Source organism: Vanessa cardui, chromosome 7 (assembly GCF_905220365.1).
Source record: "Vanessa cardui chromosome 7, ilVanCard2.1, whole genome shotgun sequence".
In the NCBI taxonomy this organism is placed as follows: domain Eukaryota; kingdom Metazoa; phylum Arthropoda; class Insecta; order Lepidoptera; family Nymphalidae; genus Vanessa; species Vanessa cardui.
Genome location: NC_061129.1, coordinates 5,842,131 through 5,964,026, shown reverse-complemented (window position 1 = coordinate 5,964,026; position 121,896 = coordinate 5,842,131). Strand labels below are relative to the sequence as shown.

Here is a 121,896-nt window from a genome sequence, read left to right as displayed (position 1 = left end):
TTCCTCGGCGTAGTGCTGGAGTACGAAGCGGTCTGCGAGCATGAAGGTCAGCTTTATGCAGCCTTCTCCTTACAGTTTGGTCACTCACAAGCGACTGGTCCTCTGGCTGGAGCCTCTGAACCAATTGAAGTGCCGTAACATTTAGTTCTTTTTTGGCGGCAACTTGCAAATATCGGTCTTGTCGTTGATTGGTTATGCGCTTCCCACCTGGATATCTTTCAGTCACTTCATCAGTAGCACGGTAGCGTGACCATAACCTAGATATAACGTTTAGTCTTGTTCCAATCTCCTCAGCATTACTCCGTTGAGTAGTCCCAGCTTGGAGCATGCCTCCTGCCCTTAGCATTTCTTCTCTAGTTAAATGGCACCGCTGCATGATGCACACAATAGGTTTAACTCGAAATTAATCGATAACTTGTTATAAAACTTAAATTGGACCCAAAAAATATCTTAATATGACGGTAGGTAAACGAAACCTTCGGCCATTGCTACCGTTATGTCGCGTAAAAATTTTATTTTTATTTATTTTTTTCAAATTCAAATTTAGAATTGTCCAAGAAGATTTACAAAATAGTCTTTCATCAAAAGATTTTAAAACTGGAAATGATTTTTTGAGTTTAAGAATTTTATACAAAATATCCCTAGACGGTGTTGATGTGTATATTTAAAGTGCATGTGATGTTAATGTACCCCTAAATTTGCGCGATTTCAAGTATAGAATAGAATTGTATCAGAAAACTTTACTTACACTTTGAGTCACTTTGACAACTTTTCTTATCACGGAAAATTGTACAATTTCGTAAAATTATAGATTTTTAAAGATTGAATTTTTTATGATGGTTTATTTCAGTAAAATTAAATGGTCTTGATTTAATATTACATGGTAGCTAAAAAAGACATTTGAATTAATGAATGTGAAAATTAAATGTTATTCAAATAAAATAATATTTAAATTGGTTTCATCAATTTTCAAACATTTCCCAATCATCATTGTACTGGTTTTCATTAGAAAATTCATAAGCTACCACAGGCTCTCAATATACATTCTACCTTACATCTTAATATGTCTTGTAATATCTACCTCTTAAGCTCTTAAATGCTTAATTTTTTGTATCATATAGGTAGAACTTCACAGAGAATAAATCGAACTTCATCTTAAAGTTTCCGATTTCCGAACGGCACGATAAAATATCGTTTGACAACAAAACAATCAATGTTAATGTCATTAAACAAAATGTCAACGATTTGACATTTCGACCTCGCTAAATCACCCACATGATCTCAGAATTCAGATTGCCGGTAATCGGTAAACTGTAAAAGTAGCTTTTTGACGACATTTTTGTTTTGTTGTTATTGCATAGTTTAACTATATTAAAGTAATTATGTCTCACTTCAAATTAATATCTTCTATAAAAGCTTCTGATGTAATACCTGTTAATAAATATGTATCAGAAAAGACTGGATTAACGGTAATAATAGCAAACGTTGAGGGTCCCCTGGTCAAAGGATTTTTTTGCCTTGGTATGTGAACTTTAATTATACTTAATTTTTATGCAATAAAACTGCGTCGTCGTATCGGCTTGTTTGTGTAAACTGTTTTGTAAACAAAATGTTCCTTTTTAGCAACGGAAGCTCATGATGACGACGGTTTGCCGCATACATTAGAACATCTCATTTTCTTGGGCTCAGAGCGCTATCCATACAAGGGCATCCTAGATTTATTGGCCAACCGTTGTATGGCACATGGCACCAATGCCTGGACAGACATTGATCACACCTGTTACACCATCCACACTGCCGGAGATGCGGGGATGTTAACTTTACTGCCTATCTACCTCGATCATATCCTGAGACCCACGCTCACCGACCAAGGTTTTACGACTGAGGTTCATCATATTGATGGTGATGGAGAAGATGCGGGTGTTGTGTATTGTGAAATGCAGGGACGAGAAAATACAGCAGATTGCAGGTGCATTAGTTCAATAACTTTGAATAATTTCTCTATATTATTCTGAAGTATTAACAAAATGTACCATTGTGTTTTGTACAATTTAAATGTTTTCTTTAATACATTGTAGATGCGAGTTAAGCTTACAACGGGCCATGTATCCCAATAGCGGATACTCATCAGAGACAGGTGGAATAATGAAAAATTTGAGAACTTCCACCAACAATACTAAAGTAAATATAAATATTTGCTACTTTCATAAAAGCTCCATAGTGGCAGTTTTTGTTTGTATCGATTAATGAATTAAAAAAATTTGTTTTATATTTCGGCAAATTGTTACCTTTGGATTATAGAGACAGAATAGGCTGTCATAGTGGAATGCTTATTTAGGCAATTTGCCATATGGTGACTATTCAGACAAATAAACAACAAATGCCCCTAACTTTCTAATAATTTTGTTATAAAAATAACAGTTTTATTTATACACAAAACTAATAACTTTACAAATCAAATTTCAGGTGCGAGATTTCCATAAGAAGTTCTATAGAGCAGAAAATTTAACGATTATCTTAACAGGCCAAATTGAAGCTGAGAATGTATTCAAGGCACTTGCTATTGTGGAGGATGACATCATCGCAAAGGTGAACCAAATGTACCTATTATATAGCAATCATTCAGGTAGTTAAACAGGTTGCATTTGCAATCTTGTCGTTCTCGTCTCAAAATATGTAATACCTACCAAAGTCTTAAATATAATTTTGTTATTAATACAATACTAAATGGAGATATACTTTGTAATCTTTAATATTAAATTGTATAATAACTTATTACTATAATGTAAATAACTCCCATGTATTCAGATGATATTTTTTTTCATATCATTTCATTTATGATTTTCATTCATTTATCATTTTCTTTTTATATGATTTTATAGTAAAAATATAACATATGGTTTTTTTAATTTTTATATAAAAGATTTACAGCATATTTTAATGCGAGCTCTTCCAATATTTAGAGGGAGAAGGTTCCTCAAGAAGAATGGGTCAAACCATGGCAAACTATTCCTCCTTCACCAAACTATGGAGAACGCAGGGAGCAATGGCCTGCCGACACTGAAGATTGTGGACAGGTCTTTATTATTTTTTTCTAATAACATTATTCAAAATCAAATTTGGTATTACATGTTTAATTTAATTGTATAATGTTGCTGCTTTTAAAACAGACCATTGTGAATGCAATGGCGCATACGCATCTAACAACAGCCTTACAGATACTGATTTTTACAATGACATGCTAAAAATTATATTTTTATAGATATTTCAACTTGAATATTTTTAGTTATAGCATTATGCTTCTTGATTAGTGTAACTAAAAGCTCTAAGGACATAACATCTCAGTTACCAACATCGATAATCTGACAGTTTTTTTTTTTTTATGTTATAGGTTGGCGGACGAGCATATAGGCCACCTGATGGAAAGTGGTCACCATCACCCATAGACAATGACACTGTAAAATATATTACCTTACATCGTCAATGGGCCACCAACCTTGGGAACTAAGATGTTATGTCCCTTTTGCTGTAGTTACACTGGCTCACTCACCCTTCAAACCGGAACACAACAATACTGACTACTGTTATTTGGCGGTAGAATAACTGATGAGTGGGTGGTACCTACCCAGACGGGATTGCACAAAGCCCTACCACCAAGTAAAGATGATGTTTACTATCTCTTACAATGCTTATGTTTATGGGCAGTGAAGACTTTTAAAACTACCCATTTACAAAAATGTAATATGTATACTTTTTAAACTTTTTTATATTAGGAATAGGTCAACTTTTTGTATAATTATTTTGAATACTTACTTTAATATGTAGTAGGATTAAGTCAAGGAAATAAATAAAGGCTTATTATTATTATTAATATGTGTATATTGTACAGGTGCTATTCGGCTGGCGCGGGCCGCTGCTGACGGAGGCGTCGGCGCTGACGGAGCTGACTGGCTGTGCGGTGCTGCTGCGCTACCTGTGCGACACGGCCGCCGCGCCGCTGCAGCGCCGCCTCGTAGAGCGCGAGGACGCCCTGGCCGGAGATGTGAGCCACACTTTACCTAACCATTTTAATTAAGTAAAAAAAAAAGTAAGTAACAGCCTGTAAATTCCCACTGCTGGGCTAAAGGCCTCCTCTCCCTTTAAGGAGAAGGTTTGGAACATATTCCACCACGCTGTTCCAATGCGGGTTGGTGGAATACACATGTGGCAGAATTTCTATGAAATTTGTCACATGCAGGTTTCCTCACGATGTTTTCCTTCACCGCTGAGCACGAGATGAATTATAAAGACAAATTAAGCACATGAATCAGCGGTGCTTGCCTGGGTTTGAACCCGCAATCATCGGTTAAGATGCACGCGTTCTAACCACTGGGCCATCTCTGCTCACCATTTTAATTAAATCAAATCAAAATCAAAATACTCTTTATTGTACACCATATACACGGTTAGGAAAGATGTACAAGAGGCGGCCTTATCGCTAACACAGCGATCTCTTCCAGGCAATCTTAAGGTAGAGGAAAACAGATATAGCAAAAAGGTGGGGGTGTACAGAGCTGATATAAACATAATAAATAAATACAGTGTAATATTAATATATTAAAAAAATAAATAAATAAAATAATGTACAGTACCTGATATCTAAAATGCATACAAATATGTATAGTCCATTCCAATGACAAAAGGAAACATTCAAAACATACCGTATTTTTCAATATCACAAGTGTTTTGATGATAATTCCACTATAAGATTAACTACAAACAGTTCTTGATTAATATATCTTCATTTGTAATACAACAATATTTCACTAAACTACATAGATCCACTTTAATTTCACTTCCAAAGTAACGAAAACAGTTTTGTCGACATTCAAGACGCCATTTCTCGATGACGAACATTAAAAATAGAGGCCTCAACTAGGCATGTTCGCTAAACGAATGTAGACGAATGAATTTATACAGATAAAAAATATATTGTTTTAGTTTTAAAATTCATTATAGATATTTTTTTAAAATATATTTATTTAATTGGTTGTAATATATAATATGAATTATTTATTAGAAACGTAAAAAGTTACCTAACGATAGATAAAAAAGTTATTTTTATACAGTAAGGTTTTCACATAAAAATAATATTTTTACCAAAAATGTTAAAAGAATTATTTTACTTAAAAATAATCTCTTATCTCGAAATGTAGATCAGTTTTGTGCATAGCAATTTTATAGTTTTGAAAATAATACAATGTTAAGAAAGACATTCGTCTCTCATCTTTTGTATCATGTGCACGGATGCATATTCGGAATTCTCTGAAGTTTTTTATTACAACCTGACTTTGTTTAAACGGAAAATTACTTTTAAACTCAAAAAAAATATATCGTTCTTTAGCATTAATTACCCATTCATTCAATTATTTTCACCTCACTAGTCGAACGCAAATGACATATCAATTCAAGGTTAAAGTTGTTTATTTACCTTTTCTCCTCTTCCCATTGGAATAGACTATATATATCTAATTAAATTCAAATTATAATATACAAAATCTAAGAAATCATATTGTCCTTCCATATAGCTCTAGAGTGGCTTGTGGTGTGGTCGATACATGATGCAAAATTTCATCCAGAGTTCCTAACTAAATTTTTGTTCACTGCCAAGCTAGATAAATTAACACAATTTGATCACTACAAACTTTGCGACCAATTTCCTGAGTACATATAAAAGTTTGTTTGGAAATTTCTTAAAACCAGATCAGGAATATCTGGGTGTATTTGTATAAACAGTTCAAACAGAAATAAAAACTAAATATGTATAACAAGAATTATATATAACATTTTGTTTTGTTTAGCATGATTTAGTTTAACAAAAGAAATATTTTGTGATATCCATTTATCAACTAAGCTTTCATTCTTGACTAACTTGTTACTATTGCGATATGATTTGAATAGACCAACTACAGTAATGATGATTTTGCTTCCAGGTTTCCTACAATCTAACCGAGAACATCGCGCCATTGATTAAAATCGAACTAGACAATGTTCCAATCAATAAGCTGGAAACCGCTCGAGACGAAGCTCGTGAGTGCTTAAAGAGTGTTATCTCCGGTGAGGAGGCTATTGACATGGATCGCATGAAACGACTCTTAAGGAAGCAGCTGAGAGAGACCATGGCCAGCTTAGAGTCTGATCCCCATCACGCAATCGCTTTCAGATGTATTGGTGATGCTTTATATTCGCAGAATGAACAAGATGTGAGTACCATGAGATGTGCGCTACTAAGAGTTTCTGATTAATTCATATTTATTTATAATGCAACTCTGTTGCATATACTTACTTCTTTACTTATTTCTTTAATGTTACTTAATTTTACCGTTGGTAAATATCATAGATTGTTTAATCTATAGCTCTCAAGATTCAACCAATGATATTGTTTTAATTTTCAGTTAAATGTTATATTTTTGACTTTTGTCTCTTATGGTTAGGTATAGTTTACAAGAGTTCACTTAACTGTCAGACCAAAACAGCAATACTAAATATAGAAGAGCTGGCACCAAGCCATCACCAAATTATTGGGTTAAAAAAAAATGTTCTTTTACAATAATACTAAGGACCTTTCCACTTTTTCACTTATTTAGTTAAAGTAGCAATCTGTAAATATCATAGTCCTGGCTTAAATGCGTTGGTTAATATATAAAAACTCGAATTGCATCCCAAAAATATTAGGTTGAGTGTTACGTCAAACCACTTGACCATCTCAATTCTTAATACTTAATAGTAATGTCATACTTTACTAAATTGATTTTATTTTTCAGTTTGTGTCTCGTATGAATCCGCAACAAACTCTCCAGGAGTTACTAACAGAGAATGTAGATTATTGGTTGGGACTTTTGAAGAAGTACTTTTCTGATGATTTAGTCACCATCATTGGATCACCTAGTATCGAATTGCAAGCTAAGTAAGTAAAAAATATACAAAAATACTTCTACATCATTACATAAAATATACAAAATACATATTTTGCAATAATATGATATGAAAGCTTTATATTTCTAATAAATGAGTGAATTACTGTTTCTTTAAGAATGGCAGAAGAAGAAAAGAAGAGAATAGAAGAACAAAGAGCTAAATTAGGTGAAAGTGGATTAGCGGAAAAGGCTAAACAACTGGAGGATGCTATGGAATTTAATGAGGTAATATCAATTAAATTTTTATTACAAAAACTGTATTGCTTTCCAATTGGAATAAAAATTCCAGGTGGAAAGCAATATATGATTTTTTTTTATGTGTGTTGTATTGTTGTTGGCTCTACTGGCCTTCACAGCGTCACCGGTCTTTCGGGCGAGAACTAATGTCCCCTGCCCTGAAGTTGAGCGCGGGCCTCTAAATTAAAACTAAAATTCGTCCTGAGGGTGTCTCCTATGAGATCGCACCTCGGCTCAGAACGAAATCGGTGGGGAACGAAATCGGTGGGGACAATATATGAGTAATACTTCAATAGAAATAGCGGTATTGCTAAGACATTAGTAAACTTACGTTCCCACCCCGCAGCGCCCGCCCCCCGCCGGCACGCTGGCGGCCGTGCCCGTGCCGCCGTGCGAAGGCCTGCGCTGCCACAAGATCCGCACCTGGAGTACCGGCTCCGAGCCCTGCCCATACTTCGACCTGACGCAGGTGCCGCTCTACACGAGAGTCCACAGCCTCAACACTAACTTCGTATATGTAAGTCATTTGAAGTAGTACTTCGATTTATTCTTATTTTTCTATGGAGCGACCATTTATTACCTTAACTTTGTTAAATAGGCTATTTGACAATGCGAAAAATAAATTGTGAATTATTGTAATCAGTGTATATTATGACTATAAAAATGGTTATTTACTAACGAAAGTTGAAAATAATACCTAATTTATTCAAAAATCCATAAATAAAAACGCATTTTTTCAAACGTTTGTCACGTGACACAAAACGCTCCTGATTGGCCGGGCTTATGATGAAGTCACTTTCTTGTAAACTTTGCTTTTCTACTATATGTACCACAGATTAAAATACAGCAAAGTGACGTCACCGACCCCATTGCAGCGCCATATTGTCCAAGTAGCGTTTTCGCGCGTTATTTAAATATGGAATTTTTAATATGATATTTTTCGGCAAATATGTACTAGAAAAAAAGAAATCAACTTTTACTGGGTTCCTTAACCTCTACTAAATACTATAAAATGGATTTTAAAAACCAGTCAAATAGCCTATTATGCATGCTCTTTTTAAAGAACTATGTCTGGTGTAACGTCTTCATTATATAAAAAAACTGAAAGAAATAATAAGATTAAACTTTTCAGATAAACATCATCCTCGATACCATGAAAGTGGATCAAACAACACGCAAGTGGCTCCCTCTACTGCTCAACGCGTTGGCCGAGTGCCCGGTGAGGCGCGGTAACGAACTGATCTCCCACGAGGAAGTTATCTCGACCACGGAACAGCTAACCGTGACCTTCAGCAACGATATTGGGTTCGGTCGTCCCGGTAACTTTGCAGTGGGCCAGTTTGGCAACTTTGTTCACATCGAAACAAGGGTGAGAAGCATTAATATTTATGTTATTTTATTTTGCATAACGTGTAGTTGTGGGATAGTAGAATACAATTACCCCATTTTAATAATTGATTAAATCCCTGTTCTAATAGCCAAATAGGGTGTGAACCAGGTCATTAAAAATGCCTTTATAGTATTATAAAGCTCACAGCGCCCCTCGCAATAGTTATAAACGACAATCATGATGATTTTACTTCTATTAATAGGTTTTGCACAAATGCCTTATTTTTTTTATTCAATTTGATTGATTTTCGATTCCAGTGCGAACCGGCAGATTATGAAGAAGTTGTGAACCATCTTTATGAAGTCTTATATGCAGCTGAAATTACTAAGGAAAGACTGTTAGTATTCACTCAAAGATTGCTCAATGATGTATCTCAGGTACGAAATGGAATCAGCACATATTTAATGTATGCTTAAACCCTCTGATATTGTATTTAAACCATTAAATATCCCCAGGTGAGAAGAAACGGTCACAAAATGGTGTATGACATCCTACGAGACTCGCTTTACTCAAAGGACAGTAATGTCCACTGGAGTTCGGTGCTCCGGCAACAGAAGTTCCTCAAGGAGCTAATCGAGCATTTGAACGCGGGCGGTGACTCAGCGGAAGCAGCGCTGAAGGAAGCGAAACAAACGTTCAAGAACGTCACGGAGAGGGCGTGGCTACATCTCGCTACCGACTTCGAGCGCTACAAGATCAGCGTCGAGCCTTGGAAGAGATTTGCCAGGGAGAACGAAATTATTCCAGTCGAGTAAGTTTACAAGATTCTATCACACTATGACAGCTATAACCTAACTTACATCTCCACTGAAGTTGCGACGATATTAAATCACAAGTTTCGGACTGGTGTTGTTGAGATTAGTTTTTTGTATTTTTTTATAGTTAATTGTTCGGTTAACATCTTTATTCCTCATGAATCAAAGATAGTATATAAATAAAAAAACCATTTATACCCATAATACAATGAGGTGAAGCCAATGATGTTTTAGTAAACAGATATGTTATTAACGCCCAAAAAGTGAAGACTAGAAAACGTCCTAATTGGGACGTTTGCCTTTAGTCGTTTTACGTAGAAATACGTTATAATACATCATAATTACGTAGTAATACGTTTTGCGTAATTAAAACATCTAGTTATCCCTTTTACTTATTGTTTTTATCAAGCTATCCTTTTTACTTTTAACAAAATGTAAAAATAAACTAAAATAAACGGTCCCCGGCGCGGCACACTTTTTTTTTGTTGTTTAGTATGGATATAACATCTGTTTATTAGAATATTATTGGGTGAAGCAGACATCCAAAACTAACATAAATATTGTTTACTGTATACTTTTGTTAAACATTTTACAGGCCTAAACTGTACATGGACGCTGAGCTGATGAGCGGCTGGGGCGGCGGCATGGTAGTCGGAGTGGGTGGCTTAGAGTCGTCATTCGTAGTGCAGCTGAGTCCTGGCCCGTTGGGCTATGCCCTGCCCGACGCCGCTCCGCTGGCCGTCGCGCTCAACTACTTCACTCAGCTGGAGGTGCACAATTGCAGTTGCGCATGCGCACACTAATCATTATTGAAGTGAATATTCTTTAGGCACAGTGCGATTAAGAATTACTGTCTGAATGTTTAATCTAGACTCAAGTATTGACTCGCTCATATCTCATTAACTTAAGTTGCACAATCTTTTGTCTTTAACGAATACTTCGAATTTAAGTTCTTCTAAATACCTGGCTAAAACAAAAACATGAAATATTGAATGAATGAATGAATTATTCTTTATTGCACACCACAAACAAAACACAAAAAAAAGAAAGTAACACAAAATTAATAAAATACAAGAATTAAAAAAAAAAAGCAAAAGAAGTACATTAAAAGTGTTGTACAACAGGCGGACTTATAGCTTATTAGCCATATCTTCCAGACAACCCAATCAAAGGGAGATTTCAAAACCAATATTATAGATAGTCACTTATCTATCTTCTTTTATTTAAAAATAAACTTGGTTCTCTTAACGACAGGGCCCAATGTGGCGATTGATACGCGGATGTGGACTCTCATACGGCTACGGCATCCGTCCCTCACAGAACGAAGGCCGCCTCGCCTTTTCGCTGTATCGTGCAACCAATGCTGTGGCGGCATACACAAAGGCTAAGTCCATAGTGGTAAATATATTTAAAACATTTCGTAACTCAAATTTGGAATTTGATTATTTCTAAATTATGGAATTAATGTTATATATAATTTTCAGGAGGAATATTTAGCCGAAGGCAAGTTCGACGAAGATCTGTTCGCATCAGCTAAGAGCACAGCGCTATTCGAGGTAGTGGAGAACGAGAAGTGTCCCGCCGACGTCGTCTGCCAATCTCTCTTCAATTATATCAAACAAGCGGGCGAAACATATAACAGGTAGGTTTTATTTGACCGATTAATAACCCATATACCCATTATACCCATTTTGTTATATGGGTGCCAGAATCAGAAAGGATATGAAAGACTATACGCCAAATTTAAGAAGCCAAATTATTACGTTATGTACGTGTCAGAATCAGAGATGATATAAATGACTATATGCCAAATATGAGAAGCTAAATAGTATCTAGCTAAATTTTAAATTTGCTGTCGATACATACAACTTCAACTACCAACCAAACACGTAAATTATGTAAAAAAAAACATTGTAATTCTTCAAAATATCTAAATATATCCACCTATACACCTACACCTACATCAACAACAGCTATAAACAGTATTTCTGTGTAGTGGGAGGTTTGTTCTCTAGATCTACCGCGTCGTTACTAAAAGCAACATTACCGTTCTGCTATTTTGTTTTACGTATAACGTATTTATTTTATACACATGAACTCAGTAACACAGTGAGTGCGTGTTATCGAAATATACATTGTATTTTATGCATTTATTGTAAGTTTAATGCAGTATTTTTAATTCATTATCAATATAAAGATTTATGTAATGTTTTTACTATACTTATGTTGTAACAAAAATGCTTGGCTGTGCCTAAAAATATTTAGCAAGTTAAGAAGTGGATATATGTGAGGTGGCTTTTTTTTTATTTTTTTTTTATGGTATAGGTTGGCGGACGAGCATATGGGCCACCTGATGGTAAGTGGTCACCATCACCCATAGACAATGACGCTGTGAGAAATATTAACTATTCCTTACATCGTCACTGCGCCACTAACCTTGGGAACTAAGATGTTATGTCCCTTGTGCCTGTAGTTACACTGGCTCACTCACCCTTCAAACCGGAACACAACAATACTGACTACTGTTATTTGGCGGTAGAATAACTGATGAGTGGGTGGTACCTACCCAGACGGGCTCGCACAAAACCCTACCACCAAGTAAAATGCTGTCGGCAGGGAGCTGGTGTGCGCGATCGCGGCGGTGTCGGCGGAGGCTGCGCACGCGGCGGCGCGGCGCTGGCTGGGCGCGCTGTTCGCGGGCGACAGCAAGCTGGCCGTCGTCTGCCACCCCAGCAAGGTGGCCGACGTGCAGGCTGCCTTCCGCAAGTACGTGCGCTGCTCGCCGCGAGTGTTCATTTTTTTTTTTTTTATTAAACCTAAATAATCTATTTTCAAATTTTGTTGTATGAAAAAATACAATTTAAATACCTATAGTACGACACAACTTACATGTAGCATCTCTTAATAATCTTTATATTATTTCCAAATTTTGTTATATGAAAAAATACCATTTTAACCACCTATAGTACGACACAACTTAGATGTAGCATCGGCAAAATTCGTAAAACCGATCACATCCGAATTGAGTACGCTATCCCAAATTATCAATATTTATTTCTTATGCGAATAAGGTGGCCGACGTGCAGGCCGCCTTCCGGAAGTACGTGCGCTGCTCGACGCTCGAGTTCATTTATGTCTATTGCACCTTAATAATCTTTATATTATTTCCAAATTTTGTTGTATGAAAAAATACAATTTAAACACCTATAATACGACACAACCTAGATGTAGCATCGGCAAAATTCGTAAAACCGATCACATCCGAATTGAGTACGCTATCCCAAATTATCAATATTTATTTCTCATGCGAATATGATCTTCTTATAAACGTAATGACTTGTAATATAATATGACCTAATATATTCGTCAATTTGACACGTCGATTTACATGGACTTGTTTTCTCTGACGCGTGCATCTATAGCGAAGAATAGCGTCGAATGGCGCGATAGGGAGCTATTTCTATGGGTTGTGTAAATCGGCACTAATCGGTTTTATTTTCATTCCATTGCATTTTCCGATGCTACATCTAATTTGTATCGTACTCTTCCCCCAATTGACTATTTTTTTTAGTATTTCACTGAAATAGAGCGCTTCATGACAATGACAAAAGTGACATTCATAAAAAAAAAATAATTAAGTTGTGCTAAAAAATCATATATTTGATTTTACAGGATAAACGTGGAATTGGACGCGTTCGACTCCATGGAAGCATCTCATTTCAACAAATGATCTTATAGACCCGTCTGGAAACATACATTGTATTTTATGCATTTATTGTAAGTTTAATGCAGTATTTTTAATTCATTATCAATATAAAGATTTATGTAATGTTTTTACTATACTTATATTGTAACAAAAAATGCTTGGCTGTGCCTAAACATATTTAGCGAGTTAAGACGTGGATATATGTGAGGTGACTTTATTTTATTTTAAAAACATTTTATACTATAGAAATATTAATGCAATACTATCAATGTTCGTAGTTTTTAATATATATGACAACATTTTTTATTACATCGTAATTAATGAATCCTGTAGAATAAACAGCGTCCTGTAATCCTGTAGAAACAACAGCGCAGGGTATGCGAGGTCTGCGCTTGCGATTAATTCAATCGAGTAAGGTCAACGACTTATATCCACATCTTAAATATTGTCTAAGCGAGAATATTATGCCATGGAATTTAACTATGTTATAATAACCGTATTTTTTATTTTCGTGAGAATAAAAATAAATAAAACAAATGTTAATTTGATGATTTTATTTTAATCACCATTAATCTTAAAGCTATGTCTATACAAAAAATATAACTTAAATATAGTCAGATATTTAGTGAACATTATTATAAATCATCTCACAACCGCTGCAACATCTCCGATATAAAATTCGAACCTTCCCATGGAAACATTTGACCCTTTAATATTACACTCACAAATGATCAACAGCAATATCCGTCAACAAAAATATTGAGAATGTAGAGAAGGCTTTGTTTAAAGACTCCTTATATTTAATATTGTTTTAACCTATTTTTAACGAGCAAGTTAGCTTCCTACTTGAGCTCTCCGCTACATTCTGCACCATCTATAATAAAATATTTATAGAATTAACAATGATGTATTTTTGTGATAAATTTTGATTCAAACTTTTTGAATTTTCCCACATTACTTTTGTAGCAGATCTTTCCGTTCAAATAATACTGGCTAATTATATTTAACTGCCATTTGAAATGCTTCTCGTTATTGAGGTAAAAAATACTGGCCTAAAAATAATTAACTCTTCAATATTAATAAAATAGGCCATTGACACCATCTCTCATGTTTGTTTCAACATAAACATCCATCACAATACCACGAGTATAGGATAAAATACAGTTTAATTATATAATTTAATTGTAATTAGGTATTACCATTATTAATAAATTGTACATGCAAGGATTTATTTACATTAATTATCAGTAATATTTTTAAATTTAATGATAACACTACACTCGTCCGGTGTGCATTTTAAAATGCGTAATACAGCACCAACATAATTAAAAACCGGATTAGTATTTATGATAACACATCTGTACACAATTTGACGACAACCAATCAACAATGTTTTGACATTGAAAACTATGGTATATAACTTAGGTCTTAGGGCGTGATAACTACACTAATAACTTTAGTAAATAATAAAAAAAGATTTGGTAGAACATTAAAATTACCTAAACTTAAATTATAATGTTACTACAAACATTTAACAGACGATTACAGTTTCCTATAAATGACGATTAATTGCAATATATAATTGTTAAAATTATTTTACAATAGACGAGGCGGCCCCATTTACATTAAATAACATCTTTGACGACAACGAGTTCAGTGTTTACACGTGTACGCTTTTAATTCGTAACATAACGGTTGAAGCTACAACATAAAAAAAGCTAGCAAATTTGACTATTATATTTTTTCAAAAGTGCAAAGCGTACACATGAAACATACAAATTTTGTCATATTTACGCCCATAACGATCTTAATTAAATTATAAACTCGACCTTGGTTGTAATGATATTCCTTGACCGAGAAACAAACAAATTTAACTATAGTAGCGGCACGCTATGATGGCCGTTTTGACGTTTGCCCGCTCATGAAGTTTCGTATTCAATAAATAATTACATCAAAGGAGAAAATTGTTGTTCTTTATTGTCAATAGTGACGTGCAGTTAGTCATAAAATTTATCGAATGTGATTTCTAAACTACAAAAATTTTACGGTACCGCGAAGATAACTTTTATTTTTTTTTTGCGTAAACGTGTACGTTTTTTGTGTAATGTGTTTATGAAACTATTCATTATAATTCCCATTTTTGATTTAAATTGATTTCGTTCGAATATATTACTTAAACTTATTTTATATATTTTTTATTAAACCTTTTTAATCAGATACTACTTGCAACAAAAACTTGAATAAAAGTACTTGCAAAAAAACAAAGATTTGAATATATTATATCGATAATAAATTTACATTTCACATCACTTTGTTAATGTGTCAAAACGGCCATCGTATCTTGCCGCTAGATTAGTACACATGTTACCGTCTCAGACGCGTAGAGCTCGGATGACGAATGACGTTGAAAGATATCCAGGTGACAATTTAATTGCTGAATCCTCATTGTTACTCACTTATAGCGATCACATAAAATTATATTGACATACATCACCATCCAAGAACGGAGTTACAGAGAATGAGATAGCAATACACTGTGTTTTACCGTTTCATTCGTTCAACGAGCGAAAGATGATAACATCGGCATACCGATTGTAGTTCTGAAAGAAACATAATTGAATTTGATTGCCCATCGATAATGGAAGATTTTGATGATTGAACGAATGTTGTATTTATATTTAACAAGGAAATTGAGTCGACTGTTTTCGTACAAAATATTTACAATAAGTAGTTTTTATTACTTTAGATTCCAGTAATACAATAATATCGCTATTAATTTAATAAAGTGGGACTTGTGACGTAATAAATAACGACACTTAATAAACACGATAACATTTTGAAAAAAGAATCTTAGTGTAAAATCAAACCTACCGTTAAAAGAACACTTAATTAAATCTTAAAAAATGTTACATAGATTAACATTTGAACAGAGAAAGCAAGTTAATATTTATACTAACATTATATTACAAGTAATAATCCCTAACAATAATTTGTAATTAGTAAGAAACCGAATGAGATGTTATCTATATAAGATGGAATGATAAATAGTATTTACCAAAACAATATCTAAAAACAATCCAACTATTGCATAACAAATTATTGACACTACCAAACTAAATTAACTGGACTCCTTACACATTATTATAAATATTTTCGATAGAAAATACTGATTTTTGAAATTTCCTTTAGATCCGATAAAACCTAACTTTGGTTACTAACATTGCCTGGCAATATATAATACAGGTATTGCCCAAAGTCATCAACCACGTGAATTTAATTAAATTTAATAATTATTTAATAAGAAAAATGAAACATTCAAAATTGGTAATATTATTAAATAGAGAAATAATGTCGGTTACATACTTGCGAAATGGGACGATATACGGTAGATTTACATAATGTAGGCACAATATCTTAGTATTTATTAGTTCAGGTCACGATTTTCTGTACACTTTGAACATTCCTTGATATTTTTTTTGTACAAATTTTAAAATATCAATAGTAAGTATTCTTCGATAACTAATGGAGATTAAATATTTTTTGTCAACATTAATTTAATCGATACGACCCTGCCGTACTCTATATTCCTATGTGATAAGCCTTACTTTACTTTGACAAAAGCCTATAATTATAACGCATGTGATGTTAAGAGCTTCGATACTTTCTGTCGTAACGATTTAATTAGTTCTACGCAAGTCAGGACCATCACAGATCGTATCTATATTGTCTACGAAATACGAGCGCTAGAGGACAAAAGCCAGTGTCGCCAACTATCTGTAGTGAAACAAATTATAAGGGAACTTTTGACTGCGCTGAAGAATTTTCAGTTCAAAGGAAAAATTCAAGCGTTGGCGGCACTGGACGGAACTGAGCCAAACGCAGCCGCAGACAAATCCCGAAACACTCGGCTCGCTCTGTTGCGGCCGCGAAATTACAAGGTCGTGGTCTTACATGATGGAGTTGGTGTCAATGGGCGGCGCGTGGTTGCGGAGCGCTTCCCGTATGAAGTTGCCGACGTTGTTCTCGGCGATGAGGTGGAAGAAGAACAGGTGCTCGAAGCTCTTGAGGGAGATGGACCGCAGGGCGGGCAGGCGCAGCAGCAGCGACGCGAAGCGCCCCTCCTCCGAGCTGTGCGCCCGCCGGCAGTACTCGTCCAGGCACGAGAACATCTAACAACAACAACAACAACAGCCTGTAAATTCCCACCGCTGGGCTAAAGGCCTCCTCTCCCTTAGAGAAGGTTTGGAACATATACCACCACGCTGTTCCAATGCGGGTTGCTGGAATACACATGTGGCAGAACTTCTCTGAAATTTGTCACATGCAGGTTTCCTCACGATGTTTTCCTTCGCCGCCGAGTACGAGATGAATTATAAAGACAAATTAAGCACATGAATCAGCGGTGCTTGCCTGGGTTTGAACCCGCAATCATCGGTTAAGATGCACGCGTTCTAACCACTGGGCCATCTCGACTCATCTCGAGAACATCTGCCGACATTCGTTCCTATCATTTTTGTTTTCTTATTTTAAATTTTAATGTCTCAAAATTGAAATTCAAACATACCTTCTCTCTGAGGACGTCGACGTCTTGCCGGTTCTTTAGTCCCTTTACATCTGTAAAATTAAGACAAATTTAGTATAAAAAATGTTAAAAAAACTTACTGCTAATACAGAAATTAAAATTATATTAGTAGAATCAACCTGTGGTGTACTTTCATAATTGACGACCTCCGTGGTCGAGTGGTGTGTACACCGGTTTTCATGGGTACGCCACTCTGAGGTCCCGGGTTCGATTCCCGGCCGAGTCGATGTAGATTACCATTAGTTTTCTATGTTGTCTTGGGTCTGAGTGTTTGTGGTACCGTCGTTACTTATGATTTCCATAACACAAGTGCTTCAGCTACTTACATTGGGATCAGAGTAATGTATGTGATGTTGTCTCATATAATATTAATACACTACTGTTGGAGTATACAATATCATATTTTATTTCTTATTATAATAATTAATTTGCTTTTAGCCTTGGATAGACTTTAACTCCCGGCGCTAGTGTTGGCAGCGCGCGTGTGTGTGTGTGCGTGTGTGTGTGTGTGTGTGTGTGCGTGTGTGTGTGTGTGTGTGCGTGTGTGTGCGTGTGTGCGTGCGTACCGGGGTTGAGCAGCACGATGGCCTTGAGCGCGACGTACTCGGCCTGGTCCATGCGCAGCGCGCGCATCTTCAGCGACAGCTCGGACAGCACGCGGTCGAAGATCTGCCCCACGCCCGCCTGCAGCGCCGAGTTGCGGTGCAGCGTCATGCCTGCCAGGGGGAGCCGTCGAATTGTTATTTACGGTTATGTTTAATTATTAGTACATATTTACATTCCTTATATATGTATCATGTATATATCTTGACGCACGTAACCACCAAAACACAAGGAAAATTTCAAAACGATCTTTGTAACAATTATTATTCAATAACACTTTTGTTACGATTCTTCGTACGGCTATCGCGTGGAAGGGGTGGGGGGGATTCAGTCCTTTTCTTTATACTTTACGACGTAAATGTGCATATTTGTACAAATATTATTTTATAATGACTATTATATTATTATATGATGGTCAGTCGAGTAATTGAGATGCGTGAAATCGTAGCAAACAAGCCCACCTTCGCCAATAATATAAGTATAGAATAAGTTACCCGGCATGAGACACATGAGCTGCGGCGGCGCGGCGGTCCTCGTGCCGTCCATGTTCTCCCGCTCGTCCTCCAAGTACTGAAAAAATATCATACATACATAATATACTGTCTTACTTAGCAATGAAACTGCATTTACTTGAGATGGTAAGTGGTCATGTCAATGTCAAGAAAAAAAAAAAAAAAATGTCCTAAAAAATATTTTTATCAAAAATTATAATATACTATGTATGTATATATATATATATATATATATATATATATATATATATATATGTGTGTGTATAAATATGTGTATATATATATATATATGTATATGTGTGTATGTGTATGTATGTGTATATGGTATGTATATAAATAAAAAAATATATATAATTAAATGAGACATTTGGGAACAGCCTGTATTGTATAACGTCTGAACCGGTTTTCAGCGGTGGGGACAGGCAACGGGGAATAGTGCAACTCTTGACGCAAATAAACTACATATAGCCGTTTCGCTCTTCACCGCTGCTGAACGGTAGCGGGCGTACGGACTGTTTGGCGTTTATGTTGCCGTTTTAGTTTTAATAAATAGTATATGCGAATACTTTTCTTAGCCAATACAAACCAGAAAATGGTTTAATGGCTTGTAAAATATATTAATGTGTATGTTTTATTATAAAAAGAAATAAATAAATAAAATAAAATAAATAAATATGCCCATAAACTTTGGTGCTGTAAGAAATATTACCCATTCCTTACGACACACCAATGCACCACCAACCTTGGTTGCTCATATGTTGTGTCTCTAGTGCCAATAGTTACACTGGCTCACTCAACCTTCAAAATCGGGATTGAATTCCATGTTTTTTTTCATCTATACAATATTGGAATGAGTGAGCTATACCTTAAAATAGACTTTTTTCATGAGATGTCTAAAAATTTGTATAATTTTAAGATTTAAACAATGGTCCTGACCTAGGTAGGATTTTTGACTGTATGAAATGTATCGATAATTATATATTTGGCTTCAAACTTTAAACACTCCGGCAGCATAATATCCCAGAACACAAAAATACCTCCATGGAGCGCCAGGCGATAGCGAACAACAGCAGCTCGTTCCAGGAGCCCTTTATTAGCAGCACCTGGTCGTCCAGCTCCAGCTGGCTGAAGTGCGGGATGTCGCGCGCCCACACTACTAGTGCAGCAATCTGTTTGTTACCTGGAATTTCCAATAAAAATAATGGCAACACATAAATGTATTATTATTATTGTACAGTCAGTACAGTATATTTATTGTACAGTCAGTACAGTATATTTATTGTACAGTCGGGGTAAGAAAAGATTCGTCACCTTAACATCTATTTTCGTGTGCTCAGTATGAGCGATAATCTGCTATACGAATCGAGAATGACATATTGCGTCGCAATGTTTGATGATTTTATGTTTAGATTCGAAAGGTTAGAGTATAAGATAGGTAAGAGTTAGAGACTAGGTAAGAGTTTAAGACTTGATAAAGGAATTTGAAAACTGACGAAGGTTTTATTACTCTGACATATTTTTTGTACAGATTATACATAATATAAGGTAATACATTATCGATGGTTTAAACTAATTTCTTATGTACAGACTTATAATGTATATTGTTTGGTTTTATCACCAATACTCGAAACATATATTATAATGTTTTCTACCCGGGCTTCCCACGGGTGCAATGCTGATATTAAATATAATACAGATTTTTGATTCATATCTTTACTATATTGTCCATTTTTATACAAAAAAAACCTCTCGAATCACTATCTATTAAAAAACCGCATCAAAATGCGTTACGTAATTTTAAAGATCTAAGTATACATAGCGACAAACAGCGGTAAGCTGCTTTGTTTTATACAATGTAATGATTATGAGTTAAGTACCTTACATTATTGCATTTTAACGATGTCGAGAATATGAAGTTTCTAGAATGGCAATTATATCTTTAGATAATGTTTTTCTATCCAAATCTAATCAATACATTCTTATCGTTTTTATAGACAAAAAAAAACGTTTCTCAATATAGTAATAATTGCACTAAAATGTTTCCATAAGATATTATCAACTATGTTTTATTCTTAGATAAAACGTTCCAACAAATTATTTAAAACTATTTAGATTGAATAAATTATATAATTTGAATTCAATATATATTTCTGATAAGTAATTAGAATGTATAATCTATTATCTATTAAATACTTTTAACTCCGTGTATGATATAAAAACGATATAAATAATACAATATTTTTTGTGACAGCCTGTAAATATCCCACTGCTGGACTAAGGCCTCCTCTTCCATTAAGGAGAGAGTTTGGAACATATTCCACCACGCTGTTCCAATGCGGGTTGGTGGAATACACATGTGGCAGAATTTCGATGAAATGTTGACACATGCAGGTTTCCTCACGATGTTTTCCTTCACCGCCGAGCACGAGATGAATTATAAACACAAATTAAGCACATATATATAGTGGTGCTTGTCTGGGCTTGAACCCGAAATCATCAGTTAAGATGCACGCGTTCTAACCACTGGGCCATCTCAGCAATAATTTTTATTAAGAAGCAATAGTGACATTTATTAGAGAAAGTATAGCTACTAGTATTGCGTCGTTGGCTACCTATGATGCTACCTAGGATTTCAAACCGACAGAAAATTAATACACTCAGGTCGTGTGATATGTTGGTACGCAAGAATGTAGACCATACTGTTTATGCCTAAATACATATATGGAGTATTAAAATATATGTATGAGAGATCTTGGGCGGATCCTCACCAGATTGACTGGCACAGAGCTCTATCACGTCAAACGGCACGGAAGTAACGTGATGGTCCAAAGGTCCAAGCCTGATCCATTAGAAGGATTTGCCCACCAATAGCATATACACGGCTATTAAGTTTTTAATAAACATTAATTAATGTATGTATATAAACATATCTATACAGTTGTTGAGCGCGTGCATAATAAATAGTCGTTTAAAACCTGTTATTTATAAGTATTATTTTACTTATGTAAATGAATATCAAATGTTCATATTGGTATTTTGTTATTGAATTTTAATCAAAACTTTCTTGTTTTATTTTTATCGAAAGACGAATGAAAAAAGTCGAATATCAACATTGTTTGAATGTTTTGAACAATCAGATATATCTGTCCGCAACGCTGCAAATAAATTAGGCCCTTTTTGAGCTACGTAAGGTTATTTTAAGTCCATTATAATTAATTGGTATCTTTTTCAGAATTAATTGATTTTTTTTTTTAACATTTTGTTTCTTTGTCTCTAAATTATTATTTGTTTAGTTTTTACAGAGAGTTAGAGGCATACATAGCCCCTTCCCTAAAGGATAGAAATAAAGATATCCATTTTCCTTAAGTTGATTACTTAAAGAGGTATCGAGGTATTATTTTAAAACCAATGTACGGGCACATTTTAGATGCAAAACGATTTATTTTTACATGATTGTTTTCTATGATTTTTATGGAATGGACACACATTATACATTTAAAGCTTTACTATATAGTCAGTCAGTTACAAGTAACAGTCACTTGTATCAGTGTCTAAAATAGTCATTGTAACAACGAGAAAACAAAATAACAAATACAATATAAATATTGATATCATTACATAGTAAGCGACCTTGCGCTTACTGCCGCTCTATGTATGCTTAGATCTTTAAAATTATGCAACGGAATTTAATGAGTTTTTTTTCTAGATAGAGTCATTCGAGAATTCGAGATATATAGTACATGGACAATATAGTAAATAAACGCTGATAAAATTGGAAGTTTCTAAAGTGATGTTTTGTAATAATAAACAAATACTGTAGTATTTTTAGTAATAGCATTTGACCCGTGCTTGGCTGGGCGGGTTTCCAGTATATATTAAGACTTTAAGGGAACCAACAGGTATACTTCAGAGAGAGAGAAAAAGAAATTGAACGGTACCAATTGTGGGAATAATGTCTTACCTATTTGACAAAGACTGGAAACCGGCGCACGGTAGCGCGGCGGCACGTTGCTGTCGGGTCCGACGCGAAGGAACTGGAACTCCTCACTCGGGTCGGCCACGAGGGACTCCATCTCCAGAAGTCGTTCGATCGATAGCTCCTGTAACATTTCATAATAATAATTGAGATTTTATTTGTACGTCACAATAATACATACGTACATACGTTTCTAGTTACTGTGATTGCATTATCGAATAACACATTTACACTGGTAAGTTAATTGAACTCAACAAAATTATACTATATTTTAGTCAAACTAAAAATATAGTACAATAAAAAGGAATCTAAATAAATGTATATTGTTCAAGTAGTTTCTGAGAACATTTTGGAGTCGTTATTATATTAACCTTACAGCTGCCGTTTGGAATATATATTATTTCGAGAAGAATCGTCAAGAATCTCATTTCTTCTGTTTTCCACCAATTAATACATATAAAGTATGTGTTAATAATTTCTTACATCCACAATGCAACACCAACTTTGGAAACTAATTCAAATATAAATTCAAGAATTTCATTCCATATTGTATCCTAAATTTGAACCAATTCGTTTTGTAACAGTTTAATCGATCAATGTAATAACGGTAGCTTTGAGTCGTATAAGTATACGTTAAATGCCACATAAATATTTTCTGTCGGTATTCGTTCAATTAGCTGAATATGGACATCATAATGGGAATTCCAAACATTTCTGCGGTAATAATACAACGTACGAAAGTATTGTCAAGACAAATTTTAGTAGACTTGAAGTTTCTACAATGACGCAACACAAAAGCAAGAAATTGATTATATGCAGCTTTAAAATATAATATAATAAGTATAATTACTCCGGATTAAAAGTTACAAATACTATTAATTTCCTTTAGAGGACTGTTTTTATATAAAGTCTTTTGGATCTCTTGTTCATTGCTTTGGAATACTTTATCATCAGCCAAAGAATGATAGGTCTTAGTAATTTCAAAACTTGAGCAAATAATAACTGTCGGGACTTTGTCACATTGAAATATTTTATAAAGTTGGGGTCCAAGGTTAGCCCCTTGCGGTACACACTAAACGACACTGTAGGATTCAGATAAAAATCCCTTGACTTTAACAATTGACCTCCTGTCACTTAAGTATGATTCACACAATTATGAAAGAAAAGAAGATTCCTGCATTATGAAAGTTTATTTGATGTCCGTGATAATTCAATATCAACCAATTAGCATATATGTTCAAATTAAAACATATGTTACCTAGTTCATCGAGATTTGAATAAAACATATTTATTGGCGGAAATATAACTGCAACGTTTACAACGATACAAAAACATTTTACAAGGGATTCAGATTTCTAATCCATGCGTTTGGGTATTCTACTAAGTTTGAAAAGGTACTTCACAATATTGATTTTACTAATATGAAGACACAAAAAATATATTTTGGCACATAAATATTTTCTTGCCATTAAAATTAATTTTCATTTTAAACCTATTTTATTCCTGCAAAAACGCTGTCGGACGTTTTGGTGACGTATAATTAGTAAAAAAAAGACAGTTGTGTATGTACTAATATTAACAGCTATTGCTATAGTTTGGTATGTCATTCTTTGGGTAAATTATGAATTACGATCGCTATCGTTGATGTGTAGTTACTAGTTAGAACAAATACTAGCATTCAAACTCCAAAAAAGTTAATTATTAAAGTATCAGATGATATTAAATGATAGTTTTTGCCTACATGACGTCATACCATAGCGCTTTTCATAGCGGCTCTTGTTTTAGGCCACGTGATATACACTAAAAATTACGCCTTTTAATTTTAATATAATAAAACAATAAACAGAATATTTAAGTATATTTTCAACACATTTTAAAATTTAATCAAATTTCATGATTCATTTTTCGTTACCAAAATTACCCTATTACAGTCCCTGAAAAGCAATACCTACACTATACCTATTGAACTATGAAGATTCGAACGAATCCCTACAATAGTGTCAAGTAACATTAATATAAAATATTACACAATAATGTGTCGTATTCAACATACATTTATTTACATAAAATTCTTAGTTCTGAATAAATTATCATTCTTTAATCGTACTGCGGTACTGACATACAAGTGGGTAATTAAATGTTTCCTGAAAACAAGTATAGTAGGCGGTTAATTACTTGGCAACGATAGAATTTTTAAGTGCGGAAACGACACAACAACATGCATGAACTTATATGCCACGAATATTCGTCTAAATATAAACAAATGACGGCTATATTTATCTAATACTAATTTAATGCTATCGCGAAAATTTAGCGAAAATAATTAACATATAAGAACGTGAAATCAACCATGACATTTATATTTGTTACGAGTATCATAATATCATTACATATTTATATTTGCATAGTCTGTCTGTCCCTATGTTTGCTTAGTCGTATTATCTTTAAAATACGTAAAGGATTTTGATGCAATTTTTTACAATAGATAGAGTGATTCGATAGATTTTTGTATATAATACATGCAAAATATAGTAAATAAACATTGATAATTTTTGATGTTTCGAATGTGGTGTCGTAAACAAACAAATTCTGTAGAATATTAAGCATAAGTATTGCAGTGAAGCTGGGGCGGTTCGCTAGTTTATTTATAAGTAACTATACATTATATTCTATAAAAGTTACGTAAACGAATATTTATATAGAATACATATTTACTAGTACAAAGTAATCTATCCTTTATACTTTGAAGGACGTAGACCTCGGTCGAGGCCAACGAATAAATTATACCTACAACCTTGTGACTAACGAACTAACAATGTCACAGCTAAGTATGATAGTGTTTAATGTTTATGTCTCCCACACCTACTTGAGAAAATATCATTTGTTTTATTTATAGCCAAGTAAATTGTGTTTAAAAATATATCAAACAGAACTTCATTATAATAATCTAGCTGTGCCCGCGACCTTGCACGCGTTTGAGTTTACAGACATTAAACCGACAGACAGATCGACAAAAATTGTAAAAAATGTTATTTTGGTATATGCACCGTGTATACATACATATGCATTGAGTAAAAAAGGGCTATTTTAATATTACAAACCGACACTCTAATTTTATTATATGTATAGGATATAGATTATTGTAATACCTACTTCTAGTATAATATGTTGTAATATATAACACTTATTAAATACCACGGGTGGACAGAGAACTTCTTTCTAGCTAAGTAAAAAGACTTATTGGACTGAATGGCCATCAGTTATTTTTCGACACATGCAGGTATCCCTAGATAATTTATCGCCTAGCGCCATCCATAAAATATTAAATCAAAACCCAAATCAAAGAATTATTAAGCATGAGATAAATTACAAACCCAAATACCACAAATAAAACCGATCTTTGTTTAATATTAATGAGTTCTATCCATCAGCGACTAGAGTCTACACTGAAAACTGTGGATCGTGATCTTGATCCACTTGAGGGTTGTAAAGTTTTACTAAGAGGTTGAAAGAAAAAGTATTTACTGCGAAAAAAAAAACAAAGCGAAGCCTATGCCATATGTTAATGTTTTAATTATTTTCCTTGAAGCTTCGGCTTTGGACAGTTCGAAAAGCATTACTTGTAATAGTGATCAGAATTACACCTTTTAAACAAGTTATTTAAATCAGAGGGTAAAACCATATATTCTATATTTTCTCAACCATCAAAACAGGTCTCAACAGAAACAAAATAAATACATAGTAGGTACTTATTATAAACCACTGGCGTCATTTTATGGTCGTCATTAAAATTAATCATAAATATGCAATTTTTTTTCGTTTCAAAAAATAAATATGTATTTCAAATTGCATGTTATAGCGTTTCTAATAATTAAAATAATTTAACTGCTCAGATTACACAAGACTGATAGCATTTACAGCTTTGAATGATCTTTATAGCATTTGCTGTAATCCCAAGGACCTTATCACGAAACTGAACAAGCTTCCCATAAGATACAGGACACAAAAATGTACAAATAACTACTAAGATATTATGTCATTTGCCGATTTACGGTATTATGCAAATAAACTTAGACTTTAATAACACGAGATGATACAACATCTTAATATCAAAACATATAAATTGATGAATGGAACGGCGAAGAATCTATTCTATTCTATAATTAGATACTACTATGCCTTCTTTAGACGTTGCTAATATCATTCTGGTGATAAATTTATATTAATACATAATTAATGCACATTGGAATAAAATATTACGTAGGTTATATTTAGGTTTTCCCTGACATTCGAGATCGTACGCAGGAAATATTATCGATTAATATTACGTAGCGTAGTAATAACATTATAAAGTATTTTTGTAAAAGTAACATTTGTTTTAGACGGTTAATATCCACACACACACACGAAGATCACAATAGCCCGTCATAGAATTATTAACACACATGTACAATGTACATATGTATGTATATATCGATACGCTTTATAATTGTGTCCGTTATTGATCCATTCAGAATCAGCGACAGTGTGTTCGTTTTAAATAAATAAACTTGTAACTGTGTATATACAATTAGTTTAGCACTTCAATACGTCATAGCGTATATACTAAAGTTGAATTGAATACTTTCCAACATATAAAAAAGATGATAGAAATATATGAAGGCACAATTTTTACATTGTTTTAATACTTATCCCTTTGAAAGAAACGGCTGAACGGATCTGAATTGAATTTTTTTTAGAAATAGATTTTTTTATGGAATAGCACATATTTAACTTTTATCCCGAAACATTATATCTAACATTTAACACGCAGCCGAAACAACGCGAAGCGATTTATCTATACGACATATTTATACATTACACAAAACTGTGTATTTATACATAGATACAGAGACATGTAGGTACTTTATCCGCGTCTCTCTGTCTATGTATTAGTATTAAGTAATTAATTAATAAAAATAAATAATATTCAGTGTTGTCACAAGCTCTTTGACAGCCATATCACTGAATCGAATTTGATAAAATTTAGTATGAGGCAAATTCGAAGAACACATGCTACCTTTTTATGCCTAACAGTTGACGAACTAACAATAACTAAAGGTATAAAAATAATTTTATTGAACGAAAGAAGATAGTGTGAAGAACTTAATATTCTCCAAAGCCTACATTTAATTTCATTATTCATATTATAGAAACGTCTACTACTAGCTACATCATTGACAATATTATTCTAAATTCCATAGTTAATGAGGACATAACTTCACTTAAAATATTTTGATTTAATCTGTACCGTAATTATTAAGATAAAGATCTTTTCGCCCTGACATTTTTTCTTTAATATAATATCGTTTGATAAAAACTTTATTGCGTAATGAACAGCACCTCGTTTGGACCGCATTCACGAGAACAGCAAATTAAAAAATAAAAAACCAATTCGTTTGTCTTTTAATAATTATTTTTATGTCACATATCTTGTCTATGAGTTACTTTCAATGGTTATCCAGGAAGGAGTTACTTTCTATGAATTTTACTTACTTACTTACTTACCGGCAAATACTTCTGTATATTAGAAATAAATACTTTTTTAATAAAATTAAAATTATTAACAGGCCTAGCTTTAAAATCGAAATTGAATCAGAAATGTGTTATACTCGTGAGAAATACTATGATAAAACAATATGCTAATTGTCCATGGTTTCTGTAACAGTAACAAAAAAAAGTTACCATGAACACACGGCGATAGATTGAACATCTGATGATACAACATTACGCAGTAAATTTATTTAAAAAAAATCTGATAAATTCAGCAACAACACGGTTTTGTAACCGTTCCGGAAGCGGCAGCTGATCTAACAAATGGCGAATATCGTAGATTTCCACGAAGGTAAATTGATATAAAATATTCATAACACCGACGATTTCATTAATAGAACAAACTATTTAAATTAGTAACAATAAAGTTTATCAATACACGAACTCGCTATTCGAATTGATCTTTTGATATGGAAATAACGATTAATTTTAGAGAAACATCTATAACAAAATATGTAACGCATTTCTATAGCAGAATTTGAACTCGCATTCCTAACGTGTCGAGTTATATTGGAAGCGAATCTTACGCGCCTGTCGAAAGAAGCATTAACGAGCATAATAAGTAAAGATTAACGAATCATATTAGCGAACGGATAATTAAAAACCTATTACCGCGTGATTTCTATATTATCAATAGACTAATTTGTTCGTCATTAGTAGAAATCTCATTATTATAAACTTTTATATTTGATACAAGAATACAACATTACGTTTAAGAATAACTTGAAATTTCCTCAATGTAATATATTTAAGTATCTATATAAAATAAAGACATCTCATCGTCATCGTCAATTAAGGTTCTCGTTACGAGGGAATTACTTTGATAGCCAAGCAATAAACAAGGAAATCTGAGCGCGTCACTGCCCACGTTATTTTTAGTGCAGTCATTGTAGTTAATTACCTGAGACATTTTTATTGACTATTTAGCATTTATTTGCCTGAGAGTATAACCTCTAACTTTTATAGAGTAATGCAAAAAAAAGTAACATCACCCCCCTTCCCCCCCTATCAAGACGAAAATTTGGAGTATACCCCACCATGGAGTTTCAATACGACTCGATGGCTGAATTCCACACATTCAGATTTCCTAAGAATATCAACTTTCAAGACTAAGTACGCAACGCATTATAAATATAAATTAAGTTTATTAAAACTCGGTTGGATTTCAACTTGTAATTTTCTGTTGAAATATACATACATATTTTATTCACTGGACTAAATTTGCTTCGATTATTAAAATCCTAAGCCCTTTAAAAAGTATTCAAGTGTAATAACTTTGCAAGAACAAGGACAAGGCCTGTTTTAGATAGAATTTATATTATCACGGTTCAATAGGGATTGATTGATTAAATAAAACTTTGATTTGAAATTGTCGACAAACTTACTACTTCAGTATTTCATTATCAGTATAGAAGCATCATTGATCAACCATTTATCTGAACTTAATATCAAAAGGAGCCGAGATGGCCCAGTGGTTGGAACGCGTGCATCTTAAACGATGATTGCGGGTTAAAAAACCCAGGCAAGTACCACTAATTCCTGTGCTTAATTAGTGTTTATGATTCATCTCGGCGGTGAAGAAAAACATCGTGAGGAAACCTGTATGTGTCTAATTTCATAGAAATTCTGCCACATGTGTATTCCGCATTGGGACAGCGTGGCGGAATATGTTCCAAGCCTTCTCCTCAAAGGGAGAGTAGACCTTAGCCCCGCAGTGGGAATTTACACAGCTGTTGTTGCTGTTGTTATATCAAAATATTTCATATATCTAGCAAAATTATAAATAGATTTTTAATTATTCGAAATCGAATTTTTAATAAAAACTTATTACTAAAATAAAATATAATAATAATAAAAAAGAAACAATAAATACATGAATTACTTGTACTGAGCTGCTCGGATGTGCGTCCTCGGCTCCCCTGGCCGCTCGCTGCCTCTCTTCTTGAACGGCCTCTCTCTTCATACCACACGCGAGGCATTTCTGATAACGACAGTACTGACAACGATTCCTCTGACGCTTGTCGATGATACAATTCCTCTCTTCGCGACAGGCATACGTGAGATCCTTCCTCACGGTACGTTTGAAGAAACCTTTGCATCCTTCGCAACTGTAAACGAGACATTGGCTAATTCAGAAGTTGGACTTTGGCCTTAATATTAAACATTATTTTATTTATATTGATTATCGTTTGCAAAATTTTAAGCCAATCGATTGAGAATAAATTACATTTGTATAAAATTTCATAACATAATAATATATAGGCTAAACAATAAATAATTTTGATCTTAAGTAGGTTTTTTTTATTGTATAGGTTGCCGGACGAGCATATGGGCCACCTGATGGTAAGAGGTCACCATCACCCATTGACAATGACGCTGTAAGAAATATTAACTATTCTTTACATCGTCAATGTGCCACCAACATATAAATAAAATTATGGAATTTTAAATATCAATAAAGTTATCATCGGAAGACGTATAGAGGGTAATATTTATAAGACATGCGTGAAGCATCTCACAAATAAATTTCAGTTGTAGCATGTACATCTAGCATAGATTTATAATTATCAATGAAGTTATAACAATAGTACTTTCGATTAAGCCATACGAATTCTGACTTTTGAATTTATTAAATTCTATGTTCTACGATTCAATCCTACCTTTTGATGTAATTAATGAATTATTTATTGTGAACAATATCGAAAATAGTTTAGTAGATTTTAAGATTTTCCCCAATTAGTATTCTATATTCTAATGTATCACTAAAAATCAGGAAAAAATAATCAATGATGTTTTTTAAAAATATAAAACAACGTATTAACTGAACTACAGAATACGTATGGATGTGAACGTACACGCCTGATGACTTTCAAACAGTAAGAAGCCATAGATATTATTATTAATTTGAACTGTTCTGTAAATAAATATCTATGTAAATCTTATACAATCCGTACCTAATATCAGATCTCTTGAAGACTCACAAGACGAGCAAAGTATTCGATTACCTATAAAATTAAACGATATCAAATCTATTAATTTTTATGATATCGATTTGTTTAAAATTTATTGCCACTAAAATCAGAGTCTGTCGACCATCATAATAGAAATATTAAAAAAGAAAATGGCCGCGCGTGAAAATTTTCGCACATTCGAATACCAATAATGTAGCTATTCTCACGGCAATTTTTCACGTTTGGTTAGTTAACGATTATTATATACGGTTATTTGAAAAAAGCTATGTCTTTTTACCTACTATATGTATAATAGTTGTCGCTCGCGACTTCGCTGATATTTTAGGGGTTAGCTATCATATATTATGCAATAAAGTAGCATATGTCTCTTCTTGGAGTTCAAGTTTGCTTCACAGAAAATTTTATTAAATTCAATTCATTGGTTTGGTCGTGAAAGAGCGACAGACAGACAGGCAGACAAAGTTGCTCTCACATTTATAATACTAGTATAGGTATAGATATAGATATATGTGACAGAGCCATCACTGAGCCAAATATCATGATATTGATGAGAGATAAATCAACTTATAAACGTCTAGCAATTAATGATGTTCAACAAAAAACATTTCATGTCCTCATTTCGAGAAACCGGTGAATATAAACATTAATTAGTACATCAGAATTTAGATATCTTGATTAGAAATAGCTCGAATTTAAAAAAGTATGAATCTGTGTTTATACACAACACTAATGACAAAAATTATATCTATTAAAATAAAACGCTTTTTAATTGAGGAAATTAGCATACTATTCCATAACGAGTATATTCTAAAATCAATCTAGATAATATTTATGTATGTATGTACATATAGTTTTTTTTTACGTATATTTAAGACGCCAGACGGTTAAACGGGCCACCTTTTGAGAATCTGTTCGAACTTTCTTCTTATGATAGCAAAACGAAATTGATAATCGAGTTAAGCAATACGGGATTGATATCTGTCCTCCATCCTGAGTAATCATAAGCGAGCGAGTCGCAACAAGCAAGAAAGTGCGCACTTAGGCAATTCCCTCTACTCGAGTCATTAATAACGTCATTATTCTGAGAGGATGACACGAATCACCTTAAAGGCATGCGTCCACTGTCAACGTTAATCCATATCCGGCTTTGTTTTGACCAATATTTATATACGCTATGCATGTGTACATGTATATAATAGGTGTGATATTGAAAAATATATTCGAAGTCACAGGTGAAAGTCAAAGTAATCAAATACTTTTATCAAAAGTGATAAACATATCAAAGGCTATCGCCATACACGTTCTGCGAATATTACTTTCAAACGTTGTTTTTTTTTTTTAATTTAATACATTATTACGTGAATATGTATGTATAGTTTATAGAAATATGATAAACCGTCGTTTTTTTTTTTTATGTCTAACTTCTGTATTACTATATTATTGTAATAAAACGAAACCAAATTGTAACCATATATAAGCGATTATATTTTTTAAGTATACCTATGTGTACATAATATTAAGAGTCCATTGTTTCTGTACTTGAGTATTTTTATCTGACGACATGTATAATTATTTCGTTGCGTGTACATTTCGAAAGCACGTCAGAGCCGCATTTAAAGAAAAATACCACTTTCACTTATGAGAAACAGTACAGCTGTGCCCTAAAATCAACGACTTTTTGCAATCATTTCGATTTTTGGTGTTACACGTTAAGAAGAAATTATGGTATATTAACTGAGTCCGATAATACGCTCAAATAAAGAAAAAACTTTTTAAAGTGAAAACTCTTTGATCGAGGATCCAAAACGAAGAGACAAAACCATTCCGAAACCAGTTTCGGTCCAGATATTTAAGGAACACTTAAAAAAATGTTACATATAAGGCCGGCTCTACCTATGTCCAGATCTCGGCGCTGTGAGCGGGACGCACGAAGCACTAAATTACATTCGCAGATCGATAGACTATAACATGGTCTCTTTATAATGAATGCAACTCGCGAAACAATTCTTATATTAAATGCATGTATGTAAATGTACTTTTTTTGTCGTCTGAGTCAATTTCCTGTACATTTAGTTTTTTCTTCATAAAATTATAATTAAATATAAATTTCGCCGTTGAATATTTACGTAACACGTGATCGAGTACGTGCTCAACAAAAGAATACGAATTCAAAATTATGGTAATACGGGTATTGCAAAATCAATTTATGTCGGCTACCCATAATCCATTTACCTGCCTTCGACTGAATGATTTCCAACCTAAAGTATTTTCAAGGTGAAAATAAAATGTCTCTTGCATGACATTACAGACGGCCGACGATCGATAGAATTGTAAATTGTTTCAATAATACATAAGTTGAGATTGTACAAAGGTGGAATAATACCGTGTACACAAGCCGCCTCCCACGCGTTCGCAGCTGTACTAAATTGTTTGAAGAATTGTAACACGCGAGAATTATTCAATTTTGTACGATAAAATTATTCATCTACAAGCCACCGACAGCGCTGTACCTACTAGCAACCTGTCTACAGCAATGTATATACCTTCATTATATTTTCGTACATAACTGCTGTCTAGAAGTCTAGACAGGACTGTGTATATTTATACTTATAAAAGTAATACTATTACAGCCACGGTGCATGTAGAGCTTTAATAAAATTGAGTTTCCGAGACGCGCCGTTGACTCCTCTTATCAATTCTCTAAAATATTTAATATCGATACATTTCCATGAAATATATATTAAATCAAAAACAATTCAGCAATACTATGTTTTAATTAATTTTGTTATAAATTATTTTTTATTGCCTTCGGGCAAGATCCACAAGTAAAATAAACTAAAGAAAAGTAATAATTATAATAATTTTCTTTTAGTTAAATATGTCAGCGTGTTGTGTGATTTCATAATAATGTAAATATAAATGCAATTTATAAAATAAATAGTTTACTGGTTTCAGTCGTTTTAATTCAATACACATCCAAAACAAACATAGCATAGACATAGCAAATATAATCGTCTGGATATGAACCTAAAATGGGTAGGATTCTGCTAAAGTCTAACACTTATCGTATACCTGTACACTCCGTAATGTTTTCCCGATGCTCTGTCACCGCAAATCGAACAAAGATGCTTGGAACCGCTGAGAGGATGGTTCGGGGGGTAATTCCTCATCGCGGGCGGGGAGGTGGCATCGTCCCGCATCCCGTCCAGCATCGCCGTGTCTGGCTTCATCTCCGGCGGGGACATCGGAGACATAAACCCCGCCTCTATGTTCAGCCCTGTAAAACAATTTCAACATTACTACTTTATACCATCTACAATTTTAAACACTATAATAATTCTAGTTTATTTTATATCATATTGGATAACACAGGGATAACACGTATATTTAAATTAACGGACAAAATATTGTAATGATATTCTATACAGATCAAATAGTTACTGTATAATTCATTTTTGATTGATATTGAGAGATGTTTTAATATTGAAAGGGTAATATATTCTAGTTTGACAATCGTAATCATGAACAACATTAGTTATGTAATCTGGCAATACCAGCGGATCATAGATATTTATAAAAATTACGTAAATACCTAAAGATTAACGACTAAATATTCGTAGTTGAAGATGGATAACGTTGCGATGCGTTCTCGACAATTGCACAATATTATGGTTTTATTCGAAATACAAAATGTATCATGGCGAATAACGATATAGAAAATAAACAAAAATGCTGTCGGTGATTCAGAAAAACCCGATCAAACCGGTCCATTACACTGGGACTTTGTGGCCAGTTAAAAATAAGTAAACAGACACCCTCTCGATAAAAATTCAATAAAGTATACTTTTGTTTGACGGATCTTATTGTACTAAAATATTACTATTTTGTTTTGTAACGTTTACGTCAATATTCATAATACGTATTTATTTGACTTAATTATAGGTACATGTGTAAAAACCAGCGCTAAACGTAGATTCAAATAAGTTAATTAAAATGCAACTTTTTTGGAACAAATCTTTTGTTAAAGCGAAGCATATAAACGAATAATAAACAAACGTTGAAAAAATTCAGCTTAACCCGTTGGATGTGAAACTAGTGTTAAATTGAGTGGCAAAATTTGACCCACAAATCCTAACAGGTTAAATTAAACAAAAGCTTGAAATATATACAAGTTTATATTGAATGTAGTTTCAATTAAAGTTGTATCAATGGATGGAGAAGTCCAATACTTCAAATTATTTCTAAAATAACTTAAGTCTTAGTGTGTAATTATTGTTTATCGAATGCGTAATTTCACTACTATATTTTATATTTAATGAATGGAGTGGTGGTACAACTTCTGAATCATTTTCTTAAATTAGAAAATGAATACAATGCAGGAACATTCTGCAGTGATGCCTCTGCTGGGTAAAGACCTCCTCTCCTCTGGAGATGGTCTAATGTGACAGAATTTTGTCAAAGACAATATAGCCGATATATTAGGTTGGGGAAAAAGTCTTTTCGCATATAGTATGAATGAACTTGTAATAAAATCTCTTTGGCTATACCATTTGTATCTGGCTGGTTTTGGTATCATTAAAAAGTTTTAATTTTAAAGAAGGCACTTCCAAATTCAAATTAGGAATTGGTCTGATTTTCATTCGTTTTTGTAATTGTTAAAATGAGTGAATCTAAAGAAGAAATTCGATACATTTTAAAATTTCACTATAAAAAAGGTAAAAATGCAACTCAAGCCGCGAAAAAAATTTGTGATGTTTATGGACCTAATGCAGTATCTGTGAGAGTAGCGCAAGTTTGGTTTAAGCGTTTTCAAGGCGGAAATTTTGATATCAAAGATGCATCTCGCTCTGGTCGCCCTGTTACGGACAAAATTGATGCCATTTTTGAAAAAGTGGAGCAAGATCGGCATATTAGTAGTTACGATGTAGCTGAAGAACTGGCAATTGACCACAAAACGGTTTTGACTCATTTGAATAAAGCTGGGTACACAAAAAAGCTCGATATATGGGTGCCTCATGAACTCACTGAAAGAAACCTAATGAACCGTGTACTCATTTGTGATTCTTTATTACGACGTAATGAAACCGAACCATTTTTGAAGAAGCTGATAACTGGTGATGAAAAGTGGATCACATACGACAAGAACCTGCGAAAAAGATCGTGGTCAAAGGCCGGTCAAGCTTCACAGACTGTGGCAAAACCCGGATTAACTCGCAACAAGGTAATGCTGTGTGTATGGTGGGATTGGAAGGGCATCATTCATTATGAGCTGTTACCGCCCGGCAGGATCATCGATTCAGAACTGTATTGCGAACAATTGATGAGATTGAAGCAAAAAATTGAGAGAAAGCGGCCAGAATTGATCAACAGAAGGGGTGTGGTTTTTCACCATGACAACGCTAGACCTCACACATCTTTAGCCACTCAACCAAAATTACGAGAGTTTGGCTGGGAGGTATTAATGCATCCACCGTATAGTCCAGACCTTGCACCTTCAGATTTTCATCTGTTTCGGTCTCTGCAGAATTCCTTAGGCAGTGTCAGGTTAACATCACGAGAGGACTGCTAAAACCACTTGTCGCAGTTTTTCGATCAGAAGCCCCAAAATTTTTACAGCAATGGGATCATGTCACTACCAACAAGATGGTAAAAAGTTATGGAACAAAATGGCACCTACATACTTTAGTCAAATGTAAATAAACTATAAAAAAAACTTTTTGAATTTTCATATAAAATACGAAGAAACTTTTTCCCCAACCTATTATGCAGGTTTTTCGCGACGATTCTCTTCAAAAGATGTACATGTGTTGGTTGTATTACGAATACCTACAATTTTAAAACTTAAGCTATCACCTGGGTTTCTTTCTAGTCATAGACCCAACTCCACTATAATACAATAAAAAAATATATCAACTAAATATTCATTTTTATTTATTTAATGACTCATAGCACAACAGACCAAGTCTCTGAGTCCGTATAAAAAAAACAGAGAAACGAAAAAAAAAAACTGAATATCATAAATAATTGTCATGAGTACCATTTAGGACTGCGAAGCTTCCAGATTATACAGAATTCACGAGGAAGCCGTTTATGTTAATAGTCCCTTAGTATTCAGTATTATAAATTACAATCGCCAAACGAAAAACACGATTCAGAGGCGCAACGACAAAAGGAAACTTTAACATTGCCTTAAGGGGAGGCCGAAAATACAACTACAGTCTCGCCGAGGCGTATTGTAACAAGGTTCCATGTATTCTTCGATTATAAAACTACCTTAACAGATATATTTATATATTATCCTTGGTCCAGACTGACTATCAACGCCCAAACAAAACCACCGAGTCTATAAAACTGGAATTTGGTACCTACGTTTTTAAATGTAAGCTTCCGTCAAGTTGGGAATTTTGGAAATTCCAACTTATGAGGCGACGTGGAGTGAATATGTATGTATGTTCTTTGAAGTTAGCATCATGAAAAGATTTTATCCTTAATCCGAGACAGTAATATAAAACTAATATTACAAATTGAAAATTTTGTTTGCTAATATTTTCCGGAATGTCGACACAGCAATTAATCTAATAATAGATATAAAACATCATATTATTTTCGTTTATAATGTGAAGAATGACAAAACGTATAAAATACAGAATTAATATTTTGCACATTTTTTATGCACTTCTGTAATATTTTTAGATTAAGAAATATCTACCATCGTAATGTTGTATACAATATGTTAAATAGAAAAGTCATAGTAATCTATTTAATGCTTAAAAAATTATAAGTTTTTTTTATTTGTCACGCAATCGTTATTGACAAAACGTTTCTGTAAAAAAAAAATCCGTTTCAATTTTGCAATCGGAAAATAGAGATATTATAGATAACACAAAGCAAACAAAATATTCACTTCATGTTTATAATAATAAAAAAAACCGGGACGAACGATAAGATATATTAGATCAGTAAGGGAGGATAAAACGATTTATTTTTAGAATACTTATTATGTTACAAGACTTGGAATATACATGTACTAGCCGAACCCGCAGCTTCATTCGCCCGAAATTTATCTCCATAACACACAAACATTTACCCCTTTGTATTCCCATGTACAAACATTGACTGATTCCTCATACAAATTTCCAATACAAAGTTGATTTGGTTGGTACTAACCAATAACAGTTCTTTCCGGGGACTCAAATTATCTACATAGCAAATTTCATCTAAATCGGTTCAGGGGTTTAAACTTTCGCATTTATAATAGCAGTAGGGATGAATAATCGAAATTGAATCCGGATAAGAACACACTGAATGTTTATCTAGTTTACTTGTGTTTGCATTTCATGTGGTGCTGGGCGACATATTGAGACAACATGTACAGTCAGAGTAAGAAAACCTTCGTCAGTCTTCAAATTCATTCCTTTATCAAGTGTTAAACTCTAAGTACATTTTGAAGCTAAACATCAAATAATTGCCACGCGATATGTCATTTTCGATTGGTAAAGCAGATTATCGCTCATACTGTGCACACGAAAATAGATCTTAAGGTGACGAACCTTTTCTTGCCCCAACTGTACATATGTATGTGTATTGCCGGATGTATAACTATCATACGAATTTTAGCTAGCTGGTGGTCTAAGCTCCAGAACGCTTATATACTAGACGCCTTTGACCAGTAGCTGGATATAAAATGTTTATGATATATATTTTATGTTAGAATTATGTTCGTATTTATTAAAAAACGTGCATTTATTTATGTAAGCAGATAAGGACAATTTATTACATCACATTCCAAATTTTATTACTCACACAAAAACAGTCGTGCAACACGATTCCAATCATCTACTGCACACAGGTAATAAAACATTACTAAAAGTATTTCTAGGTTTTTTAAATATCCTCAATTAACGATCACAGCACATACTGAGACTTAAAATAAAAACATCGATCGTGCATCAAAATCAGACAAAGATTACGAGTGAAATAGGATTCCAGATATATAAAGTAAACGAATGATCTCAGTCTCACTCCTAAGTAAAATATGTTTAGTAGGTATAAACGAATACAATAAAAAGAAATGAGCCGAGTAAATAACTCGTTTAAATGCGACGCAACTCTTTAAGGAAACATAAAATATGATAGAGTTACGTTGAATAAAATAATACGGAAAATATATATTTAGAAACACATGAAACAGTACCTCAACAAAAGGATGAAAGTACATGCGTGTGTGTGTGTGTGTTTGTGTGTCTAAATGTTTGATTGCCTCATTGATATAGACACTAGAGTCTAGTGGCTCATAAGGCTTCAGATCCGAGGCCTGGGGTCCCAGGTCGGGTCAATATATTTGTATTGCATTTTTCTATCGTGATATTCCCAGTAGCATCCTAGGGTGAAAATGATTTCCGCTGCCGTATCTCGGCGAGAACGTAAAGCAATTTGTCTTGCGCCTGATCTCATTTCATCAGACTATGGGAGTGCAGGAATAAAGAATGCACGTGTATTCCGGCACTCACTTAAGCGCTATAATCTGTACTGCGCAGTTGGGTCTCACTTGAGAATGACCGTTCAGTGAGTAAGTACATCATATTTGAAGAAACGGTAATCTTTAAACAGGAAAAGCAACACCAAAACACGCAAACTGTATGTGAATACATATACTTTACAAACGATTCTGTGTTCATAATGGCTCATAAATATTACTGTAAAACTTATTTGGGCACGATAAGAGCATCGTCATATGCAACTTTTAAATAAAACGCTGCAAATATATCAACGGTGTATTATGTGCTTTACATATGTGACTTACTGAGGACTTTTAAATAAAGAACAAAGACAACGAAAAACTGAAAGCGCTACCGTGTGTTTGCATAATGCAGACAATAATTAAATACGGGAACATCGAATTGACGTTTTATTCCTTTAATATTCATTATAAAAGGACGGAATTATAGTATATCATTCGAAATTTCCCGTAAATAGATATGCTTAAATAAAATTAAAAGCAACAAATCCAGGTCATGTTTCAAGTGCTCATATTATTAAAACTGTGCATAAGTGCGTAAAAGAAGCATTTTTTAAAAGACTGACCGTCACGACGCTCCTTCGTGTAAGAAACATAGAAAGAGACGGTAATATACGAATTTATAGAGATAGAATATGGATCAATTCTTCTAATTACCTACATATAATATTTTTCAGTATACGCGCCATGCGCATACAATGAAAAAATGCTACGCAGCAGAGAAGAGACGTGTCAGCATAATATAACGTTCGGTGTCTACCGTCACAGGATACAAGACTCGAACTCGCCCAAATTTATATGTTTAACAAAATGTATACAATATCAGGTCAATTGCGTTTAAAAATAGACACTGTCGCAAGGTTGAAACTAAACAATCTAATAGGTGTACTAAAAGCTTGTAAAATGAAGGAAATAAGGCCGCCAGATGCTCCTTTTTCATCTCATTTAGGTCGACGATTTGGCAAATAGGACACCTGACGGCAAATCGTCATGACTACATCGGTACTATAAGAAATATGAATCATTCCACTTATCATTAATGCGCCACCAAGCTTGGTAAATTTGATGTAACAATTTATGTGTACGCCATAATAAAGGCATTTGCTCAATGGCTGTACAGACTAAAGAGATGGAGCCAAATCTCTCTCACCAAACTTGAATACAACAAAGTATTGTGGATAATAATCAAGTATCTTGCAAAATTTGTACATTCGTTAGTTAAAAGCGTAATAAAGTATAAACAAACTGTTTACAGCTACGCATCTATAATGATTGTGTTCAGTATCTGAAAGACTAATCAATCACTCGCGTTTCGATTGAAGGTAATACGTAAATTACTCTTTGTTTATTTAATAATAATGAGTACAATATTCATTTAAGCTTCAAATTTCCACTCAAAGACTGTCTTATCCCTTGTTATACTAACGAAGAAAGTTTGCTTATTAATACTGTTTACATGCGAAAGAATAAAGGAGAAAATTCGCAGAAGTATTGAATTATTATATAAGTAATATCGAACAAGAATTACATAGTTAACACTCTCAGATGAAAGGACTGTCAATCAAAACGTTAACAATGGACGATATTAATTATTATATAATGTTTGAATCAACACTTCTACACAGTAGGCTGTACTAAGAAGCTCGTAACTAGTCAATAAACCTTATAGGGCCTCGTTTTTATAACAAATTTATTTTATGATAGAAAAGCGATTGTATATTAATAAACCAATCGTATTTCTTTTTATACCGCCTCACTTTGCTTTCAAAAACACTTATTAAATAAATTTATTTTAAGAATAAAATGAAAATTGAGGACAATCGTACAACAAATAATTCAAGTACGTATTTCGAGATTTCGAAAACAAGTTCTGTGAGGGCATTCGAAATTACTTTAACGTTGTCGACTAAAATGAATTTCTCATTATATTATAATAACCGATCTTTCATCTTTTGGATCATTCTTATAATGAAGGAGACGATCGTTTATCAAAAGTTATTATTGTCAAGCTCCGTGAAACAGATACAGGCCGCAAATAATTTCATCAAATAAGATTATGACATAATTATACACATCATTTAATCAACCAGGATTTCAAAAAAAAAAAAATCGAAAACAACAGATTTCAAAAAAGGAAGGTCCTCTGGACCACATTTATTTAGTGAGCACACGACTCAACTACAACTGTTAGCCAATATTTTTAAAACTGTTTGCCCGGCGTAATCCTATAGGTATCAAAATATAGTATCGTGACAAATATTAAGATATCATTCGTATTTACACACTTGTACACAGTATGTAAGTATAATAACGCTTAATAATATAACTTATCATTAAAAAAAAGGTTTTAGTTAAAAGCTTTTAGACAACTATAGCAAAGATTCAACTCAATTATCATAAAAAAATCAGTTAAAATAACAGTTGGGAAGAAAAAAACATTTATTTGTGTACATATCGTGTAACTGCCTTATAAAAAAAAAAACACTACAAGCGGAGAAATGGCGCTTTATTAGTTATGTTTTTATTATTACTTTTAACCGAAATATATACGCAATTTTGAATTAAAATGGTCTTGTCATTTTTTTTATAATTTATAATTAGAGAAGATAATTACCAACTGATTTACAGTGATATTTACTTCATATTTCTTTATATTCGCTTAGAAATTTGACTCAAAATAATGATATTACGATATACATCCGAGTTATAATTTCGTAATATTTACACAAATTACATTCTTGATATAAAGTCACTTCAAAGCAAATCAAATTCATGTTCACCGGTCCTGCTACGAATTCTAATTAGACCTTAAATTGGAATTCTTCTCCTTTGATAGATGTTAAAGAATCCACTTTTTTTTCGAATAAGAAATTTTATATTAGGAGTAATGACCTTATTTTTTTTTAATTTTGCAACAAATATCGAAACTAATTATCTTTGAACGTTACACACGTTGAAATAATAAATACAATCAAATGAGAAGTATACTGTTAAATAAAATTATAATTTGTTTGTTTGTTTTGTAACTAAACATTCATTTGTTTATTCGATCAAAGATTGGGTTTATTGTCAATAAATTCAAGCAATTTAATTTAGCACATATTTATAAACATGTCTATAACTATTTATGAAACTCGTTCTATATGTTTTATTGTCATCACTGATTTTCGCCCTAAAAATATGTTGATGCGTGGTGAATTTGTCTTGCTGTTCAGATAATAAGAAATAATATTTACATTGCATGTCAATAGAGCAGTCAACAGTGGGCATGTTAGAAGTCGTCCCGAAAGCCTGCAGCATGTTGGGAGCAGGCGCAGGTGCTGCAGGAGGCGGCTGCTGGGGGCCCGGCGGCGCCGGTCGCGCCCAATTGATCAATGCAGTCACTGACATCGTCGGCTTGTCTTTCTTCGCCACGCTCGACATGGCCACGCACTAGCATCCTCACATCACTGCACTACGATCGGCCTAATCGACACGTCTACCAAAGATCACACTTTGAAATCAACTAAGCGTCAGACCCTTATGCTGCGTATCGGAGAATCAAATGGCAGTTTGATCTATCTTATCCTTGAAATAAAAACATTCGAAACGTTACAATTAATTGCGCATACCGATGCGCTTATGAATACGTAAGTAAGGAGCGCGACGGAATCGTCACAGCCACCGGGGACAAAGCAGACATCGTAGTGACATTGTGATAGCGGCTGTTATTGCACCCGATGCGCCGGCGCAGCGACGGCGATATCGCAGTGCTCTGCGTCAACAAAGCGTCGCGAGCTTCGACAGTGAAGGTTAGTTTGTGACTAATGCGCGCTTAAATTCAACGAGCTCGAAATTGACAAAAAATGTACCCGACAACTTCCGCGCGGTTACTGGCATGAAGGTCTCAACTCAACAGGCTCGCTCAAGGTCCGCATACAATCAAACGTGAATAAATCTCATATTATGTCGAAAAACTAGTTGTTATAATCGATTTTTTGCCATCGCCTAGTAAATGACATGTAGAGAATTGAACCAGATATTATTTATGTTATTTATTAGTCGCGTTAGGAGAGGAATCATATAAATAATTGGACTTGTTAGCAGTCGGCCTTCGCGAACGTTGCTGCCGCTGCTGTAATTAAGTTTTACGTCACTCGTGGACCGAACACCCCGCGCTAGCCTCTACCATTACATTTTTTCGCTATGTCACTCTGCTGAATTAAACGCTATCTATATACTAATCGACCCACTTGCTAGGCATCAGAAAATTAAACTGCAACTCGGCATTAAAATCCATTTTTTTATCAAATTTTTTTTATCGATTCTAATCAAAATCCATCAATAATTCGCTAAGTCTGCTTTCTCGCTGATATTGCATGACCTTCCTTACATTTGCAACGCTTATACATGATTATCAAGATATAAATATTGTACATACTCATACTATTTATGTACGAAGCAACAATGAGTTGTTTTCTTTGCCTTTGTTTCACGTTTAAGTAAATCGTTACTCAGTGACAGACAAAACGAAGATGTTGATTAGACTTTATCTACATTTAAGATTAAATATATAGTACGTATTCGAAAAATGAAGCCTAAAGTAAAATGTATTTATTATTATTGCTACTTAGTTTACATATTAGTTACGTGCAAATCTATTGCAAAAATATGTTCCATATACCAATATATATTGAAATAATACTTTTCAATTATAATAAAGAGTAAACAAATTAAAGAGACAATGTATCCGTTAATCTCATTTGTACATTTGTAGCTGATACAGCGAAGGGGATACCTATTTATATAATACAATATGCCTTCCTAATTACTATAGCTTAGTATCTTTATTACAGCTCATTAGGTCTTTTGTTTTGTTACTCATATAAATTTCACTGCAAGGAATTTATATTTGTCCGTGTAATAGATGATAAATATATCTATTTTATTATTGTTTATCAAAACAATAATAAGAACTTCGTAACAACGAAGTTCACGTGTTTGTCGGTTAAGATACATCGGATACACGAGTCCCTACATATGTGTGGCCTTGGATTAAGTGCGTACACGCCTCCACGTGTATTATTGTATTTATCATAAACATATATACCGTGTCCTCAATATATTCAAGGCGTATTTAAAATTTTCCAAAATGAAACATGGACATTTGAGTTGCAAAAGAGAAAAACATACTATAGCGAATTAAATATTTATACGAAAATAGTATCTATTAAATGTAGAGAAACCTTGGTCTTAAGAGATGGTAGATAAGGTCGATGTAACTTTGGTCATGACATAAGCATTTATCAAACTCTCTGCCATATTTATTAACTCCCTATTGCTATATCATGATAATGATCATATAAATATTAAAATGATAAAAGTATCGGTGCAAAGTATAAAGTCGACATGCGGTCAGAACATATGTGAATCTGATCTTACTTTTACGCTAAGGAAGAACCTAATTTAGGTATAGATTCAAATCATGGTATTTGTTTCTTTTCTAAGAAAGAATCTTTATTACGATATTTATTGATTTTAATATTCTGTCATAATAATTATTTGTTTTAATGCATACTTTTGGTTAGTTTATAATAGAAATAGTTTTAAGAAGCGTTTTATTCAATAAAACAAGAAAATTATTTTCGATAAAGACATTACAATCTTATAATATCGTCAGAAAAATAGTAAACAATTTATAAATTAAAATACTAGAATCTCATTAATTCATTATGAATTCCAATTAATTAATAATCAGAATGTGTGGTAATAAAAATAAAATACAGGTATGAAAAGATCAGAAACATTTTAAAATAAAAATGTTGCCAGTAATAAAATCTATTAAAAACGCAAAATATTTTAATATAAGTTACCAAAATTTGTTTCCAATTCACAATAAATAACTCTCGTTTATTGCTCCACTTAATCTGCTACTTTATACTTTACTAAGTTATATCTTCGATACTTTTTTTTCAAGTATAAATGACGTGTTGTAAGCAAAACAACATAATATATTGTAATATAATATCATAGGTATAATTTATGATACCGCAGTAGTCACATTATATTGTAAACTAAAATGGCGTCGAACGTTTCTTCGACGAAGCAGTTTAAAAAAACCGACTGATTTAAAAATGAGTTTAAATTATAGGTAAGAATTTTGTATGTTTTTAATTTAAAAAAAACATTGTTTAAAATAAAGACCAAGGCGATATGCTTAAGAATTGTTAATATTTCATATATCATATATAATATTATATTCCTTTATTTACTCCATAACATTATATCGCTATGTCATTGTCAAGTGTTTCTTAATTACGTACCTACTGTTTTTCTTTTTCAATCCAATACACTCAATGCAATTAAAAATGATGTAAAGATTTAACATACCTATGTATCATTAATTAAAACACTTCTGTTGCGTTTATGAATATTTGAATACTATTTAATAATACGTCTTTAGACATTCACATAATATTATATTAATTTTAATGAACAAACGTAGCCGTTGTTAATTAACAAGTACATATGTACTTGTATTCAAATTCACGAGCAAATCCATTAAGCCCTAGCCATAGAACTCGTGAAAACGAATGGACGTCTAAATAAGTTAGCGTTAAAAATCAATACTACACGAGTTTAGGCAAGTGAAAGCTATTATGCAAAGAATTTAAATATTATTTTATTATGCGTGGTTAATGTAGGTATTTCGTATTTATTTTTTATCAATTTCTTTTAAGGTTTTCCTTTTTTAAATTTCAAAATCAACTATGACAACATTTACACTGCCTGTAATAAAGAATTTTATATTATATACAGTTTAGATTTATATCAAAAATACTCATTCCTAGTATATCTATTGCGTAAGTTGCAAAATACGGGTTGTATATTTGAGACGAGACAGTAAAAGCAGAACACAAACAATAATTATGCTGCAATAAATAAAATATAAAAAACGAAGCCTTAAATACTTTAGACTTTATTCAGGCAACATACAAATATTTTGGTATCTCGAAACGTAATTTATTATAACCCATACACATTTATAATAATATATATCATTAAAATAAGCGTACACGATACACCAAACCATTGAGAGTTACAAAACGCAGTCTTTCAAAATCCAACATTTTTAGAGCATTAATCAAACTCCTTTGTGACATTATGTAACGTAACATAAATGTTCATTTGACACAATATTTAAAAAAAAAAACATACACCCACACTGGTATTCAATACCTACGGCCCTTTCGGTAAATTTATGACGAGCAAATATAATGTCATCGATGTAAATTAAGAGGACTAAAATACATTTTCCCCTCGAAACTGTCAATCAATCAAACGTACACACTGGTAAGTATCTTTGACAACCTTCGCCTATGAAACCGATAGCCTCGTGAGAAAATTCATTCCTGTATACGCAGGCGGGAAATATTGTGTAGGTGTGAAGATTTACACAAACGAAAACGTGGGATCATAATGTAATACGATCTGAATTATCAATTAGAATTTTTTTGTTAAAAAATTATATCATCAATATTATTTTACCTACATACCTATATTTAAACAAATAAACGATATGACTTGAATGTCGTTTAAAAACGAGTTTAACACAAAACCTATACTTTTATAATTTATTAAACTTATATGTTTAATAACATATGAAATCAATCAATCAATCTATACTGCATACAAAAATTTAATATATTAAATAAATTCTACATATTATAATACCATACCTTTTCTCATTATAAAATATATGTATAAGATAGAAATATATCGTATTACAGAAGTTTAATAAAAAATTCCCAGTTACAACTTTCGCGTAACAGTGCATTATTCAGAAATGGTTTTAAACGCGTAGAGATTACTCTAAGCAAGAATGTTTCCACTTTCTTTACTTTCCTCATTACATACGATAAACATGAATGCATACGTGCATGCAGAACTGCAAGAGAAAAAGAGCTAGCTTGACAGCCGGCGAATGCTATCGATCCACGGCGACCTTGACTTGCCGTGCCCGCGAGCCACAATTATCATTGACAAAAGCATCGCGCGCGCACCTTATCACATGTACACATGTGTGTACTTTCGTTTTCCAGTACAATATCTTACTCTGTGTCATTGAAACCGTTTATTAGCACTTAAATATTTACTGTTATGAAACTAATAAAAAAAAGAAAGTAAGATATTCTATGAAGAAATCGATTATTGTAGGCGCAAAGAAACTAGTCGAGGTAAACTAAAAGACGTCCGTCCTAGACTTGACCCGGGTGAGCGGGTGGCGGGTGCGGTGAGTCAGGGCGCGGGGGCGGTGCGACGCGTGCACTTGCCGCGAGATATAGGTAAACGGAACGCAGAGAAGCGAGCCACGGGGGCCTGCGACCTTGGCGATTCTCCGACGACTACAGGTGGTTTTTGTTTGCACTCATTTGATGCGAAGATCGCCGAATCTTACTCGGTGCCGAGGGGGGACGCGCGGGGGGAATGCAACCGGAACTTGCCCGAAACAATGCTCCTCGATTTTCAATGCAAGACACGTATATAGTATCACATCCCTATTAGTTTAAATTTATCCCATAAAACAATAATCGTTTTAAACTACTCTTTGTATTCCGGAGAATATTAATAGATAAAGGTAATATAAAAGCGTAAGACGATCAGAATAGTTTTTAAAGGTAAATATAGAGATCTATATCATAAAATCTATATTATCGATATTTCACTGGTAAAAATTATGGTTATTATAATTTTGAAAATCATGGAGTTTGAATAAACTTAATTTGTGTACATAAACTATCTTAATTTGCACAAACTTAAACTATACCTATACGTACTTTTTAAATTGCATCGACACAGAAACATAATTTAGCACAAACTACAAGATACGTGAAATAATGTGGTCACTTTTCATATTCGTAATAATTATTTTATACAAAAGTGTACCTTGTTTATACACAGCACAATTATTCTAGTCTCGTTACTTCACTTTGACAGACATATAGTGTGTAGATATAATCACAAGACGTAGGTACTAAATAAAAATGATGTAATAGAAGCAGATACTAGGAGGTACTAGGCACCTACTTAAAACCAATGAACGTGGCCATAAATATTCAAAAATAAGGAAGATTTTTGTTTAAAATTATTTGTTAATATGATTAGTTTCACGTATGAAAAAGCAATATCTTTATTTATAACACATAATTAATGATAGAAACGAGTATACAAACAACGTACAGCAAAGTGTTACATAATTCCGACAGCTAAGACCTTGGCCGTGACCAAGCAACGCTTCCCGAGGCGTGACGCGGCTCACTCACGCCCGCGATTAGCCGTCTACGATAACGATTATATTTTAATAACATTCTATGTAAAAACGCAATTTAAGGCACTAACATTTGACCTTTTATTCGTTTCTCTTCAATAAAAAAATTTAGAGTTAACAAAATGATTAATTATTCTCTTTTACTAGTAATACCTCCTTACTACATTAAGGGAGGAAGACGGGTTATTAAAATTAATCTCAAGTCTTATAATGTTTATAGTACCAGTAATATTTGATTTCTTTTAAATGTGAATAGCATGTTCAATACAAAAGTTACTAGATATAATCGATAGTTAGAGCAAAGATCATACTCTACTACACTAAAGCCTAAGCGTAAGGTAAACTTCACTTGGTCAGATAACAACGAATAGAAAAGTAAACTAATTTTGATCTATATAATCAAAATTTATACTAATTGGTAGTGGTATTGATCCGTTACCGATGCCAACCAATCCAAGTTTAAACACTCCTCAGACAATGTACCCCCAGTTTAATCGCAACTTAGTATAAATTTTAATTATTTATATCCCCTAAAATATGATCCCGATTATACTGATCCAACTTTGGCCGAACGGCAACTCGATCCTCCGATACCCTATTCCAAACATAACAGGAAAAAAAGCAAAATAAACAATCTTTGTCACAATTTGACGCGATATCATTGATCGGGAGCTTGATTGATTTATCTATGATATTCACAATGATTTTGCGCATAAAGTATCTTCTTGATCATTGACGAAAGTCTTAGAGTGTAATAGTGATGTATTATTAATAAAGATATATTAGTCATTTACGTAGTACACAATAGTAGCTGAGTTATTAGTAAAGCGCATAAAATACGCCAATCTAAGGTTTGTTTATCTTTTTTCTTACTTGCTACGGAGTGGGCTATAGAAAAAGGTACATGGATAAACGGCAATGGTAACATTTCGATTCGATTGCGATGAACTGACAATTTATTAGTAGAATTGGAACCCAGTACGGTTCTCTCAGTCCCAAAGTTGGATCCAACAGATCACCTGTTGGCTGGCACTGTCAGATCGTGTAGATTATGCAAAAGAACGAAAAGTACGAAAAAGTAAAATGCTAGAATTATAGTGTATAATACCTTAACGGCCACGACGAATTTATTACCCTTTATATGCTATAGATAACTTAGGAAAACGTCTACGATAATTTATTCAATCGCTTGAAATTGTAATCTTTCCATTTTAAAAAACATTTACAAATAAATGAAGATATAAATATACAATAAGCAACTGTTTTGGTCACTATCTGCATTGTTAATTCAAACATTTTATTTTCTCGTTGATTGTGAGAATTATCACACCGGTTCGGAAAGAAAGACTAAAAAGAACTCTCGGAACTCTCGGACTCGGAACTAAAAAGAACTGACGAATAAAACTCAGCAAAACCAGCGAAAGAAACAATGGTAAATAATTTATTTTTGAAACAGCCCGGAGACGATCGTTTTATTCCTAAAATTTACGTCTTAATGAAGCTTTAGGGTCCAGGTTATAAAATGCTCGAATAGCCCTCTTCTGAGGACAAAAATCTTTTTGATATCGGTTACATTACCCCAAAAGTAAATTAAACAAGAATCCTAATTGGAAATAGTATTAAGAGAATTATGATACTTTTTGGAATAGCTATATTTTATTTTTTTAATATTTATGGATATTGCTGTGAGCCGATTTCTTGTTTGGGTCATTGTACACTGATCAAAATTTATTAAAAAGCCTAAGTTACCATACAGTTCCCAATTTTTCCGATGTAAAATTGACTTAAAATTATGCAACGATTATCTGATCTACCCAAAATATCTGTTACTTTACAGCTCTATTTATCGTTCAGTCAAAAACGAAACGCACAGATTAATTAGTTTGGTAACACAGGTTGTACTTAATTAACATTAAAAATATATGTACCTCTCCGAATACAAATATACATAAAATAAAAATATCTACACAAACAAGCCTGAAATAACGTAGCTACATAGCTAGCTTTTTATTAAGATTAAATCTAAAGAATAGACAATTTTAAAAACATACATTTAAAAATTTAAATAAAACTATTTATAACGGATGAATCGCGTATATTAATTATTTTTAAACATCCCGACGTTTCGAGCACTTTGCAGTGTTCGTGGTCACGGGCAGACTAAGATGACATTTGTCTATTTGAAGAACAAAGGAAATATTATTAACAACTACCGCCAACGATTTCTCAATTGATATCTTGAGTAACGTTCCGGTTGCACGCAGAAGGCACTAACTGTATCTTTAGGTCTTGCAGTCTGTTGGATTTGGGATTTTAAATTTTTAATAAGTGGATCCCAGGTGTTAGAAAGTCTCCAACCATCTTCTCTATTGAAGTTCGGATGTTTTTGAATTTCAATAGCCTCGCGTATCATTCTAGGAATGAATCTGTGTTCTCTAGCGAGGATCTGTGGTTTATCAAATCGGATAAAATGGTTAGGTTTATCCAGAGCATGTTCACAGACTGCAGACTTAGAAGAACGCCTATTTTTGACATCTCCTATATGTTCCTTGACCCTGGTACCGATACTTCTCTTTGTTTGGCCTATGTAAGATAAACCACACTCACATTCGAGTTTATATACTCCTGCAGTTTGTAAAGGAATATTACTCTTGATAGGTCTCAAGAACTGGCTCACTTTCTTATGAGGCTTGTAAACGGTTTTAATCGAAGCTCGCTTCAAGATGTTGCCAATCCTGTCTGTAACTCCCTTCACATATGGTAGAAATGCAGGTTGTCGCTCAACTGTGGGTGGCTTGATACGGCTTCTGCGATGCTGGCGAGGCAAGGGCAGCTTGTTCTGGTGGAGTGCAAGCTTGACCTGACGTAGCTCGTCCTCTAGAAAAATGCAGATGTCAGATCACTAGGTAATATAATATTACCTAGTGATCTGACATCTGCATTTTTAGTACATCTTAATTCTATAAATAAAAACATTCAATTTACTATGGAATTAGAGGCAAATAATTCTTTAGCTTTCCTTGACATCCTTATTATCAAGAATCCTGACAATACATTAAGTCACACAGTTTATAGGAAACCCACACACACCAACAAATACCTCAATGGTGACTCGCACCACCACCCTAGCCAGTTAGCTACCGTTGGCAAATCTTTGTTTCAGAGAGCCCACCATCTCTGCGATGCTGAACACCTAGAGGACGAGCTACGTCAGGTCAAGCTTGCACTCCACCAGAACAAGCTGCCCTTGCCTCGCCAGCATCGCAGAAGCCGTATCAAGCCACCCACAGTTGAGCGACAACCTGCATTTCTACCATATGTGAAGGGAGTTACAGACAGGATTGGCAACATCTTGAAGCGAGCTTCGATTAAAACCGTTTACAAGCCTCATAAGAAAGTGAGCCAGTTCTTGAGACCTATCAAGAGTAATATTCCTTTACAAACTGCAGGAGTATATAAACTCGAATGTGAGTGTGGTTTATCTTACATAGGCCAAACAAAGAGAAGTATCGGTACCAGGGTCAAGGAACATATAGGAGATGTCAAAAATAGGCGTTCTTCTAAGTCTGCAGTCTGTGAACATGCTCTGGATAAACCTAACCATTTTATCCGATTTGATAAACCACAGATCCTCGCTAGAGAACACAGATTCATTCCTAGAATGATACGCGAGGCTATTGAAATTCAAAAACATCCGAACTTCAATAGAGAAGATGGTTGGAGACTTTCTAACACCTGGGATCCACTTATTAAAAATTTAAAATCCCAAATCCAACAGACTGCAAGACCTAAAGATACAGTTAGTGCCTTCTGCGTGCAACCGGAACGTTACTCAAGATATCAATTGAGAAATCGTTGGCGGTAGTTGTTAATAATATTTCCTTTGTTCTTCAAATAGACAAATGTCATCTTAGTCTGCCCGTGACCACGAACACTGCAAAGTGCTCGAAACGTCGGGATGTTTAAAAATAATTAATATACGCGATTCATCCGTTATAAATAGTTTTATTTAAATGTGTAATCATCGCGAAAATTTAAGACAACATTATACATTTAAAAAAAATAGTGTTTTTAAATTTTGGTCAACTATCATTCTACGTTAATTAACATCCGAGTGATTATGCTTAGCTTTGTGATCATAATTTTTTGAGGTTTAATCATTGCTAAAAGCAGTTTGTGTAAAGCAACTTCATGGTAGATAAATCACATCGCAAAAAATAGCTAGTTTTATGGTCTAATACATAATGATATTTTTATTAATTAACTTTCTTGGCTGTGTGTCACTTCAGTACGCTATACGCGGTCTTGGACGTGAATATAAATGTATACATATGAACCACATCATTATTACATGAATAACTATTATATAGAATTAAAGAGCAAGTTATGTGTAATACCTAAAAACATTTAATTATTTGAGCTTATCATTGTTTTTTTAAGATAACTTTCTTAATAAATAATCCCGTTTTTAATTAAATAATATTGCCAACAACAAAAACAACAACAATATTTGCAACAATGACAATATATACGATAACAAAAATAAAATATCGTCTAAGTATGCCAAAAAATAGTTAGCACGAGGGCAGCAATGAATTCTAATAAACTAGAAGACCTTGACAATGATACAATACTGTTGAATAAGAGCGTAATAAAATAATATAACGTCGCCTCAATATTTTGCGATGCACACTTTATTGTCAACTATTTTAAAATACTAATATTTTTTTTTTCGAAATAAGCATATTATTGATCTTAAAAGTTATGTACTTCTGGTACAATATTCTATAGTAATACTTATGATTACAGATCAAAACTCAATAGCAACAAAGAAAATTAGCTACGCTGTGAAGCTTTACCGATTATATCAACTCGCTGTTAATTTAAACGACAAACGTGGGCATAAAAGTGCAGTAAAATTGTATACTAAAGCAAAGTGACTTTAGATGTAACTAACTTATTTCGAGTTTATGATTTATAATTACAGTACATTAAATGGAATTGTGTTTTTTTTTCTACCTATCAACATCTTATAACCACGGCTCACGATTATTGACCATAATTATTTTATGTCCGCTGATTTAAAATCGCTTCTTATTTAAGTATGGAATAAGGTTCAGTTTATTTGAATGAAGATTGAAAACCCATCCATGAAATATAATTAAATTCGCTACTAATGATAACGCTTTTGGGATTTATTTTTGGTATTACATTTATTACTTAGATTTCTTAAATTAAGTAATCATTCTTAAAATACTTTTAATAACTTATGACGTATACATAAATAAGTATATTTCCGTCATAAAAAGTTAATTATACTATGAATTTACTTCTTTTAAGATTTGCCTCAACGACTGCACAAATTGAGCGTTTCATTATGAAACACGTAGATTGCTCGTAAATTATTTTTTACTAAAATAGATTTAAAAAATCTTTTTCGGGAGTACCACGCTATAAAATACATACATTTATAGCCCTTACTTAATTGTATTAAAATGAAACATTAAAACGTAGAACTTTCAAGTTTACTGAATATAGAGTTGAAAAGCCTGATGAGGAACCAGTGCTCTTTGGCACGTTTTCGACAGTCAGTTACATCACCCTGACGTCAACCTATCAAACGGGGAAATTTAATGTCTTATCTTGTTAGAAAAGTGAAGATTACACATCAATGGAAATGCAACGACTAGAGCGATAGAACAGATAAACGTGTTCACCTCCATTGGAGTCAATACACCGGCAACCTTGCAATGCTCTTTACGACTCATGTCAGATAAAGACATAGGGCGTAAAAACATTATAACTTTATATGCGCGCAATATTAAGAAAATAAGTTTAACAATTTCTTGACTAGGTTTATTTAATACTGTCCAAATTTAAACCCAAGTGACACAAGTGTGATAAACTCGATTGCAACAAAAAGAATTTAACTATACATATTAATATAGGCATTTATACTACACAAAAAATACAATCACTTCCAAGGCAATTCATATTGTACATCATTATTTTTATAATGATGGCTTATATAATATTTTAGTAAAAAGTTTAATATTATTATCTATATTGTCAGTAAAACTTTAGAAAAATAATAAAATAATAATTCACATTTTAAGTTTTCTGAGATATAAGAACCGTCTTCTGCTGAGAATGAGATAAACACGATGCATTCGCAATTAAAAGTGGCGAGGGCGCATGGGTGCAGCCACTACGTTAGGTCATCAAGATTCGATCAAAATTACGATGTATGACTAGTATTGAATGCCGGTCACAGATCGTACATCGATTTTCGACTGCGTCGCGAACGTCGCCGGACACGCGGCGGATGCGAGCGGCGTCGCTGTTCTGACTGCCGCGCCGCGTCCCCGCTCCTACCCCGCTCCACCGTTTGTTTTGCTGTATTTTCGTTGTTAATCATTCTCCTTGACCTTGTGCGACGTCGAGTGGTCCACTGCACACGACTGCGCACCCCTCACCCTGCCATCCGCCCGCGTTGCCTGTCGCGACGCATCACACGTGCTACTGCTCCCTTAAACCGCATCATGCAATTTGACCACAGTACCATTATCTTGTTACCATGATTTCAATCGTCATACTAGATTCAATTTAATATAGGTACCTGATAGAGTTATACTGAAGAATGTAGGAATATTCATCATAAAATGTAAATTTTATTAAAACGATTATTTATAATAAAATATTTTTTTTAATATTTTATTATAATTTATTTCTCCTTGCCTTTTTAATCTATTTTGAATATTTCACCTACTTACCTAAATTGCACAACTTACCTATAATTCTATAATTAGTTTATAAAATTCGATATTTATTTATATTTACTTAGAGTATAATGAATATAATATAATAGATATTGCAGGGATAAAATATGGGTGATTCTTATAATATTATTCCTCTTTATAATGCTTTACGTTCCAGAACTTGAAAATTAAGTTTTCGTTTACATAGTTTAGGTATTGATTATAGTAATTATTGTGCACAGCATAATTTATTTGTAAATAAAAGAATATAATTAAATATTTTCGAATAATAATATAAGCGAATTTGAAAATAATAGACAATGATTGTCAGTTATGGCGCCATCTGTTTGTTGCTCTTGTAAATAAAATTAACGCCATCTCTGAGTGATTACGAAAACTACTATAACTAAAGAGAACCGCTTAAAAAAATTGTATGCACTATTTTCTTTGATAAAACCTAATTTAAAATATTTCATATAGCTACCAAGAGTTAATTTTTTTTTTTCAGTTAATGATAAAAGAAAATCCCTTTAGGTCTTCTTATAGGCCATATAAAAATTAGATGACAAACCCTCTAGAAGTCTGTTAACTTGTAAACAAATACAAATGCCTTTATTTATATTGTCAAACAATATTTTTTATTTGAAAACCAATAAAATACAATCATTTAAATAATATGAAATATATCATTCAATTATAATCCCTGTTTAGTGATTTTTATTTAAATGTAAAAGATGTATATTAACATTTTTTAATCTTGAAAAAGTGTTATTGTTTATCTATTGTTATTGTATTACTAATCAAATAAATCTTACTGGTGTTCAAATACAAACTTACTTCAAATACTTAGCTGTATTTTATAGTACTGGTAAAATAGTTTGATTCAAAATATTTATCTTAATACTTCAATTTACTACACTATAAATATTTAAATTTATAAAGAATTGAAATAATATATTTAAATAATTGATAGAACCTTCATTTCCAATTATACTCCGTTGTGTAAGCTATGTGAAATGGTGTGACATGATATCTTTAATATATATGGGTATACACAATATTAATTAAATTATTAAGTGGCTATGCATGATATAATTTTCTAACACTGAGTTTACCATTCTTGTTTCATATATTTAACTACACATTTTTTAAATGATTATTCGCTATTGTACTATTTATTTAATATATTAAAATGTGTTGTTTATATAAGTCACATATTATTTAGAAATACAAGTATATTGTGTGTAATGTTTCGTTTTCATTATGTTATTAAAATGTTGCATTAATAGTTACTTAATTATTAATAAGGATAGGGATATATACCATAATTATTATTCTATGTTATTGTCTTATCAGCTAAACTCTTAGTTGAATAACTTTATTTCTACTAAGAATGTGGCAACCATCATTTTCATACATAAAACTAAATTGAGTCTTTAAATGAATATTACTTTGCATTAATAAATGAAGAAGGGTTAGTTCGTTTATATATAATCATATGAACATAACACAGTTTATTTTTCATTAATAACCAATGAATTTCTTGAAACAATTTTAGTCCAATGTACAAAAACATTCAGTCTTTTGTTCGTAGAATTAGGGATGAGTATTTTTTACTTGCCTGGTTCTCTCGAGGGCTCCATCATCTGCAGTAATTTACTTATCTTCTACAACACCACTTTCATATATTAGTTCACTCACAACGATGAACCTGTCAGTAACAAGGTCGTTGAACTAAATATACCTATAAATTCAAATATTACACTAGTGTAGTAAATGCTTTACGTTTTGAAAACAATCACTCTTACTAAAACTATGTTACCGGAAATCTCAATTAAAATTATAATATACTCAATTTATTATAAATAAATTTTCCTTCAAAGTATCTAATCCCGCAAAGTGACAAAACCAAAAACATATAGCGTCACGTCATCCAAACGTCATTTACTTATTTGAAGCAGGTAATATTTCAATTAATTTATTTTTTAAATCATTTCACGTAAAGGCTCGACAAGTTTCTCAATTTTTTCATTAATTAAATTTAAACCTTCAATTACACTAGTGTAGTAAATAAATTTTATTAAGTTTTTTCAGTACAAAATGATACATAAATTGTTAACTAAGATATGTTTAACAATGAAATATGAAATTTCTTAAACGTTAAAAGAATTAAATTTTGTACGTATAAAAATAATTACATTTTTTTTTATTAATTTTATGTTATATTAAAACACAACTTCTTTATTGATTTGCACCATTACAAATAGCAATTGAACAAGAATTGCTTAAAGTGTTTGAAACGTATTCCATTTACTAATATTTTACTTTTAAAATTACAAATTTTCAAACTTTATATAATATGAATATTTTAGTTTATTATTATATCAAAATTATAGCTTTAAGAATGATTAACATATAGGTATACCCAAAACTGTAAAAGGAAGGTTCATACTTAAATCCATAAACAACATATCACAGACAATTTTTGTTTTTATTTTAAAACTTTTAGATATGCCGAAGAAGTAAGAACATAACAGCGATATTTTCCGGCCGCTCCGCTTAACTTAAACGTAAACCATCAGTTTATTGAAAGTTACAGTTTGTGTAGGTCGTCTACTTAGACAATCTATAAAAACGTTTCAGTATCAATCAGTGAATCAGCCGCATAATGGAAAATAAAGCTGACTTTCAATATCCTCATACATTTGTTTTACTCGGAGCTTCAGGTGATCTTGCTAAGAAAAAAATTTATCCCACTATTTGGTATTTGTATCGTGATAATTTATTACCGAAGAATACGAAATTCATTGGTTATGCTCGAACGAAACAAACCTTGGAAGATGTAAAAGAAAAATCTAAGAAGTACATCAAAGTGCGGCCTGGCGATGAAAATAAACTAAAAGAATTTTGGGAAGCTAATGATTACGTTGCTGGTTCTTATGATAAAAGAGTTGACTACGAATTTTTAAATCAACATATTAGCAAATCTGAAAAGGGACCCGTTGCTAATAGAATATTTTATTTAGCAGTCCCTCCAACAGTATTTGAAGATGTTACGGTGAACATACGGAATGCATGTGTTTCTATCAAGGGGTATACCCGGGTAATAATTGAAAAACCATTTGGTAGAGATGATGAAAGCTCAGAAAAATTAAGCAGTCATTTGGCTGGTCTATTTAAAGAGGAGCAAATTTATAGAATTGATCATTACCTTGGAAAAGAAATGGTACAAAACTTAATGACAATTAGATTTGCTAACCAAATTTTTAGCCCCTCATGGAACAGAGAAAATATTGCATCCGTTTTGATATCTTTTAAGGAACCTTTTGGTACAGAAGGACGAGGTGGTTACTTTGATAGTTTTGGCATTGTACGTGATGTGATGCAAAATCACCTTTTGCAAATACTGTCTCTTGTTGCCATGGAAAAGCCGGTCACATTAAATCCTAATGACATTAGAGATGAAAAAGTTAAAGTGCTTAGACACATCAAGCCTATAGAACTCAAAAATTTACTGGTTGGACAGTATGTGGGCAACCCAAATGGACAAGGAGAAGAAAAATTGGGTTATCTTGATGATCCCACGGTTCCTAAAGATTCTGTAACTCCAACATATGCAGTAGCTGTTATATATATTGATAACTTTCGATGGCAAGGAGTCCCCTTTATTCTTCGTTGTGGAAAAGCACTCAATGAAAGAAAAGCAGAAGTAAGAGTGCAGTACAAAGACGTACCTGGAGATATCTTTGAAGGGCATACAAAAAGAAATGAATTAGTAATACGTGTCCAGCCTGGTGAAGCATTATATTTAAAATTAATGAGCAAATCTCCTGGAATGAAATTTGATCTAATGGAAACAGAACTAGATTTAACTTACAGCATGCGCTATAGAGAAGCTGATGTACCTGATGCTTATGAAAGATTAATACTTGATGTTTTTACTGGAACTCAAATGCATTTTGTAAGAAATGATGAATTGAAGGAAGCATGGCGCATTTTCACTCCAGTGTTGAAGAAATTGGAGACGGAGCATATCAAACCTCTTCCCTATATGTATGGATCACGTGGACCACCTGAAGCTGATGCTAAGTTGGCTGAATGTGACTTTAAATATTCAGGATCCTACAAATGGCAAAAACCTTCACTTGGATAAAATGATTAGCAATAAAAAAATAATTTAAAGGTGGAGGTATTGTTTATCAAGGTTTATACTTGCTTTTTTTTCATTTGAATATCTTTTTTATATTTAAGAAAAAGTTATGAAGGTGATTTTCTTATTGTCATTCCAATGTTTGTCACTGTTAATTTCACTTTATACCTAAGGTCATTTTAAGGTCAAATTTCTTAACATGCTTTGTATTGAAGTTTCATATAAGTTTAATGTCAATGCTGGATGTATAAATTATTAAATTTAAATGTTAAATTGTGATAATTTTATATAAATAAGAAAATATTTATAATCACACAGAATGTTAGTTATGAAAGTCTATGTAATACTTGTCAGTTTATGATTATGCAGAGGTCAAAGATTTAACCTTGAAATGCAGATTAACTGTATGCATTGATTCCATTATTTTAACAATTGCATATAAAATCAACTAAAATATGAACAAAAACATTCCTAAAAGCATTTAAATTATTTATATATACCAGTTAAGTAGATTGTGAACATTATTTATACTCTATATATTGATATTATGTACATGGTACTTTGCCTCAAAACAATGATTAAGCAATTCTGTTACAATATTCAATAATACTCTATATTCACTAAGTGTTTGTTGTGTTGGATATCTCTCAAAGATTAGTTTCCTGTAAAGTTTTAAGGACATTGCTCAAGAGCTGTTTTCAATTATATTTATGTACAATCTAATAATAATATAATGTTTGTTAGTGTTTGTATTTAATACAAGTCCTTTTAATGTTATTTATAAATTGTGATTCTTATTTTTGATAAATCAAAATTAAGTATTGTTTTTATTGTAAAGGAAAAGACATAAAAGTTTTTTTTATTAAAAAAGTATTCAATGATAACAGTGGTTATAAAATAATCAGATGTGTGATATATACAATTTTTATATTTAAGTATATAATCCTTTAAAAAAAATAATTAGATTTGTCATAGGTTTGTAAAGCCTTAAATGTGTGTAAAACTTTGTATTTTATTTGTTTTATATTATATATATATATATACAAATATTTTTATACACTTTTATACAATGTTGAAAGATCAAAATGTTTAATACAAATTTCATTAGAGGATGTTGATTCTTAATGGTTCAAAGGGATTTTCGAATATTTTACACTAACATTACATTGAAAATATTTTTTAATATATTTTTTGATTATATAGAAATGTGTATTAATCAAAGTTCAAATAAGGATTTCTCAAGCGATTGTTATAACAATATAACTTAATGTTATGTTTAAACGAAATACTAGCACAACAGCAGGTTCAATCCTGATCTCTAAGCTATTGGTTTTCCCAATTCCTAACAAAGTTTAATGATTAATCGGTTAATACAGAAAAATAAGCTCTAAAATAATCTTATATATTGTTTTAATCTATCTATTGGTTTCGTTAAAATAAACAGAAATGTTGTGGTAAGCTGACAATAATTGGCTCGCAGTTAAAAGTTGGTGCAGATATTCGGTAATTTTATTATGATTAAAATAATATCGTAACTTCTGAGAAAATTATTCATCATTTTTTTCACGTTATAAAATATGTAAAGCGGACATGAAATATACACTGTAGTTACTAAACAAGAACTCGTACAGTAGTGTCATAGTATAAAGTAACAGACAAGTTTATTAATGATAACCAAAATTTAAAAATAATCGACCAAATTTCCTTTAAATCGTCACTAAAATGGCAATGAGGAAAGCGCCACTGGACAATTAAATATTTACAAAGTCAGATAATAAATCAAAGGGCATGTGGAGCGCTCGGAATATTATAATGAAGGTACAAAAGTAAATACAACCGTGAATGCAAATTCCCGCTAGTGCGAAATGACGCATCTATTTTTTATACATCGAATGTGCTTCTATGCTTAACTTTAAATTATTATTGACGTAGGTATTACCAAATTGTTTACACAGTATCAAATTTGTAATCGCTTTTTGATTTCGTATTCGCTTTTGCTATTTCACTATGTTTCACGCGCTCCACCTGTCTTTTGGTTTATAATATATTAATTAATGAAACTTTGCCGTAAATATAAAATAATAAGACGAAATAAAAAAAACTGTGCGTCTATGAAATTTCGCGTTAAAACTAAAAACGTTAACACGTTCAAACATTTAAATTTTTAGTCATCTTATCTGCAGGTATCTTGAAATAGAATTCAGAAATGTTGCAAATGGCCAGTGCAGGATATAGAGTAAGCAAAGTTGATGTATGTCGCTATGTAATTAAATTTTAATTTTCGTCAATCAACGCGCATAAAGTCATAGTCATTCCGATTTACCTAAATTTAGTGAGATAGTGACCTACCTGGTGATTGCGAAAACTTCTATTAAATTCCGTTTCGGTCCTTTGTAATAAGCGATTTGTCCGCTTATCCTACGACATCATCATTGTCATTTATGTAAGCATGTTTAATTGCTGACTAAACACTTTGGCTAAATGTGTTACAAGTTCAAGACTAGAAAATATTTTAAAACACCTATTAAGTTTGAGTCATATTGAGACATTGCATGTCGTGATCGCTTAAATGTGATCGTATCATAGAAAGTATCTTGATTTTTATACATGACGTATTCAAATAAAAGCGCCTTTACCGAGAAATAGCCACACAATCTATAAGGTGTGTCAGGGGCGTTAATCGGAATGGCATTGGCATTATCACGATAGCTGGTTTGCGCACTGTCATGAAACCTTGCCTATATTCGAGAAGTAGAAAGATGTGCTACATAAGCGTTAAAGCAAATGCTTACTAAGGTCTTGTTATGACGGATGAATAGCTAAAATTATAAAGATACGACAAAAGTTTTTAAAATATTTAAGCTTATTAGGACTTTTACATACGAAATGTTAGGCAGCTACGCCGCGAGACTGGTGCGTGTAGTTTAGGATACACTAAGTATTAACGTTATATTTCGCCTTTAAAGATATGTGTATATACTTAACAGCATTACATCTGTACTTTGAAAAAAAGCTGCCCAGGCAAATTTATTTGACTACGATACAATTAAAAAACTTAAGATTTATATACGGTTTTCACCAATGGCAAAGTCTAAAATCACTCTTTGAATTTTGAAGTTTTAGGAAAATTGGCTGAAAACGTGCCGATGTGACTTTGGCTATCAGATACAAACAAATAAACTGTGATGTATTAATATTATAAATATAATACATTCATTGACACATTTTTTAACATTTAGAAAGTTCAAAATGTTTTACATGTATTTTAATGTTGGATAAAATTAATCAATTGATTAAATTCATTTCAAACTACAAAACTTGTTCTTATCCTGTTTAATTAATCATTTTCTTTAATTATTCCGATTTTCTTTTTATCTTTTAATATGAGTGTTTTTTTTTAATTAAATTATTATTATCTATGTATTATTTTTTTAAATAGGTATTTGAATGTCACTGCGTCTTTTAACTATGGAATAAATTATTTTCAAAAAATATATAAATTAAACATAATTCTTAATTTTTTAATTAAAATAACAATAAACATGTGTCTAAATCTCCTAATTTGGTATTCGGTTTGAAAATTAGAATTGAAAAAACGTAACAGATAATAAAACATCAATGACAGCTAAAATGTTGGTGATATTTTGTTCTACACTGTCGCTGTCAGCTGAGTTTAGTTTACGTCGTGCAAGCAATGGTGGTGTTATGATAAAAAAACATTATTATTAAAAATCATTATTGTGTTGTGCGTTATGTCGTTGCCAATACTATTGAAATGCGTGGTATAATAAAATGAATCCTTTCGTTTATCTGATTACGCTAAATCCTTTTTAGACATGTAATGATTATCGGGTAATTTCATGGTTGTTTGTGTAAGTATTGTATCTTTGTTGTTTGAACGCAAAAAAATAACACGTTCCATTTTGATGGTCAATCTCAATATTATTTAATTTTAATTTAACATGTGTCTTGTGTTGTTAGTCTTTAGTGAAATATGGGATACTTTAAAAAAAAAGAGTGCAATCGATTTTATTTGTTCAATACTTATGACGTCTGTGTTTATTTTTGGGCAGTTATTAGATTTTGCTTCTTGTTATAAATCTAAATGTATAAAAAATAAAACTAGTATAACTGCAACAAAACTAAGATTCTATAAATTTGGGAAATACATTATATAATATATAATACACTGTTTAGATAAGTTACTAATAGTAAATTGCTCCATTAAATAGTTATTTGAGGTCACAAAGATAATGAAGATTATTTAAGGTAAATTTGCACACAATTAGCTCATAATTTTGTTGTTGTTCTATATAATTAGTAAATTGGGAGTTACAAAGTACAATAAAAATAAATTAATTATATTACAAAAAAGAACCAAATAGTATGTCTTTTTAGCATAAATCAAGTTTTGAAATTTATATCTATTAATAATATATTTTTTACAGCTTTAATAATTTGTAGATATGAATAAACATGGAAATATAAATTTACATGAGTAATTAATAAAAAGGTTTTAATAAAAAAAAACAACATGCTTTACGTTTTCCATGTAGATGCTGGTCAAATGACCACTTATGATATGAATCTAACTTTACAAAGGTAAGAAAATTTTAACATAATTACTATAAATGTAATGAGTATAATTTATAATATAAATGTTGCATATTATTTAAGAAATGTGTTCATATTATCATATGTTATATACACTTGCAGTGTGGCCAGTTTAAAATCAGCTATAGAGAGAAAAACAAAGATACCTGCATCTTCTCTTGTTCTACTTGTAAGTGGAGGAGAAGTATTGCAGTCCGATCATATGGTGTCTTCCTATAGCGCTGGTACAGACACTAATCCGATATACATGTTTAGTAAGCCATCGGTAAAGGAAAGCCATTTACAGCAATCTAGTAAGTAAGAATTGAGTTGACTTAATTACATAGTATAAAACAGAGTTGCTTATGTATGTATCTTTAATATTACTCAAGAGATTTTGATGCAGTTTTTTATAATAAATATAGTGATTTTCTCAAATCACTCTATTTATTTTAAAGGAAGGTTTTTGTATATAATTTATGAGCAATATAATAGAGAAACACTAATTTGTTAAAAATATCTACGTAATACGTGATAATATAAATAGACAAATTCTGTAGTTTATTTGACTGTTGACCGCTACCCACCCTGGGTTGCTAGTAATCATTCTATTAAAAATAGCATATAGTGTTTCTAATTAAATATGTTTCTCATGTACTATCAAAGTGGTTTATATATTTGTATGTGGAATAAGATCAGTATTTCTTAAAGAATGCATTGTGTGTTGAGACCCGTAGTTTGGCTGTTAGTGTATATTGGTTGTCCTAAGCCCATCCTTGTTTTACCATCCATATTTAATAAAACTATGAAAGTCCTTTTTCTTTGTGATAAACAAGTGGTGTCCTGGTAAGGTCTTGTAATGGATAACTTCTGGAGCAACTGAATTAGATTAATATTTTATATTAAATAGACAGATCATTACTAACTACTAAGTTGTAAACTTAGTAGTTAGTAATGATCTGTCTATTTATACTTTACCTATTGTTAAGAATTAAGTTTGTGAATTATTTTACTATACTTTTTTCTATGTTGAAGAAAGAAAATTCCTTGTTTTTCTAATTGCTTTTTTAAACTAATCATTAAAATTTTACACAAATAATACATTTTTCATTGTTTACATGTTAAAACTTGTAATTCGTATTTTAGTGTGCGATCTCAGTCCTATAGTAGAATTGAGCACTGGTGAATTTCGAAGTGATAGTCGAAGTGCTTTCGATGGGAAATCTGTAGCAGAGCTGAGGAGTGCCGTTGAGAAATGTTGCTCACTTCCACGCAACTTAGAAACAGTAATATCATGTGCGAATTTAGCGAAACAGTTTAGCAATCTCGCTCATGATGTGTCCAGGAGTTGTGATCAGTTGGTACTTGAACAGCATTTGCAACATCAGGTAAAATTAAATAAAGACGTAAAGTAACATGTTATTAAATTACTAGGCTTAAGAATCATCTCCTTTTAAATTGGTGCTTAGGACTTATTCCATCACAGCATTCCTAGGTGGATTGAACAATACAGAGATTGTAAAATTTAATCTGACCTACATATATAGATTTCCTCATATTTTTGTTTACCTACTAAGATTACATATTTAAGTCTATAAGAATTAAATAATATCAATGTTTTCTATCCACAATTCATGCAAAATTACAATAATTAAATCTGTTAAAAATAACAATGACCAACTTATGCATTGACAATAAGGTTATTATAGATAAAGATGAACTCATAGGACCTAATTTACAAAATTAAATAAAATTGACAATAATTGACCCTACATGTCATATTCTTCAGATTACAGGTTTGTTTTGAAGTTATAATTTATGTATTGTATTTTTATTTATTATTGTTGTAATTTTAGGGATGGGCAGCTGTTGTTGCTAATTTGGAGGATATATTTAATGAATTTTGTGAAAGGTCAAAAAGTTTCAAAGAGTCTTTTAGAAAGCATAGATTAAAAAAGGAAGAATATCATGAAAAGTTAAATACGTAAGTTTTTAGAATAGATTCCTTCAGCAAATTTAATATTGTACTTACATATTTTACAAACCTTATCTATATGTTTTGTTTTTTTTTTTTTTTTACACAGTTTAAATGAAGTGCTTGAGTCATTAGGGAAAATTCCAATATTATCGGCACTTCAGCTAAACGCAGAAGCTCATCGATTTTCTGCCTTTGATGTTTTCGAAGATACAGATTTCGAAGGTCACCATTATGGCGTCAATCCTGCATTGGGGAGCAGCTCTGAAAACAGAACTGCTGATTTTGGTACTGGTGTCTTCAAGTTATCAGAGGAGGATGGTAAGAAAAATCATATTCCATCAATCTAAGGCCTATTTCAAAAACCGAAGGAGTAGGGTTGTTCAAATCTTTTACATATTCTATTAAATTTTCTAATAGCTATCCTATCGTATCCTATTCTTGACTTTTGTTGAATTTTTTTTTATAATATTTCAACAACAACAGCCTGTAAATTCCCACTGTTGGGCTAAAGGGTTGGTGGAATACACATGTGGCAAAATTTTTATGAAATTTGTCTCATGCAGGTTTCCTCGCGATGTTTTCCTTCACCGCTGAGCACGAGATGAATTATAAACACAAATTAAGCACATGAATCAGCGGTGCTTGCCTGGGTTTGAACCCGCAATCATCGGTTACGATGCACGCGTTCTAACCACTGGGCCATCTCGACTGTTTCACTTAACTACAAATAAACATTCCAATTTTACTTTTTAAATAATAAAAAGATCTGAATACAATTCATTGAAAATGCTATTTTTTTTACGAATCCATAATGAATAGCATAGATTATTTTAGATTTTAACCCATAATATCTTACCAATGCAAGGTCGAATTTGTTTAATTATATTTTTACACTTATTACCATTGTAAATGGGTATAAAATGTAGTACAATGAGTTAAGTAAGAAAGTATGAATACGAAAATTAATGTATTAATTCTGCTCAAGGAATGTTTAAAATAATATTTGTGATTGCTTACCCTATATAATTATTAGTAGACATTAAGCAAATTTCGTTAACAGTGATTAACTAAACGGAAGTCAACATTGACAATGGTCCTTTGTTTTAACTTCTAAAATATTGTAATTTATTTAGCTTGAGGCCGACAATTGGCGGATATATACCGTCTAAAAATAAACGATTTTAATGAAAACCGTTTTGTAAATTTTATACTTTAATTAAAATATATCAATTTATGCCTAGATATATAACTAGATAAATATAGAATAAAGAGGCGACATGGCCCAGTGGTTAGAACGAGTGCATTTTAATTCAAGGGTTTCAAACCCAGACAGGCCAACCCGTACTGGAACAGCGTGGTGGAATATGTTCCAAACCTTGTCCTCAAAGAGAGAAGAGGCCGTAGCTCAGTCGTGGGAAATTTATAGGCCGTTGTTGTTATTGTATATAACAAGAATGTTCAAGTGAATAATTTGTTCTAATACTGGCTAAAGTTACAATTAAAGTTAGCTGCAGCGATAAATCTTCTTTATGATATATTATCAAATTGTTAAAAAATACAGCGCTCAATCTTTTTAGAGAGTAATTTTTTTGCGAACAAAACGTCATTAGGGCCGAAAATTTAATGGTTCTTATCCTTTCGTTGAACGCAGTGTAGCAAAATTTTATCTCTATATATTTGACAGATTGTAAGAGTCCTTTAATATTTTTTCTATGAAAACTGTGATTTTTCTTTTTTTTAATATGTTATGTTTGTTTAGTGTTTGACCAGAGGAATACATCGACGAGCAATGATGGCGCGACGTCGTCAGAAGGTGGTCAAGTAATCGAAGACTCAGATGAGGGGGTGACATTTAAAGCGCCTTCCTGTGAGAGCAAGGATGAGCCGACATTGTTGCATTGGATACTTGCTCAAGGGAACAAGGCGTCGCTTCAAGATATTCTCGACTACTGTCAGAAGGGTTTGGCTTTGGTAAGAAATAAGTATTATTGAATATTGTATTTTTTATATGGCAATACAAATGAATGCAAGTCTATGACAGACCATAATTTTACACTACAAGAATTTAAATAAAGAACAAAAAAATATTCTAAGAATGACTTAACAAGAATATTTTATTTCCAGATTGATGCCGAACCGTTGAAGGAACGTGAAGCTGAATTGTACCATATACTGGAGTATGCGAACATGCATGGTTTGAAGCAAATCAAAGGTATCGAGGACCGCTTGTATGGATTAGACCAGTTGCTAAGTGACGTGAAAAAAATCGAACGAGATCAACGTGATCAAGCAGCGTCACTTATTCAGGTGAACTAGATAGATTGCCGTGAGAAATTAGACAAATAAATGATATCCAATATATCATGATGTACCTTTGTTGGCTTTGCAGTATCGAGAGCGTCTTAATACAGTCTGTGATCCATCTGTACTACCCACGCTGGTGGAGTCGCACTGGCGTCAGTTAGAGAAGCTGCTAAAGGGACATCAAGAATTGGTCGAAATCAGACGGCGCATCACTAAGTCTAAGGAAGAACTGTCGCATAACTTAAAGGCTAGGCTAGAGTAAGTAATTAACACATTTCAGAATGTAATAGATTACTTAAGATTGATACACTCCACGACTTCCACGGTGGAGTAGTGTGTCCACCGGTTTTCATGGAACGCCACTTCGAGGTCTTGGGTTCGATTCCCGGGCGAGTTGATGTAGAATTTTTTTTTGTATGTTGTCTTGGGTCTGTGCGTTTGTGGTACCGCAGTTAATTCTGATTTTCCTTAACACAAGTTCTTTAGTTACTTACGTTGGGATCAGACTAATGTATGTGATTTTGTCCAATATAACCTTTTGTCAAAAACTGATGTATGATATTGAAAAAAATTCTAAATTCTATTTTAAGAATGTTACCTTAATATTTAATACAGTAGAACCAATTCTCAAATATAACATAGTTTACTTCAGTGAAAGGATTATCTAAATTCTTTTTCATATCAGAAACATAATGGGAGTAGGAGATTTATTGTTTTATTTATTTTATTTATTTAAAGGCTTTATTGAACACCATGTATATATAAATATATATATGGGACAAAAGGCGGACTTAATGCCTGAAGGCATTCTCTGCCAGTCAGCCTTTAGGCTAATCAGAAAAGTAAAAGAAGGCGGTGATTAATAAATAAATAACAATATAAAACAGAAAAAAAGTAAAGTAACAGCCTGTACATTTCCCACTGCTGAGATAAGGCCTCCTCTTCCATTAAGGAGAGTGTTTGGAACATATTCCACCACGCTGTTCCAATGCGGGTTGGTGGAATGCACATGTGGCAGAATTTCGATGAAATTAGACACATGCAGGTTTCCTCACGATGTTTTCCTTCACCGCCGAGCATGAGATGAATTATAAACACAAATTAAGCACATATATACAGTGGTGCTTGCCTGGGTTTGAACCCGCAATCATCGGTTAAGATGCACGCGTTCTAACCACTGGGCCATCTCAGCTCCAATATAAAACAATATCACAATATGTTTACGTGGTCGGCAGAGCGGTGCTGAAGATCGAGAACTCGATGTCGGTGCAGGACGCGCACGCCATGCTGTCGTTCCAGTGCTTCAACCGGCTGGCGCGCTACTTCGGCATCGTGTCGCAGCTGCACCGCGCGCCCGCAGTGTTCGTGCGCGCCGTGCACGAGGTCGCGCGACGCCGCACCTTCTCGCACGCGCACCTCAAGGTCAACCGACGCCCCATATGCCCATGGGCAGTGGCGTAGCTAGGTGAAAAAGGGCCCCGGTGCATAGTAAAAGAATCGGGCCCTCTTTGCCATCCCTCTTTAACTAATAATTACCCTTTAAAATTATAGATACCAAATAAGAAATCTTGTGCGCAGGGTCGTGATTTTCTAGCTACAGAAGCTTAAGGTTTAGTTTAGAGGGCCCCCTGAACTCCGGGGCCCTGGTGCACTGCACCTCCTGGCCCTACGATAGCTACGCCACTGCCCATGGGCCCATTGACGCTTGCTCGAATTTGTCGCCGTCTATTTGCTAACATATACAACAACAACAACAGCCTGTAAATTCCCATTGCTGGGCTAAAGGCCACCTCTCCCTTTGAGGAGAAGGTTTTGAAACATATTCCACCGCGCTGTTCCAATGCGGGTTGGTGGATTACACATGTGGCAGAATTTCTATGAAATTTGTCACATGCAGGTTTCCTTATGATGTTTTCCTTCACCGCTGAGCACGAGATGAATTATAAAGACAAATTAAGCACATGAATCAGCGGTGCTAGCCTGGGTTCGAACCCGCAATCAACGGTTAAGATGCACGCGTTCTAACCACTGGGCCATCTCGACTCTCAAACTAAGCTAACATATACAGACTATAAAAATATATATAAATTTTCATTTCAGTGGGCGACGGATTTAGCTGAAAAATTAATGAAAATTCACGAGGAGGAAGTTAATCGACGTCAAGAGTTTAACAGCCACTTCGACGACCATTTCCTCAAGAGTCTCTTCCCCGGTATGACGGACCTGCCGCCGCCGTTTGCGACACAGGCGCCCCCAGCGTTCGACGCAAAGTTACCGAAGCTCACAAACGAGGATGTGGAATTCATATCCGAATCTTTCCCGGATTTAGGAGTTGATGTTCCAAAGTATAATATGGACCTTATTGTCAAATTCTTTCAGCAAAGGTGAGCCATTTTTATGCTTAGTTTTTTTTTTTTAAATAACACTAACAGCAGTGTAATCGAATAGATCTATTAGATTATAAGAGATTAATAAAAAGGACAACACTCTCTTAAAATCATAATATATTGCCTTTTATATATTATATAATATACAGACTTAATTTTCAGGCTAAATGCATCTGAACATGAAGAAAAAGATGTGGATGTTCAAGTTGATTTTGAGAAGTAAGTAGTTTAGTTAGTAAATTAATTAACCAATACGCTTTATGATTGCCTTTATTATTAAATTTGCAAATAAAAATGTGTCCAAAAGCTTTTTTAGTAAAAATGGATTGTCAAATAATTTTTGGGAACAGATAAAATATACTTTTGTAACGTGTGTGTGTATCCCGGGCCAAAGTGTATTACGTCCCCGTGCCGCGTATTGCCCCTCTTTCCCCTTCGTACGATACCCCGCACCCCGGCGTCCGCCCGTAGGTGCCGCCATCTTATATACCGGGAAGCTAATTAGTCTAATAGGCACCGACGCAGGGGTTGCGTTACACTCGCGAAGTTATTTTTTTCCTTTCATCTTTTTGTATAGTATAAATATTGTATAAGTGATAGTTTCACTAAACTTTGTATTTGTTGTAAGGCAATAAAATTGTGTTATATAATTTTGTTGACTTTTGCAGAGATTTTGAATCGGAGACAGATACTGATTTCGAGAAACTCAGTCGGCAGAGTGGTTCGAAGCAAAAGGTCGACATCTCGACGACTTGCGTTCCGGACACGATGGCCGTTTCGACCGTCACTGAGGTGCGAACCCTACCCGTTATACCGGAAACCAGCCCTAGGGACGAGTTTGTCAACTCCGAGTTTTATATCGAAGAGTCCCTACCCTCCAGCTTGGAGTGGGGCCGCGATGGACAGGTGCACTTATATATCAAAACATTACCACTCAGATAAGTTTTTATACGACATTTAAAGTTTTAATTTACATATTAAAAAAAAAAAAAAACTATATTAAAACCTTTTTGTTATATCTTATCTGGGTGGTCGCGTAACTAGTTGTTTTTCGTTGCTCCTGTCTTCGCCGGCCCCAGATAGCGTTAGTGTAGATGTTTTCGTTCAAATTAATTTCCTTTTAGACCTTTTTTAGTTAAATTGAACGCTTCGTTTTGTTTATCCTTTTTATAGATGAAATATTTAAAATATTTATTTTTTATTTTCATGTAGTATTTGTATTTCTTTAGGACAATATGGATACTCAAAAAATTAATATCGAAAAGTTACAAGATTTTCTGGTACAAGTATTTAGTATATGCAAAGTAAACATAGTTCTCATAAAGGAAGAACTAGTCAAGCTTAAAAATGAAGTTGATGAGCAAAAGAAGTTTACAAATAACATATTTCAATCAATAAGTGAAGCGTGGGAGAGAAATAACGAAGAAACGGAACTAAGGCTACGTGAGCACACCCAAAGGCTAACAGTAGACCATGAATTGGAACTTAGCGATATGAAGGCAGCTCTCAGTGACAAAGATAACGCTATCAGTAATTTAAAAAAGGAAGCGGAAGATTTGAAATTAGAACATCAGAATGAAATAGAGAAATTACAGAATGATCATCAAAGTACGAAAGATTTACTCGAAAAAACGCGCGAGGAGTTAAAATTGTTTGAGAAGAAATTGGAGGAAGTTGAAGTTCAAAAGCAAAAAGATCTAAAAGAAATTCAAGAGAAAATGCACTTGGAATACAAGGCCGAGATAGAGTCGTTGAGATCTAGGTAAGTTGTACATTATGCTTTGTATTCATTTAATTTTTAAATAAAGTGATATTATATCAGTGAACTCTTCTTACGCCACTATAGAATCTAAGACTTGATGTAGTTTATTCTTATTTGACATTGTGACGTCATCATTTGTGTTTATAATTCATTTCGTGCTCGGCGATGAAGGAAAAGGAAATCATCGTGAGGAAATCTGCATGTTTCTAATTTCATCGAAATTCTGCTACATGTGTATTCCACCAACCACCATTGGAACAGCTTGCTGGAATTTTCCAAAGCTTCTCCTCAAAGGGAAAGAGGCCTTAGCCCAGAAGTGGGAAATTTACAGAATGTTATTATTAATGTTAAAAAATTAAAATCGTTATTACTATTTAAAAAATGTGCCATTAAAATTTTCAGGTTCCGTCTCGTGGCTTTGACAAATAATATGGATCGATCTCCATCGGAGTCGAGTCTCGAGAAGATTGAACGCACGGACGTCATCGAGATAAGCAACCACAACGCGATCGTCATGCAGACGAAGGAGAACGCCGAGGTCGAAAAAGAGAAAGCCGTCAAAGAGGCCGTCGAGAAATGTAAGGCGGAGTGCGAGCAGAAGCTGAGCGCGGAAACGACGCTTCTGAAAGCGAAATATGAAGCTGATAAACAGGTACGCGTTACATTTACTTTCCTTACCCAATTTATTAGGTAAAGTGTGTAATTTCCAAAAAAAAATTGGCATATTTTTGATGGAACGATAATTTTCTTTATCTCTCTCTCTCTCTCTTACGACAAATGCCTCCTGCCTATTTAATCTCATATTAAATTGTTTATTATAATATATGAGACAAACAACAAAAAAGAAACCCGTTGAGTTTCTTTCGCCGGTTCTTCTCAGGTCAGGGTATTTTCTTTTCCGAACCGGTGGTAGTGATTCAATTGACCATAAATAAGAAAGTGTAATGCTTCTATACTGAATAAAGCTATTTGAGTTTGAGTTTGAAATGGACTTGCTTCTACCATCTTCTATTGTAGGGCATGTAAATTGGTCATATCAACATCAAACATTTTTACATATTTTATTTGGTAGTGGTGGTGATTGTTTTCAAGAGAAGTCAAAACCACATTTGGACACATTATTTGTTAACGATTCTGTAACTATGCCAGCGGTTCTGTAAATTAAGTATAGATATTATTATTACTAATACTTAAAGTAAAGTAAAGTAACAGCCTGTAAATTTCCCACTGCTGAGATAAGGCCTCCTCTTCCATTAAGGAGAGAGATTGGAACATATTCCACCACGCTGTTCCAATGCGGGTTGGTGGAATGCACATGTGACAGAATTTCGATGAAATTAGACACATGCAGGTTTCCTCACGATGTTTTCCTTCACCGCCGAGCACGAGATGAATTATAAACACAATTAAGCACATATATATAGTGGTGCTTGCCTGGGTTTGAACCCGCAATCATCGGTTAAGATGCACGCGTTCTAACCACTGGGCCATCTCAGCTCTCATACTTAACCTTAACTCAATACTTAACCTCACAGGTAACGATAAACGATGTGACCCGACGCCTTCTGTCCGAGAAGGACCGGCAGCTGGAACTGCTGCGCGAACGCGAACAGATGCTGACGCGCGAGTGCAGCAAGTACCGCGACACCATACAGCAGCTCACCGACCCCGAGACCAATGATTACGATAGTTTGTTGAAAACTCAGGTAACAATATTATTGTTGTCTTAAATTTTCGCGATTATTACACATTGAAATAAAACTAGCTAGTTTTACTATGTCGAAATCATTTTATAATGTTTAATATAATGTGGCCTGTATCAGCTAATAAAAGCATTTTGTATGCATCTGATAGTGCAAAAAATCGCTAATAATATTGTTGAAATAAAACTAGTTAAAACGGATTTGAATCGCGTATATTAATTATTTTTAACATCCCGGGTAGACTAACCGTGAACACGAACGCTGTAAAGTGCTCGAAACATCGGGTGAAACATATGGTATGCGAAAATATACAGAACCGCTTGCATAATTACAGAATCGTTAACAAATAATGTGTCCAAATGTGGTTTTGACTTCTCTTGGAAGTCCACCACTACCAAATAAAATATGTAAAAATATTGTTTCGTATATTAATTATCTTTAACATCCCGATGTTTCGAGTTTTCGCTGAAATTATGATTTCGACATAGTGTACCAGACACTATGTCGAAATCATAATTTCAGCGATATCCAACCATAGATCGGAACAATATTTTATGTTTTAATTATAAATGAATTTGTGAATATTCTGTCCTTTTTTTAAATGTACATATGTATGATTTTATTGTAAAATTAAATGTTTCAGTTCGCAACTCTTGAAAATGAAAAAGCTCTACTACAGCAACAGGTAGCTGACCTAAAAAAGGAGCTAGAAAAGAAGAGTGATGATGGAGAAAAGAGCAGAGAAGATGAGAGCAGCGATGGCAGGTAGATAATTAATTTTAAAATGGTATTTATAAGAGTCAGTGACAAAGTGACCACAATGGTTTCATTCATTCATTCATTTAAAGAGGAATTCTGAATTATTATTTATTAGGAAACTTCATCCACAAAGTTTGACTTATTTCTACCTGTATATATACACGTGGTACATACAGCAAAGAAAGAGGTAGATTTACATCGATGACCCTACACGATTAGGTGTTACCGATTAATGTGTCGTGAAGAAACCTCAGAGCCTCAGAGCTCTATTTTTACGAGGTCCCACGGGTCAGTTTAATATAGTCACCTTTCGTACTAATCTCTCGGGGATTAACGGGCCGCTTAGGAATAATAAGATAATAGTAAAAATGGATGGGTAACCCGTTAAAGACTTTGGAAAGAGGAAACGAAAGCATAAATATATGAGACAATATATGAGACAACATCACATACATTACTCTGATTCCAATGTAAGTAGCTGAAGCACTTGTGTTATGGAAATCAGAAGTAACGACGGTACCACATACACCCAGACCCGAGACTACATAGAAAACAAATGGTAATCTACATCGACTCGGCCGGGAATCGAACCCGGGACCTCAGAGTGGCGTACCCATGAAAACCGGTGTACACACCACTCGACCATGGAGGTCGTCATAGATATTCGGAATGACGTTTGTGTGACGTGCGCGGCGCAGGTCGTCGCCGCGGCGCGAGGCGGGCGCGCGGCGGCGGGCGCGCTGCCACACGCCGCTGGGGCTGGCCAGCGGCACGCTCAGCCTGTCGTCGTGCCTGCCCGGACACACCGTGCTCGTGCTGTGGGACCCGCAACACCTCAACTACACCGTGCTGCAGGTGCGCCGCACTCGCATGTTGCTTACGTCATACGTGATCGTTCTTCCTTTATCTCCCTCTCGCTCACACCTACACAATTCTCAGTCATGCTGTCTCGGCCGTCATTACGCTGTTATACTCTCGCTCTCGCATTGTAGCTCTCAATAACACGCCTAACATTCCCACATTTATGTAATGACATTTCAATACGACTGAATGATATACCTCTAGCAGGTGCGCCGCACACACATGTTGCTTATGTGCGATGTAGCCTTGAACGAAACCATGAAAATCCACAATTTGTATTATTGTTTCGGATTTACAAGAGATTTATACTTAAATACATCGTATAGTACGACACAACTTAGATGTAGCATCGGAAAATGCAATGGAATGAAAATAAAACCGATTACTGCCGATTTACACAACCAATAGAAACAGCTCCCTATCGCGCCATTCGACGCTATTCGTCGCTATAGATTCCCGTGTCAGAGAAAGCAAGTGCATGTAAATCGACGCGTCAAATTGACGAATATATTAGGTCATATGATATTACAAGTTATTACGTTTGTGTAAAGATCATATTCGCATGAGAAATAAATGTTGATAATTTGGGAGAGCGTACTCAATTCGGATGTGATCGGTTTTACGAATTTTGCCGATGCGACATCTACGTTGTGTCGTGCTATACCGTCATCGTTCCTCCTTTTTCTCCCTCTCGCTCACACCTACATAATTCTCTATCATTCTGTCTCAGCCGTCATTACACTGTTATACTCTCGCTCTCGCATTGTACCTCTCAATAAGACGCCTAACATTCCCACATTTATGTAATGACATTTCAATACGACTGAATGATATACCTCTAGCAGGTGCGCCGCACTCACATGTTGCTTATGTGCGATTCCTTGAACGAAACCATGAAAATCCACAATTTGTATTATTGTTTCGGATTTACAAGAGATTTATACTTAAATACGTCGTACCGTCATCGTTCCTCCTTTTTCTCCCTCTCGCTCACACCTACACAATTCTCAGTCATGCTGTCTCGGCCTTCATTACGCTGTTATACTCTCTACGTTACGCTCTCGCATTGTACCTCTCAATAACACGCCTAACATCCCCACATTTATGTAATGACATTTTAATACGACTGTATACTCTAGTTTTTTTTCCAATTACAAGAGTCTCGTCTTGCAGACAAGAATCCACGAGGATCAATATTGAATCTGTTTTTATTTCTAATATACGTTAATGACGTTCGTTTCTATGATGGTAGTTGTGATAATGTGTTTTTTGCTGACGTTACAAAAAGGTTTACAGGAAAAAATCTAATTATGATAACGTAACCAGTATATTATTGATCACAACAAATAATTTAGTTTTGAACGCTAAAAAAATTAAATATGCAGTTTTTGCTGTACCTATTAAAAAGTCAAATTATAATATAATCATTAAAGAGTTGATCTTCATTACTCCCAGTGTCACTGTGTTAAAACTTTAAACACTCTCCAGTCAACCTCAGTAGTGTTATTTTTCCTCATAGGTAGATTCAGGTTCGTAGCCTACATGCTTAAAAAAATTAGACAGCTAACTGACATTGGTACCGCACGTCTAATATCCCTCATTGGTATTTTTACTTATAGTTGCATTATAATATATGTATTTAGAAAAATATGTATATTCACGATAACGTCATGATCGCTTTGATATAACTTTAAAATTTTATTTAACGAGAGATTTGGTACTCGAATATATATGTTTTCATTTTAATAATAATTAAGACATTTTAAGAAACATAAATTCGCTTTATTTATCATTATAATTGATATTAAACGATTGTTTTTAAATTCAGGAAGCATCGATAATGTACTTCGTGCACGGCGATTGTTTAGCGGCTCTCGACCTGAGTATACAAGTGAAGAACGAGAGTGAACGGCGACTGTACGCCATTGGTACAGTAGAATCTAAAGAGTACTGTTACGCTAAGAAGGTAAAATATATAATTTACATTTTCGATATTTTTGTACCGCATAATACACCATATGATAGAATGAATGACTTATAACTTAAGAAGAATTTAATCAAATTGCCGTGTATTAAGCCAAAAATAAAACCTTAAAAGCTGTATAGTGTAAAGGCAAGGAGATGGAAAAATCTCTTGAGACATTTTTTGTTGTGATACGTTAGTTTATGGGCCGAGATACTCCATCGACAAGAAAACTTAAACCGAAAATTGCGGTTTATTTAATTTTTGTTTATAATAAATCATCTTTTATTCCGCGGTAAGGGAAAAATCGAAAAGAAACGTATGTATGTGTCAGATGAAAATCAGCCACATCACTAATACAATCTTCAAATTTCTCCACAAATGGTGACCTAATTACATACCACTATTAAATAAAAAACATTACATTTAATTTAAATTTCAGAGTGGCAATCGCTACCAAATGCTTCGCGGCTCTCGCTTCTACCGCGTGCGTGTAAAGCCGTTGAAGCCGCACCTTCCGCACCCGTCGTGCTGTGACCAGAAACACAAGCAGGGTAATGCATACACATCCTTGTCCAACAACGAGCTATATGACCCGGCACACGAACTGCAAAGACAACAACTAAGGCACATTTACTTTTGACACGAGTACTTATCAAATTTTAGCACATACGCTAAATTTAGGCCATTAACTACCAATATGTCTGTAAATATAAAATACATAATCTTCTTTAGCAATCCGAGCGTATTTTATATAACATATATTTATGCATAATAGTAGTATAGTAAAATTTGTGTATAGTTACAAATTTTGTAGCGCATCGTATTGTAATAGTTTAAATGATTAGTAACGATTTACTATATTTAATCCTCTATATAAGTATCATATATGCCATTGATGCTTGTATAACGAGTGACAATGAAGAAAAGATTTATAAATGACCAGTTCATCCACTTATGTTCAACTCATACAATTTCAGTTGCACACAAATCGCTTCTCTGTACCGTTAGAAGAAAATCTATTTATTGTTTTCCTTTTCGATTATTTGTTTTAACATATTGTCGTAAATAAAGAAAGAAAAATCTTTATTTTATTAAAATTAAGCTTAATTGTTAAAAAAATATATCAAGATGTTGCTGCTGTCCATACCGTCAAAACAATAATTCACGTTTATGAATGATTTATAAATGTTTTCTTTCATTGCATGCGTAATACTTCACAAGAGTTTCAGAACAAACTAAGCATATATTATGTCTATTAGTAGTAGATGTCAAAGCACTCGATCAGTTTGTCCCCGCTTACAGCTAGAGCCTCATAGAATAGCTTAAGTCGCATGTAATCGTATCAGTAACACTGGCGCACGCGCAGATGCAGATTGCATTGCAGAGTCAGTGAGGAGCAGCGTGCTGCCCGTTTTCAGCGGCAACCGACCGCTCAAGAAGTGGTTGACCTACGTGCATGCCCCAGGTCTTTGCTTTTACTCTTCATCCTTCCATTTGTGTTCATTTACATTTATTTTTTTATCGATTATTTTTTTGCTACCAAATTTTTTCTCTTTTACATTATTATTTCTTATGTAACAAATCTTCGTAATTAAAGCGTTTAACGTCAGAGCTACGAAATCAAAGTAAGCCAATTTCCTATCGAGGAGAGAACTGTGTTTTCTGATTTGTGTCTGGATGGTTGAATTTATATTTAAATAACGTTGTCCTCAGACATGCAAAAGTCAGTGGACACCAGCCAGTCGACGAGTTCCAACACGGACGATGCGAATCGCGTCGAAGTCGCGACGGCTACCCTCATCAACCTGGAGTCTCCGGTGTCCACCAGCGAGGCCGGTCCTATGCCGATCATCGCGCCGGAGGACCAGCTCGACTCCATCGAATCCAGCGAGCGTTGGCAATCGGCTAAGATGCAAATGTCCACAGCGAGTGTCGTGTAAGTGTAGACACAGAAACACAGTCAGTCAGTGAAGTTATAAAAAGTATACCGGCGCATACGCACATTTAGCAAGTCTATATGTTGCGTTGATCGAATTTAGTCATTTATTTATTTATTTATTTATTTAATAAGTACACTAACAATATACATATTAATTGATGGCTTACACAACATCCAAAAAAAGAAAAACAACTTCTGATATGTACATCGATTACAAGTGTACATAACATTCATAATGTATCGTGTCAACATATTTGTTTAAAGTTGAAAATAAAACATATTATACAATTAAAAAAAAAAAATGACCTATTCTATCGTCGTTTATAAACATAATAACTATAACTAAATAATATAACAGAAAAAAAGAAAAAAAAACAGGAATGTAACGCACTATTTAGCTAACAAAAAGTAATCCATGAGCTTTTTTTTAAAAGTAATGAAGCTATCATGAAAGATGTCAATGCCATGTATAACTTTTGTCAATTCATTATGTCGAGCACATATGCGCACTATCGGAGCCAGTTTTCCAAGACGAGTTTTCGTGATAGGAGTATGAGTAGTCATAACTTGATTTAATTTTTTCTACAATTTACAGCACTGATATGGAGTGCAGCGTGGGACGCTGCCCCGGGCTGGAGCCACGCGAGTCGTCAGCGGCGCCCGAGCTGGCTGAGGAGGCGGCGCCCTGACCCCCGACCCCTGCGCGAGGCTGACCCGGCAGCTCGCCCCAGGAGCACGAGAAGCAGAGCCGAGGGTATTTGTGATATTGTTTCGGTAGTGTAACAAGTGGTCGCTGCGATGTGTGCGATGCAAACCGTGAATCTGTTGTAAACGTTTCATTTGTCGTTTTTAAATTAAGATCGCAAGGCGACCGAGAGTCGGTTTTTATCTTTTAGGATAATAGACTTGATTCGATTCGCTGATTTTTATTATAACGACGCATAAATATATCGAAAACGTAAGAATTGAAATGTGCGTATCATTTTGAACATTTTATTGATGTATCCACCTAAGTGACGTCTTCCATGATTTTAAAACTGAACATGGAATACAAAATTGCAAAAATTATCTTTTTTGACATTCGTATATTTTTTATAAATGTAATGAAAGTTTTAACGAATTTTCGTATATTTTGGTAATGATTGGATTTAAAATTTAATTTTTTTTAGAAATTGTGGATATGAATAAGCCCTTGCGTCGTGAACGGGATTTATTTTTCTCGTATTTTAGTTATCTGCAGGTATATCTGCTTGAATTGTTTTCACTCGTGTGATTTTCTTCTTAATAGTACAAATTCTGATTTAGTCTTTCTTATGTTTTACGTTATTTGTTTTGCGTCAAAAAATTTATACTTTAATTTTTTAATTTGTGTTGTGGTGAATCTTATATATGTTCCTTGTGTTGTTGTCCGAAAAATAATAAAAATATAGCTATATTATAAATCTTACATTATTATTGGTGATATCATATTGTATTGTAGCACAAAAATACTATATAAATTAACACTCTTGTTTAGTTCGCTCATAGTTACGTTTATATAATTAGAGTACGTGAAATATATTGTTCTTATAAAATTCGTGTCTAAATACAGCTGTAGTTAGTTGCATTGATCCTTAAGATTTGTCCTTATAAGTCTACTATCTTGATACCTAAGTCATAGCGGTTATATAGAGGACCTCGGTTCTATCGATAAGAATTCTCTTTACAAGTGTGTAGGCTTCAGAATGAAAACGCTTAACAATCGATCTCGCTTCAATTTTAACTCTTCGACTACTAAATAGCTTGGACACACCACCATTTGTAGTTTTAACAGATACAAGTACGAATTTAGCTGTCTGATAGTATGATTAATTGTTACTATTAATTGAAGCACAGTCTCTTGCGTCCGATATAAATTGTTTTAGCAATTATATTCTATAATAAAATTGAAATCTAAAGCGCAAATAGCAGTGTTTGTTGTATTGGAAATTAACTGGAGCATGCTTCGTGTTAAAATTTGTTTGTGGCCTTAAACTGTGGCGCCCGACGTGGGGCTATAAGTGTCTCTAAACTAATTTAGGATAAAACAAGATGTAGCTTGTTTATTTTAAATATAGTTAGAGGCATCGCTCGGCTTTGCCGACTGCTGTGATAGTGCGTGCTGTGCTCTCCTCAGTCCCTTTGTTAATGATTTTTAATATGGCAACATTAATTTTAGTAATTATATTAGGGCCTATTGTTAAGGACGTAATTTTAATCACAAAATTTTGGTCTAGTTAAGTATGCTTTGTATTGGTAAAATTGTTCACCTCTTTAAAGGCCCAGGTAAGCAATATGAAGTTCGAAAAGTGATCGTAACACTGTGTGCGGAGCGGTAGTAGGGCAGGATGACACGGTATTCTGATTGGCTTAGCTCTATGGTAACAACGACGCTGCAATAAGACGTATCTTTGTATTCTTTGTTATTAAAATATCGGCGAAAGTTATAAAAGTTGTTATTGTAAATAAAGGATTGTTGATATCTAAATTATTGTCAACATTGTGAGTCCGAATCGAATTTGCGCGGGACGCAAATTGCAATTACAGCCGATATTGGAATTGTTAATAATTATGTGTTTGACCGTTTAAGGGATGGCTTGCAAAGTTGCATATGCATAATAATTCTACAGTGTGATCGCTTTATGGACTATTTTGTAGTGACCAATTTTATCGTTAGAAAATAAAAATGTAAAATTGACAATTTTAATGTAATTTTTATATACAATAAATAGACGATTTTATAAAAAACATTTTTTATTTATTTATTCAGTGTACTCCTCTAAAGTATTTAAGTTTTGCACTGATTAACAATAATTATTATCGTTTCCTTAACTTAAAGGAACAAATTTCTTCTATCGAAACACAAACATTTCTTAAATAATAATTACAGATAAAATAACAAATCTATTTACAATATACAACAAGTATGTACAAATTAAATAAAAAATACTATTATAATAATGAACTAAATGTGTTTACTGTTTGGGAGGGATGCACGTCATAATATTGCTTGCATTCGGGCACTTCGTGCGTGTTGAAGGCACAATCGGAATAGTTCCACCCTTGCATATCTAAGTTATTCTGCACGCAGTCTTGTCCGTATCTGTAATACCGCTGGTCTTGCATCTCCATGACCGGCGAAGGATCTCTAACGTGTTCCATTGGGTAGTACTGAGCCTCTTCGGGGTAATATGTTTGGTGGACATAAGATTGTTGATCACAATACGATTCGGCTTGTTGGTAGTGATTACCAAATAATTCGGGTGAAGGTGTTTCGCTAGATTCCGAACCACCTGCGGCCCGTTGCCATTCCAACCAGTACGCATCTTCGGGTCTGGAATTTTCACTGTTTAGGTCCGCGAACGTGGGTGGAGATTCAAGCGTATTTTCCTCGATTGGAAAGTCGAGACGGATCGGTTGGTCGAGTTGGAATATCTCTTCTGGATGGAAAATGTCATCAGCGGGTAACGCGTTTGGATCGTAAGTTTGATGTTGGGGAAGTGATTGCGCTGGTTGCGTAGGAGGCACGTAAGCTGTGTAGGGCTGGTGTTCCGTCGGGGTCCATGCGGCAGCTGCGTAGGGCTCCGCTGCTGTTTCGGATCGCCATCGGCAATTGCACTCGAACGGTCCACACGTACAAGTAAGAGCTATTAACAATTAAATTGAGAGTTAATAAAAAAATATTTTCTGTAAGTATAACATGTCTGAAAACTACATTTATTAACAACTTGAAAATTTTAACTTAGAACGACTTTGAATACTACTAGTACCTTTTTAAATGAAAATTGAGAAATCACAAAATAATTCGAAAATATTTACAACAACACTATTTAAAACAATACAGTAAGAGATTCCAATTTGACGACAGTTTATTCAATAATTAATCTTAAAAGATCATGTCGTTCTAACAAATTTCGGTTATCTATCGGCAAATCTAAAGAGAGATTATTGGGTGGAACGGCAAATCTGACACGACCAGAAAGAAAGTTTAGGCGTAAAACCGACGGCTTTACGTGCTCTCTGAGTCACAGGAGTACACCCTTCCAGCTTCATGATTCAAGACAATTACTAAGAATTCTTCGGCTTTGAACCTAGGTCATTTTGTATAACACGTAAAACTAACACTTAACAAGAAATAAATACGTATATTACTTACTTCTTTGGTTATCAGGAATAAGCGGCGGTGGTTGTGGGTGGATGTTGATTTTTTGTTGCATGTGTTTATCTGGTTTGACAGTTAGTATTTTGTCGGCTATTGCTGCGTCTCTAGCGAGTAGTAAGGCGAGGCCGCGGACTCTTCTGCCTGCACCGAGAGATCTTCGTACTTCACTGGCTCCTTTGGCTTCCGGTCGCGGGTGGTCATGAGAACCTTTCGCTTGAAAAAAGATGGCGTGTTCGGTGTGACGCCAAAAATGTGTTACAGGGTAGCCACAGTGACCTCGGCATGGTTGAACTTCTAACCGTCCGCCGTTGCAAAGTCTGTTAGGACAGGGTTTACCTGAAATAAAAATAATGATCAGTTTTGGAACAACAATAAAACTAGTATTTATGTTCCTATAAAAGCATATCTGATATAGACATATACTTTTAATTTTTTTAATTGTTGTTATAGATATTAAGTTTGTATCATAGTTTTTTTTAATGTAGACGTAACGGCTTTAAACTCTTTTATTACCTTATAGCTTTTTTGTATAAAAACAATATAGCGATAGCTTAGTATTAGCATGTTATTAGCTATAATAAATTAGGCCTATTGATATTTAGTACTTATTAGTAATGTCAATATTTATGATTTACGAATGGTATTACAATATTATTTACTTTTGAATCATAAAAACCTGTTATATTAAATAAAGAATAAAAACGTTCCAGTAAAACAGTATGAGTATAAATCTGGTTATTAAAAATTAGTATTATCGATCAAGAGCAATAGCTTGCCATTATTTGAAAATACTTTTTTTTAATAATTCGGAATGACAATTATTATTATATAATTAACTGCTACGTTAATTTAGTAGGTAAGGACTGCAAACATTCAGCTAAAAATAATGTGACGTGTAATTATACTGAAAATTTCTATTTTTAATAATATTTTTGAGTTGTTTTTCGTTTATAATTATCAACTATAACTGTTAAGGATTAAATACACTTATGGCGGCAAAAAAACAGTGTATAAATTATTACCTTGTTGCTTTTTCCTCGCTTTATCACATATAGCCGGTCTCAGATGAACTCTCGATCCGTCCGGTAGTCGGCAACGAGTGGAGCAGACGAGCACACCGAGGCAGCTTTTCTTCAATATGTGTACGTTGTGATTATTTGTATTCCTCATGGCCCAGCCTGAGGCGTGTCGCCTCGCCTCCTCGCAGCCGGGCGGGTACACGCGACGTACGTGCCCGTCGCACCACTCGCCGAAAGTATCGAAACTTGTGACCCTGGGGACCACGGCGTCGTTGATGTCCCATTCCGCTGTTGCTGGTCCTTCAGACATATCCGCTCGGCTTGTGCTGTAATATACATCTTAATTGAATAATACTGGCTTATTTTCATTATAACCGCATAAATCTACTTTCCGAACCGGTGGTAGTTTCACTTAATTGTTAATTGACGATTCAAAAGTGCTTGTAAAAGCCCACTCGAATAAAGTTTATTTTGATTTTGATTTTGACTTTTAAATAGTATTTTGATTAATTAGATAATAATTCAAATGTTAAATGAAACATTATAAATCTTACTATAATTGGCATAAAATAAAAAAAATATAGTAAGTAGTAAATATACAACAATTTACTACATAACATTCATGTATTGAAACATTAAATATACATAGCGAATGTTAAATAGTATGTAACACCAGAGAAAGCTCCCCTTCCCAAGCTCGTTAAGGCCAATTGCTACAGAATTGCCCACTGAAGGGGCTGACGCTAATTGGATAAATCGCTTTTTAAAAGAAATTCTTGTAAAGAAGGAGGAGGGCCGCTGTTTGTTGTAGCATGTTGCCAGTAAACAAACTAAAGAATTAAGATATACGCCGATCTAATAAATATAGTAACAGAAGTACGAATGCAAATTTTAATTGTTTTTTATTCAGACTGACATTGTTACTATTTTTGTTTCTTGATATAAAGGTTTAGTTGATAGCTTTCATTACAATGGTAGTTTTCTTTTAGATTCATTAGATGTTCATTTTAAAATTTGTTTTGATAAAATTCGTTTAGCTGAAGTTATTTCTCTTATTCTTAACATTGTATTAAAGTTATAAGTGATTAGTTATATATAGTTATAAAAAAATATTTTAGAAATAATTCTCTTTATATTAAAAAAGAAGGACATTAGAATACGATGTACGAGTTTATTTAAGTGAAAGTTCTTAATGCTCCACGCTATTATTCAGAAGCAATAGACGCGTCACGGTTTCAATAGGCTTCAATTAAATTCAATTGGTGTCCCTCCAACACCTACCACAATTCACCCCAGCTTGGATGTTGTTAGCATTCCATTTGCCGTAAACAGATTATAAATTTATTTGTCTATAGACAATTATTTTTTTACAATAAGTTTTTTTTTTTTTATATTACATTTTGATATTCGACGTTTTGTTTTTTAATACCTATTGTTGTGATGGGTATTTACGTCATCGAATCGTTTATTATTCTAGTAATAATAATCGCTAATAATCAGAATTAATAATAAATACACTTTTATGAAATTTAAGCCGTTTGAATGTCTTGAGTAATTAACTAAAAATATGTATTTATTTTATTTTTTGAATAATTTTATTGAAAAATAATTAATATTTTTTTTGTTATAAAATCAAACTATGTTTTTTACAACAAGTATTAAAAGGTAAATTTAAATAGTATGCAGAATATTACATAAGTTTTATCATCATAATTATAGATGATAATTTAATTTTTCAATTAAAAGCTGTATTTTAATTATTTTAGAAAGTATCGGTTTAAATAACCGAATGTTCACTAAAGAGAAGATATTAGTGAATGCAAAATTTATTTCATCTATTCATATTACAATGGGATTTTTATAAAAGATAATTCTTCCAGAAACTTTTAAATAACTAGTCACTATTTGCAAAATATCTGAATTAAATAATATGAAAACGATATAATCAAGTATACAATTAAGAGGTAGATAAGCAATTTTGTTGGATATAGATAGTATATAAAACTTTTTATTTTAAACTCCAAACTCCACCAATATCTCTATATAATTTTATATATGAATTTGTTTAATTTACGTAATATATTATATAAGGATTTACTCAATATTTTTTTAGGTTCAGTGATCTCATTGTATATTGAAAATAGTTATAATAAAATATGATTGTTATATAAAATATCTTTTATATAAAAAGCTTATTTGTATCAAAAATTAAAACAAAAATTACTATAATTGCGTACATTAAACCTTCATACGAACAGGCTGAACAGCCTTGTTCAAATTATATTGATTTTAAAAAAAAGTACATTTACAATTACATATTACCAATTCTTCAATACAATAAAGTAAAAAGTTTAAAGTTTAAAGGTATATACATTTTAGTATAACAATGTAGGTATACTTACAGGATAACCATCTCCGAAAAAAGCAATGTTGTATTAGCACAATAGTCGTTCTCGTTCTACGATATAAACATCAAGCACAGTCCACAAAGCACTATAAACACAATCTTTGATCATAAAAATGATTCTATATGTATTTTGTTGTTTCGTTTAACATACGCACAGTTTGTGTGTCATGTAGCACACGCATTGAAAGCTCATAGCTCACTGACTTTAACAACAAAAATAAACATGGGGTTGATTTCTCCCACCATTTGAGTGAGGTGGGGTATTCATATACGCCAATGGGATCGTTCCATTCGCACGACTCCTCCTCCTGGCCAATTCGGACCAATCTGATCGCGTTTCTAATCAACCAATAGCAGTTTTTGGATTAAATAAGTTTACATTTTCAGGAAAAATCGTGATGGGTAATTTCAGTGACACTTTACCTACTTGCATATTGTTTGCGAAAGTATTGATTTTTGTTTAGCATTAAATTTGTACATTTGTAACGGGAAAATAACAAACAGAATATTTTTCTACATAGATAAATTTATTATAATTTTATTCTTTTAATTAAAGAATAGTTATAAAATGTGTACAATATTTTTATATTTCAATACTTGAACGTATATCATGTGAAATTTTTTAAGCAGTTAAATCCATTAGGTTGGTAAGCTGATAGAATTTTATCTTAATTTTATCTGGATCAGGTTACGTTTGAGTTCTAGTCTGGTATAAGTAGAATAGTTGACATAATGACATTAATACTTAAAATTGCAATGCTAGGCCTAATATGTGGAATGTGCCAAAGGGGAATTGTTAGTTTTGTTTTCATAAACTTGAGTATTGGATATACCTATAAGAAAGAATGTAAAGTTTCTAAATACCTATTATTAAATAAATACAAATATACTAAACATCATATACCTATAGTTTTAAGGGAGATTGCCATTTGTACCGAAATCGAGTCCAAAATTTTAAGTGTTAATCATTTAAAATTTAGGACACCTCTCTTATTCTTTCGATTGATTTAGATTTGGTGTGAAATAAATAATTGCTCAATGGAGGAAAATAATTGCATATAACACTTTTTATTAAAAAATAACAGGAAATTCCCCTCCACTACTGCTGGGTACATTTGTGGAATATTTTTATGTTATTATATTCTTCGATACCTTTATTACCTATTGATAGACTATTATGTACTTGTAGAAGGCATAATATAAGTAGGTACTACTGCCGCTAATTTAAAAAAAAAACACTTCGCTAGGAGTTAATTAAATTATATTAAAATTTTCTTTATTAAATTAATATATAAAAAACAATTATACTTTTTTCTAATCACGACGTAATTGACTTTTACACGTAATCGGTCCAGTAGTTCAGGGTTTGTTTGAGTGATATTCTTTAAAGAACATCGGATTCGGTTACAACGGCATTCCATAGAGCAACCAAATAATCTAGAGTTGTACATAAGTATGTATGAAAATTCTTGTGCACTCTTATAATCCGATGAGAGGGTAATCTGATGTGATCGGTGAGTATAATGAGAGCAGTCGTAACATAATAAAAAACAAACAATATTGGATTTAACCCAGGAACTCAGGATTTCCAGCATTTGTCAGCGTCCTGGCGTCCTTATTTGGTGGTTTAACACCAATAAGGACGTCAGGGTAATTGAATAACTAATACTATAGATAAGTACATAAACTACACATAGGTAAAATAATTTCATTTTAAATTCGATGGTACTTCTAATTTATTTTTGGGTCTGTTTAATTTCATTTAACAATGTTTAAATAGGGATATAACTTATGAAACAATTTCAAGTGTTACTTTTAATTACTGTAAATGGTAATTAAAAGTTATTTGCGATAACAATTGAGTTGCAAATAACATTAATTGTACGCACGTTAGTACTTCAGCTAGTAGATATGCATAGGTTGATTAAAAAAGGGTGCGAGATGCGGGTACGCGAACGGCGCTTACGCAGACTTGTGAGTTTGTTTTTGGAAAGCTATATAAATTCTGTATTTCAATTGTTTAGGTACCTACCTAATAAAATATCCTGAGAATTTTGTATGAACAATCGAGTGTTTTGTATGAAATACTTAGTTTTTTAAAATTATTTTAACATAATTTCGATTTTCGTAATGCGCTTTTTTGTTGGCAAATATTTGCTCTCCCTTTCTTTTATTAAGAATTTGAAAGAAATAGGTAAGTATGTAGGTACGATTACTTTAGAAATATATTAATGGTAAAAGTTGAAAATCGTCTGTGCCGTATTTAAAAAGTTTTCCTGATATTTTAACAACTTAAAAGGATTACCTATATTTATAAACATCGGTGTTATAAACAATATCGGAAAGTAACTTTTATGCAGCTTATAGTTTTTTAAGCTGGATCAAGTACTTACGGATATTAGTTGTTGTTTTCGGGATTATTGATTTTATGATTCATTTGGTGCAACATGTTGCTATGTATATCAAATATGAAATTATCAAAGTATGTTTAGTTTGTTTCATTAATTAATATAAGACCCCGCTCAATTAGGCTACAATAAGGGCCTTGATAAAACTTTATATTGACAAACATAAAAATCTTATTTTTTTTTCGGCTAGGCGTGTTTGATATTTCCTCTTTACTTTAGTATAATGTGCATGTTATATGCTTATAAACCTTTCTCTAGAATTACCTCATTTATTGATAGGAATAGTATTTCAATCCGTTGCGTAATTTAAAAGATCTTAGGGTATCGAAATATTAGGATATAGGATATATAGGGACGACGACTTCGTTTTATACTACGTAGAGATTAATTATATAGATATAGATATAAAAGTATATCTTGCAAAGATTACGGTATCTGATAGAGTAGGCATTTATGTATTATAATACAGACAAGTAGATTAATAAAATTACTAAATCATAATCGGATATTTTGGGTAGTCCATCACTTCCCCTTAACTAAAACAGTGAATAATTTTTCTACTTCAATTGAAGAGATAATTATTATTTTAATAATTATTAAATTCTAAAATAAATGTATTAAAATCATATATATACCGCATTCGTATTGTTGACTACTTTTTTAATGATATTTCAATTAATCAGCAACATCAGTTATCAAATTATAAACTTTAGTTGTTTACGTTACAGTGATTTGGGTAAAGGCTTAACTAAAGCCGGATTAAAATCTTGGTAAGTACTATATACATAGCGATAGCCGACAGTACGATAAAGTGAGATAGTGTCCTGTCCTATTGTTTCTAATGCTGTAAATAAAGGCTAATCCTACTTTTAGACATCCAGCATTCCAGAAATGAAGATTTAAATCTCTTTTGCAGATATTGCAAATAATCTTAGCCCTAATACTATAAAGATCTTCCGTTATAATCTGTAGTAGATTTCGGCTTCCTTACGTTGCAAAACATGATCTTTAACGCTACTGTTTTAAGAGGATTATTTAAAATACAAGATTAGTGTACCTGTTTTGTCTTGATTAAATTGTTCTTTGGTTTTATTGTGTTATGCCTTCATATCAAAGTGTTTGTTACAATTGAGTACAATAATCTCTGAGGTAATATTTTTCTTTTGTACCAAAAAGTTTTTTAACGAATTAATTACTAATTTTTAACGTTATTCAAATAAGTATAGTTAGTAAAAAAGTTGCTGTAAAGTTCTGTAAATTAATTTAGAGTTAATGCTTTACAATTTAAATGAAAATAGTTGTGTAGTATTGTTACAGTGAAATAATTCCACCCCATTTTAATGAAACGGATGAATCAGTCGTAAAAGCCGACTGGGGGAGATTTTGTTAAGCCATTAATACCATTGAATATTCAAGCTTCTTACCACTCGTACTGTGGCGGCAAATTAACCCATCAGAAGAATTTACAAGGAAGGTTTGCGTCAGGCAGGTAGTTCGTAAAAATCTGCGAAATGTAACCTCATCATATTGAAGCACTTAGCTATAAATAGATGTGGAGCCGAAGCGCATTATCAGCGCAAAATCATGTTCTTTCATATGCTCATTATTATGGGCTATGTGTGATGGATTGTAAAGCAGAATTTAGACTTCAAATAATTAATTTATTATAAACATAATATTTTTAAAACAGAAACTGCAGAGTTAATCTGCATTTGTCACCGACTATCTATAGGAAGTTACTTTAAAAGTGAGCCGAGATGGCAAAGTCGCCGGAGATTATGGGTTCACACCTGGAGTAAGTACAATACTTTTTTTAGTTATTAATCTATGTTTATAATTAATTAAGTGCTCAGCGCTGAAAGACATCAGCGTAATGGAACCTGCATGTAACACTGTATAGCAAAATGTGTTAGAACAGCATTATGGAATAAATTCCAAGGAGGCTTTAGTCCAGGAGTGGACATATAGGTACAGTTTGATATTTTTCACTTGTTTTTAAAAGATTATTCATATGTAACAAATGTCGGCTAAAATAATCTATAGGTATACAGACGTACGTTCTATCATTGGCCAATGGTCGGTAATCCCCTTCCGCTGTCGCGTTCATTACCAATTGACGCCCGAATAAAAGTAGTTACGTAGTACGAACAATTTGCGTCCCCTCACTCCTACGGAAGTCCTCAATTCGCGAAATTGACAACAATTCCGTTAGAGAATAAGATGCTCGGCATGCCATTCGTATGAGAAGTTTTTATGTAGATAATCTCAATTGAAACGTCACTATGTGTTGCATGATATATTATTTAAGCACTGACATAATTTAAATTGAAAATACGTAAGATATTTGTTCATTTTTAGGGCCATATTAACTTTCTTCTTCATTCATTTAGGTACTTATTATTTATACTATTTAGTGTTTATCGTTGTTGGAAAAAAATAATCTGTCCTGATGTTTGTGAGCTCATGTTAATTACACTTAAATTCTGTATAACCAACAACCTGCAATCAGCTGTTCTTATTCGAATCACTTGTAAATGGTCTGCATGTGGTATCTCATTATTTGTACACTTATTCATCTTATGAGTCTCCGACTTTGACAACCCAACTTGCGGTGTAGAATTGTATGGCGACTTAGCTTTTGAAACCGCTCTTATAAACATGGAGGTTTGTTCCTTGTTAAGTTTGTGTTACTAGAGGCATGTAGTTAATTTGTATTATTAAATTTTTAAGTATATTTACTAAGTGTGTAATGCTTGTAGGTAGTAACTTAGGGTAGGTTTTATATATATTTTCAACGTAACGTAGCGTATTTGATCATAAACAGTAGAAAAAATGGTTTATTTAAATTTAGAACACAATTTAGATCTTAAGACAAGTATTTATATGGAAATAGTTTTGACATGATATTCTAAATTTAAAATATTTATTTTATAGTTTTTTAAAAATGCAACATTACAACTACTTAATTATTGTATAAAATAAACAAGACAAACTACTTTTCTTCGTTTGTCAGGAAAATACAGAACAAAATAACATAACAAATAAAACTGTACACGGTTGATGTTAGCATTTGTATCTGAAACAGTCTGTTTAAAGGGGAACGTGAGTAAACAGTGGAATTTAGTTCTGAGACTACACGATCTGTCAAAGAAACAAAGGACATGTGACAATTTGAAAATTTTCCCACAGAAATGTAACAGTTTTTGAACTGGACCTATTTTTTTTTAATTATATAATTATCAAGTATTTTGAAAAATAAGACAACGGAAGAATTAGTCACAATAAATAAGTACCTATGCTTTTTTTTGACTTGCAGTTTTTTTTTATTACATTTTGAATTAAACAATTGTTCTTTTTTTAAATATATTTTTAAACCTGGTCATACTGATTAGAAATCAGTAGAACACATGTCAACATTGTTCGTAAATCAAGCACAGGTTGCGATCTGTCCGAGACACCTAAGATAACCCTTCGCTACTGATACGAAATCTCCATATCTATCTCTATTGAGCCCACCCCAGTTTCATGGGCTTTTCCACACAAGCGACGCTCAAACAAAGGATCAAATTAAACAAATCTGCAGACAATCGCGTTCCGATGAACAGCGACATGAAAGAGAGCTAATCAAACAACTATTTCGAACCCTGAACAAATACTACGCCCCCGCGTCGCGCCCAACTGTCAACCTACAAATACCTTTATGATTGACCTACGATTCGAACACAATCGACTATCTCCCATAACTAATCCGATGCCTTGAAATGCGCAATCGTTTTTGTGAAATTGAACTCCAGCTTTGCCGGGTGTGGAGTTAATCGTTTTATAAAGTCATGCCTTTCTATATTTTGCAAATTTCGATTGTTGCGTAACTACTTTTGCGTCGCGATTATGGCGATGTATGTATCTATATGTGGGTATTTCTAACGGATTGTATTAAGTTATTTCTGTTTATTATTTATAATTATAACTTGCTTCCCTTCCATTCACAAGAACAATAAGGATCTATATACAAATTCTAGATTGAGGAAAAAATATTTAAAAAAAATCTTGTTTTTCCGTCCAGGGAAGTTTAAATACTCAGCTTTTCTATAATATGATATGCACGTATTATACATATAAACCTCCCTCTTAAATCATTCTGTCTATTAATGAAAACCGCATTTAAATACATTGTCCAGTTTTAAAGGTCTAAACGTACATACGACGGGAATCGATTTCGTTTTATACCATGTACGGATTAATAATCACAATAATCATATTCCATGTTATCATTAAATGATTATTATTTGACTAGGCTAATAAATCCAGATATATTTACATTTCATACTCACATTTGATGTTGACAAATTGATGGCGATTTGTTTAAAAAGATTATAATTTCGTAATTAACTAAGACGAGAAGACTTTTTATATGCACGGAAGTTTTAGCTTCGTTCGAAGTGAAAATGTTATATTTTCTCTTTTCCCTATAATGTATCTATTTTTGCTATTGATTTCTAGATATGAATATGTAAACTAAAATAACTATTTAAATATGCAGTATTTTGTCAACTCTGAATTGCTGCGCGATAAGTATTATCTGAATAGATATTCCAAATATAATAACGTAATTCTTTTAGGTTAGATACCTTGAATCCAATAGCGAATAAAAAGACAAGGTGAAAACTGACATTGTAGTTTTGTTGTGAAAAGCCGTGTGTTCGCTGTTAATTTATTGTCGTCCGTTATCTATACGATGCGGGTGCGCGTGCGCCGGCCGCTGCAGCCATGGCGACGGGACCTCCACCATTTTACATGCAGCACGTGACTTCTGGCAACTGTTCATGTTTTTTTTTATTGTATCATGTATATAAAAACTTTCCGTCATATACATGTTCAATGGTACATAATTGGCATGCATATTTATTATTTACCAGCGCTTTCATAATGTTTTATCTTTCCACATTGGTTGCGAACCTTCTAGAGAATTCGGTTTGACAATGAGTCGTATTCGAAATACAATTTGGATTTTCATGGTGTTATTGATCAATGATAACATTAAAAAATATATTCTTACATCATATTAGTTGTCACTTGTCGCTTCCTTCGGATTTTTGGAGCTGGTAGTGAGGTACCTATTAAGTATTATTAGTTTAAATGTCCTTCCTCAGAGTTCAACCTGGGTTCATACTAAATTTCATGAAATAAGGTTCAGTGAGTTAGTAAAAACATACAGATTATTTATTTTTAAAATAAAATTACTACTCAATTAGGTTTCTGTTTAGAGCCGGGTTTGTTCGTATTTTATTGCTTACAAAATAGCTTAACCCTTCCCGTTAATCGATTTGAATTCGCGAATAAGATTGTTTTGCATAACATAGGGCTCGACGTAATATTCCTGCATTCATTCTATAGTTCACATGATTTAGAGTCAAATTATACAAATTACTTCGTGTATAAGCGTCAGACCTTTTGTCGAGGAGATACCGTGTAATTTATATTTATTATATTTATAAGTATTATTTTAAATTTATCGGCGCTTTTAAGGTTGTTTAACGTTTAGCTATTGATATATTAAAATATGCAAAAAAAAAAATAACAACTAAATTAGGATATTGTGAATAAATTATGGATCGAAATACTTTTCAGTAATTTCTAATTTAGTTAATTGATTGTATCTTTTTGTTTCAATTAGTAAGATGACAATCATGAGTACTATACCTACATATAGATACATATAGTTGTCATGTGTTTGGCAAAAAAGTAGCCTATGTCGTTCCTTGAGTTCCAATTTGCTTCATACCAAATTACGTCAAATTCGGTCCAGCGGTTTGCTCGTGAAAGAGCGACAAACAGACAGTTATTTTCACATTAATAACATTAATATGGATTTTTCAAAACTCATTTATCTGTCAAATTTTATATTGGAATGTTCTTGTATTAACTTTCCTGGTATTTATGATACTAATACCAGCGTTTTGTAGGATATTATGAATTGATGAGTTGCAACACGTTACAAAGTAATTATGGTCAGGCCATTTCACGCTCACCCCCAAAACAAAAGCGCACCTATAGGGAGGTTAGGGGAATAATCTAATAAAGGAATAAAGATGTTGCGTGATTGTGAGATATCATGACGTGGGAACCACTTTGATTGGTGGTTTTAATTAATTGACGCCTCTAATAGGAAGTTTACGTTGCTCGGCGTGGGAAAGGATTTTTCGATTTTATTTCGATTCGAATTAAAGGAAACTATTGTGGTGCTTTATGTTCGTGAAAGTTATGTGCAAAAATTTTAACCGTCGGTTATCTGTCTAAAAATAGAAAAAGATAAAATTGTTAAGTATCTCTCATCTGTTGATAAATCGTGTTATTTTTTGTAATATGAGACGGAAAAATAAGAAAATAAAGAAGAATAAATCAAATTCCAAAACATGTTTTAATACCAGATGAATTAATCGATTCAGATACGTTAAACGTTATTACGTGTGATACTGTTTTTCTTTTTTATTATTAATGGCGATGCTGCGAACTAATAATTAAGTTAATGTCTACATAAATACATTTATTAAATAATATTTTCGTTTGATGTGACCATAAAATACTTTATTTTATTTGTGAATGGCAAGAAGGAAGATGATCCACTAATAGTTGGTTGGCACAATAGCCGGAAATCGGATATTTCACATTGCCTTCAATCGAATTCAAAAAGCACTCGGCCGACCATTAAATTTTATTTCAACCCGCAAATAGCAAAGGGTGGTGAAATCGGCGGGGCGTTCTCGAGGCATAAATAATCGCAAAAAACATATTGCGTTGTTGCTGTGCTCATTATGCGCAATTAGCTACGATTGTGACAGCATCATGTGAACGGATATTATTTTATTTCGAATGTGATAGTTTCTGGTGCGCGTGTCGTTTCATTGTTTATTCATTTTAGAATATAATGTAGACCACGTGAGTCTCAACTGATGCGTTTTGTTTTGTTTATATTCAGTTTATAATTGCTCTCTTGTTCGATAGTGTAAGAAAAATCTTCATTCAGATGAAATTCTATTACTTGTTACCTACTATAAGCATGAACGCATTTTTTATGTTAAATTTTTAGCTTAATATTTTTGTAGTTAGTAATATATATCTAATGCGTATATTTTTTAGAATTTGAGGCCTTAGTTTTTCATTTATGTGTTCTTACCATAAGCTATTCGGCCTGGACAGAAGGTTAGCCATTGTAATAGCTAACACGAGAGAGATAGAATATCGTCTACTGGAGAGTTGCGCATTGTTCATATAAGAAATTAATTATAAAAAAACGACTACTACTTATAAAAGTGTCAATGTCTGTTAGCGGGCGCACTCAATAGCCTAATTGATATATTACAGATTAAAAAATCAGCTGTAATACTTTTCATCATCAACATGGAATACTTACATTACAAAATTGATACTTGTGTAAATAATGCAACACCATTCAAATAAGTTACAACGTTCGTTTGTAACTCAATACTAAAATCCTTTAAAGAGTTTCAAATAATTTGTAAACGCTAAACAACAGTTTGGGTTTGATTAACCTAATACTTTATTGACCCTACGTTAACCGAACGCATTAGTAAAATTAGAGCGGTGGGAAAGGGTTAAGCGCTGCCAATACTTTATGTTTATTGTTATTAGAACAATATTTGTACGTTCGAGATGTACGGTTATGGTTATTGTCGAAAGCTAACATGAATAGATGCTATTACTAATTTAGTAACGTTTAATGATATTCAATGAAAACATAATCGTAACTTATATTGATAATAGTTTTAAAAAAATTAGATAGTTTCGAAAGGGTAAATATAAAAAAATAAAAATTACTGGCAACATTAAGGTTATGTCAAATAATTATAAAAAGTTTATAGTTTCAATACTTAATTAAATAATATTATTAATATTGTCTTTTATTATTTTAAGCACCAAAGAGATTATTTTAGTAGTTAATATAATAAATCTTTTTTTTTATTTAGAAACCAAAACATTAATTTGTAATAATCAAAATATTTAACAACCACTGTATATTGTATAAAAATTAGCAAAGTATTCAAGTATTATATCATAAATCATGTTCGACGGTCAGTTTGAAATTAAAAACATCTATTATCGGGAATCGATATTGTTATCAATTTGGCTACCGCTGGACACACGTCACGGTTACATTTTCTTTTGTTAGGAATAGTAAACGACCATTTTGTGAGATTTATTTATAGTTTATTGATAATAATTAGTAATTGTATATTAATGAAAAGATATTAATGGTTCAGAAACACACACACATATTTGTAAATACTATTTTGTCCAATTTATTCTTTATTTATAGTATATGTATACATAAACAAATACATTTAGAGTTATACATACACCTAAGTTAAAATTAATAGATAATATATTTATTAAAATGTGGAAGTGGAATTTTGGCTGTTTGATTATTTCTGTGCTTACTTGTTGATTTAAAGAAACAGCATGTAAGTATGAGAACTTACGATGGATTACATTTTTAATATGTTTTCAAAATAGAACAATGGCATACTGTAATAATTATGAAGCCAGAGAAAAATATTAGCTATTTAGATTGTGAAATAAAATCAAAATAAAAATAAAGTTTATTCAAGTGGGCTTTTACAAGCGCCATTTAGCGTCATTTAACAATTAAGTGAAGCTACCACCGTTTCGGAAAGTAGATTCTACTGAGAAGAATCGGCAAGATACTCAGTAGTTAGTCTTTTTCAACATTTAAAAAATACAATTATATAAGTTAAATACAATTATATATTTATGTAATGTATCCTGCCTGGAAGCCAACAGGTATTAATTCCAAGCTTTACTAAACTAGCTATACTTAAAGGGTACATCAATTCTTTTCAATCGCAACATTCTGCGCCATTGAATATTAACGATCTTAATGATCGGTTTGTCAGTTTGTTACAAACACCGAGACGAACTATAATCAGAAGTAGCTATTGTGGTTTTTTAAATGTCAAAAAGTTAGTATAATTACTATTGACAGTTCATTAATAACGATACAAGATGCTGAGGGGAGATGATTATAGCCGGTGATAAAGTGCACGGCTGCCAATGCGATTACTGGTATGAGTAGACTTCACACTCGCGTACTCGATCATATTTATTTTATTTTGTATACGTCATAGTTTATGTTTAGTTTTATTCTGTATTTTTTTAAATGTTTGCGAAATTATGAAATGTTAATAAACTTTTTTTTTAATTTATCCTTTTATAGAATGTTTGGCTGATTTAAAAAGCATTTTATATTGTGTAAAAAAGTGTTAAAAAAATACGATCATTGTAATATGAACAATGATGTATTTACTTCAATTTGTTACTTATTAATTTTTTTACCTATTTTGTTTTTTAATGAATAAATTTAATATATAAGTACAATGGCAACACTATTATTCATATTTCGAGTATAAGCTGCTGTGTGTGTTTGCATTGCAGGTGTCACTCGACTTCTTTCTTGACAGATTATCGACACGCGCTGTGAATTACCTGCGGTGCTGCACCCAGTCTAACAGCGTGTTTACCTGTGCTCGTGCGCAGCGCGTTCCGGGCACGTGGGCGCGACAGACCGTGCCCGCACGTGGATGCGCCCGCCCGCGTCTCCTATCTTGTCCACTAAAGTACTTTTACTTGTCAAGTATATTGACAATTAAACATTTGTGTTGCTTGACAAGTGACTTATGAATTTTTGTTTTAATTAATTTTTCGTGTTACTCTAGTTTTTTATTTTATGAAATGTATTAATTTGTAAAAATACAGTACTTTGGCTTTGGCTTCTATTTTTGTTTATCAATATTGCAGCATATAACATATCGACGCTTTTGAGTTCATTGTAATCCAAGGTATCATTTCAAGCACCTTATCCTTATCAATACGTTTATTTGACATATTCCGTGCTTTCATTGTAATTTTCAAATATCACTCAGACTTCACTCTCTTACAAAAGAGTGAAAAGACCAAGTCGGTGTCGGATGTTCCCAATACAATGTTGAACATCAAATCGATGCGTTTACGTAAATATGGACCGCCTTTTATTATCTGTGAAGTTCGATTGTGGCTTGAACTCACCCCTCTAACCATTCACGAAGGATGATTGATCTACGGCAGATTGACAGATTTTTTTTATAAAACCACCCGAGGGTCGGCACCAGCGAGCGAATATTAAAGGCAATTGTTGTTTAATTTTTACATTGGAAGGGCGATGCATTTCGAGTGTTGTAATAATGTTTTGATAATAGCAGTATCCGTTCAGCTCATATTTCTTATTCAGAGTGCGTGGGACTCGACCGCGACCAGTCGCCCGGTGATTTCATTACGAGGGCCTGTTTGAATTTAAAACGGCAATCAGGTCCGTTAACTTACACCTTGTTTGCTTTGTTTACCCTTTTAAGTGACAGATACTCTTAAAACTAATAGACATTATCATATCAATGTTATATCAACATTCATAAAACATTTGAAGCGTTCTGTACGCCTTCTAAATTCAAAATTATTTATTGTTTATGGCAATCCTTTTTAATGATTGGAATGACATCCATCCTTTACACTTAAATAGAGATTTTTTTATTATTTTTAAAGATTATATTTAAATAGAGATTTTTTATAGTTCTTATTTTAAATTTTAGCAATACATGTTATTTTTTATTGAAATTTGCGGTCCATTGACAGCTTGCCTTTGAGCGTTGACCCTTGACGGGCGCTGACTGGGCTTAACTTTTTTTTTTCTTTTTATCCGCATCTGGACAAAAGCTGAAGCTATTCGATAGTTTAACACAATGTACCCACTGATCCTCATTGATCGCCAATTACTGGACATTAAGTACCTTAAACGCTTTTCATATCCGCTATTTGTAGCAACAAATCAAATAATATAAAAAAAAATATACAATAGTTCGTTGAAGATTTCTATGCAATATTGTTAGGGAGTTTTTATTCGTTTATAAGCTTGTTTTTTTGTAAGGCCAGCAACAATAGCTGGTGGGAGCTTAGCGTTTTCTAGGGCAATATTTGCTGGATATTAACATTCCCCAAAGGTCGAAAGGCCTTGTAACACATAGGTACGATTTTAGTTGATAATAGTAACCTATTTTATGTTAAGCAATGTGTGATGTAAAATACTTTCAAAATATCATTACTTTTTTAGCGATGTTTAGTTAAGTTTTTGCGTAATTAGTAATCTGTTTTTTCTCTGACCTTGCTAAAAGCAAAGGAGATGAGGCCCTTACGATCTAGTCAATTATTATTTTAGTAATTTAAAGGTTTTTTTTTTACAGTATTAATTAAATATTGATAATGAGAACTTACCCTTACGTTTATTTTTAAATAACTATGTATAATATACTTAGCTAAGATAGCGAGGTATCGCTACGCGTGCCGGGAGCGCAACAAGGTGTGTTCGGGTGCGCACGCGCCGCTGATTCCATTGTCGCTCCGGTCACGCTCATTGCTCGCACCCTGAACACACAAGAACGTATTATTGCATTTTTATTGCGCATCTTCAAAGCTTTGTTACTTTTGTTCGAATTTTTTATTCGCTTTTTATAGATAAAAACGTCGGTCTACGATGTATGTTTTCACGCTGTAATACGCCAATGATTCTTTTATAGGTCGTTCAATATTGTATTAAAATAGTTTCTGTGTTGGACAATTATTTCCTGAAATGAATGGAAATGCTCAAAGTATCCACTTTCGAAATCGGATAGCAATTGTATTGGAAGCTTTTGTTTGTAACATGCGTTCTATATTTTATGATGTTACTAACATGGTTTATATAAAATATTATTAAGATAGTAGGTACCTATATGTACAGTCAGAGTAAGAAAATCTTCTTCAGTTTTCAAATTAATTCCTTTATCAAGTCTTAAGCTCTTAGTACCTTTCGAATCTATACATCAAATCATTGCGACGCAATATGTCATTCTCGATCGGTAAAGCAGATTATCGCTCATACTGAGCACACGAAAACTAGATCTTAAGGTGACGAACCTTTTCTTACCCCGACTGTACTAAGATTAATTATTTATTAAGGTAGGTAGGTATTGCTGCACAGGACAATAAGTCACCTTTATTGTGAAGGTCGTGTTTATATTTATTAATGCTGATGATTGAAATTATAATATCAATTCTTAAAATCATTATATACATTTTTGTTGAAAACATTGTCCGAAAATATCCTTTTATATGTTTTCCCCATGATCTGATCTGATTATGATTTACGTTTCGAGTAGTTCGCCCAGTCAAAGGTCTCACGTTGATACAGACAATTACATGAGAACCATGCAACTACTAATTCTATAACAAGTTATAAGATGTCATGAGTCACGTGCTCTTGAGACGGCACTCGGCTTGAGCATGGTCAGTACCGTGAATCAGTCAATGAATCAGGCGGAGCCGCGCCGTCTGGCTTGCATGCGGGCTGCTCTCTGGGTCACGCCTTCTTCATAGAAATGCTATCTTAAACACTTTCACTATGAGATAAATTAAGCGTAAATATTATATAATAGATATAGTTTGCAGTGTAACTTAGATTAGATTAAGAATATCCTTTCTTACTCTTACGTGTAAACCATGAACCGATCGTTTTGATTCTACGCATTAAAGCTTGAATTAAATAAAGAAGATCGTCTGTTTAAACTGTCAAACAACTGATGAAAGGTACCGAACTTTAAGCTTGTTTAAAGCAAGAGTAATCGACGTTTAAAATAAAGTCATCAGCTGACAGTAGCACGCGTTCTAACCTTTGCCATCTCGTTTTATTTTGCCATTCGTTGAATGTGACAAATAGGAATTCCTCTTGGAATGTGGTATTGATTTAATGCGCGTTTTTGGGCTAACACATTCGACCAAAAAGTCAGTCATCAAAATTTTAGACAGGACACAAAAAACGTCCTAAAAGTGATTTAAAAAATGTTTTCAAATGATTTCGACTGGCACTCATAGAATGAAACACTTCGTGAAAATTGTATTGGAGTATGTATTATTTCATTAATATCCTGTTTCTGGATATTTTTTCTAATAATTATCAAAACATTTAAAGTCTCGATAATTATTAGAAAAATAATCCACTGTAACACACTAATTTTATCTAGTGGTTATTTTTATCCAAATAGATTCTAGAACCAACAGAAATCAGAAGTAATTTGAACCCGACCAGCAATCACCGTGTACATTAATATGTTCTCATTCTCTCAATAAGCATTAAATTACATATTTAAATAGCATGCTCACACGTATTTATCTCATTTTAAACCACGACCGTTATTTTGAACGCTGACACACGACCGCAACCAAATATTGTGATAATCCGCCTCTTCAAATTGTCACTCGATGACTTGATAAAAAAATCATAAAATGATCTCCACCCGTCATCCCTCGGGACCACTCTACTCCACTGAAAACAGTCTTCTTCCCTTCATTCCCATAATCTATTCCAATTAACTGACAGCGGCATATTGTGATATTAACACAATGCATTCATTGCCCCCTCGATTTACGTAAGTGTTTTAAATAAAGTAATTTCGATTTTATTGCCAGGGTGAATTCGTTTTAAATTTCTGTGTGACGTTTAGTACTGATTTCGTTGAAGAGATCCTCTGCTGAGGGCGTTGTTTAAATGTATTTATACTTGTATGACTTATATCACTAATACGTGTTTGTGTAACTTTATTAATGATGTAACTGGTGTTCTGTGATCAAGCTACAACCTATTACTTATACAGTTAATAACATTTTAATAAGTTGATAATTTTAAAACTATCCTTGTTTCATCATCAGGAATCGCCCGTTTATTTGGTCTTTGTCCGGAAATCGGCATATTTTTATGGAATATTTGATGAACTTGACGTTCAAATATGGAATGCGAATTACCTTCCAAGAAAAAGGCAAATATATGCTTCAATTGCAATAAACTAAAAATATTGAGGAGAAATAAAGGGCAATATTTGGGACGTGATTGTAACTCCGCCCTTTGATATTATTTGGCTATATTCCTTATCTTCCATATTACGCTTACCAAATCCTTACAAAAATTATTCTGGCTAATTCAGCGACCAAACCAGAACTAAGCTAAACAGCATACTGTATTTATGATCACATATAATGTCGTAAGTGATATGAAAATTATTTACAAGGAAGCGATACTCCGACGGTTCGGTACATGTTTATAATTCGAGTACCTACAACCAGTAAATAGTTTATAGTTATAAAAGGTTACAAGCTATTTACATTTTTAGTGTAGAATATTTTTGGCATTTACAAATATGATTATATCCTTTAAAGGCTACGAAGTGATTTAGAAATTATTTAAAGTCTAATTGGTTGATTAATTGTTCTGTGATTATTTTCCATTTTTTATTGTTTTAGTTTTTTCAACATATCTTTAATTATTGATCGCCTTTTGTTTTGCTGACGCGTTGTTAGAAATAGTTTTTCTGGTTCATTTAATTGAGTCGACTGAGTTAAAAAATTAGCTGATTTTTTGTTATAATTAAGATAACCCTTAATCCTATTTAAAATGTAGGCATATCTATCGAATAACCGTTACCGACTAATCAAGATGGATAAGCGAGTAACCCTCAGCAACCCTCCGTTACTTATAGCCGCTATTAAGGATGATGCTATCGCCATTGTCTTTGTCTTTTCCCACAATCACTCGATTTAAGGATGGTATTAACAATGTTACGAAGAGCAGGGGTGATGTTGACCTTAGTAAGGTAAGTTGAGTGTTTGTTTCAGTTATAAAAGTATCTTATAAACATACATATTTTATATAACGAACAAGATATATCTAGAACTTATCATCGTGTTTCAAAAACATCACAAGTGATTAAAATTACTTAATGCACTAAAACGAACAAACTTTAATTTATTTTACTCTTTTGTATAGGAATACCAAGTTGCAGGAAAGATTATAATTTGTCTATTTATGAAATGAGTAATTCAAATAAAGACAAAACGAGCTTAATTTGTGTATAAATACTATTGAATGTCGTTATAAATGGGCATGAAAATAATTTTGAGGAAACTTGGATGGCTCTAATAAAGTAGGTCCTACGAAACTATTACCTATAAGGTAGATTTACAGTAATATAATACTGTAATATGAGGGTTGAAAAGTAATTTTTTGACCCTGCTTGAATAAAGAATATTAGATTTTTGATTTTGAAATATTTCATGTAACATGCTATGCTATCCGTTTCACCACTGTGGAATAAACTCTAAGCTTTTAACTGAAGTTCTATACAGCTTGGAAGAAGGCTTGGCTTTGCAGCGGTCGAATATTCAGTGTAGTTCCTACAATTTTTGTAACTGACAAGACAAATGATTATGATGGTATATATTTTAAATTCATAACGAAATGTTTTTTTTTTTATGGTATAGGTTGGCGGACGAGCATATGGGCCACCTGATGGCAAGTGGCCACCATCGCCCATAGACAATGACGCTGTATGGAATATTGACTATTCCTTTCATCGTCAATGTGCCACCAACCCTGGGAACTAAGATGTTATGTCCCTTGTGCCTGTAGTTACACTGGCTCACTCACCCTTCAGACCGGAACACAACAATACTGAGTATTGTTATTTGGCGGTAGAATAACTGATGAGTGGGTGATACCTACCCAGACGGGCTTGCACAAAGCCCTACCACCAAGTAGTATGTGCGTGAAACGCATAAATATATGCATAATTAATAATACGTAGAAGCCCTTATAGTATAATTACAAACGGCGAAGGGAGACAGATTATTCGTGATCAATGTGATAGTTCTGATACTTCTAGGTTAAGAGCTAATCTATAAAAAGTTTGACAACTGACAGACGTAGTTGGATCGAGGGATGACAGTACATGGCAAAGAAAACTCTTCACTAATGGAAGGGGGTTAAGTTTTAAACCAGAGCTTAATCGGGCCATTTTAGAGTTGTTGGAAAGAAGCTTGTGGAGACGGACCAGAAGAAGTTATATAGCATTGCTATAGGAGTACTTATGAAGCAATCATCGTTGAAAATTAATTTTCGATTGCTGCTTAAAGACATAATTTAGATCGAATTATTGTGCCATATGTTCTTTATCAAAAAACAGTTCTGTCGCTAGGATATGGACTTGTATGGGATGATCTCGGCAGCCAAATATTACAGAGAAATTTAATACCAGCTAACAGATGAGACCGGAGGAGTGCCTTAGTCAATGAATAGTCTCATGCCACAAAGTGTCTTTCGTGCAAAAAATGTATACCCAGACGGATGTAGGCAATTTTGACAGAAAGGGGACTTAATAAACTAAAAATAATAATAGTAAGCCAAACAGCAGCAAAATGTCACCAGTGAAACCCCATATAGTGATCATTTTTCTTGCAACTACTCGACAACGATTACTGTCAGTAGTTTTTTTTAATTAATGTAAATTGACTTACAATTGTTACTTTTAATAATTCAATTGTTTTTAAACTAATTTTGCGATCTTCTAAATATTATCATGAGTGTATAACGAATTTTACTATTTATTTATGTTTGATTTGGTCGTCAAAATAAACAATTTCCCACACAAACCGCAATTTGTGGTCGATAACATCAATATACCAGTTACGATCGATAATTTTAACTTACATCCATGTATCGATATTACCGGTAATGAGTGACGTTCTCAGGAATCAGCGGGGTATTCGGGGGAGACGATATCGCCGTGTGAGATCTTTTCTATATTACAAATCGATACCCCAACTATTGCAACTGCTAATATTGCAGTTCGCGATTATTTGTCTTATTGTAAAAATACTTTTTTAATTACAGTCTAGGGAAGCAAAACGTAACAGCTATCATGTTACCAAATAGTTATTGTTCAAAGATGTTTTTCTCGAAATAATATGTTTTGATGTAATTGCTGAATCGATTTCGATTTAAATGATATACTTATACGTATTTATAATGTATTCACTCAATACCCCAAGCGCAGCACCACTGCAGCGTGCCCGTTGAAAGAGCCGGCGGGCGGCGGCGCGGCGGCGGCGCGCAGGTGGCCGACACACGATATCCCATTGATCGGGACGATGCTCGCTCGTAGCCTCTTTCATTTGTCTCCTCTCAAAAGAATTCCTCGCAGACAACGCTCACTGCGCTACTAATTACGCGCGACCAAAGATTATGATATGCAGAATATTTAAATGGATCACAAAAAGAATGAGACAAGATATATATATATTTTTTAAGTTTTCTATAAATTTAAATCATATGAATATCTCATGTGACCTTGTGATAGCTTTCTTAAAAACATTTGTTAAATGTAGAAGACTCTCTTTAGGAAGTGGTAGTCTTAAACGAAATTGAGGATGTGTATTGGTGTGGACGAAATATAGTTTTGGCGTCTTAAGGTGTTTTCAATTAATTAAACGGCCAATTCAAGTAAAACACGTCGTATCACAATGTTTCGTGATCATCCTGTTTTTCTCGTATTGTAGAATGGTAAGTAACAGTTACCTTTGCCAACCACTTACCGTTGAAACAAACGTGTTAATGTTATTTGATATATGTGTAATTGGTATTCAATTAAAGTGCTAGCGTCGTCCTGCAGTTTTCACTGCGGCAAATTTTGTTTACAAATGAATCATTTCATATACTTCTTCTTATTGCTTATACCTTTTTCAGTGAGCTTACTAACTATATTTGCGGCCTGGGATTACCACATCACACGCTACTAAATAAATATATAAAACTATTATAAAATAAATTTAAATTAGTTTACTTGGATATTTTAATGTTGTCGTAGTTACCGTTACTGATCTAGTGTGTTAGTCTTTGTCAGCATCTCTGACTCATCTTGCGTGTGCGCACAAAATGCGCGAACGATTCAAACGAAATGAAAAGCGTTTTGTGGAGCCCATTCCTTCAATATTGAGAGCGCATGTGCGCTAACACAAAAGCTCTGCAATATTTTGATTTGCTGTACTTATTGATGTGTATTGTTAGTAAAAACTAATATCCTAAAATTATTAAGTTATTGGTCTGATCTATGGTTAACTTTGTAATATAAATATTAAAGAGGTGATGTTTACATTTTAAGATATCGAAATTACATACAAAAATTCGTTATGATTTTTATTATGTATCCAGTTAAAGGTAATATGACTCAGAACTGGACTAAGACTCCTCTCATAAAAAATCTAAGATGGTTGGCAGCTAATTTCACCACGGATACTGGCCTAAATTGCTTATAGGAAAAATGAAGTACATGAAAATTCAGCGGTGCTTACTGGGTTTTGAATCTGCAATCAGCTGTTAGAATTATTAAAATTCTCTATATAGGCTCTAGGCTCTAGGAGCAGAGATGGCCCAGTGGTGCATCTTAACCGATGATTGCGGGTTCAAACCCAGGCAAGCACCGCTGATTCATGTGCTTAATTTGTCTTTATAATTCATCTCGTGCTCGGCGGTGAAGGAAAACATCGTGAGGAAACCTGCATGTGACAAATTTCATAGAAATTCTGCCACATGTGTATTCCACCAACCCGCATTGGAACAGCGTGGTGGAATATGTTGCAAACCTTCTCCTTAAAGGGAGAGGAGGCCTTTAGCCCAGCAGTGGGAATTTACAGGCTGTTGTTATCTATATAGGCTCTATAGGCCTAGTAGCCTATCTGTTTGTCCAGATTCGGCCGATATTGCAATTATTCAAATAAATGAGATATACTTAATTCGACCAACATAGAATAGATCAAGATATGTTGTAGGTAAATACTCACCTTAACCTAATTATATTAAACTAATCTACCTGTACCATTATTTTATTCTTAACCAAAGGTGTAACACAAATACCTACTTAATTCTGGTGGAAAAATCATTGCTTGTAAATCACTTATGTCTATAATCATTGCCAATAGATCACTTTGTATCTCACTTGTAAATATCGACAGCTACTTACAGTGATATGCCATTTTGATTCTTGTATTTTATACATTTAATAGTTATTATAGTCAATACGCAATGTCATATATCACCTTCTGACAATTTACGCTTGTTTTTCTGCGGTGTTTCGAATTTCTTGTTACAGAAAAGCCTAACTGTAAGCTATAGCAATGTATACGAATACTTTACCCTTTACGTACGGTGTTTTTATAATAATATTTATTAAATTATATGATTATTATTTTTTAATGTTATAAAAAATCCACACCGGCCCTATGGCCGCGACACGTGTCTCCGCCCGTATCTCGGTTCGTATTCTAACGTACTACCGGTAATTACTTTGCCTTTGACCAAACGTTGCATTTCCATTTTGTCATTAGCAATTGGCTATTAATTCCTAGATTATTAGTAGATGTAGGCATAGGGGCTGGCAATTTTCGCGAGACATCTGCTTTGTATATCTGTGCAAAAACTTTTCTGCGAGGAAAACCACCTGCGTTTGCCTGATTCAATGTATCTGTATCTAATCATGGCTCGTGTTTGTAGTCACGCCTTATAAAGCCCTGACTTAATTGGATGTTAATTTTTTTTGTCATTACTTCTAAATATTTATCGATTATGTTGTAAAGGTGATACTCTTGATATTTTTATCTTAAGAACTGGGAACGACAGTCTTAGACACTAATAATATGAAGGTCAATGAACAGTGGACAAGCTCACATAATAATTCATGACAAAATTTAAAAATTACTAAAAAAGTACATATACAGTACATGTGTTTTTAATGTTAAAGAAACTATTTACAGAATCAAATTAATAGAAAAAAAGGATTGAATGTATTGCCTTATTAGGGATATTATTAATTATTATCACAGCATAGCATAGCGTTATTATTATTTTATTTAAAGATTTGACATGACGAAAAATGACACCTAAACATATATTATATCTCTTAACAACGCTATATTAAAAAAAAAAACTTTATTCATGATTTTACAAGCACTTTTTCCCCATTGATAGAACACATGTATCTTAGTGGAATTAATTGCGGACTCGGGCAATTGCTTCTGGATTTTTCAGAGTAACAGAACCTCCAAACTCCTTAAAGGGAGATATGGTCAGCCCAACAGTAAGACATACACAGTAAATATTTTTGTTGTTGTTTTCCAATTATCTTACTCTATATAAGTGGTACAATAACGGTTATATAAAAAGTATTTAATTATATCAAATAAAATCATTCGCTGACGAAGCGCTTGACCCATGGAATAGTGGTACAAAAAGCTTCACCAAAAGTATAACACCTCGCCTCTTTAACTCCACTACTGACAGGAGGGCTGGTTCGTTTTTTGCCGAGAATTCGGAATTGTGATTCAATGGGGAAATACTGCTAGCATTCTTGTCACCATTCCACGCGTTTAAATAGTTTTAGTTAATATCTGTATATATTTAAGCATTTAATGTTATTAATTCTTATTTTAATAAAGTGCTTAAAAAATAATAAAATAAATTCCCGGAATAGTAAAAATATATAAAATAATATAATCGTTCTTACAATATTTTCAAGTTACCAAAACTAAAAAGTTAAATTAAAAACACTAAGATAAAAGTTAAGTAGGTAAATATTCGTTAACCGCTATACCGGAAATAATTCATCGATAATAATTATACTTCTTCTCTATTAAGCAAAACTGTTTCCAGGTTATGAGAAATTCTATACAATAAAGTTAATTATTATACTGAAATTATGTTTAGTTGATTAATGTGAATAGCCATTTAATATTTTTTAACATTGAATTGTACATAACATAGTAAACACGAGTCGAAATGGCCCAGTGGTTAGAACGCGTGCGTCTTAACCGATGGTTGCGGGTTCAAACCCAGGCAAGCACCGCTGTTTCATGTGCTTAGTAAAGTAAAAAGTAAAGTAATTTGTCTTTATAATTCATCTCGTACTCAGCGGTGAAGGAAAACATCGTGAGGAAACCTGCATGTGACAAATTTCATATATATTCTGCCACATGTGCATTCCACCAACCCGCATTGGAACAGCGTGGTGGAATATGTTCCAAAACCTTCTCCTCAAAAGGGAGAGGGGGCCTTTAGCCCAGCAGTGGGAATTTACAGGCTGTTGTTGTTGTAGTAAACACGAGTATTACCGGAGAGATCACATCTTTGCTCGAATGTGACTGAATATACCGATGACTCTTTAATATCACAACTTATTTATTTTTTTTCAAATAGGCAATATATCGAATACAATGAATACAATAATGTTGTAAATCGTTCAAAAACACATTTAGTATGCATTATTGCATGATAATATATGTCATTAAGAGCTACGTGAAACGGAATGAAAAGAAAATTAATAAAAAATCTTGTTCTTTTTTTAATTCACCAACAATTAAACTATTTTTTATTAGACACATGTAATAAATTTACAGAAACATCAAGTATGAATAATAAAAGTCAAAACAATGTTCCATTTTTAAACATATTAAGCTAAAAGAGATTTAGCATTAGTGCCTGTATTGGAGGGATTTTTAATTACAAAAAGTGTCAACGCAGTGAAGCGGCTTAATGTTTTGTTTATTTATTATACATTCACGACTGCAAAGTTTATAATTATTATGCAATTTCATAAAATGAAATCGCAACAACTGGTTAATCTAGTTAAGAGAACATATTAAAATAGGGTTGTCACAAATATTCAACATTGAAAAAAAAACTTAAATAAATAATATCGTTTCTATAATCGAAACTAAAGCAAACTCTTAATGTCGAAGCTGTTTTATTCATAACCATCAACACTCACTGACTGATCACTATGAAATTTACCACGTATATTTTCTTGTAAATAATATTTTAGCAATTTCTATACCGTTCGGTTAGGTTCCATGACAGTTGGTATAAATGTGTACCAACTGTCATGGAACCTAATATTTTTGCAAAAGTCGTACCAGATAATAGCTTAGAAAACTTGAGACGTTACAACGCACGCCACGTTTGATGGTAGTATGAGTTCGTAGTTAATACATACAAAAAATACAAATGCCACTTAAACGGTATTAAATGCTTGTATACATTTGTATCGGCTTAAAGGACAATGACGCAATATGATATTAAAAAATGGATTCAATTGCAAGGCAAAAATTTGACAGGCGCATCGCGTATCGACCGCGTATCTGTTACTTATAATTATTCAATGCCTTGCAATCTTTACTCATCACATAAATAAGTGTCTTATAAAAATATTATTTATTTACCGAAGATATTAGTCAAAGTCTCATGACCCTGTCCATCCACGTGGGCAGCACCTGTTAGCTAAATATATCTACCTAGTGCAATCATCCTTGCATCTGCCGGCTAGATTATTACGCAATAACTCTATGTTAATAGATTGTCCCCGTATCCAGATGTGCACGGACCGAACGATGAACTTGTGATGATTTTTATACCAACTGGCATGTAAAAAATAAGTAAATAGTTAAGAGCATTAAGCTTTTTATAGAGTACGCGACTTCTATAAGTTATTAGCTCTATCCGTCATGATTTCGCACGTGGAAACATATTTGTATATTTGAGCGATATTGACACGGTGTGTTTTTCTAATTCTTATCTGGGCATAGATATCTCCGGAAATCAGAAGTTCCATTTTTATATGTCTTATAGTTAGACTGTCCGTTGATAACATTCAGCCAGGAATTAATAATGGTCACAACAATCCCTAGTTGCTTTTCGTGCCTATTTATTTTATCTTAGTAATAAACAATTATAAATTATATTTATTATTATCAAAGTTAATATCCAACCAATTTCAAGTAAATTTTGGCTTAAAATTAAGAAATTGAAAATTATTAATTAAACATTTGTTATTTAAAGCTCTGTGGTTACACTGTCAGATAAAAAAACAATTGATAATTGTCAAAATACTCTAAATAAAGTAGCACTTATTGTAATTTTTTTTAATAAATCCAAAACCTACACTTATTATTATTTTTTTTTAATTATAGGTTGGCGGACGAGCTTATAGGCCACCTGATGGTAAATGGTCACCATCACCCATAGACAATGACGCTGTAAGAAATATTAATTATTCCTTACATCGTCAATGCACCACCAACCTTGGGAACTAAGATGTTATGTCCCTTGTGCCTATAGTTACACTGGCTCACTCACCCTTCAAACCGGAACACAACAATACTGTTGTTTAGCGGTAGAAGATCTGATGAGTGGGTGGTACCTACCCAGACGGGCTCGCACAAAGCCCTACCACCAAGTAAAGCATCTATATTTATTAGATTAGCTCTTGATCAACCACTTTAGCAGATAGTCAATGATGTCCCGTAGCGTTGCAAATCTATGGTTATTTCGTTTATAAATCGTTTTTCTAGAAAGGTCTTATTTCCATAGCAATATATCACCTTATTAGGTTTCTGGAACCCGCAACGCTAGCCATTTTTTTTCAATCCAATATAGCTTAGCTATAACTTTTTATTTTTATTTTAATATTCTAAACATTGTAACTGGTCTAAGCTATTTCGAGTACTGAACTCGTTTATTCATTTTTTTTATTATCACAGATGAATAAAATCAAGTGATTCAAGCTTTAAATCTGCAAGTTGCCTCTTTGTATATGCATTTATGGGCAGACAGGTGTGATGGGTGAGTTAGGTAGGATTCATAGAAATAAAGACTAGATTTTCCTGTATATTATATGATAAAAAACGAACACATTTGTTTCCAGTAGCTTTAAGACTTAATAAACCATATTTAAATAACAAATAAAAATAGATATAAAAAATAAAGGATAATTTCTTCAAACAGCTTCAAGATAATACGGCTCGAAATAGTATTTACGAGAAAGCTAGTAGTTTTTAAATATCGTATCATTACCAAAACAAAACTGTTTTTAAGAATGCATAAATTATAAGTTCCGTAAAGAATGGAAATAAAAATAATGTAGGATAAGTGTGCTACGGCGGGCGGTTTTACTTTAGCAATTTGCCTGGTGCCGCTGGAATACTAGGTAATATACACTAAACGTTTAAGTAATAATTTCGTTACAGATGTAATACATAAGTAAAAATAAATAATACTTCTAAAATTGGTGTGGTGGTGTTCTTAAAACATGTTAAACCTGTCTAAAATGAGGACTTCTCTAATTACTTTCATTAGTGTGTTATCTCAATTATAGTGCACTAAGTAATAATTTGTAATTTCAATTAATAATATAGCGGGTGGTCGTACAGAGAAAAATCAATGTTAAGAATTTACTAGTATGTATTGAATTTGTTCAAATACATGTGAAAAAATTATTTTGTTAATTTGAAATTATACAGCATAAAATAGATCATTATTATTAAATGATTAGTAAAAATGCAATAAAATAATTAACATTAATTGACGAACACTATTATTGTTGATTAAAATCATAAAATATTATTGGGCTTATTGTGCGAGTGTCAGTGTCATAAATCGATTTTGAAATCAATGTATATGAAAATATATGATTCGCGTTTACTTCCCATCGTGGCACGTGTTACTAATTGTGGGCCCGCATTCATTGATTGACTAGACCATACCGAGACACGGCATTGATATAGTTCAAATTTTTTCAGTACTTGTAAGTTTATATAACATAAAAATTACCTATCAGTCGTACAGTTAATTTAAATTATGTTCTATTTTTTATTGTTTAATCATCTGCTCGAAATGGCAAATGTTTTGCATCAAACAGCCTTGTCTTTAATATTTTAAATTTTATTTTTTTTATTAAAATTTATTATTTTAATAATATATTTAGATTTTTAACTTTTATATAGATCTCTTGTAGTTTTGTATTATTTATATCATTTCCGCAAAAATACAAATTTTTGATATTTTAAATATTTATTAAAGGAAAAGACTAATTTCCCGCCAAATTTCCGCAAATAATTTTAAACTTGGAGGTTGCTTAAAAAACGGATTTAATTAAATTTTTATATAATATTTGAAATTAGAAAAATACTATTTACAGGTTCACACATTTTTATTGAATTTTTAGAATAAAAAATATATGTATATAAGCAATAAAAATGTGATTCATGCAAATCTAGATTTTCCTCTAGTAATAAAAACAAAATAACTAACTTTACAGATAAAAAAATATTTCTGAATTTTTAACGTTGATTTAAAAAAAGAAGATTAAAGGTATATTTTTACAAGAAACAATAAGTTATAGCTAAAAAAAGATTGTGCATTTTTTGCGCCTATATAATGACATGTTTGGTATTCGTAGTAAAAAGTGTATTATTGACAGCCGACCAGGTGGTCTGGAACGATTCACAAGCGCAGCTTGTTTCCATATATGAAGTTTGATTTCTTTACTGATAATTAAATTAGAAATAAAATAATGAATACGTATACTTACCGACATTAGACCTAAAGAAAAAAAAAAACAAAGTATTGATATCATACGTAATGTAATAATTATTATTTATCTGTGCAAAATACTGATATTATTTAAACATTGATAGCTATTCCATTTTCTTTTTTAAATGTATGTGGCTTGGCTTATGTGTGTATTTCTTTTCGAACCCACATAGAGACATAGAATTCTGACTGTGGTTTGATCATAAAAAATTGCAGCTTTCACTCTTAGAGAAACAATTCAACGTTAAAGGGTATGTTTTTTCACTTTTAATTTATTTGCAGTTATAACCACTTGCAATAAAAATATATTTTATATTAGTGTAATTTTTTAACATGTATATTTTCAATTCGTGGTTTAAATATGATTGCTTATTTTATTTACTACCAGCTACTGACTAAGATACTACTACCGTACTGAAAATTCGAACGCACGCACGAAATTCGCACGGATTAAATAGGAATTTTATTTGTCGTTGTATTTTTTACCATTTGCTAATTAATTAATTTGTCCATATTGTATTTAAATATCTCATAATGTTTTTGAAAATAAATAACAATAAAACGAGTGTGCTTCAAAATATATCGTTATAAAAAATATATTTATTTTATTTTGTACTATTTCTATTATTTGATTTTCGAATTTTTATACACTTATTTGTTATACTTTATGTGTATCAGTAAAAGTTTAGACATTGGTACATAGTTATATATTGGACATTGACAAAACTTGCTATATCCAAATGTACACTGTGCATTATCAAATCTGAAATCATACACATTTATATAAAACAGAGAATGCGAAAAAAACAATTCTTTATTTTTACTAGGGTATTATTTTTAAGATTAATTTACAGTAGCTATTTTTATTTAATACTACAATGAAAATTATCAATTTATTTTTTTAATCATAGTGATAGGTGAATTCCAAGTTTTTTTGTCCCATTGTGTCCCATTTTAAACATATATAAAAAAATAATAAATGATAGACTTACTTGATTTTATTATCAAATTAAAATAATAATGAAAGTGATTTCTATGTTTTAATAACAATTGCTACTTATATTTTATAGATATTATAAAATAGTAAAAAGTCCGAAGTACGGAATACGAGGTTGTATAGAAACGAATAACAATTAAATATTTTGGGTGGTTAAAATTCTAACTATATACTTGTATTCCCTAAAACGTCGCGTTATGAACATTTCAACCATACAACAACCAAAAACAATGCGATATGTGAGTAAAAGTCACAGTGCTTACGCTATCTGGAAAAGGCTTTTCCTAATTACTTGGGGTGTTTTGTTTGGTGCTATCAGCGTGTAACGAGCCGCAAATGGGTCTACGGTGATCGCGCGATCATGCGGGCCGCCCTCCGCCCCCGTTGCGTCAAAGGCCTTTGTGCTGACGCGGCTAGGGTTATAGTTACGAGCGAAGAAATAAGCGAAAGCGGAAATTATAGATACATGAACAAATAATTTCAAATTCATCTTTTAAAGATTTCTCATATAGTTCGAAAGGTGAGAGCGTTGGGTTGATTCCACCACGCTGTTCCAATGTAAATTGGTAATACATGTAACAATTATTATCTTATACACGTGGATTTCATTGTCAAGTTAGTGATAAATAAACACATAAATCAAGCATATCAAATTTCAATGATGTAGTCCGGGTTGAATCTGTAATCGTTGATTCAGATTCAGGTGTTTTTATCAATAAATCGTATCATTTCGGTATTGAAAAGTATATGTCCCATTATTAAAAAAAGAAATACCGTTCACTGATAAACAGGATATTCTAATTCAGCTTGTGAATATATTTTTTTGTGTTCGTTCATAAAAATATATTGCTCGATTTTTTTTGAAATATTAAAATTAGAACGTCAATTTCTCCTCGCTATGAACGTAGCCTTAACAGATAAGCTCGCAATACCCAGCAACGGAATCTCATGTCTATCCTTGTTAATTAGTTTATCTCATACGAGCAGTGCAATTAGCCCATAGAATCTGGTACAAGGATTATTTGGAGGTGCGCGGTCAAAGCTCTTTGTGTCTCTTTCCTCATAATTTACTCTTTACAGATACTGAATATTCTTTTAAGTATTTACATTTTAAATGATAAAATTAAATGTAGATATATGCTTTGGTTAGACTAGGCTTAATTATTTATTATTTACTTTATAGTATCTACTACCACTTACCTTAATTAAAGTACTAATAAACTCATTGATTTACAGTCGTACAATTGTACTGTATTGTTCGGTATGCGATTACGCTACCTATTGTGTAGCGTATTTGTCGATCTTACAGTAAACATTTGCTTTTGAAGCATTAAATAGATACTACTCATGGAGTAATACTACAGATAATCAATTATTTCATTATTATACTATTCACAAGTTTAGTTATAAGATGCGAGAGCGAGAGTAAGCTATAATATATACGCAAAAAATAAATTTATGAATTTTATAAAAACATTAGGCTGTTTAATTTTTCATGTAATTAACAACCATAATTATATATTATGTTGCTAGATTATTATAAGGACCATTGCGTTGTAACAAATATAACCCGATTGTAAAACATAATGGTGTACGTTGTTGAGCCAATTGTAGTTTAATTAAAACAATCTAACCTAACCTAATTAGTATTATTGCTTTATTAATTTTTCGACAGTTTTCTATTTGCTGTAAACAATTTTCCTTATGATTTTACGATGACATTAATATTTTTTTCAATTCTATTTAAATAATTTTTTGATGAGTAAAAGCTTTCCTATCTTAGCTTTCGTACAATCTGTAGGAGTGACTCAGTTAAAAAGGAGTATTCTTTAACTTCCTCTCTCACTAATTTTACATTAGGCTAATAAAACCTTATTTATAATGAACTCCATAGTCTATAATTTATTGACTTCGGAAAGATTACGTCAAATTTATTTTGAAACAATAACTACAGACACAAGGGGTATAACATCTTATTTCCCAAGGTTTATGTCGCATTGGTGATGTAAGAAATATTTAATAATTCTTACAGCATCATTGCTTATGGGCGTTGCATTTCTTCCGTCGGTTCTTTTCAAGTTTGAATATTTTCTTTTTCGGAACGGTTGTTAGTGTTCGATTTGACGATCAATAAATAAGTTAATGAGTTTCTATATTTAATATATGAATTTCATTTGATTTGACCACTTTCAATCAAAACCAATTTGTTCGTCTACAAACCTATATCATAAAAAAGAAACACAATAAAATATTATACTCGTGACAACAAAACGTATGTTTAAGCGGTTACGAGCTATTTAACTCATTTAAATATCTGCCATCATTGAAGAGGACAATGCGTTTTAACAATTATGTTAATGATATGAATGCAATATGGTCTGTGAATTGCATTACTATCTGAGATCGACACGCGATGTTTAATTTAAAGTGCTCTATGATTATTTTTATATGCTATTAAATTAACTTTATACGAATATTAAAAAAATATATATATTAAATTATTATGGATCCAAATTTTTTTTATCATTAAATAGATGGTGTATTTCGGATTTAATCAAAATTAGTTTTGCATTTATTCAAGATCGAAGTGAATCGAAAACGTGTCTTGTTTGCACTCTCGAAGAGAGGCGGATGACCACAACAAGGCCTTGACAGTTCAAGAAGCCTCTCGCCTAGTCGAAGGGTCCTTGCTCCTGATTTATAGCCTCCGAAAACCACAGGGACCCAATGTTCCTTTGTTGCAACACACTTTTATTGAATAATAAAATTTCTCCACGAAATGGAACGACTTTATAGGTCATAATTTCTTTTCACTTTAAAATCTTTAACGTTAACTATTATGAATATTGAATAACAATTTAGTGGTAGTTCTGTTAATTATTTATTTTTTTAAATACGTATTTATCATTTACTGTGGAATATTTTTAAGTGATGGTTTTTGATATTTATAATTTGCGTCTAACTGTATATAATAAAATATATATAATATAAGTATATATAATATAACTGTGTATATATACAACAACGAGTATTATTGATATAGTGTAATTAAAGAGCTTTAGGTTGATTAGCAAACAAAATGCTTTCATGAATAACACACCATTGTTTTTTCCATGTATTCGACGTTCAAACAACAAGATTTATGTCTTATTTTCCGAATATCTTGATTGACCTCTTTTCTAATTCTAATTAGTAGACTAATTACAAAACTGAAGAAGCTATTTTTAATATCAACAATGTAAATAGCGTGACGACAATAATACAAAAGTAAAACACATTCGTGCCTCAGATAACATCGTTCGGTAAAACGAATACACTGAGATAATGAGTCGATGAATAATAATGAGGTTTGTAAGTGTGAATCATCAAATATATTTAAATTGTTATCAATTAAAAGCAATATAATAGCGATTTGAGTCGGGTAGGTCCAGCCATATGGCGCAGTGGCGCACGGGTGCAGGTAGAGCCATGAAATGGGCCAGAGATATCGCTTGGTCTTATATTCCATATACATACATATATGTAACGTTATTATTATAATAATAAAAAATAAATAAATATGACACAACATCACATACATTACTCTGATCCCAATGTTAGTAGCTAAAGCACTTGTGTTATGGAAAATCAGAAGTAACGACGGTACCACAAACACCCAGACCCAAGACAGCATACAAAAATAATTATAATCTACATAGACTCAGCCGGGAATCGAACCCAGGACCTCGGAGTGGGGTACCCATGAAAACCGGTGTACACACCACTCGACCAAGGAGGTCATCGAATTACCTAAATAAATCATATCATATTGCATATGATATGATTTATTTAGGTTATTTTTTAAGTAATAATATTAATATATATTATCATATCATATCTTCTTATTCAATGACATCTAAAATTTATTTACGTTTTTATAAAAAATGTTTATTGTTCACATTATAATATCTGACACCTTTATCATATAAATATTAATAAAATCTATGAAATGCTGCTAGCATTCTTGCCACCACGCGGTTAAGATTTATACAGTAACTAGTTTTAGTTCATATTTGTATATATACATATATTGAAACATTTAATGTTGTTAATTCAAGTAGATTAATTAAAGTTAATTATGTTAATAAAGATAATATACATAAAATATACAATTTATATATTGTCTCTTAACACCAAATATAACTTTTATTATGGGCTATATATTTGACCTCGATATTAAGTGAATATTTTAGATATTAAATCTACTGTAGCTAATGTTGCATTATTATTTCTTCATTTTACATTTAACATGTCGTTTCGATTTTGTTCTTCATAATTATTTGTAAAGTATTTCTAAAGCTCGCTCTAAATGTATGTTTCCAATCGTTACTCTCATATTTAGGAGCCACACTGGTTCATGTAAATTTGTCGGGCTCAATTGAAGTTAATAGGTATGTTCGGAGGGTGAGGATAGCCAGCTGACGCGAGGTGTGAGGGAATGTGGCCCTCCCTTGATACTCGTCGACGGCTTAGAATTGATGGTCAAATAAAATTTAAGTTGATTGTTTACATATAGCACATTAATTTTGTATATTTTAATTGTTACATTGCATATTTTTTATCAATATCTAATTAACTTTTCATCATAATTATTTTTTTAAATAATCACGAAATCATTTTTAAACATCACAGCAACACAGTAAAATTATCAAAAAAAAAAAGAAAAGAAAAACTAAATGAAAAAATCGATTTAAAAAAAGAATGGAAATTATGACACGGTATATTACTCAAAGAAATTAAATAAATAGCGTCAAGTTTGCGTTAAGTGTGAGCTACACGGTGACCGCAGTGGTAGCAAGTTTAGTTCGCATTGTCTATGGAAGACGAGTGGCAGTGACAGCTGTACAGATAACAATCGTGTCGGGGACACGTGGAATAGTCTGTAGCACGCGCCGCGAGCCGATAGCGGATAACTACCTATTTGGGTACTCTATGCAGTTTTTGTTTCACCGGTGACCGGACTCTGGCCATTAGGGTTAGTATTTTTTGCCTGTATTCATGTTTCATCATTTTAAATTTTGCTTTGATTTAAATAAAATTAAATTTTTGGTTTCAGATGTTTATACACGAAATTATTTTTTTTATATGCTAAATGATATTTTAATATTTTTGGTTTGGACACTATATAGTTAATATAAAGAATTACAGTATGTTTATACTTTTTGTATATACTTACGTCTAGTCATTCCTCCGTCGTATATGTAATCGGAGTTTTGTTTTAATGTTATACTATTGTTA

General features: G+C 32.9%; 5 protein-coding genes across 13 annotated transcripts; 3 read left to right on the top strand and 2 right to left on the bottom strand.

The window, feature by feature from the left end:
* Nucleotides 1-1,254: 1,254 nt before the first annotated feature.
* LOC124530895 (uncharacterized protein C05D11.1-like) lies at nt 1,255-13,592 on the top strand. The gene is made up of 18 exons (XM_047105255.1): nt 1,255-1,521; nt 1,624-1,969; nt 2,079-2,181; nt 2,467-2,589; nt 2,964-3,077; nt 3,890-4,042; nt 5,973-6,242; nt 6,804-6,946; nt 7,073-7,181; nt 7,540-7,710; nt 8,326-8,562; nt 8,841-8,960; nt 9,039-9,334; nt 9,934-10,108; nt 10,593-10,736; nt 10,823-10,980; nt 11,955-12,104; nt 13,011-13,592. The coding sequence occupies exons 1-18, from the start codon at nt 1,383-1,385 to the stop codon at nt 13,066-13,068; spliced, it is 3,009 nt and encodes a 1,002-aa protein (XP_046961211.1). The 5' UTR covers nt 1,255-1,382; the 3' UTR covers nt 13,069-13,592.
* On the bottom strand, nt 13,584-57,801 carry LOC124530896 (protein ultraspiracle homolog). Of its 6 annotated transcripts, none has more exons than XM_047105256.1 (11): nt 55,388-55,479; nt 43,036-43,366; nt 34,354-34,558; nt 30,183-30,417; nt 22,703-22,841; nt 19,779-19,921; nt 18,724-18,799; nt 18,193-18,342; nt 17,609-17,658; nt 16,996-17,213; nt 13,584-15,644 (listed from the first exon to the last, which is right to left on the bottom strand). In XM_047105256.1, exons 2-11 carry the CDS (start codon nt 43,220-43,222, stop codon nt 15,602-15,604), a joined length of 1,446 nt encoding a protein of 481 aa, XP_046961212.1. In that variant the 5' UTR covers nt 43,223-43,366; nt 55,388-55,479; the 3' UTR covers nt 13,584-15,601. The 6 variants fall into 6 exon arrangements, with proteins under 6 accessions (XP_046961212.1, XP_046961217.1, XP_046961213.1 ...); XM_047105261.1 differs by having other exon boundaries at nt 30,192-30,417; XM_047105257.1 differs by having other exon boundaries at nt 55,349-55,457.
* Nucleotides 57,802-58,361: 560 nt separating this feature from the next.
* On the top strand, nt 58,362-61,415 carry LOC124530834 (glucose-6-phosphate 1-dehydrogenase). Its single transcript, XM_047105161.1, has one exon. It carries the CDS (start codon nt 58,533-58,535, stop codon nt 60,015-60,017), a length of 1,485 nt encoding a protein of 494 aa, XP_046961117.1. The 5' UTR covers nt 58,362-58,532; the 3' UTR covers nt 60,018-61,415.
* A 2,247-nt stretch (nt 61,416-63,662) lies between these two features.
* Nucleotides 63,663-83,032, top strand: LOC124530833 (RB1-inducible coiled-coil protein 1). Of its 4 annotated transcripts, none has more exons than XM_047105158.1 (23): nt 63,663-63,886; nt 64,463-64,616; nt 64,731-64,921; nt 65,754-65,995; nt 66,464-66,591; nt 66,692-66,903; nt 68,345-68,556; nt 68,710-68,892; nt 68,975-69,147; nt 70,125-70,311; nt 70,990-71,273; nt 71,439-71,495; nt 71,945-72,068; nt 72,506-73,038; nt 73,441-73,690; nt 74,574-74,744; nt 75,385-75,506; nt 76,199-76,355; nt 78,190-78,327; nt 78,767-78,878; nt 79,700-79,792; nt 80,041-80,263; nt 80,862-83,032. In XM_047105158.1, the coding sequence occupies exons 2-23, from the start codon at nt 64,549-64,551 to the stop codon at nt 80,953-80,955; spliced, it is 3,954 nt and encodes a 1,317-aa protein (XP_046961114.1). In that variant the 5' UTR covers nt 63,663-63,886; nt 64,463-64,548; the 3' UTR covers nt 80,956-83,032. The 4 variants fall into 4 exon arrangements, with proteins under 4 accessions (XP_046961114.1, XP_046961112.1, XP_046961116.1 ...); XM_047105156.1 differs by having other exon boundaries at nt 79,694-79,792; XM_047105157.1 differs by lacking the exon at nt 63,663-63,886 and adding an exon at nt 63,898-64,283 and having other exon boundaries at nt 79,694-79,792.
* Nucleotides 83,033-83,061: 29 nt separating this feature from the next.
* On the bottom strand, nt 83,062-88,091 carry LOC124530835. Its single transcript, XM_047105162.1, has 4 exons — nt 87,868-88,091; nt 85,469-85,791; nt 84,441-84,782; nt 83,062-83,931 (listed from the first exon to the last, which is right to left on the bottom strand). The coding sequence occupies exons 1-4, from the start codon at nt 87,876-87,878 to the stop codon at nt 83,237-83,239; spliced, it is 1,371 nt and encodes a 456-aa protein (XP_046961118.1). The 5' UTR covers nt 87,879-88,091; the 3' UTR covers nt 83,062-83,236.
* Nucleotides 88,092-121,896: the final 33,805 nt, after the last annotated feature.

What these genes read in the sequence shown, in the direction of transcription:
- LOC124530834 (XM_047105161.1), top strand. Translation starts at nt 58,533, where the DNA reads ATGGAAAATAAAGCTGACTTTCAATATCCTCATACATTTGTTTTACTC.
- LOC124530833 (XM_047105156.1), top strand. Translation starts at nt 64,549, where the DNA reads ATGCTTTACGTTTTCCATGTAGATGCTGGTCAAATGACCACTTATGAT. An exon ending in AATATGAAGCTGATAAACAG is followed by an intron (nt 73,691 to 74,573) that starts GTACGCGTTACA and finishes TTAACCTCACAG; the next exon opens with GTAACGATAAACGATGTGAC. An exon ending in GACCTACGTGCATGCCCCAG is followed by an intron (nt 79,793 to 80,040) that starts GTCTTTGCTTTT and finishes CGTTGTCCTCAG; the next exon opens with ACATGCAAAAGTCAGTGGAC.
- LOC124530896 (XM_047105256.1), bottom strand. Translation starts at nt 43,222, where the DNA reads ATGTCGAGCGTGGCGAAGAAAGACAAGCCGACGATGTCAGTGACTGCA. An exon ending in TTCCAGTCTTTGTCAAATAG is followed by an intron (nt 19,922 to 22,702) that starts GTAAGACATTAT and finishes TGGAAATTCCAG; the next exon opens with GTAACAAACAGATTGCTGCA. An exon ending in TCGACGTCCTCAGAGAGAAG is followed by an intron (nt 17,214 to 17,608) that starts GTATGTTTGAAT and finishes TGTTGTTGTTAG; the next exon opens with ATGTTCTCGTGCCTGGACGA.
- LOC124530835 (XM_047105162.1), bottom strand. An exon ending in AGCGAGGAAAAAGCAACAAG is followed by an intron (nt 84,783 to 85,468) that starts GTAATAATTTAT and finishes TTTTTATTTCAG; the next exon opens with GTAAACCCTGTCCTAACAGA. An exon ending in TATTCCTGATAACCAAAGAA is followed by an intron (nt 83,932 to 84,440) that starts GTAAGTAATATA and finishes AATTGTTAATAG; the next exon opens with CTCTTACTTGTACGTGTGGA.
- LOC124530895 (XM_047105255.1), top strand. Translation starts at nt 1,383, where the DNA reads ATGTCTCACTTCAAATTAATATCTTCTATAAAAGCTTCTGATGTAATA. An exon ending in TGCTCAATGATGTATCTCAG is followed by an intron (nt 8,961 to 9,038) that starts GTACGAAATGGA and finishes AAATATCCCCAG; the next exon opens with GTGAGAAGAAACGGTCACAA. An exon ending in CAAAGGCTAAGTCCATAGTG is followed by an intron (nt 10,737 to 10,822) that starts GTAAATATATTT and finishes TATAATTTTCAG; the next exon opens with GAGGAATATTTAGCCGAAGG.